The sequence below is a fragment of the Castanea sativa genome, chromosome 4 (genome assembly GCF_040712315.1).
Source record: "Castanea sativa cultivar Marrone di Chiusa Pesio chromosome 4, ASM4071231v1".
Taxonomy (NCBI): Eukaryota; Viridiplantae; Streptophyta; class Magnoliopsida; order Fagales; family Fagaceae; genus Castanea; species Castanea sativa.
Window position 1 is genome coordinate 8435968 of NC_134016.1, and position 112599 is coordinate 8548566.

The window sequence follows — 112599 nt, forward strand, 5'->3', positions numbered from 1 at the left end:
CTCCTCTCTTTCCCATACTTCTGGTCATATACCGCCAAAACCCATATTGCCATAGTTCAATCTCAGTCTTAAAGGAATGACTCCAAAGGGCAGAATTTTTCTCCACAGTTGGCATTAATTTCACCAGGTCCCGAAATCCTCCGTCTCTCTTCTATAAAACTTAAAAAAAAATGTTATGCTCTTCTCTTTCTCAATGTGTTTTGAAAAAAATAATAATAATAATAATATCAGATTATGAGCTTGTTTCAGAATCTCAGGGACTCCACTGGGGAGGCTTTTCTGGTGTACATCAATGAGGTTTTTGCTCAATCTATATATATTACTACCTGTATTCCCTGTTTGTTTACATAGAAAGTGGGCACCTCATTTTTGCTGAAAATTTTCTATGTGATCTTTTAATGTTGTGAGTGATTCCAGGAATATAGGACTGACCCTGAAGATAAGCCTCAAGCCAAATGGTCGACTTGACAAGGTAAAAAAAGAACCTATGTTTAGGTTTTCTTATTTTATAATTTTTAATGGTATAGTTTTTTTTTTTTTTTTAAAGTATTCATTAAGAAGCTTTTTTGAAACAAAGAAACACATTGTTTGTAAATATGCAAATCCACATCCTTTTTTTTTTTTTTTTGGAATGTCCTAATGCCTACAATGCTGGATTTCCTTAAAAAAGACAAGATGTAGTTCATGCTGATACTGTTCCATGTTTCAACACAATATTTATGCATAGAAGATACTACGTGAGTTTTCCCTTTTATTGAATTAATAGTTACCTTATTTCATCTGTATACAGCAATAGGAATAGTTTTTATTAGTTTTCCTTTACACTAAAACACTCTTACGTGTCTTGTAGCTCTTTTTAAACATCATTTGCATGTTGTGCCCATCATGAAGTGATCAAACTTTACAACATTGGTTTTATTACACAAATACGCATTTCAACACAAAATTATTTTGTAAATGAGCATGTGGACATAAGAGGCAATGAAGTTTTTGTATTAGATGGTGTGCGATGTGACATATCTAGCATATATCATACTAATAAATTTAATGCTCTAATTTATCAAGGACTTCTTTTATTTATTAATTACTTATTACTTTGGAAAATTTCATAAATCCAAATTCATATTTTCATCTCTCTAATGTGTTCTTCTAAAAAGTAAAACTCCCTAATGTGTCAATTGTTATATAGGACAAAACTTTTTCAGTAGCTCTTTTTTGTCCTTTTTGGCTATATAGGGTTACTAGATACATGTGTAAGTTTCCACTTTTACAAATATATGAAAAAGGTCTTCTTTGTAAAATCTAGAACTTTGCTAGACACTATACAACATTATTTATGAAAGAATTTCCAATAGACAAGTATACTGAAAAGAATGATCACAGTTCTTGGTTTTTTCTTCATTTTTTATCACGTCTCTTTTTTGTGCTTCAATCTCAATAGTTGAATCTATGTAGTCTTTCCTGAATTTTTATGAGTTCAAAGTATATCTTTTACTGCAATGAAAGAACCAGTGTTCCTCTTTGCACATAATGTCTGGGGAAGTGCCAAAAAGGCAAGTAAAAGAAATTGATGGAACAAATTGGCACTTCACTTGGAAAATGGGGTATAACTATCTGGTTCGTTGGAAATTATTTAGTTCTAAAATGAATGGGGAAGGTGGGGCTCATAATGGGAAACATCCGTATGTACAATAAATTTGGGAACACCTTTCGATACAACTAGATTGACAATTTCTTGGGTTTTTGAAGAAACATTTGATACACATATTTTTGCTAAATAAAATTTGATAGAATATAATTACTGCTTAAGTGTGTGTATGATTGGCATAGCTCTGAGTTAAGGCAGTAATATGGTTGACTATGAAATAAGCTTATAATGGGGTTAATGTGAATGATCTTCATTCTATATATCTTGGGTTCGTGCTTACTATTTTGTCACTCTATATGTATCTTGGGTTTTAGGGTCAAGAGCACACCGCTCATGCTGAGAAGTGTCCAATGCAACAAGAACGGTCCAAGGGGAAGAAGAAAGCTAAGAAAGGAGAAATACTTAGTGAGATGACACAGGCTATCCAGAGCTTTACTGAACTATCAAGGGCAAAGTTTATAGCTGGGCAGGCAAAGGCAAATGGTAGCACTAAGCACATGGGTGAATCTGCTGGCACTGATGATAAGTTCTCTCTTGAGAAGGCTATTGCCACACTCAATGGGCACAAAGATCTAAACGATATGACCTTCTTCAAGGTACAAAAGAAACTCTATAATGGCGAGACTAGGATTTTCTTCATGACCGTGCCAAATAATAGGAAGAAAGCCTGGATGGAGTTCATTGCGAAGGAATCTGATTGAGTTGCAGCTGTGCTTGATGATGTGTTTGTTTGTAATAACTTGGTGACATTGTTTGTAGTTGCTATATGTTTACACAGCAATGTTGTGTTTTGGGTGTGATTCTCTTTATGTGTTTTGTTTTCAGCCTCTTTATGTTTGTTTCCAGATAATTATGTGTAACTACGTATTTGTTATATGGTTCACAGCAGATTATGTCGGACAACTCAAATTGGTGCAACACTGAATGTATGTAAATGTATGGTATTATAATGGTAGTTGTGACCCGTATTTGAGAACTTACTAGCTGATGTGTAATTATTGTCGCTGCCGTGCTTTTGTATATTGTAGGGCATAATAACCTGGATGAGAGTGATTATAAATTGCTCTCAATATTCAACTGAAATTGTCCAATGGCGAGTCTGTCGAGTATTAAGGGCAGTTCACGTATTTGAGAACATTATAATTAAGCTAGATGAAAATGCACATGAGGAATTCCTCATGAACTTGATGTAAACGAAAAGTACTAGCCATGGTTCAAGATATAGAATCATTTTATTATTTATGTCATAATAATGTCTCTATGTTTACTATTGTATTTGGTTATGATAGGACTTAACTACATTTAAGTTATGTTATTGGGCATGTATAGGAGATATCGATGGTACCCATGACAGTGCCTGGGTTCCTACTGTGAAAGCGATGTCATTGTCATGTAGGAGTAGGATAAACGAAATTATTTAGTATGTCATGTGTGCATGTAATTTTAATATGCAATTTACACATGTTCATGTTGAACGGGAGGGTAGTGTTAAGTTGTTAATGACTCAAGAGTGATCCTAAACAGGGATCTCCTTGGTTTGAATTTTTTTAACCAAGTTTAAGTTTTTATATAAAATGATATTATTTTATATGAATATAAATGTAACTTTGTTCTCTCCCCCCCCCCCCCCCTGCCGACTCCGACTCCGACTCCTCCTCCTAAAAGACCTTATAGTTGCTAATATTCAAGAATCATAAACATTTTGCCCCTGTCACGGTAAAAAAAAAAAATCCTTCTCTATTCGTACAAAACTTTCCAGACACCAAAAAATATATGGAGAAAAGATTTCCTAACATAATAAAATACAACACTGGAGTCAAAAGCCTTGTGTAATCTCTTTTCCACGCTATTCACAGAATCATGCTTTTTTTTTTTTTTGGGGTGAAATCTAGTCACCTGTTTAGAGAAGAGAAAAAAGTCAGCAGCATTTTTAGTGTTTATCTTTTTATGTTTTTATTTTTTCACTCCATTTTTTATTTAGTCACAATATTTCAATTGATGAGTCTTATATGTTTTACACAAATTAATATTATTAAAAAAAAGCCTTCATGGTACTAAATCCCTAAAGCCTCCAATGTATTTTTTTTTTTTTCATTCTATATCTCTTGTAATTTCAGTTTCAGACTCTAGATTTTTGTTTTAAACCAAAATTTTAAATCAATCACATTCATTACTATATCAATTTTTGTATGTTTTATGCAGTAAAACTTGTAGTATTTTTAGAAATTTTTCTAATTTTAAATACTGTGAAGCCAAATTTTAAAAGCAATCAATGTACTGCAATGTGTATACAATTATACAATACAACTATCCACATATATATTGTTATATTCTTAATTTTTCAATTGATTTATTTCTCTCAATTTGTTAAGGAATCAAATTAGATGTCTAAGTTTAATATATTTATATCAATCTCTTACTTTCATTATTAAAAACTATGAATTGGTTAGTTTTGTTTCTTTAGTTTAATGATATGAAATATATACTTTTAGTTAATTGAAACTACAGAAAATCCTAAGCGCAATAATAAGTCTAGATCAAATTTTAATTGAAAATAGGTAGATTTTGTATGACAATTACGTTGGTTTATCAATTTTGTTATTAGTATAATTAATATTTTTTTTAGGTTTTTTTAATATTGTCTTTTAATCTTGTTCCTCCTGAAGTGAAATTCTGACTCCACCACTGCAGTTTGTTCCATGCAGGATCATATTACCTTGTTGATTTAGGGTTACCTAATGGTACATTTCCTCCCACACAAAATATTTAGCATGTTTAAGAATATCGAGGGAGGAACAGGCAACTTGCCAATAATACTGTTAAATTGTTCAATTATAGACGCTCTTCAATACAAATGGTTATTGCATGATGCTTTGAGGTGCTAAAGGCACATTTTCTTATTTTAAACGCAATCCTCTGTTTGAAGCTAATAAAATTGCCTCTCATCATAAGCTTTGCATAATTTTATATGCATATATAACCACTTAGATGTTTTGCTCATGTGTGGGAAAAAGCTTAATGAGGGACAAGCAACGATCACAACTCATTGTCGAAAATTCTTTTGATACAAATGCAAGTAAGAGTTGAAGGCATGTACAAAACTTCAATCAAGCGGCATGTAGAGTGATGCGCTAGTTAAAGGATGACATCACTGAGGTGATGTGATACACGCTGCGTTGTCACTCTATTAATCTTGGAAACATGAAATTTGTTTTTAAAAAGTGATGCGTCTATAATATTTTCATAATAAATCATAAATAGTAAGTTGTTGATTTTCTAATTTGAACCTGCAATTGAAATAACTTTTTTATCTACTAATAATAGCCACTAATAATCTGTCACTTTGGATTTGTTTTGAAAGCGTTATGAAATGTTGCGGATAAAACATTTCTTTTGTATTTATGTTGATTTTTTTTTTTTTTTTTTTTTTTGTATGATGCATCACAATGGGGTTTGTATTCACCCATTTTGTACATGGAACTTTTGCAAACTGTAAAGTTGTTATTTACAACTATTTTGTATTGGCTTTAATTCCATGCCGAATTTGATTATAATTCTATTCAATCATTTTTCCCGATATTTATGTGGGATTTTAATTTAAAGGTTGTGTGTGAGAGAGAGTGTGGAAAATTAAGCTTATATTGAAGATCAAGTAGATTTCGCGAGAAACTCGTGAAAAGCTAACTCGTGAAGTAGCCACGTGTTGAGTACATGACTGGAACGCGAAGAGTCATGACAGGTCGTGAGTGTTTTGCAGGTAAGGCCTTCCCACAGAATACTCGTGAAACATTCTGTTTTGCTATTTTGTCAATTCTGCTCTACCAAGTCTTTACCCGCACTACATATACCCTCATTACCCACATATTGTAAGGTGTGCTTTTCAGAGAAAAAACCTTAGAAATTACCCTTTAGAGTTAAAGATTGTTATACCCACAATCATCTACACATTTCCTTGTGGTTTTCCTCTACTCCTACCTCTCCATATCCAAATCTTTGAGATGTTGATAGCTCAAACACTTACCACACCCAATCTAAGTGTAATGTGAGATTTTGGTGCTGCTGGGAAGCATTGGAAGAAGCCAATCGTTGGTGGATGCAATTGGGCTGAATTGCGTGATTCGGGAAAGCTAGAGAAGATAAGGCTTCGTCAAGTCAGTTGGTAGCAGGAGCTTGGAAGGCTTAAGTACATGGGATAGACTAGGCTTGGAGGGTCTTTTGTTATTCGTGTACTCCAACTTATTCTCTAGTGGATCGATTTACCACTTGGAGAGTGATGGAGAGGTTTTTCGCCTAGTTCTTTGGTTTCCTCTTCGATAACACATCTCGGTGTTATCTTGTGTTTGCATCCTTCTTCTTTACTCTTTTAGCTTTCATTTTATTGTTGATATTTGATGAATATGGCTTAGAGTAGTTTTATCGATTGTTCGCACGCATTTACTCTTATTCTGCACTTAGTTTAAGTTAGAGTAAAAGCAACTAATCCATAACTTTTAATTGAGGGCTTAAACAAGCTCTTGTGTATTCACAAAAATTCGAGTTTTCAATTGGTATCACAATGGGTACACTTTGTCGAATTTATAAATCCTAAGTGTGATCTTGGACCCACAATGGAAAGGTCCTAGTCCCTCAATGCACCTCCCTACTTTGATAGGAGCAATTACGCCTTTTGGAAAGTGAGTATGAGTGCATTTTTATGCTCTATTGATGATAGTGTTTAGGATGCTGTTAAGATTGGATGGACTAGGCTGGAGGTCACCAAATCCACTTGGGATAAGGCAACCCTTGCAGCGGCCAATGCTAATAGCAAGACTTTAAATGCTATTTCTTGTAGTGTCTCACCCGATAAATTTCACAAGATCTCCCATATTACATTTGCCAAGGAGGCGTGGCAAATTTTGGAGACCACATAATGAAGGCACCAAAAAGGTGAAGGAAACCAAGTTACAAATGCTCACAACTCGCTTCGAAGAATTAAAGATGAGCGAAGATGAGTCGTTTGACTCCTTCTATGGGGAGTTAAATGAAATGGTGATTGATAAATTCAACTTGGGTGAAAAGACGGAGGACTCCGAGATTGTGAGGAAGATCCTACGATCATTGCTGGAGAGTTTTCGTGCTAAGGTTACCGCCATCGAAGAGAGCAAAGATCTTGATGAAATTAAAATTCAAGAACTCATCGGTTCTCTTCAAACTTATAAGCTATCTCTACCATCACAAAGGAAGAGCAAATCTCTTGCTTTCAAGACAATCAATGAGAGATTGGAAGCTCAAGACTTCTCGGATGAGGATGAGGTTGAAAAGGAAGTGGCGTACCTTGCTAAGAACTTTCGTAAGTTCTTAAAGTTTAAGAGGGATGGGAAGTCTTTTGAGAAGGGAAAATTCTCTTATTTCAAGAAGGATAAGAAAGACTTCAAGAAGAAAGATTCCAAAGATTCTTCTTTATCTCAAGCGGTCACGTGCTATGAGTGCAAAGGACATGGTCATGTGAAGAAAGAATGACCCACGTACTTAAAAGCAAAGGGTAAAGTTTTTGCTACTACCCTTAGTGACTTGGACGACTCTCATTCAAATTCGGAAGAAAGTTGTGATAGAGAAGGAAACTACTTTGCATTTATGGCTATTGCACCGTGGACTCAATTTAAGCCTTCTAGTGGAAGAGCTCAGTAAGCACACCGAAGTAGAGTCTATAGGGATTGGAGAAGAATACGATGATGAAGATGAAGGAGCAAAGGGATTGCAAGAATCCTATAACTTTCTTCTTGAGAAGACCGGAGAGTATGCTAGAGTGGCTAAGGCAGCCATTAGAAAAATAAAGAAAGCTGAACAAGACTACAAGAGCATAATCATGAGGTACAAAGAAACGAAGTGTGAAGTTGAGGTGCTGAATGAAGAACTAATTGAAGCCTACTCCAAGATCAAGTTTCTTAAGCTTAAAGTGATGCAAGCTAATGCCAAAGTGGATCATGTTGCCTCCAAGAAACTTGATGAAGTGCTTGCACATCAAAAGCCTTTTTTTGACAAAAGCGGCTTAGGATACACCGGAGAAAGTAGTTCAAGCACCAATGTGTAAAGGAGATAAAGTTTGTTAAAGATAAGGAACCATGGTAGCGACTCCAAGTGTTGAGAATGTGAAGTTGAGAAGAAGCCAAATGGAACTACTCAAAAGGTTTTGATAAAACCTCAAAATCCATTTGTGGCCAAACCCAAGGCTAAAGAGAAGTCTCTTCCGAAGTCTCAAAGAGGTCCTCAAGTTCAACACTTTTGCCACTATTGTGTAATCTGAGGACACACTAGACCTAATTGCTATAAGTTTCACGCATTGAAGAAGGTGGATTCTTAAACGCTAAGAGGACAAGGAAAGGGGAATTGGAATGCCAAGAAATCAAAAGAACGAGAAGTTGATCCCTGTATTGGTGATGTGATGAAGATAATAGATACCATCACTTCTTGTTTGGCAAACTTCACCCAAAGGTTTGAGAATCACAACTCAAGTGCCTAATCCTTTAAGGATATCACCCCAAACGAACATGATGTGTGGGTGAAGAAGGGTACACATGCATAAGCATCAGACCATGTCCATGCATCAATTCTTTCGATATGTTGTGACTTTGTTTGGTTGTTTGCTTATGTTTTCTTTTTAGCATGTTTCTTTTTCAAGTTTTTTTTGTACTTGTTGCCTTTGTTGATCTTACTTTTCATGTTCTGTTTTTTAGTGTGTTGAAAAATTCAAAAATCCATAAAAATTCAAAAATCTCCACAAAGTTTGAGCGCTTGTGTTGTGTATATCACATGAGAGCTTGGCCTAGTACTTTCATACTAATGGTGTAGTGCATTTACGAACTTAACTTGTTATGTATGCACATTTTCTAAGTGTGAGCGACGTCTAGAAATCTATGTTTGATTGTTGTAAATAGATCTTCAAGCTTGTCATGAATGATTGCTCAATAGACTTGCTTGATCTTGATACATGAGTAGACTTGTGCCTATATATCTCCTCACTTTTTTTTTTCAAGAGCTCTACAAATGTCAATCTTGAAAGGAGAATTTTGAGTTGAAAAAGCCATCGCACATACTAGTATTTAACTAAGAAAAAAGGAAAGCGATTTGTACTAAAATGTATGGTGCCAAAGCCAAAGGCTAAATTGTCAAAGTTCAATCAAAATGTTTATGGCATTGTTTCTCAAAAATTTGAGTTGTTTTGATCAAAAGTATGTAGAATGGAAGCAAATCAAAAAGCTTTCAATCAAGTGTAATCACATTGGTGAGGTGTCATTTATGTTCATTTCTACAAGTGAGATAGGTCACTTGACTTCGTACTAGTCATGTATGACTTGATTGAATTGATCATTGAAACTTCATACTAGACTATTGACTAGTTCATACTTGATCCACACACACAAGTCTAATGTTCAATGAATGCTTATTCCATTTGTGTGATTGTACGTGTTCAAATGTGATGTGTAAACTCAATTGCTTGTCAATCAAACCCAAAACGATTTTTGAGTATTTTATATTTTTTTGAAAGTGTTTTTATGCTTTTGTGTGTTTAGAGTTTTTGTATATATTGCCTATTTCTTGTTTTACCTAAAAACTCTTTCAAATGCATTTTCGCTAGAAGTTTTGCTGGTTAGCTCTTCCTGCGAAAATGATGATGGAAAAAATTGAAAATACTAAAATTCAGGCAGAAATTTTCGCGAATGTTTCATGAGTAAATTTTACCCACGAAAAAGTTTTAATGCTTCAGTGGCATTTTCGAGAGTAACTTCGTTAGTAGCTTACTCGTGAAAATCGCGTGTTTTCAGTTTTTTAAAGGACTGAACATGACAATTTTTCAAACACAACCCTTTGCCTCCCTCAAGCCTCTCTCAACCCTAAACTTCTTTTCTCTCAAAAACCCAACAAAATCTCAAGTTCAGTCTACTCTAATTCTTCACTAAGGTATGTTTCATCATTCTTTTCTCTTTAATTCCTTAGATTAAGTCTTAGATTCTAGGATTTCTTGAGTTGGGTTCATTTTTGAAAGGGTTGGGAAAACTTTATTTTTATGCAAAATTTTTAGATTTTCTTGATTGGGTTCTATCCCATTTTCTTTCATTGTATTTGTGTTGGCCCCAAGTGGCATTTTAACATGTATTTAGGCAAGATTTACACATGTTCATGCATTGTTTTACATGTTACTTGTGTTTATGCATACTAAGTGTTCGATAAAATGCCTAAATGACATTTTAATGTTGTTTTGAACTCCGATAAGTACCAAACTTTGGGGATTACCATGATTATGCATGTTTATCATGTTTTGATCATTAGTTGTGTGTTTTACACACTTTGACCCAAGAGTGCTTAGTAATGCCTTGATCATGCATTACCTATGCACACCACATGCACACTTGATGCACACACTTGTTCACTTGACATGTTTTGCATATCACTCATGCTAAAAAAGTTTTATTGCATGTTTAGCACTTATAACATGATCTTGTGATGTTTGTTTTTATGCTTATGTTCTTTTTAGAACTTTGTGTTTGATTTATGGACTAACTTGATACTAATCAAGTTTGTGTTCTTGTTTTGTGTTTTGTACTTGTTTCTTTGTGTTTGTGACTGTTTTTGCAGATGTCTCCTATTAAGCAATCAGCCTCAAAGAAGTCAACAAAGTGTCCACGCACTGACTCAAAAAACTTCCAAAGTATTGAGGCAGACATGGCTTACAACAACTACTACAAAAGGGTCCTGATCATCATGGAAAGGGTTGTAGTAATGCAGACCCTTGAAAACACTTTCATTCTAGAAGTGTTCAAAGAAAGGACATGGAGAAAGTTGCTGAACCCAGTGGGGAATGTCTATGCCGAGATCATAAGGGAATTCTTTGCAAATGCCTTTGTGGAAGGGGAATGCATAAATTGTTGGCTAGGGGAGAGAGAATTTTCTGTCACAAGATAATCTATCCAAGAGATATTGGAAGTCCATCCAATGACACAACAATCATATATCCACTATGATGATAGATTGGACTCTCTTGTACCTATTATGGAGCTCCTCGGTGGTGATCTCAAAAAGAAGGCACTGAACACCATTCCTTTCACCTTGGAAATGAGGACATTGGCTTACATAATGCTCTACAATCTCTACCTAGTGAAGAACTTGACCACCTTGTCCATACCAAGAGCCATCTTTCTATTTGATCTCTTCACACACAAGGAGATTGACATTTGCAGTCACATCTTCGACCTCTTCACCAAATGCGTAACAAAAGGAATTCGAGTATGGTCTTGCCATTTTCAAGTCTTGTCATGGCTCTTATAGAAAGAGCAAGGGCGAAGATTCCGAGTGGTCTTTCTGTGATACTAAGGAATTATCCAATCAATGCCCAAACCATGACCAAAAGCAAAGCCCATATCACCGGACCATCTGTTAGTATTTCTCAAATCCCAAGGGACAAGGTTAGGAAAAAGGTGGGGACATGGAGGAAGAGATAGACAGGTTCACATCAGCCCCGGAGGGCTCTGCACAACCCCTTCCCAAGCATGTGCATGGGCACTTGATCGCCTTAACCATCTCATTGCACGGGTTGAGCAGATATATGGTATGCTAGAATCTCACGTGTAGAACACCTCAACCCAATTTACCTACATTGAAGGCTAGATCACTGCACTCTCGTTTCAAATTGATGACATGATGATGGAGTAGCAGCAAGAGGGCTCCGAATCCGAGTTTGAGTAGTTCTAACCTCTTTGGCCATTCTAGTCAAAAAATGGGAGAAGTTTGAGGGGGATCTGCACCACTTGAGGGGGACATAGCATAGCATATCATAGACATGGTTTATTTTATGGTGGTTTAGTAGTTTACTTTCATTTACCTTTTAAAGTTTTTATAACTCTTGGATATTTACATTGCTTTTTTTTAAAGCTTTAAAGTACTTTAGTTTAAATTTCAGTTTATCTTTAGTACTTTGTTTGTACTTTTTCTTTGTAACTTATTAGTACTTTTAGATTATGTATGCATTATCTTTAGTACTCCACACTTGTGCCCTTGTTGGATCTTGTATCCTTGATGCAAATACCTTAGTGTTTTGCATTGGTTGTGTGTTGGACATGCAATTGATTTTTGCGTTGCTCTTAATTGCATTGCGTGTCTGGATGATCATTTACTAGATAGGTGTTCATTGTAGTCATTATTTAATGATTGTTCACATTTGATCAAGTTATGCTCATTGATTATATCTTGTTTAATACCTTGATCGCATTTTACTTGTTCCTATATGTATCTTGTGTTCAACTTGTCGTAAGCTTAATGAAAGTTTTGTTTGTGTGCGAGTGTTTCAAGATACAAGTGTATATGATGCAAGTGCTTCACAGCTTCTAGAATTAGTTGTTAGTGAGTTTTGCCATTGTTTACAAACTCACGTTTAAGTCTAGAGTTTGTTTTAGGAGTTTTGTTATGGAATAGCCAAAGGGAGAGATTGTAAAGTTGTTATTTACAACTATTTTGTGTTGGCTTTAATTCCGTACCAAATTTGATTGTAATTCTATTCAATCATTTTTCCCTGTATTTATGTGAGATTTTTATTGTAAGGGTTGTGTGTGTGAGAGAGTGTGAAGACTCAAGCTTATATTGAAGATTAAGTAGATTTTGTGAGAAGCTCACGAGAAGCTAACCCGCAAAGTAGCCACGTGTTGAGCACATGACTGAAATGCGAAGAGTCATGACAGGCTGGAGTTTTCGCGAGTGTCTCACGGGCAAGGCCTTCCCTCATAATACTCATGAAACATTTTGTTTTGCTATTTTGTTATTTCTGCTACACCAAGTCTTTACCCATACTATATATACCCTCATTACTCACATATTGTAAGGTGTTTTTTCAAAGAAAAAAATCCTAGAAATTACCCTTGAGAGTTAGAGATTGTTATACTCACAATCATCTACACATTTCCTTGTGGTTTTCCTCTACTCCTACCTCTCCATATCCAAATCCTTGAGAGGTTGATAACCCAAACGCTTACCGCACCCAATCTGAGTGTAAAGTGAGGTTTTGGTGCTGCTAGAAAGCATTGGAAGAAGCCAATTGTTGGCGGATGCAATCGGGCTAAATTGAGTGATCCGGGAAAGCTAGAGAAGACAAGGCTTCATCAAGTCAGTTGGTAGCAGGAGCTTGGAGGGCTCAAGTACATGGGGTAGACTAGGCTTGAAAAGTCTTTTGTTATTCGTGTACTTCAACTTATTCTCTAGTGGATCAATTTACCACTTGGAGAGCGACCGAGAGGTTTTTCACCAAGTTCTTCAATTTCCTCTTCGATAACACGTCTCAATGTTATCTTGTGTTTGCATCCTTCTTCCTTGCTCTTTTAGCTTTCATTTTATTGTTGATATTTGATAAATATAGCTTACAGTAGTTTTCTCAATTGTTTGCACGCATTTACTCTTATTCCACACTTAGTTTAAATTAGAGTAAAAACAACCGAGCCGTAACTTTTAATTGGGGGTCTAAACAAGCTCTTGTGTATTCACACAAATTCGAGCATTCACAAAAAAACTGTTAAGACGTATGTGAATCATGTTAGGAACATATGTCATTTAGAATTAGCTAATTCTTTGACAAAACGCACTTAACTTGTAATTGGGTAGATCTAGGATGTGTTTAATACTTCAAGGAATAAGAGTTCAAATCCAAGTGTTAAAGTAATGCAAATCTGTCCAAGAATCAAGTGAAGAAGTGCTGGATTTTAAAACTTAACAGATAGCATCTATTGAGGTTTAAAAGGGATCTTCAGCCTAATGCTCGACAGCTGCTTGATAGATAACCTATCTATCGAGATTTACGAAAATTAGTTTTTCAGATCTGATTTCACACCAATCCGTGTATATTTGTTTAGGTTTTTTTTTCTCATAACCCTAAGCATATATAAGAATTATTTTAAGGGCCGTCACAGTTGATGTAACTTAATTCAAAAAAATTTCACAAGCATATTGTGACTAAAGACATATGCCCTAGTTCATCTTCCTCTTATAGAAGCTGCTGCATTTGTACGCCGTAGGGTTTTGTAAACAACGAGCTTTTTGATCTTTATCGTGTGGATGAATTGAAGAACTTTGCAGCCAACATCCTTCTCAAGTTGGTGGTTAGTCACGTACTTGAATCTGTGCATCGATTAGTTAGTCACGTACTGGGAGCCGTGCATTGAAAATGAGAGATTGTCACTACAAAACAAATCCAATTGTGTATTGGGGTAAGGGTTCAACTGTAGATTGGTATAAAGTACTGAGATTCCTTTACTTGTAACTGCTTGTTGTGATAATAGTGGATTTCTGAGAGTGGTGACCTTAAAATCACTTGGTGGGGTTTTTGCCTTGGAGGTTTTCCCTATTTGTAAATAGATCATTGTGTCAACTTTATTTTTCGCTGCATATTAACTTAGTTGGTGATTTGTTTGTGCTACCACGCGTATTGCATGTTAATCAGATTAATTAATTAACTTGGCTAATTAATTGGTTAATTCATCACAAGGGGTCAATACATTCTTGGCTTGTCAAGTGGTATCAGAGTAGACACACTCTGATTAAAGTTAATCTTTGTTGTGTGATCCATTGACCCTTGTTGTCATGGATAGAGGAAAATCTTTGATTATACCTCCTTTATTTGATGGCACTAACTATGCATACTGAAAAATATGCATGGGAGCTTTCTTGCAGTCATTAGATGAGAAAGTGTGGCAAGCTATGGAGATTGGCTGTACCAAGCCAAAGGAAGCGCCAGCTGATTGGGATGATGCTAAGATCAAGGCAGCAAACTTCAACAGCAGGGCATTGAATGCTTTATTCAGTGTGGTCACGAATGAGGAGTTCAAGAAGATATCCTCTATTGAAACTGTGAAGGAAGCATGGACCATCTTCTAGAAAACCTATGAATGAACCAAGGTTGTCAAGGATTCAAAGTTTCAGAGGCTTACTACAAGCTTTGAGGAGATCAAGATAGAGGAGGATGAGTCATTTGATGAATTCTATGCCAAACTCAAGAACATAATGAACTCAAACTTTAATCTTGGGGAAACCATTCCCGAATCCAAGATTGTTAGAAAGGTGCTTGGATCTCTACCCAAGAGATTTCATGCCAAGATCACTGCAATTGAGGAATCAAAGGATATTGACAAAATTCCTTTGATAGAGCTAGTTGGCAATTTACAAACCTATGAGTTGGGTTTGACAAGGATTGGGAAATCGAGTAAGGGAAAGAGTATGGCACTGAAGGCCAAGAGCAGTTACACAGATGAATCTTCAGACAATGAAGATTCTAAAATGAAATCCTACATTACAAGGCAATTCAAAAAATTTATAAAGAATGCCAATACTAAAGGATTTGACAAAGACCGTAAGCAGTCCATTTCGTCTCATTCAAGGCTCAAAACAAAGGAAAGAAGGATACTAGGGATGGCGGTCAGTACACTATACCCTCAGGACCGGAGTGCTTCAGATGTCAAGGCTTTGGCCACATGAAGCAAGAGTGCCCTACGTATCTCAAGACCATTGGGAAAAGCAAGGCACTTGTTGCTACTTTGAGCAACATCAAGCTTAAGGATGATTTTGATAATGAGGATGATTTTGATAATGAGGATGATAGAATCTTAAATGTCTTCACTGCCACTATAAATCCTACTAAGGGGATTGTTGAAGATGTGGATAAAGAAGAGGACTTGGTGGAGTCTAAATTTGAGAAGATGGATGAACAAGATGACATCCATACAGTCTGTGCTTAATTGTACAAGGTATCCAAAAAGCATGAGAAGTTGTATAGGTTGACCACTAAGAAGCTCAGTGAAGTGGAGCTTGAATGAGAAGAAATCTCCATGAAGTTTGATGAAGTCAATCAAACCATTAGAGCAATGAGATTTAAGAATAATTTATTGGCTGAGAAGACCAAGAAGCTTGAAGCGGTGCTGTTTCAAGTTGGAGCTTAGTTGGAGAGGATTTCAAGTGCAAAACTTAACAAGATGCTCAGCTTTCAGAAATTTGCTCCTGGTAGAATCGGTTTTAGGTATGATTTTACTCCTAGTATTGCTTATACTAGTACTACTGTGTTTGTTTCTCCTACTGATAATGTTGAATTTGATGTCAAAATTGCTTTAGTTAGTGAGAACGTAGACAAGGGTAAATTTATTTTAGAAGCACCCCCTAAGCTTGATAAGAAAGAGACTAAAAACCCTAGGGCTAAGAAGGGCAATACTCAAAAGTCTAAACAGAAGAAGCAACATCTCTATCATCACTATGAAGCAACTAGACATATTCGACCTAATTGCTATAAGTGGTTAGTCATTCAATAGAGCAACAGTATGATCTCATTGGGAAATTAGAATTAGTTTTTATCCTCTTTTGCTTCTCTTGGAGATCTACTCAAAGCCCTCATGTTCCTTTCGAACTTGAACGGTTTCAATTCTTCCCTCTCACCGTCGGATCAAGGATTTGCTAAACGGAAAGGTTCTTCCAAGGTGTGGAAGGAAAAAGGCTTCAAGTGATTTAGTCACTTTTTCTCTCTCTTCCCTTCTTGTTTTTTACTATGCATTACTTGTGTGTTCTGCTTTCTTGTTTTGAGTCAGTCTAATTTTATGCTTTACTTTGTTTAACATGTTTTTGTTTGATTGTTTTCAGTTTTGCTTTATTTTGTTTTTCATAAAAAAAAAAATTTGATTGAAAAATTATAAAAATACAAAAATAGTATGTGTTTTGCGTACATTGGTACTTGTGTACCTTGAATGGCCATTGAAACAAAACTTTCTAAACTTTGTATCTCTTGTAGCTTAGATGAGTATTTCTATGCACAACTAAGTAAGTGAGCTTTATGGCTCGTGTTTTTTATGAGTAAGATTAAGTAATCTCTTGTACTTAACACTTGTATCATTCTTTTTTACTGGAAGGACAAGAAAATCCTACAAGAAAGGCATAAATAACCATCTCATCACTGTTGTCTGCCAATCATGAAATGACGTTTGTATACTTTGGCATAGCAAAAGTGCAATATCAATGCCATCTATATGCTTCGACATAGTAAAAGTGCAATGTCAAAAGCTTAACATCATTGAGTATTTCTTTTCTCTCTCTTATATACCCATGCATGATATGCTTTACAAAAGAAAATATGCAAAGAAAAATAAAAGCAAAAAGAATCAAAATGCTTTATATATATGATTGCAAGCGTGTCTTCTAAGAGATGTGGGAGTTATAGGATGTACCTCGAAGTTGATAGTCCCCGTTGATAGTCCCCGTTAAGCAGTTATGATTGCGTGTGAGTTAAAATGATTTTCTCATATCTCAAATCATCATAACATGTAGACATTTATGCAATCTTGCGATATTTTTCACACACAACATGTAATATTCTTTGCTACTTTTAATACATGTGCATGTACAATGTGATTTGGCCATTACAAGGAATACATGTGTTAATGTATGCTCACTAAACTGTCTTGACTTATTTTTGAAACATAAAATTGGTTAGACTTGTTTTGTGTGTGTGTGTTTTGGATCTAAGTGCCTGTCATTTTTCTTGTTCAGAGGTGATTTTGAGAGTTTAAAATGTTGTTTGGATCTTTGGTTAAGTAGCATGCTTGATTGCATTCATATCTGTGTTTTTCTCTTCTTTGAAAAACTATTTTTGAATTTCTCAATAGCTTCTGGACACCTCTCAACAGCTAGGCTATCTATCAAGCCTTTTGATCTTCCTTTCTTGATAGCTATTATCGTAATTTCGATCCATCGAAGTTTTTGAGAATTTGTCTCGATAGCTTCTCGACAGCTTCTCGATTCATCGAGAAAGTTTCTATTTTCTCAATAGCTGCTGGATAGCTTCTTGATTTATCGAGGTCACCTTGTTGTGGACACCTCTCGATAGCTCCATTTATCGAAAATTAAATCTCAACACCTCTCGATACCTTTCAATCCATTGAGAATTATGGCTTCCTATATATAGCCTTTGTGCGATTTTACTTTTATTTTTCTCGATCTCTCTCGATACTTTCTGACTCTTCACCTCCCCAAACGCCCTTCTCTCACTCTAAACCTCTTCCCATCTCCATCTTCGGCCTCTAGAGTGATTTCATCTGGTATGATCTTATTTCTTACATTTATCATACATTTCATCTTTTGTAACCTAGCTTTTGGGGTTTTTGAAAAATTTGGGATTTTTCAAAATTGATGAGGTTTTTGCAAAATTTTTGGGTTGGGTATTGTTTAAATGGTCTTAAATGTTCATGCATTGCATCACATTTGCATTTTAATAATGTTTCATGCATTATAGAAGTATGTTTACTATGTTAAAATTATGTGTGTTGGTAGGATTGGATTGGGCTGAGCCCATGATGATTTTATTGTTGCATGTCACATGCTCATGTTTTCATGCATACATACATTCTACTCTCTATCTTTTGATATTGATCTTGTGTTGGTACTTTTTTGCTTGTCTCTTTCTCTCTCTTTCTTTTGGTTAGCTTGCTCAATGGCACCTAAGCACAAATTTACTCCATCCTGTAACCCTCTTTGTTCCAGGGCAGTTTCTTCTTCTCCCTCTGTTGATTCTACCCCCTCTCACATTCGGTTTCATGATGAGAGGCCCGTGCGGACTTCTCGAAGAACTTTTCACGATGCGGCATTTATTCGGAACGCCAAGTCATTCTATCGGACTTTTTCGATACTGACCTTCCGACTGTCATCTACAATAAGGGTTGGAAGTCACTGTGTGACATCCTGGTCACTTGTCCCTCTGTGATCATATAGGAGTTCTACTCTAAGATGCACGGATTCGATTATTCTGTACCTCATTTTATCACTTGCATTCAAGTTACGCGCATCGTAGTCACTCCGGATCTTATATCCGAAGTGCTACATGTACCGAGGGTAGCACATCCTAACTACCCTGGTTGTGATCGTCTTAAAACTGTGTCTAAAGACGAACTCATGTCTTTATTCTGTGAGACACCATCTTCTTGGGGTGGACTTCAACACACCCTTTGCTCGACCTTTGCTAAAGGTTTGAGGTTCCTGAATATGATGATGACATTTGCCTTACATCCCTTGTCTCACTATAATTCTATTACTGAGCCTCGTGCTCGCTTTCTATTGTCCCTCCTTGAGAGGCTTACCATTGACTTTCCCTCTCATTTCATACTCTCCCTTATAGATGTCTACAAGGATACGACAACCCGTGATAAACTTATTTTTCCTTCTGCTATCACGCGGATTCTCCGCCATGCATCTGTCTCCTATCCTGAGTCTCCTTACTTCTCCGTGATGTGTGCCATAAACGCAGTGACCATTAGATGGAGCGAGGCCCAGCTTCTACCGAAGTGGCCACGGACCGAGATGACGACTCCTCTGGCTTCTTCTGCTCCATCCACATCCGCTCCTTCTTCTTCTGCGGGTGGTGTGACCCTTGAGGTGGTCATGGTGCAGTTTCAATGCATGGATGCTTACCTTGATACCCTCACTATTGAGATGTATCAGGTGAACACCCATGTCAGTCATATTGCTAGAAGACAGGCTTGCCTTGGTGGCTTCGTAAAGTCTCCCTTTCCTTCTCTAGAGGCTTCTGAGGATGAGGATGATGGTGGTGACTCTGGTAGTGCTACTGATGGAGATAAGGCTTCTAACTCTTCTAGTGACGATGAGATGACTGCTTCTCAATGACTTATCCTTTGTTATTCGTGACAAAAAAGGGGAGTAGTTTTGGGTATGAGAGTAGTCATGTATTTAGGGGGAGAGTTAGTTACAAGAGATATTTTTGTTAGGAGGAATGTTATGTTTTTTTGAGGGATGTAGTGAGGACTCATTGTATCTTTTCTTTTCTATCTTTTCTAGATACATTGTTCTTACTTTGTCATAGGAAACCTTGTACTCATTTTGATATATATAGATTGAGATTGTTATTACATTCTTTGACCTATATCTTCATGTGTTGTTTCTTTTCTCTTTTTATGCACATGCTTCTTATTTACTGTATGCAATCTTTTATTTCTGTTTCATACTAAGATGACGTGGTGAGTTTTGTTTAAAGTGTTTCAAAAATACAGGTTGTCAAAATCCTTCTTGCCATGAACTTTCTTCTTGCAAAGTTTTTCAAGAGTTTGTGTTAGAATAGGTTTTATTGTATTCAACAAGTGAGTATAAGTTGAATGATTTATGACTTCCCTCATATGTTCATTTGTTTGTTGTGATTTTGTCATGGATTGCCAAAGGGGAAGATTTTTAGGACATTTATGAATCATGTTAGGAACATATGTCATTTAGAATTGGCTAATCCTTTGACAAAACGCACTTTACTTGTAATTGGGTAGATATAGGATGTGTTTAATACTTCAAGGAATAAGTGTTCAAGTCCAAGTGTTAAAGCCATGCAAATTTATCCAAGAATCAAGTGAAGAAGTTCTGGATTTTAAAGCTCGACAAATAGCATCTATTGAGGTTTAAAAGGGATCTTAAACCCGATGCTCGACAGTTGCTTAATAGATAACCTATCTATCGAGATTTATGAAAATCAGTTTTTCAGATTTGATTTCACACCAATCCATGTATTTTTTTAGGCTTTCTTTTCTCCTAACCCTAAACATATATAAGGATTATTTTAAGGGCTGTCACGGTTGATGCAACTTAATGCAAAAGTTTTTCACAAGCATATTGTGACCGAAGACATATGCCCTAGTTCATCTTCCACTTGTAGAAGCTGTTGCGTTTGTACGTCGTACGGTTTTGTAACCAAGAAGATTCTTAATCTTCATCGTGTGGATGAACTGAAGAATTTTGTAGCCAACATCTTTCTCAAGTTGGTGGTTAGTCATGTACTTGGATTCGTGCATTGATTGGTTAGTCACATACTAAGAGTCTTGCATTGAAAAGGAGAGATTGTCCAATTGTGTATTGGAGTAAAGGTTCAACTGTAGGTTGGTATAAGGTACTGGAATTCCTTTACTTATAATCGCTTGTTGTGATAATAGTAGATTCTTGGGAGTGGTGACCTTAAAATCACCCGATGAGGTTTTTGCCTTAAAAGTTTTTCCCATTCATAAACAAATCACTGTGTCAACTTTATTTTTCCTTGCATATTAACTTAGTTGGTGATTTGTTTGTGCTACAACGAGTATTGCATGTTAATCGGATTAATTAATTAATTTGACTAATTAATTGGTTAATTCATCACAAGGGGTCAATACATTCTTGCCTACCAGCACACCAGCCACAATTTTCCTATGATTTTCCATTTTAATTCTCAATGGTAGAGAATTTTATCAACAATCTCATGCCTCTTACAATGATGCTTGAGGTTTAGTAGCTGATTTCTCAGCCTTTTAAGAGACTATGCTTTGGGTGTCAAGTCTTTGTGATGTCTTGCCTGAAACATAAGACACTTGCACAAGGATATGGGAAACTTCAGGCATTCATTGACTTAGATTTTTATAAATAAAGTTGATTAGATGCATTATTTAATTTTAGGCGTAAATGCACTTTTAGTTCCAATATTTTGGGTTGATTTCTATTTTGGTTCCTACATTTTTATTTTACCGCTTTTAGTCCCTAAAATGAAAAATGTGTTCCATTTTCGTCCTTGCCATTACTCACTTAATGAAAATTGCTGATGTGGCAAACGGGATGCATTGTTGGCACAATAAATGCTGACATGGATATTAAAATATTATTAAAAAATCATTTTGTATTTAAAACATGCCACTTCAGCATTTTAATTTAAAATTTTAAAAATAAAGAATTTCTAATTTATTAATTTTAATTTAAATAGAAAAGATAATATAAATTAAATTGTGTCACCCTTTTCTCCTTCCAAAACCAAAACTCCTCCTCCACTTCCACCCTTTACTCGCATCTCCACCAAGCAACCTTCCTCCTCTACCCAACGACCAATTATGGCAAACCCATGAAGCCCAAGAAGCCATTTCCGAGTTTCTCCAAGGATTCGGGGTCTCCTAGACCGATTCAGACTCCATTTCTCCAAACTCGCCAAGGTATTTGAAGATGCTTGTTGATGGGGTTAGGGATTTGGATAAGCTCTCTGTGTGTAGATCTGAGTTTTCCCTCTCTCGGCTCTCGATCTCTCTCTTAGCTCTCTTTCAATTTTCTATCTTTCTCTCTTTTTCCTATATTGGTTTGATTTGGGCTAAAGAGAGAGAATGAGAGGTTAGATTGGTGGTGGTGGAAGTGGTGGTTGCAGATCAGTAGTGGAGGTGGTGGTTGCAGATCGGTAGTAAGGTAGTGAAGGGGCTTAGATCAGCGGTGGAGACTAGCGATGGAGGTGGAGGTGGAGATCAATGGTGTTGGTGGGGTTTTATGGCTCTGGGTGGTGGTGGTCGGCTGGGCTCACAGGTGGTGGGTAGATTTGAATTTTTTGGCTATCAGTGGGGTTTGAAGGTGGTGGATCGGTGGAGGATTTTTTTGGTCTATTGTTGTGTTTGGTTGAGTTTTGATGTTTGGTGTTTGGTTGGTTGGGTCCGATAGAGATGTTTTAGTGTTTTGATAGAGATGTTGTGTTTTGGTAGAGATGTTGTGTTTTGGTATTTTTGTGATTGCTGGGTTTGGTCTCATTTGAAGATTGCTATGTGCTTTTCATGTTTGGTTGCTAAGAAAATGCGAGAGAAACAAAAATATTGATTTTTATAATTTTCTGGGCAACGAGTTATTTGAGGAAGAACATGAACAATTTTGGGGAAGTGAGGAACATGAACAGTTATGGGAAGAACACAAAGAACATAACAAAAACATGATCTTCCAAAAAATAATCAAAAGAAAAAATAATGAAAAGAATGTGAGGTAGAGAAACTGAGAAATATTTGAGGAAGAAGAAGAAAATAAAGAAGAAAAAGAAATTAAGTACAAACAAAACAGAAATTTATATTTTTGTCGGTAGATTTATTTTTTCTGGGTTTGTGTTAATGTGATTGAATATTTTGGTTTTGTGTTTTTTCTTGTTCATGTTTAAGATGAGACCAGATTTGAATTCATATGTATTTTAGGCTCTAATTTTGTTTTTGTTTTTTTAATTTTGTTAAAATAGATAAATTAATTTTCAAAATCAAAAGTTGATGTGGATGCTTATGTGTCTTTTTAAATCATTATTTTATGCTGACGTGATATATTTTAATAAAATTTTGTTGGCCACATCAGCATTTAATGTGCCAACAGTGCACTCCGTTTGACACATCATCAATTTCTGTTAAATGAGTAATGTAAGGACCAAAATAGAACGCATTAATTGATTTAGGGATTAAAAGTGATGAAATAAAAATGTAGAAATAAAAATAGAAAAAATGCAAAATATAGGGACTAAAAGTGCATTTATGCCTTAATTTTATCATCTTTATTCTTTGTTCAGTATAGTATTTTATTCTCTTTATACGGACAAATTTGCATACGTTGTGAATCCTGAAATGAGACTACCATATGCTTCAATTTCTTTTTCGTCTACAATATTGCAAGTAGAATCTGTCGGGATTATATCTTCTGATCTGCACATCAAATTTGCAAGATCTTCGAATATATTTTGCTGTCACTTGTTTTTAGTTCACACGTTTTGTTGAACTATGTTTGAATATTCTCTGGCTTCCTATGCAAATGCCATTGGCCGACATTTGCTTTGTTATACAAGAAATTTGCTATTTCTCTAATACTGACAATGGATTCTTGTGTGGTAATTGATATATATGACCACCGTGCTGGCTTGATGCCATGATGCTATGTTGCTTCTATCCGGTGAATATATATAATTGGTTAGTTAAAGGCAGAGGAGAGCAATAATGAGAAACAAAAGTCAATTAATTAAGAGTGGTGTGGTGATTAAGTCACGATTTGTGTGTACTCTTAAGTGCATTAAGTGTGTAATAGTCTTTTCCAATTAATTAATATGCATCACGTGTGATGTATATGATTGGTTAGGGAAAGATGTTGATTTGCTTCGAACCACGCAACAATGTTACAAAAAATGGCTACTCTCAAAAACTACGTGAAATTTTCTATAACTTGGTGACCAGAGCCGACCGCCTAGCTAGCTCTTCGTGCAACCTAGAAAGACATGGCGGCTTGATCAAGTAGTTGCTTGGGAGGATAGTGGAGTATGCAAATTTTGTTGTTTATTGAGATTACCAAGTGAAAAATAAAAATAACAGAAATAAAGGAGAAAAAAAGAAAGGAAAATTTGCAATACCAATGTTATGTCCAAACAATAAAATTTGTACCAATGGAACATTAGATAGTGGAATGTAAATCCCATCATTTTTAAATTTCTAAGTAATCAAAAATTTCCTCACTCAAACATATACTGTAAAGGATTTCTCCCCCTCCGCGCTTAAAAGTGAGATATTCTAAGTCTTAGTGCGTTCTCATAGAAATTTAGGTTCAATTATAGGCCAAGGCATCTAGATGATAGTCATTTGCAAGTAGAAGTGGCTAAACCTACAGACATATGCACTGGGCTTTGAAATGTGCTAGAGTATTAATAGTGTTAACGTATGTATAGTATTGTTGGCTTGGCCCAACTAGATTACTTACTTGTATAGCACACATTGTACTACACTCTTACTTGTACTACACTCATATTTACTTGTACAGCACTCATATGTCTCCTATATAAAGGCACCCATGTATATTGTTTCAATGAGAAATACAATACTATTGAATTCAGTATTTCTAACATGGTATCAGAGCCACTGCTCTGACCTTTTCTTAGCAGTTTTGTCTTTATTGGTGTATCTTCATTCTTAATATTGCTTCCGCTGTCACAGCAACTACCACAGCCTTTCGCCGTTGAACCTTCAAGTCTTCCAGACATCGTCCTTTGGTTCCGGACCTGTAGCAGTCGCCGTTGAGGAGTTCGAACACTGCAAAGACCACTGCCTTTTCTGGCACCATCGTGAATCTTGCTCTGATAAATTTTCTGAAGGTACCACGAAGATCGTCTTGCATCAATCTACCTGTTCGTGGAAGCCTTACTGCCATCGGAGACCGTATGCGCCTCCACGCGCCGCTCAAAGAACCTGCGCTGAAGCTCACGCGCCTCATGCGCCGTCATCTCTTCCAGGCTGACATCATCTGTGACGTCATCAGTGCCACATCAGCGACACGTCATATTGCTGACGTCATCTCGGACCGTTAACCGTTGACTTTTCTTAGAGTTGACTTTTTGTAGCCCAGGTTCTCCTTACTCAGTTTTTCGCATAGATTTCATTTTTACAGTTTGTTTTTGCATATTGTGTCTCTAAATGGATAAAAAGGATGTTTTTCTTTCTCGCCCCATCAATACTGTATTGGAGGGGACTAGGAATTACTTATCTTGGTCTTAAGCTATGCGCAGTTTTCTTAAGGATCGCATGCTCTAGCATTATTGTACTAGTGCAATCACTATTCCTCTGAAGGGGGCAAGTGAAGAAGATATTGTCTTCCTCAGTCGCATGATTGAATGGGATAGTCACAATCACATGATCCTCACATGGATTCGAAACACTTCCATTCCCTCCATCTCCAATCTGCTGGGCAGCTTTGATGATGCGAAATCAGCATGGGATATGTTGGCCAAAAGATACTCTACTACTCACGGATCCATGAAATATTAGTTAGTGGTTGAATTGCATCAACTCAAGCAAGAACAGGGGCAGTCCATCAATGACTACTATGATCAGCTTCGCTTCATTTGGGACCAAATTGACCTTTCTGATCCAACTTGGGCATGCTCAAAAGATGCTCAACAATATGCCGCTGTTAGAGATGAATTTTGTCTCTATGAGTTCCTGATGTCACTCTACAAGGACTATGAGCCCATTCGAGGTCAGCTTCTTAATCGTAGTCTTCTTCCTTCTCTTGATACTGCTGTGAACGGGTTAGTAAGAGAAGAAGCTCGCCTTGCAACTCTTCAAGCCCAGGATAAGTTTAATGTTCTGGCCCTTACTCCTTCTGCTCACCCATAGAGCAACCTCAGCACTCAGGTGATCCTTCTGGCTCTAGCAATCATCGCAGACAGACCAACAAAAAGTTCTGCAACTATTGCAAGCGTTCTGACCACACTATTAAGACTTGTTACCGTCGCAACAAATCTATTGCTACAGTTGCTAATACTGAGTCTACTCTGCCAATGCCTCCCATTTCAGCTGAGTCCTAGTCTTCTGGATCCATTATCAACCTTTCACCCACTGAACTACAGGAGATCATAGCTCAGGCTGTTCGTATGGCTGGTAATGCATCTCTTTCCACTGCTCTCTCAGTTTTACCCGGTAAGTCTCAAACTGGGCTTTTTTATTCTACCTATTGCAATCACATGACACCTCACTCGTCCTTATTCTCCAAATTTGACACTGCACCATATCCCCTAAATATTCACATAGCTGATGGTTCCACCATGCATGGGAATAGTCTAGGTTTTTTTTTGACCTCTAACCTCTCTGTTCCTAGGGTCTACCATGTCCCTGACCTATCCTATAATTTGTGTTCTGTGGGACAATTAGCTGAACTAGGTTATCGCCTTATTTTTTACTATTCTAGGTGTATTGTGCAGGATCCGAGGACGGGGCAAGAGCTTGGGACCGGCCCTAGAGTTGGGCGTATGTTTCCCGTGGACAATCTTCATCTTCCACATATTGCTCCGGTGTCTGTTGCTAATGCTACCGCTGCGGTGTCTTCCTTACCCTTTCTCTCACTTCGGCACTCTCATCTTGGTCATACACCATCTTCTTAGGTACAACAGTTAGCTTCTAAGGGTCTATTAGGTTCTGTGTCCAAAGACAAATTTAATTGTACTTCATGCCAGTTAGGAAAACAGCCAGCTTTACCTTTTAATAATAGTGATTCTATTTCTAATAGTATTTTTAAGTTAATTCATTCTGATGTTTGGGGACCTTCTCCTGTTGCTAGTATTAGTGGATCTCGATATTTTGTTGTTTTTATCGATGATTATTCTCGTTACAGTTGGATATTTTCTATGAAATCTCGTTCTGAAATTTTGCCAATATACAGTAACTTTGCCAAAATGGTTGAAAACCAATTCTCCAAACGAATCAAAATTTTTCGTTTTGATAATGCTCTTGAATATACTCAATATGCTTTTCAAGCTCTGTTACACTTCTATGGCACTATACATCATCTAACCTGTCTAGGTACCTCTCAGCAAAATGGTCTAGCTGAACGAAAACTTCGTCATATTCTTGACAATGTTCGTACTCTTCTTCTTTATGCCAAAGTTCCTCTCCCATTTTGGGGTGAAGCTACTCTTCATGCTATTCACACTATTAACCGCATTCCAAGCACTGTCATCCATAATCAAACTCCATATGAGCGCCTCTTTGGGTCACCCCCTGACTATCATCACCTTCGCTCCTTTGGATCTGCTTGTTTTGTTCTTCTTCAGCCTCATGAGCACAACAAACTTGAACCTCGATCTAGACTTTGATGTTTCCTTGGTTATGGCGAAACACAAAAGGGGTATCGGTGTTATGATCCTGTATCTCATCGTCTTCGTGTTTCTCGTAATGTTGTCTTTTAGGAACACCGCTTGTTTGTTGAACTCTCTCATTTTCGTTCTTCCCTAACTACCTCATCTGTACTCGAAGTCTTTCCAGAGGAGTCTCATGTTCCTTCTCCAAATCCTCTTGATCCTCCTTTGGACTTCTCTATTCAACTTCCAGATCTTTTTTATGCTTATTCTGGACAGATCGAAGATGAACAAGTTGATGACGAGCTACCCTAACTTAAGCCTGGGTCCCCCGCTCCTGCTCCGCCTGAAGATCTTCCACAAGGCCTTCCACCTCCACAGGACATTCCACCTCATCACTTAACCCAGGTAAGATCCATTCCTACACATTTACTTGATTATCATTGTTACACTGCCCTTGCTACACTCCACGAGCCTCAAACCTATCGTGAGGCCTCAACTGACCCTTTATGGCAGATTGCAATGAAAGAGGAACTTGATGCATTAACCAAAAACCATACTTGGGACCTGATTACTCTCCCTCCTGGACAGTCTGTGGTTGGTTGTAAGTGGATCTACAAGATTAAGACTCACTCAGATGGGTCTATTGAGCGCTATAAGGCTCGTCTTGTTGCAAAAGGTTTTACACAGGAGTATGAGATTGATTATGAAGAGACCTTTGCTCCAGTTGCTTGCATCTCATCTGTTCGTGCCCTCCTGGCTGTTGCTGCTGCTAGAAAATGAGATCTTTTCAAATGGATGTTAAAAATGCATTCCTTAATGGGGATTTGAGTGAAGAAGTTTACATGCAACCTCCTCCAGGTCTCTCCATTGAATCAAACAAGGTTTGCCGCCTTCAACGTGCATTGTATGGTCTTAAACAAGCTCCACAAGCTTGGTTTACAAAATTTAGCTCTACTATATTTCGCTTGGGTTACACTGCCAGTCTTTATGATGCTGCCTTATTTCTTCGTCGTACTGATAAAGGCACCATTTTACTTCTCCTCTATGTGGATGATATGATCATAATTGGTAATGACCTTAGTGGCATATAAGAACTCAAGGATTTTCTTAGTCAGCAGTTTGAGATGAAAGATCTTGGACACCTTAGCTATTTCTTGGGTCTTGAAATCACTCGTTCCTCAGATGGTCTTTATATTACTCAAGCCAAGTATGCCTCTGACATTTTGTCTCGTGCTGGACTCACTGACAGCAAGACTGTTGACACCCCAGTTGAGCTTAATAAGCATCTGACTCCCTCGGGGGGGAACCCATTGACTAATCCTTCTCTTTACAGACGATTGGTTGGCTGCCTAGTCTATCTCACAGTTACTCGTCCAGACATTTTCTATGCTGTTCATCAGGTTAGCCAGTATTTGTCTACTCCACGGTCGGCTCACTATGCTGCGGTTCTGCGCATTCTTCAATACTTGAAGGGCACTCTCTTCCATGACCTTTTCTACTCAACTCAGTCTCCTCTTGTACTCCGTGCATTCTCTGATGCTGATTGGGCAGGAGATCCCACTAATCGTAGGTCCACCACTGGCTATTGTTTTCTCTTTGGCTCTTCCTTGATTTCTTGGCGAAGTAAGAAACAAACCTTTGTGGCCCGCTTCAGTACTGAAGCAGAATATCGTGCTCTTGCTGATACCACATCTGAGCTCCTTTGGTTACGATGGCTTCTTAAGGACTTAGGTGTGTCTACATCCTCTGCTACTCCTCTTTATTGTGATAATCAGAGTGTCATTCACATTGCTCACAATGATGTCTTCCATGAATGGACTAAACATATTGAGATTGATTGTCATTTTATCCGTTATCATCTTGTTCATGGTGCTCACAAGCTCTTCTTTGTCTCCTCCAAAGATCAACTTGTAGACATCTTCACCAAGTCCCATCCTAAGGGATGCCTTCGTGATTTAGTTGACAACCTCAAGCTGGTCTCACATCCACCTTAAGGTTGAGGGGGGTTATTAACGTATGTATAGTATTGTGGGCTTGGCCCAACTAGATTACTTACTTGTATAGCATACATTGTACTACACTTTTATTTGTACTACACTCATATTTACTTGTACAGCACTCATATACCTCCTATATAAAGGCACCCATGTATATTGTTTCAGTGAGAAATACAATACTATTGAATTCAGTTTTTCTAACAAATAGAAAGCAAAACCTTAATGATAAAATTAAAATAAAGTCTAACATAAGAGATACTTTTCTTAATATATCAAGACATGACAAGACAAGCATAGAAAATTTTGGGGTTATATATAGTTACTTAGACTCATTTATAATCACAACTGAACACACCAAAATAGAAAGTGTTTATTACCTTGATGACGCATAGAATAATGTTTCTCCTCTTGCTATAAAGTGTGCAGTATAATAGTAATATTATTATAAAATGATTTCATTCCATTCCTTCTAATATCACTTCCAAACGGTGTTATTTACTTTCTATTTCATTCCATTATTTTATTTTATAATATCCAAACAAGATTTTTAAATTTCATTTCATTCCTTTCCCTACTAAATCCATTCCATTCATTTAATGATCATTCCATTTCATTCTATTTCATTCTATTTCATTCCTTTATAAACTCCCAAACAGAGCCTAAATGAAGAAAAGTTGGGAATATAAGGAAGCGCCTGAAAGGAACATTGTTTTTCAATCCTATGAAACGTGAAACTTGGCTTTGTTGGATTGAGAGAAACCAAATCCTGGTTTTTATATAATAACAAGATGTCACCAATATGGCACAACCCTAAGATCCGTGGAATAGGGATGAAAAACAACGTTGTTTTTATCATAGTAAACTCAATGTTGTATGCCTTAGCCCATGACAATTGAACACCATAGTCCTTCATGATCCATTTGTGAAAGTTTCTTCCATCATTTTTAGGACTTTCACAAATGGCAAGACAACCTTCCAACACCCCAAGACTGATCCCCAACTTTGTCCGCTCAGGTGACTCAACCTCAAGAGGCGGTGGAACCGATTGAAAACATTCATCCTCAACGTCAAATGAATATATATATTGTGGTACAGAATGGGATGTCACAACCCAATGAATAATCCCATTGAGAAAAACACTGCCTGTTGTCTCGCCATACGCATCATCTCCAACATTAACTCTCTTCCTTTCTGACCGGTTATCAAAAAAACTCTCTTCCAAACATTATTGCCCTTCACCCCAAGTGTGTACACAAGAGTTGGCTCTCGATTACTTTCCCCAACTCCATAATGTTCGGACAAGAGAACCACCTTATACATTTGGGTCTTGGGAAAAAATCCGAGGCGAGGACACCAAAGAGTGGGTGTAAGGTTGAAATCAGGCCTAATTATGACGAACTCACCCGTTATTGGAGTGCACACAAATAATTGATTTAATTTCACAGAGACATGATACTTATACTGATGCACCTCGCCTACTAAGATCAACCCATTGCATGAATCCACAAGATGATGTTTCACATAATACCCAAACCCTAAATGTGTTTTAGTGGCAAACCACACTCTAGCACTGGAGTGAATCACGGAGCTACTATTGTAAAGATGGACCGCGTAGAGATGGTGGTCTTTACTTTGGGTTGGAGGATGGTCCAGTTGGAGTTTACTCTTGTGTGGTACAATTGAGTGAAACTGGGGTCCTTGAGAAGATGAAGCCATGTCTTGCAAACAAACCTGCAGTTGAATAGGGTTTTGAAGGGTAGTCGTGTCAAAATGTCTGTCACAACATTGTGGGGAAGATGTGAGATATAGTCTTCTTCATCTTCTTTCAGTGCTTTGGTCTCCTTTCTAGCCGTACTGGTTGTGGGGTTGGAATGAGATTTGCTTCTTCTTCCCATGGAAAAAGTGAGGACTTGAGAGAGGTGAAAGCGGAAATGATGAGGATTGAGATAGGCCTTGGATGCAATTTAAAAACTCTGATAGCCTCTAACTAATTCTAATATAGGTTTTGACTGAGGCCACTGGATCCAAATATTCCTAGGTGATAATATAGTTGCTAACTGATCCAAATAACTCTAGTTATGTAGGTGGTTTGTTATTTGTCAAGTTGATCTTGCCATGTATAACAAGACTCAGCAAACTGGTTTTGAATTTTTTTTCATTTTAAAATATTAAGACGTGATCATGACTTTTTTTGGTTTTATTGTTTTGACTTTGTTGTACTAAAATATTACAAAGCAATTAAAAAAGAAATAATGGTACATATGTGAGTATTACCAATACTATTTTTTTATAAAATGAAAAATCAAATAAAACGTAAAAAAGATTAAGCTATTTATGAATAACTAGTAAGTTATTTGTGCGACGCATGAATAATATTGTAATGTTTTATATAAAATAGTTTTGGAAAATGAATCTATATTATAGCATAATTGTTATAGAATTTTATTAGTAATGAGTTCATCATAAAAACAACAATTATAAATTGCATACACATATTCATTATAATTATTTAATTGAAGTAATGTGAAATTAAAAAAAAAAAAAAACAACTTTGGGGAATATTATAGATTAAACGTTTATATAAAATGTGTCTTTCTCTTTTTTCTTAATTCTAAAACAAAACACACATCTCAAACAGTCATAGTCAATCACATCATTTACAAAACCTACAAATCCACAACTTCCGATTTTAATATCAAAATCGTAATTACCGTTGTCACTCAATATAAAATGCAAGCCCCTCTTTCTTGGTTGTAACCAACTCATACAAGTTAAAATTGGATGAAACAACAATATTAGAGCTTGGTAGGTGGCATCGAAAAATTAAAGGTAAATGATATCGTTTTTTATTTATGTGTATTTGGCATGGGATGATATAAAGGGCTATGAGTGGGTATATATAAAGGGATAGAAGTGCAAGAGATGAAAATGGTGAATTAAAATGCAAAGAATTTTGTGTATATGTGTGAGGGATCGATGAAAGTACTGAAACATTGAACCAAATGATACAAAGAATATTTATTTTTTAATTAGAAAAGTTTTGAAACATTGAACCAAATGAAACAAAAGTAAATATTTAATGTGTTCTTATCTCTGATGTGGCACTAAGAATATTTCAATTCACTTTGCATAGAATGCACCACTAGGCAGAATCTCATGCTTTCTCACATGTGATCTCTTCTTTTTTATATATATATATATATATATATATTGATTAATATTGATGATTGATTGATTGATTGATTGATGATTGATTGATTTGAGCTTACTTCGCTTGGAAAAAAAATCATTTACAACTTTTTGTGTAGCAAACAAGGCAAATTCAAACTTAAGTTAAGCTCGACTATTAAACAAGTCAAACTTAAATATGATAATGTGTTTGTGAATAAGATCGTAAATGTGAGACTCATTTGAAGTTTATATAATATTATGTGTTTATATTTATTCTTATATAAAACTATATATATATAGATTTGAGATTATATTATGTAAGTTTGTGTATAAGTTCATACGATATCAACTTTTATTGGTAGTTTATTGATAATATAAACAATCCATTTATAGTAAAATTTATTTAAATTTTAACAACACAAGGTTAATAAATCTAATTTTTATAAATTTATAGGCAAAAATCATTCAATCTAATTAAATTTTTTTTAGAATGAAATTCAATCTAATTAACTTAAATAATATAACTTCGACTATAATTTACTTATTAACTATTAGAATAGATTTGTAAAGGGATCAAAAATTTCAAAATGGTGTATTACCAAACAGTGGGAATTACTCTATATATTGCCTTGAAATTCCTATTTATAATTTGTAATCAAGAGAAGAAAAAAATTTCCATGCCACCTAGCTGGTTAGCACTTCTCCATCAAAACAAAATCTACATTTAGATTTTAAAATATCATGCCTCTGTTATTAATACATTGATTAATTTAGCAAAACAATATTCAAGGAGTCCGAATTAAGATACAAGTTATTACTTGGATGCGAACGTTGATGGGATTGATGAACTCAACTTCTCTAGACGACCTCATCCAAACCAACGAGGCAGCACTGACAGGCAGACTAACCAGGTGCCTCTAACAATACAAGTCACATTACTGACGAAGAAAAAGAAGCCATTCAATGCGGTCAAAATAAATGCCTCAGATGGTTACAGGGACAGTTGTACGGATTGTTGGAAGCCCATCAAAGCTCACATCATTGACCGTGAGGCGTTACCTAAAGAAGCATAAAACCACCATAACAGTCACAACGGCTAGGAGCTATGGGAATGTATATATATAACCCTCCCAGCAACAGCATGAGGTACGAAAAACACCTAGAAATACCTGTTGATACTGCATTAATTTATTTTTTGCTAAGAGCTTCCATATATACCCATTCTCGAAAGCAATAAAAAGAACTATTCAGCCAATGTTTTAATGAGTGCAGATTTTGTAATGTGAAAGTCGCCCAAAAATAGTTAAGTAACAAGATTCTGCATAGACGGCTGTAAGTTACTGACGAAGCCAAAAGATTGATCAGATCTCTAAAAGGGTGTAAGTCACAACAAAACCCAAAAAGGGCTAAGTAACAAGATTCCGCCTAGACGGATGTAAGTTACTGACGAAGCCAAAAGATTGACAAGAACCTTGCAACAAACAAAAGCATCTTTTGAAAAAGGTTCAGGCTGAATCTAAGCTCTCAACCAGTTCACCAAAACCCTCGAGAAGGTATGAGTAACAGGAAATCAACTAAATAACAGAACCCGCGTAGATGGGAGCAAATTGTTGACAAAGAAAAGGAAAGGTCACAACTAAAAATTCTTTGATAAGCATTGAAGCAGAAAGGAAAACTACAGGAACATAGATCATAAATAAGTAAGTATGCAATTGCCAATTTAATTTAAGCCCAAAAACAGCGGGCATTTATCATTGTTTTTATACCCAAACCAAAGGCCCATAAACACTGGGCCAAAGATATTGTTCTCAAAATAGGCTTACAAAAGGCCCAAAACATAACGGGCACCCATAAAAAAAAAATAAATAAAAAAAGGAATTTTTTGGTAAGTGATAAGTTCAGGAATCAGCGACGACGTCATCTCCGGCGGAGGCATTCTCAAGAGCATCACCTTTTGGAGTCGTGGACTAAGCAGCTTCGTCAACCGCCATCTCCTTATCCACCTCCTCCAAATCTAAGTTCTCTAGATCCACTCCGGTGGGATGCTTGACAAGTTACCTCCTCAAAAGCTCAAAACCCTTGAAGTACCAGTTGAAGAGGACTGTGTTGAACTCGTCAGTCTGCTGGAAAGCCTTGACAGCATTAGCAACAATGGTTTTGAGCCTCTCCTTGGCACCCAGAAGTTGTACATCTTTCTCCAGGGTTAGTTGACGCTCAGCTCTGAGGTTGTCACTCAAGGTCTTGACTTTTTCCTTTAGGGTGGTGGCCTCGCCCATAGAATCGATGAGTTTCTTCTTCAACGTAGAATTTCCGCCTCCAAAGCCTCCATCCTGGATGTTAGAGACGCCACCTTGGCCTCCTGAGTGAGGTACTTAGAAGTAATATGAAGACTCTCCCCCAACACCTAAAAAAAATAGAAACAGTCAGTACAATGAAAAAGAAAAAGAGACTAAAAGTTGCACGAACATTTTGCCTGAGCGAGTTTGTGGATGTGGTGAGTTGCAAGCTCGTTGAGGGGCATGCTAGAAAAGACCATCAAGTCCTCAGTAGTTGTGACCCCATGTGCCCTTTCCACCGCCAGTCTCTCGTCGCCCCAGATGGTGGACCAACGAGAGTCAACCTTCCTTTTCTCTTTGTCAGATAAGCGCAGCCTTTTTGAGGCGGGAGTAGGGATCTCTTTAATCAAAGTGGCAGGAGATGCCGTCCTCATCGTCTCAGTGCCAGAGACAATGGGAGCGACGGAGATAGTTGGAGTGACGGAGGAACTCTTCCCTGTGACGCGCACCGTCCTTTTCCCGAGGTTGGACAATGGCTCGTCCTTCTTTGACCTCATCTTCACATACATATCCTTGTTGAACTTGGTAGTTATTTCTATGAAGAAGAAAACACTTGTTAAAAAAAACAAGTATATACAAGAGAACCAATACTGATGAACCAAACACTTACTCTTTTTCCCTCAATTTTAATATTGCGCAAGACAAAGTTAGAAGGCTCTGGACCAAGACAATAGAAGGAGAGAGTCCTTGGGTCCACCAGATTGTCCTAGTCCTCAATCATCTTCGCGTATTCAATCGCCTTCTCCACCCTCTCTTTATACTTGCTCTTAAACTTGGGTCGTTTTTTAACTGCGCAGGACAAGGAACGAAGGAGTTAGAGACGGTAAAAGTAAACGCAACAAAACTCAAACGACGAGAGGAAATAATGTCGCATCTAAGGTTGGGGTTCCCCACCGACGAAGTAACCTTGGGAGATCAACCCCGAACCCCTCCAGAGGAAGTCTCAAAGTCGTCCCTGAACACAAAGAAAAACCTGGACTTCCAATACCTGAAAGACGAAGGTAGACCCTTGACGATCTTGGTCCTCCTCTCCCAAGGCACCAATTCATAGTACCTGTACTCCTTGGATTCTTTCAAGCGGTACAAGTAGACGAGCTCGTCTACTTTAAGCATGCCTCCATCTGTAGCGGCCAGCCATATCCCCATACAACTGACCACTATCCTCCATGAATTGGGCATAAGTTGCCCAAGAGCAATACAAAACGGTCTAATAGCTCTATGAGGAATGGGTGGATAGGAAACCTCAACCCACAGATGAAAGCAAATTCGTAAAAACATACCTTCCCAGGGAAGAAGTGACATGCTTGATCCCCCTCATTGGGCAGACGAACCCTAACTCGCTCTGAGAATTGGAACTTATCCTTAAACCTACCCAACGTATCAGTATTCAGCCCAAACACCTTCTTAAAGGCGTGAAAAGCCCTAACTTCTCAAAGAGTAGAGACAGCTGTATCTCCCTCCACTAGGTCACCGCTAGACGATAACCCAGTCTCGAGTTCACTAGACCTAACTTCAGATATTATCCCCCGCTCTCTCACCAAATTCTCGAACCAATCAATTGATTAACGAAGCAAAGACAACAAATCAACCAAGGCAACGCTCAGGCTGTTACCCTCAAAAACGAAATTCTCAAGATGTGGGAAAACCCCTAAAGACCCCCCTAAACACGCAAAAAGAAAAGAAATTGAGGGGCAAGCTATCCTAACCTTAGAGCCACTAACCATGGAAAACCCAAAAAACTAAGGAAAAATGATAAATCCTAAAACCTCGAAACCCAGAAACAAACACAAAAGAAGAGGGAGAGAAAATCAGAAATTCACCATAGTATGTCTATGCCAATAAAAGAAAAGAAACAGAAGGTGAGAAGAAAGACATACCTCAACAAAAAATGTAGAAAGCTCTGCCATGCACCAATCCGGAGAAGAATCGTAGAAAGAGATCGGAGAAGAGAACGCTTAGAGCAATGATTGGGAGCTTGAAAAGGTGAAAGGAAAAAATGAGGAGAGGAGAAGTTTAAAAACCAAAACTCAAAAAATTGAAATTCAGCGGGAAACTCAAGGGTCATGCAACTGGAGCATTATCTCCACCAGTCAGAATGTGCCATGTGGCCACAACGCGTGTGGCGCCGCCATTATGTAGTTAATGCAAAGTGAAATCCCAAGATTCATATACAGCCTATAGACCTTTCAAATCCTGTGATCGTCATTGACACATCATGACGACCACAGAATCCGGGGGCAGCTGATGGGATTGACGAACTCAACTTCTTTGGATGACCTCATCCAAACCAACAAGGCAACACTAACAGACGAACTAACCAAGTGCCTTTGATGATACAAGCCACATTACTGAAGAAGAAAAAGAAGCCATTCAATGCGGTCAAAATAAATGCCTCGGACGGTTACGGGGATAGCTTGTACAAATTGTTGGAAACCCATCAAAGCTCACATCATTGACCGTGAGGTGTTACCTAAAGAAGCATTAAACCACCATAACAGTCACAACGGCTAGGAGCTACGGGAATGTATATATACAACCCTCCTAGCATCAGCATGAGGTACAAAAAACACCCAGAAATACCTGTTGATACTGTATTAATTTATTTTTTGCTATGAGTTTCCATATATTGACTTTGGCATCGGAGGCGCTGTGGCAGGCACCACACCGGTGACCACTTGAGGGGAGCTATCTCACCATTTTCACAGCCAACAAAACGAGGGTTTGACTCCATCTGGATGCACTTACATCGACTGTCGAATTTACACTTCATCAAACGTAATTCATTTATGTATAATGAAGAATATGTTGGAAATTTTTATAATTAATTTGTTAAACTAATCGAGTCGGTATATTGAATCTTTCGTGAAAGTCTCTACATAATGAAGTTACCAAAAGAACAATAACATTCAAAATTGTGGTTCTTTATTGTTCATTGTCAGATTCCTAATCATATTTGCACAGGTCTCTAAAAATTGAACTATAATTATAACGAAAATTGTAGAAAACACTAAAATCGGTGGCAAACTGGCAATGACTAAACAAGGAGTAATAATGTCATTAAAAATCTTTGAATCTACATTGATATAGAACACAAAAAGAAAATTACAATGCTTGTTTTTTTTTTCTAAGAACAATTTAAAGAAAAAAAGTACACACCTTGGTTCTAAATTGCATTCTTCAAAATGTAAAATTACTTAAATAAATAATAATATAGAACCGATAATCTAAGATTAGGGGCTATATTAATTATGGAAATGGAAAGTGATTACCCACCCATTTCATCCGATCAAAAATCAGTCTTTTATGAAATTTTTTTGTTTTCGTTTGTAAAAATAAAAATTATATATATATATATATATAAAGAAAATGGGAAATTACACTTTGCCGATCTATGGTTTGATTTAAAAACACTTTTCCTACCCTATGATTAAAAAATTTGCACTTTACTCACTTGAGGTAAGCTCTGTTTGTCTCCCGTTACTTATGTTAAAAAGGCATTATTGCACTTAAAAAGTGCATGTCCCACGCCATATGTATTTTTAAATATGTTGTAGAAAATAATCTTATGTGTTATATATAGATTCTCAATATATATCTGATCCAAAAAAAAAAAGATTCTCAATATATATATATATATATATAAATTATATATAATGCTTATTCTGTGTCATAATATTTTGGGGAAAAAAAAAACTTCAAATGTTATCAAATTAATATTTAATTATTGCAGATTGTTAGAATTAATATAATCAAGAAAACAAACCAACTACTTGATTGAATTGATAAATATATAATTATTTTCATTAATTTAAATAAATAATTATTTCTTATTAGCTTATAACTTCATATATATATGCATGTGATATATTTACAAATAAGCATAATTAAATGCGTATTGAAATTTTACTAAGTTTATTTAAACAAATGTATAAAAAGTTATTTAGATTGTTATCAATGAAATTCTCAATTTTAGTCCAACCACTATTTGTATAATAATAATAATAATAATAATAATAATAATTGTGGGTGCCCAAAGATTGAGGATGAAGTTGAAGAATTGCTGTAATCGTGTGGGGATGCCATGGGCCCTTGAAGGAAGGTTGCCCGAGGAGAGTAAGGGGTAAGTCAAAAGACTCTGGGGCGCTCCAAGTGGGAAGAAGGATCTGAAGAAAGAGAATCAGTAATCATAGGGGAAGCTTCCAGTTTGGAGTGACCTGTTGCCTCTGCATTAAATGGTGGGCAACAACTTTATTAGCTGCATTGATGAGGAAGTGACCTGAACAATGTAAGTTACAACTAAGCAGACCCCTTCTACCACTTTCTTCAGATGTAAAAAGAGACAAGTGTCATGAGGGGAGATTTGTTAGGTAAAGATGGAAGGTTGAGATGTGAGGGAGGGAGAAGTATATAAGAAAAAGAGGGTTTACAGAAAAAGGAGGCCAGGCACAAGTATCAAGATATAGAAAAGAAACAAAAAGAACACTAAGAGAAGAAAGTGAACAGTAACATTTCTTGTATAACTGTGGCCTCCTTGGGCCAGCTTGTATAGAGAAATGAGTTCATCCATTTAATTACATCCTTTTTTTCTTCCTTATTTTCATCCTTAGGCAGAGCCTTCCTCTTGTTATTTATTTCCCTCTCTTACAAATTCTTTATTTTTGGGCCACGATTGAACTGATCTCAACCACTATTCTAAGTGGGCCTGGGCTGCCTGTTCATCTAGTCTCTACAATAATAATAATAATAATAATAATAATAATAATAATATATAAGAAAAAAATTATAGCAAATGTTACTAATTTCTTATTATGCAAAAGTTTGGTTTAAGTTGATTTAGATTTGGTCTAAATGGGAATGAAACCTAAACTAAATTCTAAGTCCAGCATAAATATAAATTCTATTATTATTATTATTATTATTATTTAATTTTTTCCAATTCTCATTGTCAATAATCACATCAATATCTTGTCAATGACAAACAAACCTTTCTTTTATATTTTTTCTATTTTTAAAACTTTTTTTTTTTTCACTTTTGCACTATATTGGTCACATAGCCAAAAATTAACCAATCAATCCAATTTCACATAGAAGTAATACTTATCCCGATACACCATGCTAGGCCTGTTTGGTATATATGTTTAAACAACAGTTTTTAGTTTTTTTGGAAATACTTGTGGGTGAAAGTGTGGAAATACGTGTAATGTTGTTTAAAAACTGAAAACATGTGTTTAAATACATGTACCACAATACTACGTGTGTTTTAACATGCATGAATCCACGACACTATGATTCACATAACATTCTATATCTAAATGGGTTTTGATGGCAAATTTAAGGCTTGTTTAGTTATGTTGTTTAAACAATAGTTTTTATTATTTAAACAACATAATAAGTATTTTCACAACACTTTTTCAATCACACGTATTTTCACAACATTTAAACAACATTACTAGAACAACGTTACCAAAAGGACCCTTTATTTCACCACTAGAGTGATTTACCGAAAAAGGGTTTTGAAGGGCAGTCGTGACAGAATGTCTTGTCACAATATTGTGGGGAAGATATGAGATATAAGTCTTCCTCATCTTCTTTTCAGTGGTTTGGTCTTCTTTCAGGCCATGCTTCTTTTTTGGGTTTGAATGGGATTTGCTATATCTTCTCATGGAAAAAGAGAGAACTAGTGGGAGGTGAAAGCATAATTGATAGGGAGTAAAGAGCTAGCGCACCAGGCCAATGCCTTGGAAATGCATTTTAAGACTCCCCCAGCCTTTAACTAATATAGGTTCTGAATGGGGCCATAAGATCCAAATCTTCCTGACTTTGCAGTTTGCACGCTGGTTTTGATTTTTTGATTTTGATTTTTTACCTTTTAAAATATTACAAGTCAATTATGACCTTTTCTAATACACAAAAAGACACAACATGTTTCTTAAAATTTATAAATGGACAAATTACCATTTATTCACTTGTCATTTGGTCGAAATTTAAATTATCTACTTATGATTTAAAATTTGACACTTTACTTATGTGAGGTGTGATCGAAATTTAATTTGTGCACTTATGGTTTGAAATCTCATGATAAAAGTATTTGGCTAGATCTTTTTGATTTTATGTGTTTTTTTTTTTTTTTGTGTTTTTAGACGAAAAATACATAAAATTGGAGTAAAATTATATATTTAGTCATATTTTTAACAAGGTATATTACGAAACTTTTACTAAGTTAATTTCAAATGAATAAAATGTTAAATTTAAAATTACAAGTAATCATCTTAAATTTCGATTATTTGAACTTTTTAAATTTTGTATACAAAGGTAAGAGGTTTTGTTTGGTAAGTAAAAAGCCCCTTTTGGGATATTTTCATTCTTCAAGGAGTTCTTGAAAACACAAAAACAAATGGTTGGAGGTTGTTTGGTACATATGTTTAAATACATGTTTTTAATTTTAAAAAAATATTATATATATTTTTTCACACTTTTTTATCCATACATATTTTTAAAAAATATAAACAAAATTATTAAAATAACTTTACTAAACGACACTCTATCTTTGAATTGGAAAAAAAGCGGATCTAGAAAGATGTTTAAAATCAAGTTATATATTTATTTTTAAGTGTAACTTGACATTACCAACGTTGAGTTTCACTTAAATTTTCAAAAAAAGTTAACTTGCCCATTTGGATGCACGTTTTTGCAAAGCTGCGTTTTCACATTTCCTTTTCTTTTCTTTTTTTCTTTTTTCTTCTGCTGCTGCTGCACGCGTCAGGGGATAATGGTACTGTTTATGATACTGTTCATGAATAGTAATTGTGATTTTTTAACTTTTTCGTCCTTTTTGTCACATTTGTGGGTTTCGTGTACTGTTTATAAGACCCACAACTTTACTTTTCAGCTATTTTTTTTATTAAAAATAGATCATACAATACCATTCACACATTTAAAAATTATTTTACTACAATATTTTTAGTTTTTAATTTTTAATTTTTATCAATAAATCCTACCAAACGGACAATATACACCGAACTTAATATCGAATTTCACTTATAACTTTAAAATTGGGTTTAAAAAACATGTACATTTTATTAATTAGTTTCAAAACAAGACATTTTACTGCCATATTTTCCGCTTACAGAGGTACGAAATGCCTTTTCATTCTTCAAAGAGTTCTCGAAAACACAAAGACAAAGGGCTGATCTTTGAATTGGAAAAAAAGTGGATCTAGAATTCTGCTCAGACGTTCACCATCTTCTACCTCTGCTCAGACGTTCACCATCATCTCTTTTTCACATTTAGTCTCCATAATTCTCAACTGAACGTCTGAGCAGAGGCAGAAGAGATGTGCGGATCGGATAGAGGAGGGTATTAAGCAGCTTAAAGCCACGGATTTTAGGGAGGAAAGGAAAATCTCATTCTGGAGCTGAATGGTTTGAGTTGCGATTTTGTAAGAGAGGTAGCACTTTTTTTTTTTTAATGGAAAAACTGTTTGGGTTTGAGGGAAATGAAAGAAGGGCAATTTTAGTTTCTCTTCTCCAATCTCCAACACATATGATCAAATGCTTTCTTAAAAAATTCAAATTGAGAGAGATGTTGAAAATTACTTTATAATTTAATAGATGATAATAGACTTGTTGATATTTTCAGGACTAGTTATTTGTTTTTAGAATGCTAGTTCTGTCAATTGTATATATGTATTGCTGTAAGCCTGTAAGCTGTTTTTTATATCAAGAACTAAAAATGATAAAAAGTCCTGTATTTTGTGTAGGTGCAGCAGCTATTTAAATTTGGTTACTGCAATTGCCAAAGTCCTTTACCATGGGAAGAAAAAGCAAATCCCATTCTGAGCCAACAACCAGCATGACCAAGAAGAAGGCCAAAGCAGTAAAAGAAGATGAAAAAGTCAGCGGCACTGACATTATCTCAGAGCTTCCCCCTTATATTGTGACAGACATTCTGTCACGACTGCCCTTTAATACTGTATTAATTTGCAGGTGCGTTTGCAAGACATGGCTACATCTTCTCATGGACCCCAGTTTTGCTCAATTGTATCAGACAAGAGCACCCCCCTGCATCATCCTCCAACCCACATATAAACACCGAAACCAACACTTCTATGCTGTTCATTTTGACAATAGAAATCATGTGCGTAAGTCTAGCACTAGAATAAAATTTGCCACCAAAACTCATTTATGTATGGGATGTAATGTGAAACTTAGTTTGCTTGATTCATGTAATGGGTTGATCTTGCTAGGCGAGATATATCAGTATCGTTATCACGACTTTGTGAAATTGGGTCAATTATATGTGTGTAATCCTATAACGGCTGAGTTCATCATAGTTAAGCCTGGAATCAAACTACCATCCTCTTCTGTGTGTCCTTGCCTTGGCTTTTGTCCCAAAACTCATGAATACAAGGTAGTTCTCTTGTCCAAACAACAATATGGAGTTGAAGTTAGTAACAGCATGCAGACTCTTGTGTACACACTTGGAGTGAAGGGTAATGGTCTTTGGAAGAGTGTTAATGTTGGAAATGATGTGCTCGGTCTGCCAAGAAATACTACTTTTCTCAATGGAATTATTCATTGGGTTGTGAGGTCCATTTCTGCACCTCAATTTATATATTCCTTTGATGTAGAGGATGAATGTTTTAAACCGGTTCCACCACCTCCTGAGTTTGTGTCACTGTCACCTGAGCAAACTGCGTGGTCAAAGCAGAGGATCTGTCTTGGGATGCTTGATGGTTGTCTTACCATTGGTAATGTTGCGAAAGATGTTTCTTATTGCTTTCACATATGGGTAATGAAGGACTATGGTGTCCAAGCATCTTGGACTAAGACATACACCATGGACTTCATGATCCACAAAGATTTATTGCCCATTTCACAAATCCTAGGGTTATGCCACAATGGTGACATCTTATTCTCAAATTACGATAGGAATTTGGTTTCTTTCAATCCAGCAAACTCAAGTTGCAAGATTCATAAGATTGAAAGACTATGTTATGTTAAAGTGCTTTCTTATATTCCCAACTTTTCTTTACTTAGGGATATAGCAAGAGGAGAACCGCTATTCAATGCCACAATGAGGTAATAAGTACTCTCTATTTGGTGTGTTTAATTGGGATTATAAAGTTGCAACCCTAATTTTGCTATGCTTGTCTTGTATTGTTAAGAAAATATTTGTGACAACTTGAAAGATTTTAATTTTCTTATACAAAAATTGCATAATTGCAAAAATGCAAGTTTTTTTTTTTTTTTGGCTAACTAAAATGCAATTATGTGTTTTAATCTTTTAATCCCAAAAAAATGCGAGTATGTTTGGTCTGCTCCTGTGTGTAGTGAATATAAAGTGCACTAATAGGCACAATTTCGACTAATCCATTTTCAAACTTTAGAGATTCAGACTTATTTCTTTTATTGCTCTAGATATATCTTTTAACTGAAAAGAAGAACTTGAGAATGATAGATTTGTTTGATGGGAACACAACCCCATGTGTAGATTATGCCTAGACAAGTAGGAGTATGATAAATTCACTTTTGTTGCAGTTCTCAGTAAATTTTATCATATAAATTTTGTACCATTCCCTAACTTACACTGTTGAGAAGCATATAAAATGCAAAAACTGAAAATGTAATTGTTTGGTCAAACCCTAAACTAGACAGCAATGCATTTAAGATTTTGATGTGCTGCCATATTCAGCTTCCACCTTAAAGTGCTTATATGATTTGTGTTCTCAATCAATGATTTGTACTCAAACATGCCTTCCTTAGTTTGGCAGAATTTGATTGTATCAGTAAGCTATGGTATTTTTTCTTCCTTGGATGTTTTTGCTTTCATAGCATTACTAAGATCATAATTTTCTATTGGAAAAAAGGGAGAGAAAAAAAAACCGCAAGTTTTTTTACTATGCATATTAATGATGAGTTTAAATTTAGTTTTGTATGAACACAATTCTCAAAGTAGAAAAAGGCTCCCATGTACTATAACTACTTAACTAGCCACTTTTTTGATAGGTACTAGGTAGATAATGGGGGAAGGGGAAGTGAACTACTCAACTAGACACTCATTAGAATTTAGAACATTATTCAACTGATGAAATTCATCTATGCAATTGTTGTGGTGCCTGCTGATTTTGAAACTCGTGTTGAAAATATGCACACTGTCAACCATGGTGGCCTATAAAGTGTTATTATCCTGATACTCTACCAAATAGATACATGAAGAAAGAATCTTCTTCCCACCCCCCCCCCCCCCCCACCAAAAGAAAATTCTTAGATTCTGATGCAAACATAATGAAATTCTTTCCCTAAACTTAGCAAAGAACTGCGAGGGTTTACATTTGAAGGATGAAGATAGAACTACATCGTATAGCACAAAGATTAGTAGTTCTTTTTGTTCCTCTTTATACATTTTTATAAGAACAGCTCAAACCGCATTCTGCTGGCTTTAAAATTTGTTTCACCAACCGTTCTAGGCTCCAAGGGGCATTAGTAGGTTATATGCACAAGCTTTGGTCTGTAAGAATATACAGCCACTACATTCTATTTTCTTGTCAAACCTTTAATCTTTTCAACTTAAGATAGGGTGGTGACAGGTTGGGCTGGTTGGAGCATATCAACACCACATTGACAAGTCTGTTTGGCAAATTTGTTAGAGAATAACGCGCAACCTTCTAATACATTGACTGAGTTTGTGTAAACCCATGTCAACTGGTTTAAGTCTTCTCTATTTGGCTAGTTGTATATTTTGTTGATAAACTAGGGAAAAAGAAACAAATTAGACAATGATCTAATAAGTTAATATTTAATCTTTATGGGTAACTTTTAGTTATCACTTATCATTTTCTTTTTCTTTTCTTACCCTCATGATCTAAAACTTAAATTATTTTGATTTTAAGGATTTGTAATTCTTCTTCTTATTCTTTTTCCTTGGCACCCTGAAACCAATTTTAAACCCCATCAACCCTTAAAATTCCCATATATAAAACTCTTAAAATTCTGTTCAGACTTTCTTTTTGCTTAAACTTGGGTTTTCTTACTTTATTGTAAGCTCAAACTTTACCCTTTATGTTAATCTTTTAAAACCCTGAATCCAATATATTTTTATAAACATTTCCTGCCATTAAGGGGTTAGGACTTAGGAGGGCTTGAGCTTTCTCAGAGCTACAGCTTTTTGGAAAAAGCTTCAGCTGCTTTCAGAAGCAACCCAAGGCTGATTAACAAAATCTGCCTAAAAAGTCAAGCTGCATCACAAAATCAGCAAACTGCCGAAATGCCTGTGGGTTACAAAACAGCCTGCAGATAACTTCTTTTTAAAAAAAAATATTAAAAAAAAAAAAAAAAAAAAAAAACCTTGTACACCTATGGAGAAGCCTCAGGAAATGAGGCCAATTTCCTCACCCAAGCTCCTCCAAAACCCCAAAAATAGCGGCTTTTCAAAGAAGTCCTATAGTTGTTTCCTTTGAAATTTGTCTGCAAGTTTTTGGCCTCAAAGTTGATCTTTTTCACCCTAAATTTAAATTTTAAAACGTACAATCTCTCTATCCACCATTCAGAGAATAAAACCATAAATTTGGGTCAAGTCTAAACATACAACCTCTCTTAATTGATTAACCTCTGATTTTAAGGCTTTCCACCAACATCATCTTTTCTGGCATATAATGCACCAGATTCAATACAACACACTTTTTTCAACCAAAAAATCCTGGCTTTTGTAGCTAACCTTTGACTACAAACCACTAAAGTATAGGAGTTTTTATAAAATGCTTATTTTATTAAGCAAAATCCTCCCAACCAATGCTTGGAGAAGGATCTCTTTTGGACAAGATTAAGAGAAATCTGCTTTTAGCAGCCGGCAGCCATTCTATATAATCTTCACCATTTATTTTCAGGTGTGCCCTTTAAACAGTTCCCCAACCTTCGAAAGCATCATAAAAGAAAGCTGTATGTTGGAATATCTGCTACTCTTGCTGATTTAGCATTCAAATAGTCCCTAAATCCTTACATAAAAGGAAGCTGTCTACAATTGGTCCCCATGGCAGCCAAGTGTAGTGGAGACTAATACGTGTTATTTTCTTGCGTCATTTCTTAGCTTCAACAGTTTGCCCTTGTGCAAATTTCACTCATTTATGGGTGCCTGCATATAATCTGTTTTTTAAGAAGCACTTCGTGGACCCTTTTGACCACTAAATAAGGAGCTTTGCTGATCAATAGTTACAATTCAATGAATTTTATTACCTGTAAAAAAATCAATTGTTACATTTTAATAAGTCCCATCCTATATTGTGCCGAAAATTTTATCCTCCTGAGATAGTAGGAGCCTCATATTTGTGGTCAGACAATCCAGAGTTTTGCATATTTTGTAATGAGTCCAATGTGTACTATAGGGGTATAGGTGTACAGGTGATTAGGTGTTATTCATGTAATCTTACAGTAATTTTTGTAAAGAATCAAAAAGTGTGTAGTTAGTTAGTTAGTTACAAGATTAGCTAGTTAGTTATAAGATTGCAAATGGTGGAGCCAAGTTAGTTACAAGTTGTTAGTTGGTTATTTTGGCCAATAATCCTTGCAAGTAAATTAAGCAAATATTCATTACCGGTGTTGTTAAAAGCACGCTTAAGCGTAAAGCACAAAGCGCAGAGCTTTTTGGGCTTTTTCTCTCTAATGTGAAGCGCCCTCACAAAAGTGTGCTTTAGGCATACTTTTTTGAGTTTTTTTATTAAGCGCAAAGCGCGCTTTTTTGAGCTTTTTGTAAATTAAAAAAAAAAAATCCTGATTTGATTTTTAGCCATTAAATCTAAATATGTTTGATATAAGTCATGGATTTAATATATAAAAACTAATAGTGTGGTGTGCTACCATACACCTAAGCCTATCTCTTTAGAGATTTTTGAACTTTTAACCACAACTACACAAACACTAAATCAGACACTCACAAAGATAACATTACTTAACATTCTAGTACTTTTTAGCCTTTACCTTTTGGGTTCTATACTTCTATTTTGATTCAACCATGTTTTGTAATCATGGCCACCAAATATCATGGTTGCAAATATTTTGTAAAGCACAATAGAATTATATAAATGTTATATAAATTATATAAAATGTTTTATTGTAATTTATATGATGAATTGATGACTTGATTGTTGTATTGATCATTATTAATTTTTTTTAATTTATTAAATTTTTTTTTTTAAATGTGCGCTTCACATCGATCAGGCGCGCACTTGCGCTTTGTGCCTAGGTTCCAGGAGGCCTTTGTGCTTAAGTGCGCTTAGTGCTTTTAACAACACTGTTCATTACATGATATTTTCTACTCTTTTCGTCACTTCTTTGGAAAATTCAAAAGGTAAAAGAACAAGACATCAGCTGCAAAACATCAGATAGTAAGGCCCAATTTCTTGACTGCTGGTGAAATTTAAACCTTACTTATGTCTAGTGCCCGATATCAACATTGTAGATAAGTATTCCATTCTCGAAACAAAAAGGTTGAGGTGATATGGTTGACCTTGTTTGGGGCCCGTCCACCATTAGAATGTCAAGCTTCATTTGATTGAAATAGAGCCTCAATGTAGTTGCACAATATATGATACAAAAATATGCGCCCTTCAGTATTTCTTCAATGAATTCCCATATAATGGAGTCATACCAGTGTGCCTTGGAGACAATCTTCTTGTGATTTTCCATGCTAGCTCTTGATGATAAAGAATTGTATAAGCTATATTTGTGGCTCTTACAATGATGCTTGAGCTTCAGCATCTGATTTCTCTGCCTTTCAAGAGTGACTCTACTTTGGGCCTTTGGCGGTCAAGTCTATAGGTATTAAAAAATATCATATTGCTTCTTTTTGTCATGTCTTCATCTGATACATGGGAAACTTCAGGAATGAAAGGACCCAAATTTATAAACAAATTTGATTGGATGCATTAATTAATTTTATCATTTTATTCTTTAGTTCAGTATAGTGTTTTATATTTTTTTATCCAGACATAGTTGCATGGACTGTAAATCCTGAAATGAGCTTACCATATGCTTCAAGCATGAAATTATTTGTACTATATATATGTATTACCATTTTTGTATTATTTGATGCCAACCTGGAACTATATTGGTTGAAGGGATACATGTTAGAGGGCTAGGAGAGCTTGAAGCCATTTTTGGTAGATAGGATTTGGGTTAGTATAAATGTATACAGGCATAATGAAGATTGTGAATATGTTAACAACGTAATAATTTTGGTTCAATGGAATTCACTGAAGGTAACAAACTTTTTGTTATATTAATATTGAAAAAAGATCAAAAACCAGGTTACACTAGATCTCTATACCTGGAGCAACAAGAGCATAAAATAAAACAAAAGACAGAAAATACAAAGCTAACAATATCTCAAAGAATCCAAGGAATCTTGGATCCCCTCAATAGAAAATGCCATAGATGATGAAGTCCATTCATAAAGAGTCCTCAGCAGATAATACTACTTCAACTTCCCCACACTTGACTCCATTCCCTCAAAGCAACAAGCATGAAGCTCTCCCCAAATACACCACATGAGACACAAGGGAGCTGCTTGCCAAATCCCTCCAACCCTATACCTTCCTATCCACCCTCTCCAGCATGCAAGCAAATCATACACTGCCCAAGAGACACAAAGATACCAATCGACATAGACTACTTCTTCCAAACCACATGATAATGTAAGAATAAATGATTCACATCCTCCCCAATCTTCTTACACATATAACACCACTTCATAACAATGATGGCCCTTTGTCTGACATTATCAATTGTTAAGACCCTCCGTAGAGCCACACACCATGAAAAGAGAGCCACTCTCAGTGGAACTCGAACTTTCCAAATACTTCTCCATGGGAACACTGCACTCCCCCCCTCCTCTCTCAAGACCTTATAGAAGCTCCTCATTTGAAACCTTGTAGTGGGTGAAGGTGTTCACACCAATTCACCAACCTCTCCAAGTCTAACCTTAGCGGCATAAAGATCCTCTAAAAATTGCATCACAACTCGATTTAACACAGGATTCCAAGAACACTGACCTTTAAGAATCTCCTTATAACCTACAACTGTGGCTTTATATTGTTTCTTGAAAGTAAAAATAAATGGGATGTCTCTCCTTAAACTAGTCTCCACTCTCCCCCCTGCCATCCATCATGCCTGAAACGCACTTTAGTACCCATACCACAGAAAAACCACATTAAATTATCCCAACCACGCCTAATATGCTTCCACAACCCCACTCCATTTGGCCCCCACACCTCACCTGTACACCAGTACCATCCATTGACGCCATATTTGGATTCTATAACCCTTCTCCATAATGACATATTTTCAATTGCATAGCACCATAGCCACTTACCCAAGGGAGCCTGATTAAATATCATCATCTTCGTTATCCTCAAATCCCCATGGCACATAGGTGCACGACAAGTATCCCCATTGGGGAACAACCTATTTATGAAGATGAAATCTTCCTTGTTAGAGTCTTCTTGTAAGTTGCATCAACTCTGTTGCCTATTTTTAACATTTGTAGCATACAATTTTATCTTTTTAATCCTCCAGAGGATTTTCATCACCTTGCCATTTGATTTAAGTGCTTTCTGCAGTAATTACAGTGATATAAAAAGTTGCTTTTATTTTGACAGCATATGTAATCACAGTTGTAGTTGAAAATGTGTGATTGATGAATTTTAATTATTTACAACTTAAATCTTGTACTATGCATAACAACACTACTCCAATGGTGATGGAAAACATGACATTTGAGTTGTAAAGGTAAGTTATTCATTTTCTTGTCTTTGTGTTTATGGTTTAATCTTCTTGACAAAGGTTTCAAGGCATGAGTTCTGGATCCTAAGTTATGGAATGGAAACACTGTTTTCAGTTTGTCTGGGTGTAGTTTTATTTGGTTTATATAAAAATGTAGACTGTGCTTCTCTAGATAAAAGGCCTCCTTTTCTTTTTTTAATTTTATTTCATAGGGAATTTTAATGAAAAAGAACATGAATAATTGGTTGGGCTGCCATGTTTTTACTTTTATTTTTCCTATTTGTTTTTCTTTATTCTTAAAGTATCTGCCTACATTGTAGGTAGAATCTACGAGGATTATCAACTTCTGATTGCCACATCAATTTGCAAGATCTTCATAAATATTTTGCTTCACTTTTGGAGCAACACATTTTGTTACAGTATATGGATACTCTCCAGCCTCCTGTGCCAATGACATTACCAGAAACATGTATGACCACTGTGTTGGCATGAAATCAATGCTAAATTATGCTAATTTAGATTATATATGACATCTATATGGTTTCTTTTGCTGTAATCATTTTCAGTAACTCTCGATTTTCTTATGCAAATGAAAATAGCATGCAAATCCATATTATTTATGAGATGTATTTTGAGGTAGTCATATAGGTGAGCTTCATTAATGTGTTGCCGGATTCACCGGCTAAGAAAGGAAAATTCTGCACTGAATTACCATTTCACTTTCAGTGTCAAGTTGTAGATACTTCCTCTAGAAGGACGCTTGGGTAAATGATGAGAAACAAAAGTTTTAGATACTTTCTACCCCATGAATATAATTGGTTGGTTAAAGGCACAGGTGAGCACAAATGAGAAACAAAAGTCACAGTTGGTTATTGTGCACTGAAGACTGGGTGACGTATATGCTTGGTTAGAGAAAAATGCCCATATGGGTATTAAGAAAACTTTCAAGAATGTGGTCTTAGAGAAAATACTCACGAAAAATTTACTGCATGTGGAGCATACTATTGGTGTGATGGTGTGCACAACAGGGTGAGACCAAATTTGGAAGTGACAAATTTATGTACAATGGCCAAGTCTCCCACTTTGAAACCTATCTGTGAAATTTCAACAAGGCTTAGTTTATTTGTATCAAGAATGCATGTTGATTATAGTCTGGTAACTTAGCATTATAGTGTGATAAAATGAGAGTTGAAAGTATAAAGGTTGATCACGACATAATATGTGGTCACTCAGATCTCTTGCTGGTTATATGGCTTTTCTCATGTGAGGCAGAAGACCAAATTTATGTACAATGGCCACGTAAGCTGGGTTTTTCACTTAAACTTTCATTCATTCTTTTCTCTTATTCTTTTTTTTTTCTTTCTTTTTTTGGATAGATATGCTAGAGTTTTAATGTATGGCATTCACTCATTGATAATTGTTCTTTATCATTAGTTGTATTGATGACAATAAGATTTTATCAATTAAGCTAATATTGGAACTTACTTCTTAATTGCACCATTCTACTCTCTTTCTAGTTCTTCCTTACATGAATTTCCTTGTGGAATTCTGTAATCTCTTTTCCCACCAATTTTAATTCCAAATTTTATTTATTTCACTCATTCTACTCCACCTTATGAGAGGTGTTTTTAAATAAAGTACTAAACAAAAATATTGGACTCCCCCCTCTTCTAGGATTATATTAATTTTTTAAGTTTTTTTTTTAATTATAATCATTTTCTATGAATTAGTTGGGAAAAAGAATTAATTAGACTCTTCCCAAGCAACTATTTTTTTGAAAAAAATTCTAAATTAATGGGGAAAAAATCAATTCTTAAATAAACATTAAGAATAAACTAACTAACTAGAAAGATTGGTAAAACTGTATAGATATTACTCAAAATAAAAGGTAAAATATTATTTTGGTTCCGAAACTTTACTAAAATTTTGTTTTTCATTCTTAAACTTTAAAAAGTTCATTTTTAATTTTTAGATTTTGTATAGAGTTTTTTTAATAGTTTAGAAACAAAAATTGGAATGAAAAATAAACTTTGGTAAAGTTTAAGAAAAAAAACATTTTAAATAGTTTAGGGACAAAAAAAAAACTCAATAATTTTAGTATGAAAACAAACTTTTTAAGGTTTAAGGATATAAAAAAATTGGTAAATTTTAGGGATTAAAATATTATTTTTTACACACACACACACACATATATATATATATATATATACTTACGCGATATTTAATTAAGACGAGAAAATCATTCCATTAAAAGACCAGTTTTACTTGGCAAGTTAGATGCCTAATACATTTCCATCTTGTAATTTAGTCTTTGAACTTAAACCAAGGGTTATAGATTAGTTAATTATCCATGTAATTTTATATTTTAATAGAATGTAACTAGGTTTAAAGCTGTGTGCCTTTTTTAGATTGTAAAGACAAAAGACCTTGTAATTTCTATTTCAATGTAAATTCATATTCAAAGTTATTTGATATAAATGTGTATTATTCATAAGGTTTTCTTGTTTTTCCTGTTGAGATGAAAAACAACGTTGTTTTTTATCATTATCATAGTAAACTCAATGTCGTATGCCTTAGCCCGTGTTGTATGCCTTAGCCCGTGACACTTGAACACCATAGTCTTTCATTACCCATATGTGAAAGTGTCTTCCATCATTTTTAGGACTTTTTCACAAATGGCAAGACAACCTTCCAACACCCCAAGACTGATCCCCAACTTTGTCATCGCTCAGGTGACTCAATCTCAACAGCCGTTGGAACCGATTGAAAACACTCATCCTCGACGTCCAATGAATATATATATTGTGGTACAGAATGGGATGTCACAACCCAATGAATAATCCCGTTGAGAAAAACACCGCATGTTGTCTCACCATTCACATCATCTGCAACATTAACTCTCTTCCAAACATTATTGCCCTTCACCCCAAGTGTGTACACAAGAGTTGGCTCTCGATCACTTTCCCCGTATCCATCATATTTGGACAAGAGAACCACCTTCTACACTTGGGTCTTGGGACAAAATCCGAGGTGAGGACACCAAAGAGAGGGTGTAAGAGGTTGAAATCAGGCCTAATTATGACGAACTCACCTGTTATTGGATTACACAAAAAATTGATCCAATTTCACAGAGACATGATACTTATAATGATGCACCTCGCCTATTAAGATCAACCCATTGCACGAATCCACAAGATGATGTTTCACATAATACCCAAAACCTAAATGTGTTTTAGTGGCAAACCTCACTCTAGCACTAGAGTGAATCACGGAGCTACTATTGTAAAGATGAACCGCGTAGAGGTGGTGGTCTTTGACTTTGGGTTGGAGGATGGTCCAGTTGAAGTTTACTCTTGTGTGGTGCAATTGAGTGAAACTGGGGCCCTTGAGAAGATGAAGCCATGTCTTGCATACAAACCTGCAGTTGAACAGGGTTTTGAAGGAGGGTAGTCGTGTCAAAATGTCTGTCACAATATTGTGGGGAAGATGTGAGAGATATAATCCTCTTCATCTTCTTTCAGTGCTTTGGTCTTCTTTCTAGCCATGTTGGTTGTGGGGTTGGAATGAGATTTGCTTCTTCTTCCCATGGAAAAAGTGAGGACTTGCATGAGAGAGGTGAAAGCGGAAATGATGAGGATTGAGATAGGCCTTGGATGCATTTTTAAAACTCTGATAGCCTCTAACTAATATAGGTTTTGACTGAGGCCACTGGATCCAAATATTCCTGGGAGATAATATAGTTGCTGACTGATCCAAATAACCTTAGTTGGGCAGGTGGTTTGTTATTTGTCAAGCTGATCTTGCCGTGTATAGCAAGACTTTGCAAACTAGCTTTGAATTTTTTTTTTTTCCTTTTAAAATATTAAGACGTAATCATGACTTTTTTGGTTTTATTGGTTTTGACTTTGTTGTACTAAAATATTACAAAGCAATTAAAGAAAATAATAATGGTATGTGAGTATTACCAATAATATTTTTCTATAAAACCGAAAAATCAAATAAAAATTTTAGTTCAACTGTAAAAAGAATGAGTTGTTTATGAATAGTTTGAGATTAATTTGCTTGGGGAAAAAATTATTTATAATTGTTTGTTTAACAAACAAGGCAAATTCAAACTCAAGTTAAGCTCAACTATTAAACAAGTGAAACTTAAACATGGTAATATGTTTGTGAATAAGATCATAAACGTGAGATTCGTTTGAAGTATATATAATATTATGTGTTTATACGTATACTTATCTAAAAATATATTTATATAGACTTGAGTAAGATACCGGGCTAGCAAGTCTCAAGACTTGGGTTCGAGTCTCAACAACTAGCTATGTGTTGATGCTCCTTATATCCCATCTCCATCCCAAATGGTCCAAAAGAATAATAAGTGAGTTTCTCACAAACCTAGAGTATGGGGTCTCGCTCGGGAGTGAGTATGGTGCTACTATGGTCACGCACAGGTAGGGAAGCCACACTAGTCCCCCCCCCCCTCTACCCATTTTTTTTCTTTACCAAAAGAGATTATTGTGTAAGTTTGTGAATAATTAAGTTCATACTATATCGATTTTTATTGGTAGTTTATTGATAATATAAACAGTACATTCATAACAAAAAATTATTTAATTTTTAACAAGGTTGATAATGTAAGATTTTAAAGAGACTTTATGTGGCCCACATTTGAGTGATAAATGAAAGCTCATGTTTTAAGGATTTCATTTGTGAAAAATATATGGTGAATAACAATTTCTAAGTAACTCTCAATTAGTATAACCTCTTTGGTTAATAAACACATTGAAGTTATAAATTTTAAACTCCTTGATGGATAAAGGGTTATGGAACAAATAATCTTAATTTAAAAGGGTCTCTAGTCTAGCCTATATATAGCATGTCTCCATCAAAAGGAAATATGTGAGATAAAAGCCATAAACTAGAAGACACCTTTTATATACACTATCATATAGTGAGTTTTCGTTTTCTCTAAACACTTAAACAACTGTGGTAGGAGGTATGCTAATGTTTCTTTTATTTCACAACTCTAAATTTATCTTATAGGTAAATCTAATTTTTATAAATTCATAGACAAATATCATTCAATCTAATTAACTTAAATAATATAATTTCAACTATAATTTAGTTATTAACTATTAGAATAGATTTGTAAAGGGATCAAATATTTCAAAATGGTGTATTACCAAACTGTGGGAATTACTTTATATATTGCCTTCAAATTCCTATTTATAATTTTTAATCAGGAGAAGAAAAGAAATTCCATGCCACCCAGGTTAGCACTTCTCCATCAAAACAGAATCTACATTTAGATTTTAAAAAATCACGCCTCCGTTATTAATACATTGATTAATTTAGCAAAAGAATATTCAAGGATTCCAGCAAGATACAAGTTATTACTTGGATGCCAACATATATAATTAATTTCTATATAATAAAGCATATGTTGGTAATTTCATAATTAATTTGCTAAACTAATCTAGTTCTGTATAATGAATCTTTCATGAAAGTTTTTATTAATGAAGTTACCAAAAGCTAGAATAATAACATTCAAAATTGGGAGAAAAGGGCTTTTGTCCTTTTTTTAAAAAAAATATTCAGCAAAATACCCCATATGAGAAACTATTTAGGAAAATACCCCTGTTTTGAGACTCGATTTTCTAAGAATCGAGTTCCAATTTGAAACTCGATTTTTGGATAGTCAAGTTATAGTGAACTGAAAATAAATAAAAAATAAAAAAAAATTTGTGGAACTCTAATTCATGGAACTCGAGTTCGAAGAAAAAAAAATTTCCTAAGTTCAATTCCACTATAACTCGATTGTTCAAAAATCGAGTTTTACATTTGAAACTCGATTTTCTAAAAATCGAATTTTAAAACAAGGGCATTTTCCTAAATAGTTTGATAAATGAAGCAAAATGTTGGAAAGCTTTTTTGAAATGGGTACCATTTTGGCCTTCAAAATTGTCATTCTTTATTCTTCATTGTCAGATTCCTAATCAAATTTGCATAGGTCTCTAAAAATTGAACTATAATTATAATGAAAATTGTAGAAAAAACTAAAATCGGTGGCAATGACTAAACAAGGAGTAATAATGTCATTAAAATCTTTGAATCTACATTGATATAGAACACAAAAAGAAAATTACAATGCTCTTTTTTCCTAAGAACAATTTAGAGAAAAAAGCACACACCTTGGTTCTAAATTACATTCTTCAAAATGTAAAACTACGTAAATAAATAATAATAAAGACCCAATAGTCTAAGAAAATGATTTCCATAAATAATAATATGGAAAGTGATTACCCACCCATTTCATTCGATCAAAAATCAGTTTTTTTATGAACATTTTATGTTTTCCTTTGTAAAAATAAAAATTATATATATATAACAAAAGGGGAAATTAAACTTTGCCAACCTGTGGTTTGCCCTAAAAATACTTTTTCTACTTGTGATTTAAAAATTGACACTTTACTCACCTAAGGTAAGCTCTGTTTGTCTCTCATTACCTACCTTTGTTAAAAAGGCATTATTGCACTTAAAAAGTGCATGTCCCCCACCCTATTATTAAAAAAAAATATTTTCTAGAAGATAATCTTATGTATTATATATAGATTCTCAATATATATCTAATAAAAAAAGATTCTCAATATATAAAAAAAAATTATATATAATGCTTATTCTGTGTCATAATATTTTGAAAAAACAAAACTTCAATTGTTACAAAATTAATATTTAATTATTGTAGATTGTTAGAATTAATATAATCAACAAAACAAACCAACTACTTGAGTGAATTGATAAATATATAATTATTTTCATTAATTTAAATAAATAATTATTTCTTTTAGCTTATAACTTCATATATATACATGTGATACATTTACACAAAAACATAATTAAATGCATATTAAAATTTTACTAAGATTATTTAAACAAATGTATAAAAAATTATTTAAATTGTTATCAATGAAATTCTCAATTTTAGTACAACCATTATAATAATAATAATAATAATAATAATAATAATAAGAAGAAGAAGAAGAAGAAGAAGAAGAAGAAGAAGAAAAAAATTGATAGAAAATGTTACTAATTTCTTATCATGCTAAAGATTAGTTTACGTTGATTTAGATTTGGTCTAGATGGGAATGAAACCTAAACTAAATTCTAAGTCCAACATAAATATAAATTCTATTATTATTATTATTATTATTTTAATTTTCTCCAATTCTCATTGTCAATAATCACAGCAATATCTTGTCAATGACAAACAAACCTTTCTTTTATATTTTCTATTTTTTAAAACTTTTTTACTTTTGCACTATATTGGTCACATAGCGCAAAAATTAACCAATCAATCCAATTTCACATAGAAGTAATACTTATCTTGATACACCACGCCTAACATGCATGAATCCACCACACTATGTTTCACATAACATCCAATGCTTAAATGGGTTTTGGTGGCAAACTTCATTTCACCACTATAGTGATTCACCGAAAGAAGGTTTTGAAGGGTCATCGTGACAGAATGTCTTGTTAGGAATGGCAACGGGCCGAGTTCAAGTCGAGTTTTTTCATACCATGACCCGTGGCCCAAACCCGACCCGTTTAATAAATGAGTTTTTTATGCGGGGCCCAGACCCGCCCCGCCGGGCCCCGCGAGCCCTATTTAGCCCTACCATATTTGGGCTCAATCCGCGGCCTAAATCGTGGCCCAACCAAAAAAAAAATTTTGAATTGAAGCCCAAATTCATTTTTGCCAAGATTCAAGCTCTATGACATGCAGATTCAAGCCTAGATAACGTGGCCCAAACCAAATGCCAAATCAGTCCAAATCGTAGGCTATTAATCATAAATCAATAAATCACCTATTAATTATAAATCTATAAACCATAACTAATATCATAAATCAATATAAACCACCTGTTAATTATAAATCAATAAATCATAGCCAATATCATAAATCAATATAAATCACCAATTAATTATAAATTTATAAATCAATAAATCATAGCTAAGATTATAAATCAATAAATCATCTAGCTAAGATAACCATTTAATCATAAATCAATAAAATCATAGCTAAAATAACCTACTAAACATAAAAATAAAGTAAATCCAACAAGTCCAAGAAATAAGTATCACAAGTCCAAGAAATTAAAAAGCTACAAAATAAATCTCACAAGTGACAAGTTTAGAATAATTACAAACCAATAAATTAATCCAAGAAGTCTAAGAAATTAAAAAGACTACTAAATTAATACAAAAAGTCTAATCCTCCACAGTTATGACACAACTCTCATCCTCCTCATTAGGCTTTCCATCATCAAGAATTGATTGAAGTGTACAATCTCCAGGCATAGTTGAAGAACCTACAACAACAATGAATTAAAAAAATGGAATAAACTTCATCAAATTATAACTAGCAAATATAAAAATACAATTTTGATTTTATAAATACAAATTAGTCAATTGCTAACCGTTGATTTCACTCCATAACTAATTCTGAGAACACATCATTACCTCTATAGTCTTGGGATGAAGTCTACTATGGTGTGAACTTAACAATCTTCCACTAGTGCTAAAGGCAGATTCTGAAGCAACAGTTGTGACAAGAATGACTAAAATATCTCTTGCAATCCTTTGTAAAGTAGGATACTTGAGACCATTACTTTTCCACCATGCCAAAATATCAAAGTCTTCACTCCTCTTCAACACTCCATCAATGAAATGATCAAATTCCATTCTAGCACTCTCATGTTTCTTTGAACTACTTGAACTATTATTCACAAACAAATCAAAAGATGATATTGCCTCACTTAACCTAAATTTCATTTGTACCACATGATTTGAAGTACTTGTAGGCATATGAAACTTCCTTCATTATCTACAAGGGACTCATCTACATCTTCATACTCATCAAGCAAATCATAACAAAGATTTTTAATTTTTTCAATCTCCAAATTAGAAATATCACCATAAATGTTAGGATAATAAAACTCCAATAACTTCATCGTATATCTTGGATCCAAGATAGCAACAACAGTCATAACAACATTAACATTAGCCCAATAAAAATTAAATTTAGCAAGCATGCTTTCTGCCATCATACTTATCATCTCATTTGAAGACAAACTCCATTCATTTAATGCAATTTTCAACTCACACACCAAAATAAAATACATATTAGTTGTGAGGTACTTACGACCAGAGAAAAACTAAGTCACACTATGAAATAACTCCAACCTCCCACAAATATCTTTGGCTACCTCCCAATCACAGTTAATTGGCAAACAAGTATAAAATGTTTCACGTTTAGCCAAACGAGAGAAAACATTTTTATAAATCAATGCAGTAGAAAGCATGAAGTAAGTTGAATTCCAACGTTTCTTACAATCTAAGACCAACTCTTTGGTGCATTGAACATGCAATTGGCGTGCATTTCATCAAATTTCTACCTCCTTTTTGGTGATCCAGTCCAATAAATCACACTATCACAAATTCTTTCAATACCATCACCAATAAGAGACAACCCATCTTGAACAATCAAATTCAAAATATGTGCAACACACCTCATATGCAACATAGGGCCACCCAACATAAGAGAACTAGTATCAAGCTATTCACGAATAGTCTTACCATGGCATCATTAGTACTACAATTATCAACAGTTATTGTGGACAACTTCCTATCAATGTTCCACTCTTAAAAACAATCAACAAGGACTTCAACAAGAACGTCTTTCTTGTGTGGAGAGGGAACATAAACAAACCTAGAAAAATAATAGGAATAATTATAACATAACTCAATAAATATTCAATTTAACATACAGTCTAAACATTCAATTTAACATAACTCAATAAACATTCTAAACATAAAGCTTTTAACATTCAATTTAACCCAATATCATAAACTCAATTCATATGGTTTAATAACTTTTAACATTCATAGATTAAAAAATTACCTTAAAACCTGCCTTTGCAATGCCCATGTTTGATTAATAAAGTGAGCGGTAATGACCATGAACCCTCTCTTTTTGTTACTAGAAATCCACATATCAGTTGTAACTGCCATCTTACTTCCATTTTTGTCCGTCATATTCAAAACTTTCTCCCTTTCATTATCATAAATTTTAAGAATTTCACTCTTCAATGTGTTTCTTGAGATAAGCTTAAACAAAGGTTGAAGAGAGTTCACAAATTCTCTAAACCAAATGTGGTCAACTATTAAAAGTGTGTATTCTTGTAGGATGACCATACAAGCAATATTATTCCTCATTTTGTTTTGATTAAATTGGTAAGCATTTAAACCCATCATTCCATCCACCTTATTTTGTTGTCTAATTAATACTTGTTGTCGCATATCGCTTATATCTTTATACTTTAACCGTGGATATCTTGCTAAATGATTACGCAAATGGAATGTACCTTGGCTAGAGTCACCCAAGTAAAGCTTGCTACAATGATGGCATTGAGCTTTAAATTTCCTATCAACTTTCTTCCTTGTAAAATGCTCCCAAACATCTGAGGTAGTCTTTCTTTTTTTACTTGTATCATCATCCTCATTTGTACCCTCTTGCTCTCCCTTTTCCCCTATCCCTTGATTCCCTTCTTGTTCCTCTTCCTCTACCTCTAAGTCCTCTCCCACTAAGTCCACCATTGGGGGTTTCAGACTCCTAATTGGTTCAAAAGTTTGGGAGTTAGAAATTCTATCAATCAAAACAAATATTCACAAATTCATTATTATACATACTCATTGATTAATGGGCACAAATTCATAATTACACAGATTCACAAATTTTATCAACCCAATGATAATTAAACATGATTAACTACAAATTCAAACACTTGTTGTTTAATGGGCATAAAGGTGATGGTGATCTTGAGGGTGAGCTTCTAGAAGGCGACAATGGCGAGGGTGATCATGAAAATGGCGAAGAAGACCACATAGCTGGCAAGAGACAACGTCTGATTCTCAAGGGAGAGCCGCTTGGTGATAGAGAACTAGATTTGTTTGTGTCTCCCATCTCCGTTTTAAGCACTGCATTCACAACAAACACAAAAAACAAAAAACAATTTCTTCCATTTAACAATTACACTTTCTTTGAAAAACATTTTCCCATAAAATTTATTTTTCCATTAAACTACACTCAATTATTCACTCATCAAAAATGAAATGTCCCACTCACTTTTTTATAGCTAACATAACAAGGCTTTAACAATTTAACATATATTGACAAACCAAACTATACACCCAAAATTTAGCATCACACAGTTTCCCTTTCTTATAAATAAAGGAGCTAAAAAAGCATTGCGCACTAAATTGAATTCAATCACCCTATGGAATTATGTAGAATTTCTCACAGCTCTCATGGTTGTAAATCATTTCATGCATGAAATGGCTTTGCTAGGCAACAGAACTCATTAATAAATTTCACACTACAAAGAAAATAGGATCAAACACGTCATTCCCTTTTACCAAGAAATTGAGAGGTTAGACCACACTATATTACAGTCACACCACAAAGTCTCATAATTTCAAGTCTTTAACCTACAATAACTAGAAGTAGCACAAAATGGTTGAAGTCCATAGTTTTGAGTTTTCTTAAGTAGAGACAACAAAAGAAAAAAAAAACATTTTATGAAATACTTAAGAAAAAAATTAAGAGAAGTAGAGAACAGACCGGCGATGACAGCTGGCACTACAAAAAACGGGGTCTATAGCCGCGTTTCAAAAACGCGGCTATAGACACCGAAAACGCGGCTATAGACCTGAAGCCGCGTTTTCTATGGCTGCGTTTACAACCCCGGCCTAAGCGGCGCAGCAACAGACCCTGGGGGTCTATAGCCGCGTTTTTAAAAACGCGGCTACAGACTTGACCTGAGGCCGCGTTTTTGAACCATGGCTATAGGCTTCAGGTCTATAGCCGCGTTTTTTAAAAACGCGGCTACAGACCAGACTTGAGCTGCGTTTAAACCGCGGCTATAGCCCCTCCCTAAAAACAAAAAAAAAATTTACTGGGGTTTTTTTTCCCCAAAAAATTCAAAAATTCAGCTTTTTTTTTTAAACAAAAATAATTTTCTGGGTTTTTTTTCCCCGAAAAATTCAAAATTCAAACAAAAAGAATTTTTAAATTAAACACAAACCCAAAAAATTCAAAATCAAACACAAACCCAAAAAGTTTAAAATCAAACACACCCAAAAAATTCAAAATCAAACACCATATACTGACAGTACAAATGCAACGTGCTCCAAATTTAAACAAAACCAACCCAAATTTAACACTAAATCCATTCAAAGAACACAAAAGCTCAAGAACACAAACCTATTTAAACATAAGCACAATATCAGCAACACAATAGCAAAAATAACTTCTAGAAAAAGTATAATACCCATTAAAAAATTAGAGAATTTTTACCTCAAATAGTAGAGATGAGTGAGCCTTTAGCTTTTCTTATGAAGTTTTCCAGTGACCCTTGCTTGAAAAATGAAGTATAAGGTGGTGTGGAGTGTACCGGTGAGAGGAGTGTGCGTTGTGTTGAAAGAAAAAAAGAAGGAACGAGAGAAAAAAAGAAGGAAAGAGAGAAAAAAAAGAAAAGAAGCAGCAGCAAAGAAACAAAGAAAAAAAAAGAGCTGTGTTGGAGTGAAGAAGGAAAAAAAAAAAAAAAAAAAAAGAGAAAGAAAGGAGTTCGGCGTGACTTGCAGAGAAGAAAGAAAGAAAGAACCCAGGAAAGCAGAGATGGACGAAAGAAAGAAAAGATAAGAAAGAAAAGATAAGAGTGGGGGTAGGTGGGAAAGTGGGTTCTGGGGTTTTTAATTGGTGTTACCTATAGCCGCGTTTTTGAAAACGCGGCTATAGCCCCTCCCTTATACTAAAAAAATTTATTCGGATGCATAGGTCATCCTTTTAAAAAATATATATATATTATTTGACTGCACCTATAGCCGCGTTTTCAGAAACGCGGCTATAGCCCCTCCCTTATAAAAAAAAAAATTTATTCGGATGCACAGGTAATCTTTTTAAAATATATATATTATTTTACTGGACCTATAGCCGCGTTTTCAGAAACGCGGCTATAGCCCCTCCCTTCTCACAAAAAAAATTTATTCGGATGCACAGGTCATGTTTTTAAAATATATATATATTATTTGACTGGATCTATAGCCGCGTTTTCAGAAACGCGGCTATAGGCCCTCCCTTATATATTAAAAAAAATTTGTTCTACTGTACATAGCACCCTATTAAAAAAAATATATTTGTCTGGACCTATAGCCGCGTTTTGATAAACGCGGCTATAGTCCGGACGTAAAACGCAGCTCAAGGCACTAGAAACGCGGCTTCAGACCGAACCTATGGCCGCGTTTAACAAAACGCAGCTATAGATTGGGTCTGAAGCCACGTTTCTAGGAAACGGGGCTATAGGTTTGGTCTATAGCCGCGTTTCTTTTAAACGCGGCTATAGGTCAGGTATAGCCGCTTTTTTTTATAAACGCGGCTAAAAAACGCGGCTATAGCGCGCGTTTTTTGTAGTGTGGGGACGATGGTAAGAGCTTGGACCGGCAGTGCTGAGAGCTTGGACCGGCAGTGAGAGGCAGAAAGCTTGGGCTGGCGGTGCTTGAGAGTGAGTGAGACGAAGCCATGTGACTGTGTGAGGTGTAAGACTGAGTGAGTGAGGCTAGCTGTGCTGTGACTGTGAGTGTGCTTTTGTGAGGGTAAGGTGTTGTGACTGAGTGTGCTTCTGTAAGGGTGAGGCGTGAGCTGAAATGAGGGAGGTGAAAACCTAATTGATAAGGATTACGAGCTGGTGCACTAGGCCAATGCATTGGAAATGCATTTTGAAACTCCCACAGCCTCTAACTTATATAGGTTCTGACTAAGGCCATAAGATCCAAATCTTCCTGACTTTGCACGCTGGTTTTGATTTTTTTTTTCTTCTAAAATATTACAAGTCAATTATGACTTTTTCTTATACAAAAGAAGACACAATGTTTCTTAAAATTTATAAATTCGCAAATTACATATTTAGTCATATTTTTAAGAGAGGTATATTATAAAACTCTAATTAAGCTAACTTTAGGTGAATATAGTATTAAATTTCAAAACTCTAATTAAATTAACCTTAAGTGAGTCAAATGTCAAATTTCAGACTACAAGTAAGCAATCTAAATTTTAATAAAATCCTGAATGGGTAAGTCGGTAAGTTATAACATATAGAGGTACGAAGTTTTATTTGTTAAGAGCATTCACATAAAAAATGCTAAAAAATATAACATTTAACATCTTAAAATACTATTTTATCAATTTTAACATCTCACTTGTAATATAACCAAGATTTTATATTTTTTAACGCTACGTTAAAATATTATTTCTTAATTATTTTATAATTATTTATTATTCTCAATCTCATCTATTCCTTCTTCTTTCTTTCTTCCTCTCTCTTTTGTACGTGTATGAGTGTATTTTCTCCAAAACGGAAACACCCAGCCCACAGCAAACCCAATCCACTACCACTAGCCACCACCACGGGCACCTACTGCCACAGCCACCACTACCCACAACCTCAACCCCCAATCACAAAAAAAAAAATAAAAAAACCCAAAACCAAATCACAATCTCAAAACCAATCACAAACCCAAAATCAAATCACAAACTCAAAGAGTTCTTGAAAAACAAAAGACAAAGGGATGATCTTTGAATTGGAAAAAAAAGTGGATCTTGAATTCTACTCAGACGTTCACCATCATCTCTTTTTCCTCACATCCAGTCCCCATAATTTTCAACTGAACGTCAGAGCAGAGGTAGAAGAGATGTGGGATCGGATGGAGGAGGGTATTAAGCAGCTTTAAGCCACGGATTTTATGGAGGAAAGGAAAACTCATTCAGGACCTGAATGGTTTGAGTTGTGATTTTGTAAAAGAGGTAGGACTTTTTTTGTTTTGTTTTTAATGGATAAACTGTTAGGATTTGAGAGAAATGAAAGAACGGCAATTTTTTTTCTGTCGTAAAAAAATTAGTAACTTTTCAAATTAGTTTTTCTTCTCCAATCTCCAACACAATGCTTTCTTAAAAAAATTCTAATTAAGAGAGATGTTGAAAATTACTTTGCAATTTAATAGAAAGAATTCTAGATTATAATAGACTTGATGGTATTTTCAGGACTAGTTATTTGTTTTTAGATTGCTAGTTCTGTTCAATTATAAATATGTATTGCTGTAATCCTGTAGGACTTTTTTATTTTATTTTTTTTTTATATCAAGAACTAAAAATGATAAAAGTCCTATATTTTGTGTAGGTGCAGCAGCTATATTCTAAATTTACTTACTGCAATTGCCAAAGTCCTTCACAATGGGAAGAAAAAGCAAATCCCATTCCGACCCATCAATCAGCATGACCAAGAAGAAGGCCAAAGCAGTAAAAGAAGATGAAAAAGTCGGCAGCACTGACATTATCTCAGAGCTTCCCCCGTATATTGTGACAGACATTCTGTCACGACTGCCCTTTAATTCCGTATTAAGTTGCAGGTGCGTTTGCAAGACATGGCTACATCTTCTCATGGACCCCAGTTTTGCTCAATTGTATCACACAAGAGCACACCCCTGCATCATCCTCCAACCCACATATAAATACCGTAACCAACACCTCTACGCTGTTCATTTTGACAATAAAAAACATGTGCGTAAGTCTAGCACTAAAGTAAAGTTTGCCACCAAAACTCATTTATGTATGGGATGTGATGTGAAACTTAGTTTGCTTGATTCGTGTAATGGGTTGATCTTGCTAGGCGATCAGCATCATTATCATGACTTTGTGAGATTGGATCAATTATATGTGTGTAATCCTATTACGGGTGAGTTCGTCATAATTAAGCATAAGCCTGGTATCAACCTAACATCATATAATGCCTGTCTTTGTCTTGGCTTTTGTCCCAAAACTCAAGTATACAAGGTGGTTCTCTTGTCCAAACAGTATGGAGTTGGAGTTAGTAACAGCGTGCTGACTCTTGTGTACACACTTGGAGTGAAGGGTAATGGTCTTTGGAAGAGTGTTAATGTTGGAAATGATTTGGACTATCAGCCAAGAATTACTACTTTTCTCAATGGAATTATACATTGGGTTGTGATATCCACTTATGTACCTCAGTTTATATATTCCTTTGATGTGGAGGATGAGTGTTTTCGATTTGTTCCACCACCTCCTGAGTTTGTGTCACCTGAGCAAACTACGTGGTCGAAGTGGAATATTTGTCTTGGGGTGTTGGAGGGTTGTCTTGCCATTAGTGAACATGCTAAAGATGTGTACTTTCACATATGGGTAATGAAGGACTATGGTGTCCAAGCGTCTTGGACTAAGGCATACACCATGGACATCACAATGGAAAAAATAGCGCGTTTATTGCCCATTACACAAATTCTAGGGTTGTGTCACAATGGTGACATCTTATTCACATTTCAAAATAGGAATTTGGTTTCTTTCAATCCAGCAAACTCAAGTTTCAAGTTACATAGGATTGAAAGCCTATACTACTTTAATAATGTGCTTCCTTATATTCCCAACTTTTCTTCACTTAGGGATATAGCAAGAGGAGAACCACTGTTCAATGCCACATTGAGGTAATAAACACTTTCTATTTGGTGTGTTCAATTGGGATTATAAAGCAGTCTAACTAATTGCAACCCCTAATATTGCTATGCTTGTCTTGTATTGTTAAGAAAATATTTGTGACAACTTGAAAGATTCAAATTTTCCTATACAAAAATTGCATAATTGCGAAAATGCAAGTTTGTTATTTATTTTTTGGCTAACTAAAATGAAAGTATGTTTTTCTATCTTTTAATCCAAAAAAAAAAAAAAAATGCGAGTATGTTTGGTTTGCTTCTGTGTGTGGTGAATATGAAGTGCACTAATATGCTCAATTTCGACTAATTTATTTTCAAACTGTAGAGATTTGGACTTATTTCTTTTATTGCTCTAGATATGTCTTTTAACTGAAAATAAGAACTTGAGAATGATATGATTTGTTTGATGGGAACACAACCCCATGTGTAGATTATGCCCAAACAAGTAGGAATATTATAAATTCATTTTTATTGCAGTTCTCAGTAAATTTTATCATATATATTTTGTACCATTCTCTAACTTACACTGTTGATATGCATTTAAAATACAGAAACTGAAAATGTAATTGTTTGGTCAAGCCCTAAACTAGACAGCAATGCATTTAAGATTTTGATGTGCTGCCATATTCAGCTTCCACCTTAAAGTGCTTACATGATTTGTGTTATCATTCAATTATTTGTACTCAAATATGCTTTCCTTGGTTTGGAAGAATTTAATTGTATCAGTAAGCTATGGTCTTTTTTCTTCCTTGGATGTGTTTGCTTTCATAGCATTACTAAGATCATAATTTTCTATTGGAAAAAAAGTGAGATAAAAAAAACGTAACTTTTTTTATAATCAAAAAGAACCTGGCATATTAATGATGAGTCTACATTTAGTTTTGTAAGAACTCAATTCTCAAAGTAAAAAAAGGCTCCCATGTACTATAACTACTTAACTAGCCATTTTTTTGATAGGTACTAGGTAGATAATGGGGGAAGGGGAAGTGAACTACTTAACTAGACACTCAGTAGAACATTGTTCAATTGATGAAATTCATCTATACAACTGTGAGGGTATACATTCGAAGGATGAAGATAGAAGTACACAGTATAGCACAAAGATCAGTAGTTCTTTGTGCTCCTCTTTATACATGTTTATAAGAACAACTCAAACAGCATTCTGCTGGCTTTAAAATTTTTTTCACCAACCGTTCTAGGCTCCAAGGGGCATTAGTAGGTTATGATGCACAAGCTTTGGTCTGTAAGAATATACAGCCACTACAGTCTATTTTCTTGTCAAACCTGTAATCTTTTCAACTTAGAAGATAGGGTGGTGACAGGTTGGGCTGGTTGGAGCATATCAACACCACATTGACGAGTCTGTTTAGCAAATTTATTAAAGAAAGACACAACCTTCTAAAACATTGACTGAGTTTGTGTAAACCCTTGTCAACTGGTTTAAGTCTTCTCTATTTGGCCAGTTTTACATTCTGTTGACAAACTAGGGAAAAAGAAACAAATTAGACAATGATCTAATTAGTTAATATTTAATCTTTATGGGTAAATTTAGTTATCGCTTATCATTTTCATTTTGGTTTTCTTACCCCCATGATCTAAAAATTAAATTATTTGAGTTTATTATTATTTTAGAATATCAATGATCTAACCAGGCAATTTAGTACAACACCTTGTATCCTAACCCAACCTACCATGGTTTCTACTTTGACTGCAACATCGTTAGATTGGGGAGTGGGGGGGGATGGAGGGGGGTTTAAATTTCATAATAAGGATGTTTTGGTCAGTTGACATATTTGAATAGTTTACACTCAAATTTAGCTGATGTTTGGTTACTCTGGCTTCTATTAATGAGCTCCAATATGGGATTTTTAAATATGGATGGGCCTCCTAGCATGATGGAGAAAAGAAACTGGAATTGTTATATTACTTTGGTTAATTTTCATATTTGGATGGTCTAGTATCAAAGTTAGTTAATGTTTGGTTATGAATCCCGCACTTGTTCTTGTTTGGGTTTAGTGTGAATCTTCTTTAATTTTAGAAGTTATGGTTCTTCCATGTTGTTCTTGGATTTTGTTCTACATAAGCAAGTCTTGTTAAGACAAATGTTGAATATCTTTTGTTATTGAAAAGTTATTCATGTTATCCTTTCTCGGTGAGACTCCTAGAAGACCTTAGTTAGATTTAAGGATTTGTAATTCTTCCTTTTCTTTTTCCTTGGCACCCTGTAACCAATTTTAAACCCCATCAACCCTTAAAATGCCTATATACCAAACTTTTAAATTCTGGTCAGACTTTCTTTTTTCTTAAACCTGGGGTTTCTTTCTTTATTGTAAGCTCAAACTTTACCCTTTTTTTTAATCTTTGAAAAACCTGAAACCAATATATTTTTGTAATCATTTCCCGCCATTAAGGGGTTAGGAGGGCTTGAGTTTTCTCAGACCTACAGCTTTTTGGAGAAAGATTTGGCTGCTTTGAGAAGCAACCCAAGGCTGATTCACAAAATCTGCCTAAAAAGTCCAAGCTGTGTTACAAAATCAGCAAACAGCTGAAATGCCCATGGGTTACAAAACAGCCTGCAGATAACTTCTGTTTTTTTAATATAAAAAAATTTTAAAAATTAAAAAAAAAAAAAAAAAAAAAACCTTAAGAACCAATGGAGAAGCCTCAGGAAACGAGGCCTAATTCCTCATCCAAGCTCCTCCAAAACCCCAAAAATAGCTGCTTTTCAAAGAAGTCCTACAGTTGTTTCCTTTGAAATTTGTCTGCAAGTTTTTGGCCTCAAAGTTGATCTTTTTTCTCCCTAAATTTAAATTTTAAAACATACAAACTCTCTATCCACCATACAGAGAATAAAATCATAAATTTGGGTCAAGTCTAAACCACTTAATTGATTAACCTCTGATTTTACGGCTTTCCACCAACATCATCTTTTCTGGCATATATTGCACTAGATTTAATACAACACACTTTTTTCAACCAAAAAATCCAGGATTTTGTAGCTAACCTTTGACTACAAACCACTAAAGTATAGGAGTTTTTATAAAATGCTTATTTTATTAAACAAAATCCTCCCAACCAATGCTTGGAGAAGGATCTCTTTTGGAAAAGAAATCTGCTTTTAGCAGCAGGCAGCCATTCTATATAATCTTCACCATTTATTTTCAGGTGCGCCCTTTAAACAGCTCCCCAACCTTCAAAAGCATCATAAATGGAAGCTGTATGTTGGAATATCCGCTATTCTTGCTGATTTAGCATTCAAATAGTCCCTAAATCCTTACATAAAAGGAAGTTGTCATTTCTTAGCTTCAATGGTTTTCCCCTTGTGAAAACATCACTCATTTATGGGTGTCTGCATATAATCTGTTTTTAAGAAGCACTTCGTGGACCCTTTTGACCACTAAAGAAGGAGCTTTAATAATCAATAGTTCCAATTCAATGAATTTTATTAGCTGTAAAAAAATCAATAGTTACATTTTAAGAAGTCCCATCCTATATTGTGCCAAAAATTTTATCCTCCTGAGATACTAGGAGCCTCATGTTTCTGGTCAGACAATCCAAAGTTTTGCATATTTTGTAATGAGTCCAATGTGTACAGTGTACTATAGGGGTATAGGTGTATAGGTGATTAGGTGTTATTCATGTAATCTTATAGTAATTTTTGTAAAGAATCAAGAGGTGTGTAGCTAGTTAGTTAGTTACAAGATTAGCTAGTTAGTTGTAAGATTGCAAATGGTGGAGCCAAGTTAGTTACAAGTTGTTAGTTGGTTATTTTTTCCAATAATCCTTGCAAGTAACTTAAGCCAATATTCTCACTTTTGTCTCTTAGATTCCCTCCTCTCTTTTCACTTCCTCTTTGAAGGTGCCTACCTCAAAATAAGTCAATCCAACGGGTTCATTACATGATATTTTCTACTCTGCCCTTGAAATATTTGGGCCTTCCATTAGGTGCAAAATTTAAGGATTTATCTGTTTGGAATCCTATTCTAGAGAGAATGGAGAGGAGATTAGCAGCTTGGAAGAGAATGTATTTATCTAAAAGGGGTAAGGTGACACTCATTAAAAGCTCACTCTCATCTATACCTACATACTTTCTTTCCCTTCTTCCTTTACCGGGTAAGGTAGCATAGCGTATGGAGAAATTATAGAGAGATTTTTTGTGGAATGGGATTGGTGGTGAACCTAAAATACATTTAGTTAATTGGGCCAAGGTATGTAGGCCATTGCAGGTTGGGGGGTTGGGTATAAGATGGTTCGGAAACTTTAATTCTGCCTTGCTAGGAAAATGGTTGTGGAGGTATGGCATGGAGACTGATGCTTCATGGAGGAGGGTTATCGAGGCAAAATATATGAACATTTGGGGTGGTTGGTGTACGAAAAGGTGACAAGTCCTTATAGGGTCTGCCTGTGGAGATACATTAGAAGTGGCTGGTTGAACTTCTCTAAACTTCTAGTTTATGATGTGGGGGATGGTACTAGAGTGAAATTTTGGAAGCATGTGTGGTGTGGGGATTATACTTTACAAGAGGCCTTTTCGGAGCTTTATTGTCTTAAAAGGTCTAAGGATTCCTTGGTGGCTGAAGCTATAAATTGGTCTGCTGAGAGGTTTCACTGGAATGTGCAATTTCGTCGTTCACCACAAGATTGGGAAGAAGAAGCCTTTGATCGGTTTATGGGGTTGGTCTATTCTTCGTCAGTGCAGGGGTTTGGCCCAGATAAGGTTTGTTGGAAGCCTGCAAGGAATAGAGGTTTTGAGGTTAGAGGTTATTATAGCTCCTTCTACCCTCTTACTCTTGTTTCCTTTCCATGGAGAATGATATGGCAATTGAAGGCTCCTCCAAGGGTGGCTTTCTTTTCTTGGTCTGCTTCCTTAGGTAAGATCTTAACAATAGACAACCTTCGTAAAAGACGAGTGATAGCACTTGATTGGTGCTATATGTGTAAGAGGTGTGGGGAGTCGGTGGATCATTTTCTACTTCATTGCTCCATAGCTTGGGAGTTGTGGTCTTTGGTTTTTTGCTTGTTTGGTATTCAATGGGTTATGACTCATACTGTTCTAGAGTTGTTTGAGGCTTGGCAAGGAAAATTTGCGCGACATCGTCACATTGATGTTTGGAAATTAGTGCCTCATTGCTTGATTTGGTGCATTTGGCGTGAAAGGAATGCTAGAAGTTTTGAGGGTTGTGAACGTTCTTTGCTAGAGCTTAAGTCTTTTTTCTTACACACTCTTTTTGAATGGAGTGTGGTCTTTTCCCATTTTTCTTGTTTTTCATTCTCTATTTTTCTTGACTGTTGTTCTTCTGTTTCCTGATTTGTGCCCCCATAGTACATCCCCAATGTACTCGGCTTGGCAATTTTTCTATTATTAATAATATTCTTACATTATTTATCCAAAAAAAAAGATATTTTCTACTCTTTTTGTCAATTCTTTGGAAAATTCAAAAGGAAAAAATGCAAGACATCATCAGCAAAACATCAGATAGCAAGGCCCAATTTCTTGACTGTTGGTGAAATTTAAACCTTACTTATGTCTAGTGCCCGATATCAAAATTGTAGATAAGTATTCCACTCTCAAAACAAAAAGTTGAGGTGATATGGTTGACCTTGTTTAGGGTCCTTCCACCATTAGAATGTCAAGCTTCATTTGATTGAAACAGAGCCTCAATGTAGTTGCACAATCTATGATACAAAATTATGCGCTCTTCAGTATTTCTTCAATGAATTCCCATATAATGGAGTCACACCAGTGTGCTTCGGAGACACAATCTTCTTGTGATTTTCCATGCTAACTCTTGATGATAAAGAATTCTATCAGCTATTTTTGTGACTCTTACAATGATGCTTGAGCTTCAGCATCTGATTTCTCTGCCTTTCAAGAGTGACTCTACTTTGGGCCTTTGGCGGTCAAGTCTATATGTATTAAAAAAAATACCATATTGCTTCTTTTTGTCATGTCTTCCGTCTGATACATGGGAAACTTCAGGAATGAAATGACCCAAATTTATAAAAAAAATTTGATTGGATGCATTAATTAATATTATCATTTTACTCTTTAGTTCAGTATAGTATTTTATGTTTTTTTATCCAGACATATTTGCATGGACTGTAAATCCTGAAATGAGTTTACCATGTGCTTCAAGCATGAAATTATTTGTACTATATATATATATGTGTGTGTGTGTGTGTGTGTGTGTGTGTGTGTGTGTATGTATGTATATATTCCCATTTTGTATTATTTGATGCCAACCTTGAACTATTTTGGTGGAAGGGATACATGTTAGAGGGCTAGCTGAGCTTGAAGCCATTTTTGGTAGACAGGATTTGGGTTAGTATAAATGTATACAGGCATAATGAAGATTGTGAATATGTTAACAACGTAATAATTTTGGTTTAGTCCCGTTGTGCATCCTTTGGTGTATTTGGAAGGAGCGGAACCGGAGGACTTTTGAGGATTTGGATAGCTCTAGGGATCAGTTGCTTGCTTCTTTTTGTGGAACTCTTTTTGATTGGTCTCGGGCGTGGGGACTCACGTCTAGTGATTCCCTCCCTGCTTTTCTTTGTTCCCTTCTCCTTTTGTAATTTCTTTGTTGTTTGGTTTTCTCTCTTGTTTCTCTTTGTTTTCTTTTTCTTGTATTTCTGGGTTGCTTTGTGTTTTTCAGGCAGAGAGTAACCTTCGTATATATATCATTCTTACTTATCAAAAAAAAATAATTTTGGTTTAATAGAATTCACTGAAGGTAACAAACTTTTTATTATATTAATATTGAAAAAAGATCAAAAACCAGGTTACACTAGATGTCTATCCCTGGAGCAACAAGAGCATAAAAAAAAATTTAAAAAAAAAAGACAGAATATACAAAGCTAATAGTATCTCAAAGAAGGAATCTAGGATCCCCTCAATAGAAAATGCCATAGATGATGAAGTCCATTCATAAGGAGTCCTCAGCAGATAATACTACTTCAACTTCCCCACACTTGACTCCATTCCCTCAAAGCAACGAGCATTGAGCTCTCCCCAAAGACACCACATGAGACACAAGGGAGCTGCTTGCCAAATCCCACCAACCCTATACCTTACTATCCACCCTCTCCAACATGCAAGCAAATCATACACTGACTTAGGCCATGCCCAGGAGACACCAAAGATACCAAACAACATAGACTACTTCTTACAAATATAACACCACTTCATAACAACGATGCCCCTATCTTAAATTATCAATTGTTAAGACCCACCCTAGAGCCGCACCATGAAAAGAGAGCCACTCTCAGTGGAACCCGAACTTTCCAAATGCTTCTCCACGGAAACACTGCACTCCCCCCCTCCCCCTCTTCCAAAACCTTATAGAAGCTCCTCACTTGAAAGCTTGTAGAGGGCGAAGGTGTTCACACCAATTCACCTACCTCCCCAAGTCTAACCTTAGTGTCATAAAGATCCTCTAACAACTGGATCACAGATTCCACTTCCCAGTCTTGTATTGCTCGATTTAACACAGGATTCCAAGAACACTGACCTCGAAGAATCTCCATATAACCTACCATTGTGCCTTTATTGTTTCTCCCAATTAAAAATAAATGGGGATGTCCCTCCTTAAAGTAGTCTCCACTCTACCCCCCCCCCCCCAAAGACAGCATCCATAATGCCTGAAACGCACTTTAGTACCATAGAAATCCACATTAAATTATCCCAACCACGCCTAATATGCTTCCACAACCCCACCCCATTTGGCCCCCACACCTCACCTGTACACCAGTACCCTCCATTGACGCCATATTTAGATTTTATAAACTGTCTCCTTAATGATGTAACTTCAATTTCATAGCACCATAGCCACTTACCTAAGAGAGCCTGATTAGATATCATCATCTTCTTTATCCCCAAACCCCCATGGCACATAAGTGCACTACAAGTATTCCAATTGGGGAACAACCTATTTATGAAGATGAAATCTTCCTTGTTAGAGTCTTCCTGTAAGTTGCATCAACTCTGTTGCCAATTTTTAATATTTGTAGCAAATTTTTTTATCTTTTTAATCCTCTGGACGATTTTCATCACCTTGGTATTTGATTTAAGTGCTTTCTGCAGTAATAACAGTGAGATAAAAAGTTGCTTTATTTTGACAGCATATGTAATCACGGTTGTAGTTGAAAATGTGTGATTGATGAATTTCAATTATTTACGTCTTAAATCTTGTTCTATGCATAACAACACTACACCAATGGCAATGGAAAACATGACATTTGGGTTGTAAAGGTAAGTTATTCATTTTCTTGTCTTTGTGTTTATGGTTTAATCTTCATGACAAAGGTTTCAAGGCATGAGTTCTGGATCCTAAGTTATGGAATGTAAACACTGTTTTCAATTTGTCTGGGTTTAGTTTACTTGGTTTATATAAAAATGTAGACTGAGCTTCTCAAGATAAAAGGGCCTCCTTTTTTTTTTTTTTTTTTTTTTTTAATTTGATTTCCTTTGAAAGTTTCCTGAAAAAATACATGAATAATTGGTTGGGCTGCCGTGTTTTTACTTTTATTTTTCCTATTTGTTTTTCTTTATTCTTAAAGCTTCTGCCTACATTGTAGGTAGAATCTACGAGGATTATCAACTTCTGATTGCCACATCAATTTGCAAGATCTTCATAAATATTTTGCATCACTTTTGGAGTAACACATTTTGTTACAGTATATGGATGGATACTCTCCAACTTCCTGTGCCAATGCCATTGCAAGACATATGTATGACCACTGTGTTGGCATGAACTCAATGCTAAATTATGCTAATTTGGATTAAATATTACATCTATATAGTTTCTTTTGCTGTAATCATTTTCAGTAACTCTTGAAAATAGCATGCAAATCCATATTATTTATGAGATGTATTTTGAGGAAGTCATATAGGCGAGATTTGAGTTCTCGGGGTATTCCGTTTATTTACCTTTATCACATGTGGTCCAGTTCAATCATTGGCATTGTTCATATCATGTCTAATTCAACCGGGAAATTCAAAGCACCTTTCCTTTGGATGTAGTTAATGTAGTGTAAACTGTGTTACCGGATTCACCGGCTAAGAGAGAAAAAATCTGCACTGAATCACCATTTCAGCATCAAGTTTTAGATACTTTCTATAGGACGCTTGGGTGAATGGCTATGTTGCTTCTACCCCCATGCATATAATATGAGAAATAAAATTCACAGTTGGTTAATATATATGCATCATGTGTAGACTGGGTGACGTATATGCTTGGTTAGAGAAAAATGCTTATATGGGTATTAAAGAAACTTTCACGAATGTGGCCTTAGAGAAAATACTCACTAAAATTTAAATGCACGTTGAGTATACTATTGGTGTGATGGTGTGCACAAAAGGGTGAGATCAAATTAGGAAGTGAAATTTAAGTACAATGGCCAAGTCACACTTTGAAACCTATCTGTGAAATTTCAATAAGGCTTAGTTTATTTGGATCAAGAATGCATGTTGACTTAGTCTGGTAGTTTAGCATTATAGTGTGATCAAATGAGAGATGAAAGTATAAAAGATGAGCACGTCACTCAAATCCCTTGCTGGTTACATGGCTTTTCTCATGTGAGGAAGAAGACCAAATTTATGTACAATGGCCACTTAAGCTGGGTTTTTCACTAAAACTTTCATTCATTCTTGTCTCTCTCTTTTTCTTTTTTTGGATAGATATGCTATAATTTTAATGTATGACATCCACTCTATGATAATTGTTCTTTATAATTAGATATATTGATGACGGAAGACTTTATTAATTAAGCTAACTGAAATCTACTTCTTAATTGCACCATTCTTCTCTCTTTCTAGTTCTTCCTGACATGAATTTCCTTGTGAATTTCTGTAATCTCTTTTTCTACCAATTTCAATTCCAAATTTTATTTATTTCACTCATTTTGCTCGACCTTACAAGAAGTGTTTGTAACTAAAGTACTAAACAAAAATATAGGACTCCCTCCTCTTCCAGGATTATACTAATTTTTTAAGTTTTTTATTATAATCATTTTCTATGAATTAGATGGGAAAAATAATTAATTAGACTCTTCCCAAGCAACTATTTCTTTAAAAAAATTCTAAATTAATGGAAAAAAAACAATTCTTAAATAAATATTAAAAATAACTAACTAACTAACTAAAAAGGTTGGTAAAACAACAAAAGTAACAGATCATACTCAATACTTAAAATAAAAGGTAAAATATTATTTTGATTCCAAAACTTTACTAAAAGTTTGTTTTTCATCTCTAAACTTTAAAAAGTTCTTCTTTCATCTTTTAATTTTGTAAAGAGATTTTTTTAATAGTTTAAAGACAAAAATAAGGATAAAAAAAATAAACTTTTGGTAAAGTTTAAGGAAAAAAAAACATTTTAAATAGTTTAGGGACAAAAAACCAAATTTTCAATTATTTTAGTACGAAAAACGAACTTTTTAAAGTTTAAGGATAAAAGACAAAATTTTGGTAAATGTTACAGATCAAAATATTAGTATACAATATATATATATGCAAGTGTACGCTTACAACTCATACAGCCGACGACTCATAGTAATAGTATTTAATTAAAACGGCGTCATTTCATTTAAAGACACTTTAAGACACGTGTTTAACAACGACGCTGTTTTTGTGTAAAGAAGATTGATATGAGATATAGTCTTCCTTATCTTCTTTCAATAGTTAGATAAAGCAACTCATATCATTCTCAAGTTCTCCTTTTCGGTTAAAAAAAATATCTTGAGCAAAAAGTGAGAAATAAGTTCACACCTTTATAGTTTGAGAATTGATCAGTCAAAATTGTACCACACACAGGAGTAGACCAAACAAACTTGCATTTTTGGAAATTATGCAGTTTATTTTTGTACAAGAAAATTAGAGCCAAATTATCTTTCAACTTGTCACAAATATTTTCTTAATAGGGCAAGACAAGCATAGAGAAATTCAAGTGCGTAGTTAGTTAAACTGCTTTATAATCACAATTGAACATACCAAATAGAATGTGCTTATTACCTCGATATTGCATTGAAAAATGGTTCTCCTTTTGCTATATCCGTAAGAGAAGAAAAGTTGGGAATATAGTGAAAACCTTGGAAGGAAAATAATTTTTCAATCCTATAAAACTTTAATCTTGGGTCCGCTGGACTGAAAGAAACTGATAACAAGATGTCACCATTGTGGCATAACCCTAGGATTTGTGAAATGGGCTCAAAACACCTCGGTTTCCCTACCGCGAATTCAATATTGTATGCCTTAGTCCAAGATGCTTGGAAACCATAATCCTTCCTTACCCATATATGAAAGCACCATCTATCGTTGCTAGGATCTTCACCAATGGCAAGACAACCCCCAAACACCCCAAGATTGATCCCCCCACTTCAGCCACATAGACTGCTTCATCTCCAGGGGTGGTGGAACCATTCGAAAACACTCATCCTCCACATCAAAGGAACATATAAACTGAGTTATATGAGGGGATATTACAACCCAAAGAATAATCCCATTGAGAAAAACATTTGTTGTTGTGTCACCGTGCACATCATCACCAACATTAACCCTCTTCCAAATGAAAAGCAAAGTAATGCAAAGAAGAAAGAGTAAAACGAAAACAGAGAAGGATTGAAGAAAGAATTTGATGAAGAGAATATCTGTTATTCTTTTTTACTTGATTCAGATACAAGCCCCAATATATAACTATAACCACCTCTGAGAGTGTGGAACAAACCTAACCAACTCTAATTCAATGCTACCAGACCTTGACACATGTACATAAACAGTAACAGACTCCACCTTACTCAACTACACTATGCTACCTGTAGTTTTACCTATTTCATCTAAACTACAAGTCGTTTATCAACAGCTGTGTCAACAAGTTTATCAGCATCAGCATAGGCCTTCACATCCCCCCTCAAATTGAGGCGAGGAACTCCCATCAGTTTGTGAGCAAGATCAAGAAATCATGGAGAAGAGAGAGTTGTGTTAAAAACATCAACTAGCTGATCAAGAGAGGAGATGAAATTAACCTTCAATTCCTTACCAAGAACCTTCTCTCTAATATAATGATAATCAACCTCAATATGCTTGTTACTAGCATGAAAAATAGGATTGGAAGCCAAAGCCAAGGCAGACACATTATCACACCAAAGCATTGGAGGCAAGGACAAGAAAACACCCAAATCTTTAAGGATCATCCTAATCCAACTCAACTCAGCAGCAGTGGTAGCTAAAGCCCCATACTCTGCCTCAGTAGAAGATCTAGCCACAATAAGCTATTTCTTAGCAAACCAAGTAATAGTAGAGTTACCCAAGAACACCACCATACTAGTAATAGACTTTCTATCAAGAGAATCCCCAGCCTAGTTAGCATCACAATAAGCTGAAAGGACCAAAGAACCAGCCTGAAAATGAATACCATGATGCAATGTACCCTTGAGATATCTAAGAACTCTCTTAGCTGCCACTAAGTGATGGTGAGTAGGATGGCTCATAAATTGACATACCTGCTAGACAGAGAAGGCTAAATCAGGCCTGGTAAAAGTTAAATATTGCAAACCACCAACCATGCTCCTAAAAATAGTAGGATCAAGAAGTAGAGAGCTAGTCTAAGAGCTGACATGAACTGTAGGAGAGCATGGAGTAAGGCAAGGCTTACAGTCCAATATATTGAACTTGATGAGCAAATCCAAAGCATACTTGGATTGTTGCATAACTAATTTTTGAGAAGTATACTTAATCTCAAGACCAAGAAAGTAAGCAAGAGGTCCAAGATCTTTTAAGTCAAAAACAACAAGAAGTCTTGAAACAAGATGATCAATGAAAGGAAGACTATTACCAGTAATAATGATGTCATCCACATAAAGGAGGAGATAAACCACAAATGATCCTTGATGCAGAATAAACAAGTTACAATCTGCAGAAGAAGCTTGGAAGCCAATATGGAAGAGCTGAGATGTAAAACTGTCAAACCAGGCCCTAGGTGCCCATTTGAGACCATTAATGGCCTTATGCAGTTTACAAACATGATCAGGATGGTCAGAATCTACATAACCTGGGGGTTGAGACATAAAAACCTCTTCTTAAAGCACTCCATGAAGAAAAGCATTGGACACATCCAACTACTTTAAACCCCAATGATACTGAACAGCCAATGCCAAGATAATCCTAACAGTGGCAGGCTTGACAACAGGACTAAGGGTCTCCTCATAGTCCAATCCATATTGCTGCAAAAATCCCTTAGCAACAAGCCTTGCTTTATACATAGCAATGGATCCATCACTGCCCCTCTTAATCTTGTACACCCATTTACAATGAACCACATTCTTACCAAAAGGAAGAGGGACTAAAGACCAAGTGCTTTAAAAGAGAATTATATTCAGAATCCATAGCCTCAACCCAGTGTGGAAACCTGGAAGCAATATGAAATGTAGGAGGCTCTTCTTGAAGATAATTTCTCACAACTGCATAGGCTTTGGGCTTGAAAATGCCATGTTTGGATCTGATAAGCATGACATGAGTGTTTGGAAGGGAAGAAGAAGTAGATGGAACAACTGGAGTTAGGGACTCAACTGTGAACTCAGATGGGGATTCAATTGGACCCGAGAAAGAAACAAGACTAGAGGAAGGTAAAGTACATCAACTGAAGTGGCAGGGACATCAAAAGACTCACTAGACACAAGAAAAGAGGAAATGACAGAAGGGAAAGCTTCAGAGACAGCAGATAAAGAAGAAGTGGAAGAACTAGACAAAAGAGTAGAGATCTAAAGGTCCAAAGGAGGATTGGCAGAAGAATATGTACTGGAAGAATCAGATAAGATTGTAGAAAGAGTAGGGAATTCAGATTCATTGAAGATAACATGGGCAGCGATATAAACCTTACGAGCATTAGGATCAAAACAAATATACCCTTTGGATAAAGGAGGATATCCTAAGAAAATGCATTGAGTGGACTTAGGCTGAAGCTTGTGATCAGTAGAGGGCTTGAGAAGTGGAAAGCAAGCACAACCGAAAGCAAGCACAACCAAAAGCCTTCAAAGAAGTCAAAGAAGGAAGAGGGAAGCCTATTGATCAAATAAATGGCAATACTAAAAGCATAAAACCAATAAGTAGAAGGAAGATTTGACTGATAAAGCATTGAAAGACCACTTTCAAAAATGTGCTTATGTTACCTTTCAGCAACACCATTTTGTTGAGGTGTATAAGGACATGACAACTGATGTTGAATGCCATGATCCAAATAAAAAGACTTAAACTAATTACTAATATAGTCACCCCCACCATCAGTCCTAAGTGTTTTGATTTTAGATTCAAATTGATTCTCAACAAGAGCTTTAAAATGCAAAAAAACAGTAAACACTTCAGATTTATGTTTAAGAAGAAACAACCAGGTGAATCTACTGAAGTCATCAACAAAAATGACATAGTATTTATAACCAAAAACAGAAATAACAGGAGTAGGGCCCCAAACATCACTGTGAACAAGTTGTAAAGGAGAAGTACTAGACATAACAGGCTGTGGAAAGGAAAGTTTGTGCAGCTTAGCACTTATACAAGATTTACATTGAGAACAAATGTTATCATGTATAGAAATTTTAACATTGTTATTGAAAGAAGATAAGGCAGAGTGAAGAAGCTTAGAGCAAGGATGACCAAGTCTTTGATGCCACAACATTGCTTCATTGGAAATAGGAGCATTAACAGAAGACTTGAAAGCAAGAGATGAAGTAATAGCAAAATCAGCAGTGAGTTGTGAAGAAAATGGAATGGGATACACACCATCCTTACTCATGCCTTGATAAAGAACCTTCCCCATAGCCAAGGCCACAATAAAAAACTGATTGGCATCAAAATAACAAAAGGCGTTGTTTTGTAAACAAAGTTTGGGGACAGATAATAGATTTGAAGCTAAATCAGGGACCCTAAGGATATTATCTAAACGAAAACAATGAGAAGGTCTTTGAAGCTTACTATTACCAACATGAGTCATAGACAACTCTTGCCCATTGCCAACAGTAACAGTTTCATGACCAACAACTTGAGATTTCAAGGAAAGCTGAGAGAGATCAAGTGTAACATGATCAGAACAACCTGTATCAGTAAGCCAACTTGATGCATTTGTTGAAATAGAATTAGCAATTGCTGCCATAGAACTAGCTGCCATAGATGCTAGCTTGGCATTAGCATGCCTGCCTTGATAGGCAAAATTCATGCGATGATAGCAGTCCAAAACAATATGACCATTCTTGCCACAAATTTGACAAGTAGGTCTTGAAGTCTGAGATTGACTTTGAGACTGAAATGAAGGAAAACCAAAACCACTCTTATGCTGAGATTGTGGTTGAAAACCAAGAAATTAAGAGAAAACATTTGCATTTCCAGGAGATGACCATTATTAAATCCAAAATTGGGACCAAAATTATTGAATCCTCTACCATGACCCCTCTGATTGTCATTTCTGCCTCTACCACTATTATTATTCTAATTAAATACACCCTGAAGGATCATAGCCATAGTTGTATCCCTAGCTATATCCCTAGTTTCATATTTCTTCTTAAGAGCCCTCTCTTCAGCATTCAACAAAGTATTCAATTCTTCTATAGTAACCACATCATTACGAGTCCTTATTGCAGAACAGAATGCACTATATTCATTTGGTAATGCTTCTAAAACGAAGTGTATAAGCTCTTCTTCATCAATGAAAACAGCAACAGAACTCAATCTATCCCTAGCTTCTTTAATTCTTTGAAAGAAATAATCCAAGCTTTCAGGACTTTTCTTAATACTTAGTAATTCATTCCTCAAACTCAAAACATGAGAACGAGATACAGAAGAAAACCTCTTTTCAAGCAAATTCTAGACTCCCTTTGCAGATTTTTGACCCACAGTGATAGATAGAACTGATGGTGAGAGAGTGGAATTGATGAAGGTGAAGAGAGCCTGCTCTCTGCTTACTCTAGATTTGGCTCTCTCGTGAAATTTCCCGAACTATCTTTCAAGAAAGGATTTGGAGCTACACATGAGTCTTCAAGAAAACCAATCATACCATAAGCTTCAAGAATCACAACAATTTGATGTTTCCACACAATATAATTGGTGAAATCTAGCTTCACCGTCATCATACTTGACATATTTGACAAGAGTAGTAACAATGGATTCATCAAAGGACTTGTGGTAGTAGTGGTGGAAGGAGTTGTTGAAGAACTAGAGCTTGGAGCAGAAGCCATTAATGGTGGCTCTGATACCATGAAAAGCAAAGTAATGCAAAGAAGAAAGAGTAAAAGGAAAACAGAGAAACATTGAAGAAAGAATTTGATGAAGAGAAAATCTGTTCTTCTTTATTACTTGATTCAGATACAAGCCCCAATATATATAACTATAACCACCTCCGTAGAGTGTGGAACAAACCTAACCAACTCTAATTCAATGCTCATAGACCTTGGCACGTGTACATAAACAGTAACTAACTCCACCTTACTCAACTACGCTATGCTACCTGTAGTTTTACCTATTTCATCTAAACTACAGGTCGTTTACCAGTAGCCTTGTCAGCAGCTATGTCAGCAACCTTATCAGCATCAGCATATGCCTTCACACCAAACACCATTGTCGTTCACCCCTAGTGTGTACACAAGAGTCGGCATATGTTTACTTCAACTCCATACTCTTTGGACAAGAGAACCACCTTGTAAACTTGAGTCTTAGGACAAAATCCGAGGTGAGGACACACAAGAGAGGATGTAAGGTTGTTGTCAGGCCTAACCATTACGAACTCACCAGTTATTAGATTACACACAAACAATCAATCCAATTTCACAAAGTCCCCATACACCTCACCTAGCAATATCAACCCATTGCATGAGTCCACCGTGCTATGTTTCACATAACATCCGATGTCTAAATGGGTGGCAAAGTTTACTCTAGCACTGGAGTTACGCACATGATTTTTATTGTCCAAATGGACTAGGTATAGGAGGTAGCCTTTGATTTTAGATTGGAGGATGATAAAGTTGGGGTTCGCTCTTGTGCTGTACAATTGAGTGAAAGTGGGGTCCTTGAGAAGATGGAACCATTTCTTGCAAACAAACCTACAGCTAAATACGGTTTTGAAGGGCAGTTGTGACAAAATTTCAGTCACAATATTGTAGGGAAGATGTGAGATATAGTCAGTACCATCGCTTGGTTCTGCCAATGTTTCATCTTCTTCTACTGTTTTGGCTTTGTTCTCCCTGGTGGTTGTTGGGTTGGAATTGATAAGGATTAAGATACAATCCAAATAACCTATAACTAAATAATATAGCTATTACAAGACTTTGCAAATTGATTTTGAAGTTTTATCTTTTAAAATTTTACAGTGCAATTATGACTTAATAAGTAAATAATATAGGTATAACAAGACATTGCAAATTGATTTTTAATTTTTTTTTTCTCTTTTAAAATAGTACAATGCAATTTTGACTTTCCTTAGGTTACTGGGTTTGACTTTATCCCTTTTAGATTAATACAAGGAAATTTTAGAAAAAAAAATAATGTTTTGAAAGCGTTACCAATAATATTTTTCTGTAAAAATAAAAAGTAAATAAAATTTTACCTTGGACAAAACTGAACTAAATTGTTTATGAATAATTTGAGCTATATTTTGGGGGGAAAATTTATATTCTTGTGATTACCAAAACAACTCAAATTTAAGCTTGACTATTAAACAAGTCACGCTCAAATATAATAATGTGTTCGTGAATAAGTTTATAAACATGAGACTAATTTAAGTTTATATATAATATTATATGTTTATATGTATGATTTTCTAAAAATATATTTATATAGACTTGAGATTGAATTTTGTAAATTTGTAAATGAGTTTATACAATATCAAATTATTATTTGTTGTTTATTGATAATATAAACAATCAATTGGTAGTAAAAATTATATAATTTTTAACAACAAAAGGTTGATGAATCTAATTTTTATAAATTCATTAATGAAAATCATTCTATCTCATTAACTCAAATAATATAATTTCAACTATAATTTAGTTATTGATTATTAACATAGATTTGTAAAGGGGTTAAAAAATTTAGTCATGGTTTGATCATATAGAGGAAAAAAAAAGTTATTCAAGTAACTTGTAAGTTCAAGCTCGATTCATATTCAAAATCAAATCAAATCAACAATCCTGAACTTTCAATACTTAGTGAACTAAATTGGTAATAATGTTTTTTCTAAAATATTTTTTTTATGGAAGTTTTATATATATATATATATATATATATATATATATACACATTATGTCAACTATTTGTTAGCTGTTTTATAGGAGGCTAAACCTTAACTAACCATATACTAAACCATGGCTACTAGACTCATAATACAAGTAAAATACTTTACTTGCACAACAAGTAAAATGGTCTTATGTGTAAACACCACAAGCTTTAACAATATTTTCTTGCATAAAAAAATCAATTCAAATTTATTGAAATTCAACATATTATCATATCCAATATTCAGGTGTTGAGAAGTCGTCCAAGTGCTTCCATGTTGGACGACCTTCTTATGTTGGTACAGCCTTCTTGGACTTGGACGACACTATGAACAAATTGGAGATAGTCCAATTTTTGGTTCACCATCACTTTATATATTGTCTTGAAAGTCCTATTTATAATATTTTATTAAACAAAACATTTATATGAAAAAAAAAATCTATGCCAACCAGATTAGCACTTATTCATCTTAACTGAATCTATGTTTAGGTTTTCAATCACCTCTCTTGTTATACATTAATTTTGCAAAACAATGTCTAGGGAGTCCAACAAGATACAAGTTGCTTGGATGCAAAAGTAATCAATTTCTGCATAGGGAAGTATATGTTGGAAATTTCATAATGAATCTGCTAAAGTAATTTAGTTTTGTATAATGAATATTCCATGAAATATTCTGCATAAAGAAGTTACCAAAAGAACAATAATATTCAAAATTATGGGTCTTTATTCTTCTTTGCCAATTCCTAACAAAATTTGCACAAGTCCCTAAAATTGAACAATAATATCGTGATTATAATAAAATGTGTAAAAATAACAAAAATCAATGGCAACAACTAAACAAGAGTAATAATAATGTTATTAGAAATGTTTGAATTTACATTGAGATAGAACATGGAAAAAAATTACAATGCATTGTTTTTTTTATGTATAATGTAGAGAAAACTAGGGTTCATTCGAACGTCCAACCATAATAACTTAATAATTATTTTAATAATTAATTAATAGAAAAATAAATAATATAAACATGTAATATTAGCAATCTTGAAAGATTAGATAGACATTCTTGTATTTTTTTTTTGAGTAAACAATAATACTTACTAGAACATACACAAAAATAGTAATATTAGTATTTTAAACCAGGTTTATAAGACATTAAATAATCATAGTACAATTATAAAAAGGTCTAACCTTTTAACATATTAATATTTCAACTAATTCTTATACTAATATAATTAAAAAACAATTCTCCAAATTCAAACCATAGTTAATCCAACCGAAAGATTGATTCACTAGTTCAATCGATGATTCATTAGTTAAACCATAGGTTTATTAATTAAATAAATAGAGATGGGTTCAAGTTACAACTTACACCTAGTATAACTCTAAAAAGTTACACATTTTTTAAACTATTGGATTTAAGTAGATCCAACAGTCAAAAAAAAATTCTCATTAATGCTAATATTCTGATTAAGATCTCATTAATTATCTCTCATTTATTATATTTTATATTTATCTCTAAACCCAAAAAAAGAGTTATATTTGACTCTTTCTCTACGTTTCTCTCTCTGTCTCTTTCTCCTCCACCCTAATTCCACCTCCATTGATAGATAGCCAGCAGAAGAAGGGAAAAAAATAATAAAAAAATGACTGCAGAACACTGACATTAGAAGTTTGTGAGAAGGGAAACAAAAATGAAGAGAGAGAGAAAGAGATAGAGAAGGAAAACAAGTAAATGCAAACAGAAAGCAAGAACTTGCATTAATCAATAGAAAAGTTTCAACAAATTCTAGCAAATGCGTAACTTTTCATTATATTTCCCTTGGAACCTTTGAAGATTCCTTATATTTTCATGCCCAGGATGTTGGAATATAGTTATTCCTTATATTGATTCTAATCGATTCTTCCAGTCATAGACTCATAGCTTGCCGCAATCGATTTTGCCAATCGATTCTCATTAGAAGAGCAACTTCACGAATTTGTTTCTGTACCGGTGTCAGTCTCCCAAACATTAATGAAAAAAAAATCCTCAAGGCCTCCCGTCACTATTTTGTATGGATCCACGTGCACAAATGCCACTGAGCCTGTGTGTCCATCCAACTTAGCTATAGGTCTGGGATTCATCTCCTGGTTTCTTCTAATATCCCAAAGTAGTGCTTTGCGGCATTTTACATGTATATTTGTCAAGCATTGTTAAAATACGCAATTTAGCATAAATAGTTTGAGTAACTTAAAAAATCCAGGGATCAAAAAGAGGAAGAAAAACTATAAAAAAATAATAATAATAATAATAATAATCCAAAGAGAATATTGTCCCAGCGTTTCCGTAGACAGTCCACTTGTATAACCGAGTGAGTTGCAGATTGCTAAATGAAATCTAGTTTCATCTTACCTTCCACTAACACCAATACAGATCAAGGATTTTGAAGGCAACATCTCAAACGAGTGCAACTTTGGCTAATAATTTGCAGCATTAAGAACTTTTCACTTTGTCTGTAAATCGATTGCAATGACAGAGAAACCAGTAGCCACATAGAGCAGAGATTCATGGCACTTCTTTTTCTTTTTCTTTTTTTGGTTAAAAGGAGAATGCATAAAACAACTAACTGTCCAAAGCAGTTACAACATTGGCAGAACGCCTTAGAGTGTACAGACCATTAGCATCAAACATAACAAAAGAGGTAATATCAGGGGAAGGGGGATTAGTAAACACAACAAAATATGCTTGCTGCAGACATCCCTTCCTCGCAAGCCCATCTGCGACTTTATTCACTTCTTGATAGACATGCTGCATCTTGACTTGCTGGAATCTGTGGAGTAGGGACCTGCAATCATTCAGCAGTGAAGAATACTCTTTGTTAGAAACAAAATTAGAGAGGACAAGATCAACTACTATCTTTGCATCCATCTCTATTTCTAGGAAAAGAATCCCCAATTGTGCAGCCATGGTCAGCCCATCTCTTAAAGCCCAAAACTCAGCTATGACACTTGTTGTGAAGCCTATGCTTAGGGTAAAACCTTGAACCCAGTTCCCTCTGTGATCCTGAATGACCCCTCCTCTTCTTGCTTTTCCTGGATTCCCCATCGAAGCTCCATCTATGTTAAGCTTGTGCCAGCCCACGCTGGGTTTATTCCATCTGATCTGCATGCAGCCCTGTTGCTGAGGTCAGACAAATTTGCCTACACAAAAGTAGTACTCGGTTGCTTGGTTAATACAACATTTATGGAGAGAGTAATTCAGTGTGGTGTTCTCAAAGACCACTTTGTTCCTGTGCTTCCATAAGCCCCAGTCAGCAAAAGGAAATAAGTTCCTCCAAGGATATCCGTGGGATTGGATTTGGTGGTTGCACAAGCTGTTACTCTTCAACCATTCCAACCTGTTTGCGCTAAAAGAGAAAACCAGAGAGGCAGGCACTCCAATCTTCCTCCAAAAGTCTACGGCAAAAGGGCACTCCCTTAATAAGTGGCTAATAGATTCAATACCATTTCTGCACAAAGGACAAGTGGATTCACAGTTCACACCTCTTGCAGCAATGACCTCTCTCATGAGTACACTGTTATGGTGACATAACCGTAAGAAGTGTGATATTTTAGGCATTGTGTCTAGTTCCCAGACCCATTTAGGCATTTACCCAAAAAGGAGCTTTCTTGATCCTCCTTAGATCTCGCCAACTTGTATGCCGAAGCTGCAGAGAATTCTCCATTCTTGGTTGCCCTCCAAATTAGGGTGTCCTCCTTAACTCCATGTAGTTGAATAGGAATAGCTGAATTTTTTTCCTTCACACTTGTCCGTAGCTAAAAGGACAGCTCATTCCATTTCCATTCTCCATCTCTAAACATATCTTTTACTGTTATATTGTCTTCCATCTGCTATAATGGACATTCAATGAGCTCCCTTAAACTGCCCCCTTTTAACCAGTTGTCTGTCCAAAACTTTAATGAGAATTATTTCCTACACTCCCTGCAATGCCTTAGAGAAGACATGAAATCCCTGTTTGACTGCTTTCCAGATGGGAGAGCAAGGGAGTTTGTTGGGATCAATGGAGCTCCTCCTTAACTGAGAGTAGTATTTTTTTAACAAAACTTTTGCCCACAAAGCCTCCTTTTCATGATAGAGCCGCTAATTAAACTTAGCCAACAGGGCAATATTTTTAGCTCTTGCTACTTGAATTCCCAAACCTCCCTCCTCCTTGGATTTGATTATTTTATTCCAACCTACAAAGTGCATCTTGTTTTCCCTTGAGATGATCCCCAAAGGAAATCTCTACTGATTTATCCAATTTATCACAAAGATGAATTGGTAGAGCCGCCCCTTGCATCACATAGTTTGGTATGGCGGACATCACAGATTTTACTAGGACCATCCTACCTGTGAAGGAAAGAAGCTTAGCTTTCCACCCCGATAGCTTGTTGATGACCCTTTCCACCACAAAAGTGAATTGGTTCTTAGCAGCCCCTTTATGTCTTATAGGGAATCCTAGATATTTGCCTAATTCATTAGTAGCTTGGATTTGCAGATTGCTACAAATCTTAGCCTTCAAATCTGCCTTTACATTCCTAGAGAAGTAGATACGGGATTTTTCAAGGCTCACTTTTTGTCCCGACTCAGCACAAAATCGGTCTAGCACATCTTTGATGACCTTACTACCTTCTTCACTTGCCTTGGCAAAAAGAATTATGTCATCGGCAAAAAAGAGATGCAAAATCTCAAGATTTCCTCTTAAAGCCTTCGTGGGAATCTAGTCACCTTACATACATTCTCTTTTGATTAGGCTTCCCAGATACTCCACACATAGGATGAAGATGTATGGGGTAATGGAAAACCTTGACGGATGCCTTTAAAGGGGTTAAAATTTTCCAAGGTCTCGCCATTAAAAAGTATAGAAATACTTGTAGTGGATATGCAGCTCATAATGAGCTTCATCATTTGATTAGGAAAATGGAAGGCTTGAAGAACTTTGTGAATGAAGTTCTACTCAAGCCTATCATATGCTTTCTCAAGGTCCACCTTAATTGCCATAAATCCCGTCCTTCCTTTCTTGTCATCCATGGTGTAAATGAGTTCCTGTGCTATAACAATGTTGTCCAAACCCCTCCTACCCGGAACAAAAGCAGCCTGTAATGGTGAAACCTGTGATGCACTGACGCGGCAAAATGGGTGCTGCACCCGCGTCTGACGTCGCTCAACAAGGGGTGCGGTGGGCGATGTCACTACCCACACGTCGATGTCACGTCCAGTTTTTTTTCGTTTCCCGCTACGCGTTGACTCAGACTGATTCATGTCGATTTGGGCCGAATCAGTCTGTATCGGCCGAAACTACTGAAACACACCGATTCAGGACATACTAACACCGAACCGGCCGATTTAGGCTGAAATTCAAAAAAAAAAAAAAAAAGGTGCAAAACGCATCGTTTGAACTTAATAACAAAACCCTAAATTATCTCAATTCTCAACCGATTCATTCTTCAATCTTCAGCTCTCTCTTACTCTCTGTGCTCCCCAGTCCCCTCTCGGCTCTCTGCTCTCCATCTCCCCTCTCTCACAGACGCACTCAATCACTCCCTAAGACACAATCTCACTCTCCTATTCTTTACATGACTCTCGATCTCAAGCTCACCTCAAGTCTCAAGTCTCAAGCTTACCTCACCTCACCGACCCACTCTCAACTCAGGTATCAAACTAATTAAAGCTTTCAATCTCAAGCTCATTATACTCTCACATGCTCTGACTATTACTCATTGTGAATCTGTGATCTGATTTTTTGAATTTTTTTTTAAAATTTTTTTATATAAGCTGTAATGTTGTGACTTGGGTTTGATCTTTTATTTAGTTAATTGTTATTATATATTTGTCAAATTATTTGTAGGTTAAATTGAATCTATTGAATTTGCAATGGATGAAGTTACTAGGATAGAAATTACACCTTCATCTAATGAATAAGTGCCAAATGATGAAGCTCCTCTTTGGTAGAATGTGACTAAAATAGAAAAACCACCTGGTTCTACTGTTAAATTAGGTGGAAATACATACTTTAAGTGCAACTATTGTGGTGGCGTTTTTTTTGGGATCCTATTCTAGGGTTAAGGCTCATTTATTAAAAATTAGTAATAAAGGTATTAGAGCATGCCCTAAGGTGACACAGAGCCATAGGTTGGAAATGCAGCAAATGCATGATCAGATTGAGAATGATAAGTTAGAGAGAGAACAGAGAAGTCAAATTCCCTTACCTCCACCTCCCCCAGGCAGTGGGCCTATTCCCTTAGTTCGGAGACAAGAAAGGAGTGATAGTACAAATCCGACTGATGGTAAGAAGAGGAAGGTGGTTGCAAATTCTCCTTTAGAGAGAGCATTCCAGAATAATGCTAGACATGAATTGGATAGTAGAATTGGTAGGATTTTATACACTAGTGGGCTTCCGTTTAACTTTGCAAGGAACCCATATTATCGTAGTTCCTATTCATATGCTGTTACCCATAGCATTCTGAGTTATGTTTCTCCTGGATACAATGCCTTGAGAACACTTTTGCAAAAAGAAAGAGCTCATGTTGAAAGACTTTTGAAACCAATTAAGGACTCTTGGCTTGAAAATGGTGTAAGTATAGTTTCTGATGGATGATCAAATCCACAAAGAAGGCCTCTTATTAATATTATGGTTGTATCAGATAGGGGTCCAATGTTTATAAAGGCAATTGATGGGTCAAATGAGTTCAAAGACAAACATTATATTGCTGGGGTGTTGAAGGATGCTATAAAAGAGATTGGACATGAAAAAGTTGTCCAAGTCATCATTGATAATGATAGTGTGATGAAGTCTGCTGGAGCTCTTATTGAAGGTGAGTATCCTAAAATATTTTGGACACCCTATGTTGTCCACACTCTCAATCTAGCTTTGAAGAATATTTGTGCAGTAAATAACACTAAAAAGAATAAAGTTACATATGAGGAATGTAGTTGGATTACACGTATTGTTGATAATGCATCTTTCATACGTGTTTTTATCATGAACCATTCAATGAGGTTGGCAATGTTTAATAAATTTTGTCTATTAAAACTGCTCCAAGCTGCTGATACTAGATTTGCTTCGGTTGTTGTAATGCTAAAAAGGTTGAAGTTGATAAAAAGATACCTTCAAGCCATGACTATTAGTGACCAATGGGCTTCTTATAGGGAGGATGATGTTGGAAAAGCTCAAAAGGTGAAAGATATGATTCGAAGTGATCGTTGATGGGATACTATTGATTATATCCTTGAATTCATAACACCTATTTATGATATGCTACTAGCAGCCGACACAGATAAGCCTTGTCTTCATCTTGTGTCTGAAATGTGGGATTCAATGATAGAGAAGGTGAAGGCAGCAATATATTGGCATGAAGGCTTGGAAGATGATGAGTATAGCTCATTTTGGGGTGTGGTGTATGATATACTCATTGATTGATGGACTAAAAATTGTACACCACTACATTGCTTGGCTTATTCCTTAAATCCTAAGTAAGTACTTTTATTTTATATTTTCCTTAGTTCCCCCTCCTAGTAAAACACACGTTTCATCTATATTTGTTTTTTAATCTTTAACTAGGTATTACTCCATTGAATGATTTTTGAGATTCCAAAATGCATCACTCCACATCGGGATCATGAAATTTCTATGGAAAAAAGCAAGTGTTTGGATCAATACTTTGAAGATGAGAATGACTTAAGGGTGGTGAAAGTTGAGTTTGCTACATTTTTAGGAGGGAGGCTTCCTTCACCAGATGCCTTGACAGATAGGTGGGCCTTACAACCTTTGCTTTGGTGGCAATACCATGGCTCCTCATTTCCAACTCTTCAAACCCTTGCTTTTAAAATTCTTGGACAACCTTGTTCATCCTCATGTGCTGAGAGAAATTGGAGCACATACAAATTCATTCATTCCTTAAAAAGTGTTAGGAAATATGTGGTTCACTTGTTAAGAACATATGTCATTCTTTTATATAATTGGCTAATCCTTTGACAAAACGCACTTTGCTTGTATTTAGGTAGATTTAGGATGTGTTTAATACCTCAAGGAACAAGATTTCAAGATCAAGTGTTACGGGGCGCCAAAGCGTCGGGGCGATGTCGATCTCGAAAAATCCGCGGAAGCCCCTCGGGTTGCAAGTCTGTCCAAGAAACAAGCTGAAGAAGTGTCTGTCATTAGTGCTCGACAACTAGCTCAACAGCTAGCATCTATCGAGCTTAAGAAGCTGTTCCAGTCCCGTAGCTCGACAACTGCTCGACAGATTCTCGACACCTCTATCTGTCGAGGTTTAAGAAAAACAGAATTTTAGATCTATTTTAATTCTAATCCGTGGATATGTTTTTGGGCCTTCTTTTCTCACAACCCTAGACATATAAAAGGATTATGTTAAGGGTCATATTTGGTTGCACAGTAGAGAGAACAAGTTGCAAAAGCTATTTGTGACCGGAGACAAAGTTTGCCCTAGCTCATCTCTTTTATGAAGAAGCTACTGTGTTTTGTACACCGTAGGGTTTTGTAACCAAGCATCTTCTTGTTCTTCATTGTGAGGATGAACTGAAGAACTTTGCAACCAACATCTTTCTCAAGTTGGTGATTGAAGTCGTGTATTGGGATCCGCGCAATTGGTTAGTCACGTATTGGGAGCCTTACATCAAAATGAGAGATTGTCACTATAGAACAAGTCCAATTGGATATTGAGGTAAGGGTTCAACTGTAGGTTGGTATAAGGTACTGGGATTCCTTTACTTGTAACCGCTTGTTGTGATAATAGTGGATTCTCGAGAGTGATGACCTTAAAATCACCCGGTGGGGTTTTTGCCTTGGAGGTTTTCCCTATTCGTAAACAAATCACCATGTCAAATTTATTTTCAACTGCACTTTAGTTTATTGGTAATTTGTCTGTGCTATCACACATTTGCATGTTAAATTGATTAATTAATTTAACTTGGCTAATTAATCAATTAATCCATCACAAGGGATCAATACGTTTTTGGCCTATCAAAAAGAAACAAAATGGCTCCTGCACGCACTGAGGATTTGGTATATGTGCATTTTAATCTTCAACTCTTGTCAAGGCACAATGAGGAATACGTAAATACAACAACAAAGATGTGGGATATTGCAGGAGACTCTTGGAATGAGAGCGACATACATGGAGGAGTTGAAATTCTTAAGAATGCTACCCTTACACTTGATGAGCCAGAGTTGGAGACCATTGTTATTAGGAATGTTAGCATTAGTGTTACTGTGGGGAGTAAAAGGGCCCAAATGGGCATATGGGCATATGGGCCTTTGGGCTGGAACATGGAGGGCCGACCTGCTCTAGGATTAAACTCTATGAGTCGGCCCATACGCCGAGGGTCAGAGGATACAGCCGAGGTCGAGCTTCTCCTCGGAAAAGCTCTATAGAATTCAAAGTTTCATTATGAAGGTCAAAGCACAACCCTGGAAAGATCAGTGGTTAAAAGGGGACATCCTGAATCTTCTAGATGCACCAGTATTAAAGAAAATATCAAGAATAAAGGCTGCCACCTCCGCATTAAAGGCTCTGCACCTACCTCCCTGGCCGCATTAATGGGAAGGTGACCCCTGAACAGTGAGGTGGAAACTTCTAGTCACTGTTCGAATAGTATCAGGGAAGGAAGTATAAAAGGGGGGTAAAGGCCAAAGAAAAGGGGGATCGAAAAACAAAGAAAGAAATTAAGAAATTGTAATCTTGAAAGAAGAAAGAGAAATAATAAAGAAGTATTCCTCGGCTCAGATCCGAGGAGATTCATTTGCAACTATCATTTGTTTTTCACTTGTATTTACTTATAAAAGCATGTTATCAAGCTCCCAGTACTTCTAACCTAGGTTCTAAGCCCACGCTCTACAAATTTTATTGTTTAAGGCTCATTGGGCCTGAGCCCATAATCTTCTTTGGGTCCAGGTGCAATTGTGCACTTACAATTGGCGCCGTCTGTGGGAAATCTAGTCTAGAAGGAGTGGGGATACTATGGCAGGCCTAGGTGCTCACCATGCAGAGTCACAAGGATCACAACCGGAGGATCATTTCGAGCGTCTTGAGCGTCGAAGAGATCGTGAGGGAAGCGTCCACACAGAATATCCAGGGGCTAGCCATACTCATGGTGGGGGTAGCACCACCCACAAGGAGGGTTCTAAGTCCATGCAGAGGGAAATCAATCGTTTGAAGAGGAAGTTACGCCGTGCTAAACGTAGGTTTTCACCGTCCTCGTCTAATCCTTCCTCAGAGGAGGATAGGGGAGATGGCTACAGCTTGAGGTCGCGCTCCCCCACCAGTGCAACGTCCTCCGGTGAGGAGGACGACAGCCAACTCGCAGGCGTAAGAAGCTTCATTCTAGGGGCTTAGGCAACGATGCTATGAGTAGGGCGTTGTACCAACTCTCCAAATCTCCATTCACACGAAGGATTGAGAAAGGAAGGCTTCCCAAGAGGTTTACCCAGCCCACTTTTACCATTTACAATGGCCGGACTGATCCGGTGGAGCACGTGAGTCACTTCAACCAGAGGATGGCGGTGCACTCTCACAATGAGACCTTGATGTGTAAAGTTTTCCCCTCTAGCCTGGGACTTGTTGCTATGAGGTGGTTCAATGGCCTTAAATCGGGGTCCATAGGTTCGTTTGGGGAGCTTACTAGAGCATTCGCTTCGCGGTTCATTACATGTAGCAGAGTCCCTCGACCATTAGACTCGCTGTTATCCATGACCATGAGGGAAGGGGAGACGTTGAAAGCATACTCCGACCGTTATTGGGAGATGTTTAATGAAATAGATGGTGACTTTGATGAGGTGGCGCTTAATACCTTTAAGGTAGGCCTTCCTACTGATCACGACCTGAGAAAGTCTTTGACTAAAAAGCCTGTCCGCAGTGTACGTCGCCTCATGGACCGTATTAACGAGTATAAGAGAGTGGAGGAAGACCAACAGCAAGGAAAGGGTAAGGAGAAGGTTATCCCGCAGGAGAGAAGGGATTTCAGGTCGGACAGGTACCACAATAATAGGCCGAGGAGAGATTACGTTGGGCAGTTCGCCTCGGCAGCACCTCAGGCCGTGAACACTGTGTTCCGAGAACCAGTACATCAGCTGCTGGAGAAAGTTCGTAAGGAACCCTTTTTCAAATGGCCTGGTAAGATGTCAGGGGACCCTGCGAAGAGGAATCAGAACCTCTTTTGTCAGTACCATCAGGATGTGGGCCACACTACCGAGAACTGTCGAACCCTTTGGAACCATTTGGAGCAGCTTGTCAGTGAAGGAAAACTGAAGCAGCACTTGTGTCAACCTGCGGGCGGGCGGCCGGTCCGGCTCAAACAATCAGAGGAACAATTCGTCTCGGCCGGCATTGGGAACAATCAATGTTATCTTCGCTGCACCTGGTAGGACCGGCTCAAGTCCCACTAGGGTGATGGCTGTTTCCCATTCTCAGGCCGAGGATGCGGGCAGCAGGCCGAAGAGGTTGAAGGGCACTTTGCCCGTCTTAGGATTCTCTGACGAGGATAAGGTAGGGACTATCCAGCCCCATGACGATGCCCTTGTAGTTACTCTTAGGATAGGGAATTATGATGTGAGGAGGGTGATGATAGATCAGGGCAGCGGTGCAGATATCATGTACCCTGATCTATTTAAGGGGTTAAGGTTGAAGTTGGAAGATCTTACTCCTTATGATTCACCGCTTATAAGCTTTGAAGGAAGAGCCATTGTGCCGAAGGGACAGATCCGTTTGCCCGTTCAATCCGGCTCAGAAACAGTTGAGGTGGATTTCATTGTGGTTGACGCGTACTCTCCATATACAGCCATCCTCGCCAGGCCTTGGCTGCACGCTCTGGAAGCTGTCTCCTCTACTTTGCATGTTAAAGTTAAATTCCCCTCCGGGGAATATGTTAAGGAAGTTCTCGGCAGCTAATCGGTGGCTAGGCAATGCATATCGGCTGCAGTATTGCATCAGACAAAAGCCGAGTCTTCGGCTTTAATCACCAAGGACTTATAGCAGTTAACAGCTCCTGGTTCATCTGGGATGGTGACAGGAGAGGAGACACATTGTGAGGAGTTGGAGAAGTTTCCAATAGCCGATAACCCAGAGAGGTTCTTCCAAGTCGGCATACTTTTGCCACACCAAGAGAAGATCGAATTGTTAGAATTTCTGAAGGACAATATTGATGTTTTTGCGTGGGATCCTTACGAAGCCCCGGGCGTCGATCCGAACTTCATTTGTCATCATTTAAATGTCAACCCAGCCATTGTTTCGAGAAGGCAGCCACCTCGGCGTTCTTCTAGAGAACATTCCGAGGCTGTGAAGGAAGAGGTGCTTAAACTCAAAAGGGCTGGGGCTATCAAAGAAGTTTTCTACCCCGAATGGTTGGCCCATACAGTCGTTGTTAAAAAGAAGAATGGAACGTGGAGGGTATGTGTGGACTTTACTGATCTGAACAAGGCCTGCCCCAAGGATTCGTTCCCAATGCCTCATATTGATCAACTGGTGGATGCCACTGTCGGACATCCTCGGATGAGTTTTTTGGACGCCTTCTAGGGTTACCACCAGATTCCCTTGGCATTGGAGGATCAAGAGAAGACTGCCTTCATTACTCCGACGGGGAATTATCATTATAAGGTCATGCCATTTGGTTTGAAAAATGCTGGGGCTACTTACCAGAGAATGATGACCAGGATGTTCGAACAGCAATTGGGGAAGACTATTGAGGTGTATGTAGACGATATGGTGGTAAAGAGCAAAATGATACCTTCACACGTGAGAGACCTGGCTGACACCTTTCAGGTGTTAAGAAAGTACAAACTGCGCCTTAACGCCTCAAAGTGCTCTTTTGGCGTGGGATCCGGAAAGTTATTGGGATACATGATTACCCACAGAGGCATAGAGGTGAACCCAGCACAGGTCAAGGCTATTCAGAATTTGCAGCCGCCTCGGAACCCAAAAGAGATCCAGAAATTGACCGGAATGATTGCTGCATTGAATAGATTTATCTCTCGGTCCGCTGATCGGTGCCGTCCTTTCTTCCAATTGTTGAATAAATGGAAAGGGTTCCAATGGACTGAGGACTGCGCGTTAGCTTTCCAACAACTCAAGCAATATCTTTCTCGGCCGCCCATTTTGTCTCGCCCCAAGGCGGAAGAGGTTTTGTTTGCTTATCTGGCAGTGGCTGTCCATGCGGTCAGCCTGGTCCTTGTAAGGAATGAAAGCGGGGTGCAAAGACCGGTCTACTACGTTAGTAAATCTTTGAATGAGGCCGAGGTGTGCTATCTGCCCTTGGAAAAAGTGCTTCTGGCCGTAGTCCACGCCACGCGCAAACTTCCTCATTATTTCCAGTCTCACACTGTGGTGGTTCTGATCCAATTGCCTCTCAAAGCGGTGCTACGCAGCGCCGATTACTCTGGTAGGGTGGCAAAGTGGGGAACCATTTTAGGAGCTTTTGACGTTAAATACAAGCCTCGCACCTCGGTGAAAGGTCAGGTCCTCCCTGACTTGGTGGCAGAGTTTACTGAACCATTGCTAGAAGAAACTCTAAAAGAAGCACACATGGATGGAAAATCAGTTGGAGTGATCACGACCGCAGTGCCCTCGGTATGGAAAGTGTATATGGATGGGGCTGCTAATCAGAGAGGGTCTGGTGTTGGACTTGTTCTAATGTCTCCTGAAGGAATTGTCTTCGAAAAATCTTTAAGATTGGCCTTCTCGCCTACTAACAATGAGGCCGAGTATGAAGCAGTCTTGGTAGGCATGCAGATGGTACGTAGGATGGGTGGAAGGGAAATCCATGTGTTCTCGGACTCTCAGTTGGTAGTCGGCCAAGTCATGGGGACCATGGAGGCTAGAGACCCCAGAATGCAGGAATATTTGGCCCAGGTCAAACGTCAGCAAGCTGAATTTGACTCCTTTGCCTTAGCTCACATCTCTAGGAGTGGAAACACTCATGCAGATTCTTTGGCTACGTTGGCGACTTCCTCGGTTCAGGACTTGCCTAGGGTTATCCTCGTGGAGGATTTGTTGGAGCCAACTCTTACCCCCGTCAATGCGGTTCACATCCATCTAATAAGGCCTGGACCTAGTTGGATCGACCCGGTCATATCTTTTCTTAAGAACGACATCCTTCCTGAAGACAAGTTTGAAGCAGAGAAGGTGCGTCGGAAGGCGCCACGTTTTTGGCTATCCGAGGATCAGAAATTGTACAAACGATCCTTCTCAGGACCGTACTTATTGTGCGTGCACCCTGAATCAACGGAAGCACTTCTCGAAGAACTGCATGAAGGGATTTGTGGAAGCCACACTGGGGGAAGGTCCTTAGCCCATAAGGCCCTGACTCAGGGTTATTGGTGGCCCAACATGCAGAGGGAGGCTCAGGACTATGCCAGAAAATGTGATCAATGCTAGAGGTTCGCCCCTAATATTCATCAGCCTGGAGGGGTTCTCAACCCTCTCTCTAGTTTTTGGCCTTTTGCGCAGTGGGGATTGGACATAGTGGGGCCATTTCCGAGAGCAGCAGGAAATAAAAGATGGCTTCTTGTGGGAACAGACTATTTCACCAAATGGGTTGAGGCCGAGCCCTTAGCAAATATTAGAGATGTTGATTCCAAAAAATTTATCTGGAAAAATATTGTCACCAGGTTCGGTATACCACACACACTTATCTCAGACAATGGCGTTCAATTTGACAGCAAGGCCTTTAGGCAATATTGTGGTGACATGGGTATCATAAATAGATACTCCACCCCAGCTTATCCTCAGGGAAATGGGCAAGCCGAGGCCGTTAACAAAGTCATAGTCAATGGGCTCAAGAAGAGGTTGGACAATGCGAAAGGCAGGTGGGTAGAAGAGCTCCCTCATGTTCTGTGGACGTACCGGACCACACCGCGTAGGTCCACGGGAGAAACGCCATTCTCTATGACTTATGGAGCCGAGGCGGTGATACCTCTGGAATCTGGTTTTCCCACCCTAAAGACGAGCTATTTTAGCCCAGAGAATAACAATGGACTCCTGGAGAAAGGTCTTGATTTACTCGAGGAACGACGCGAGGCAGCCATGGTCCAAATGGCTTATTATCAACAGAAACTAAAATGGGGATATGATGCCCACGTGAAGCTAAGGCCACTTGCACCTGGTGATCTTGTACTAAGGAAAGTTGTAGGCACTTCTAAGAACCTAGCTTGGGGTAAGCTAGGACCCAACTGGGAAGGCCCCTATCGTATTGTTTCAGTAGCAGGCATAGGGTCATATCAGCTAGCTGACCTAGATGAAAGAATTGTACCACGTCCGTGGAATGTAAATAATCTTAGAAGGTATTATTATTAATAAAATGGGTTTTTGTCAGTTAATATTTCAAAGTTATGAATACCTTTGACACCTACAGCTACTGTTCTTAAGAATCAAACAGAAACTTGGTTAAGTGCAGTCCTCGGACCACAGACCTTGTGGAAATTGATGTATTGTCATTTGTTAAACAGAACCTTAGTTATGTCGGGTCCTCGGACCTCCTACTTTGGGGAAATTAACATTTGAAGCTACTGTTCTTAAGAATCAAACAGAAACTTGGTTAAGTGCAGTCCTCGGACCACAAACCTTGTGGAAATTGATATCTTGTCATTTGTTAAACAGAACCTTAGTTATGCCGGGTCCTCGGACCTCCTGCTTTGGGGAAATTAACATTTAAAGTTACTGATCTTGAGAATCAAACAGAAACTTGGTTAAGTGCAGTCCTTGGACCACAAACCTTGTGGAAATTGATGTCTTGTCATTTGTTAAACAGAACCTTAGTTATGCCGGGTCCTCGGACCTCCTACTTTGGGGAAATTAACATTTGAAGTTACTGATCTTGAAAATCAAACAGAAACTTGGTTAAGTGCCGTCCTCGGACCACAAACCTTGTGGAAATTGATATCTTGTCATTTGTTAAACAGAACCTTAGTTATGCCGGGTCCTCGGACCTCCTACTTTGGAAAAATTAACATTTGAAGTTATTGATCTTGAGAATCAAACAGAAACTTGGTTAAGTGCAGTCCTCGGACCACAAACCTTATGGAAATTGATGTCTTGTCATTTGTTAAACAGAACCTTAGTTATGCCGGGTCCTCGGACCTCCTACTTTGGGGAAATTAACATTTGGAGCTACTGATCTTGAGAATCAAACAGAAACTTGGTTAAGTGTCGTTCTCGGACCACAAACCTTGTGGAAATTAATATCTTGTCATTTGTTAAACAGAACCTTAGTTATGTCGTGTCCTCGGACCTCCTGCTTTGGGGAAATTAACATTTAAAGTTACTGATCTTGAGAATCAAATAGAAACTTGGTTAAGTGCAGTCTTCGGACCACAAACCTTGTGGAAATTGATGTCTTGTCATTTGTTAAACAGAACCTTAGTTATGCCGGGTTCTCGGACCTCCTACTTTGGGGAAATTAACATTTGAAGCTACTGATCTTGAGAATCAAACAAAAACTTGGTTAAGTGTCGTCCTCGGACCACAAACCTTGTGGAAATTGATATCTTGTCATTTGTTAAACAGAACCTTAGTTATGCCGGGTCCTCGGACCTCTTGTTTTGGGAAAATTAACATTTGAAGTTATTGATCTTGAGAATCAAACAGAAACTTGGTTAAGTGTCGTCCTCGGACCACAAACCTTGTGGAAATTGATATCTTGTCATTTGTTAAACAGAACCTTAGTTATGCCGGGTCCTCGGACCTCCTACTTTGGGAAAATTAACATTTAAAGTTACTGATCTTAAGAATCAAATAGGAAATTGGTTAAGTCTTGTCCTCGGACCACAAACTTGATTAAAGTTAATTTCTTATTGCGTCTGGAAATTAGCACCTTACTGGTCATTAGCTCGGATCTTAAGTTCTATATCTTTAAGCGTTAAGCAAATTTATATAAGGAATGGTCCTCGGATCTTACATCCTACTGAAAACACTACCACACGTTATAAGGGTTTAATCGTTATATGAGGTCTTTTTTTTAACCAAGGCATTGTTTAAAATATCTCAACCATTTCATCTGCTGGTAAGTTTTTAATGCTAAGACATGCGCATGACTGCGTGGAGGTTATGATTGTGCAATCCTTGGAGTTAGATTTGTTTACTCTAACCCTTTTTTTTTTTTTAGCTATGTACTAATGGGAAACTTTTTCGACAAGTACTAAAAGAATAAAGTAAAAACAGATACAACACGAGTAAAAATCAAACAAAATTGTTCTTCATTAATCATTTAGATATACATTACATATTAAGTCTGAATATACAGAAAGAGAAGTCCTAAGCTAGGTCCTAAGCTTTTGGAGGAGGATCTTGCTGAGAAGTGCTGGTTGCCTCGGTCTCTTTCAGCTCCAACTCAAAAGGAGACAGAACTTGCTTTCCTTTGTCTGCTGCCTTCGTTGGAGGGACATTGGATTCTACAGTTTGGCTCAGGCCCTTTTCGGCATCCCCGCCTCCTTCCTTTTCTTTATTGGAACCTGAAGGTTCTGTAGGATCTGGAATTAGCTTTGGGACCATAGGAGGAAGAGCAGGAAGAGTTGTTTCAGGGGTAGGAGCAGCAGTAGAAGCCTCTTCAATCTCCTGTATCTCTAGGGGAAGCCAAACATTCTCAGACTTCCTCAGCTCCGAGGCTAGAGGAACTCCTGCTATGTTTAGAGCTTCCCCCCAGACTTTCTGACAGTATTCCCGGCACAAGGCCGCGAAAGCCTCTGTCAGCTGCTCCTCGGTGGCAGCTACCCCTTCCTCGTAACTCGCCTGCTTGGCAGCTTCTAAAGAGCGTTGAAATGCGCCGACTTCTTCCTTCATCAGCGCAAGTTCCTTTTCTAAATCCGAGCGTTCCCTTTGGACTCGAGAGAGCTCATCATCTCTTTCATGAAGGAGCTTGCGCTGCCCTTCTATCTGGGTCTTCATGGTCTTCAGGTTTGCCTCGGCCCCATTCCTCTCTCTTTTTATCTCAGCCACCTCAGAGATAAGCTTCTCATTTTCAGCAATGGCCGTGCCTAAGGACTTCTCAGTCTCCATCCGAATTTCAAGCTCTATTCTAGCTTTCTTCCTAGTATCTTCTATAAACTTCTCAGCCACGAAGACTTCCTGAACGGCCTGCAATAAAGTGTGAGGAAATTAGGTATAGCAGGACACTCATGAATAATCCAATGCTGTTAAAAATGTAATCTTCCTAAAAAGTTAAACTTACTAGGGCTAGATCCCTTTTTAGAGACAGGAATAATTGAGGTTAGTTCATCCTCTCCAAGGTCTCCATATCTTTCAGCAGCAGAAGAGGGCGTTCCAACACTTCTGCCAAGTGATGGGCATAACCTTACTGGGCCACCCTGATACTGGACTGGCAAGAGATAGGTGCGCCGTCCAGCCTTAAGTCAGGAGACCAGGTAGCCGGTGCTCGGTGCACTTCGGCCACGTCCCTGATCTCCCCGCTTTCAACTGAGCGGGCCCTGCCTTTGCCTTTATCCAGCTTCTGCTGCTGAACGGGTGGCGGTTGGTGTCGCGGTTTATTTGGTTCCTTGCTGCCTGTCCCCTCGGCCTCCCCCTTTCTTTTCTTTTTGGGATCCTCGGCTGGAAGTTTTGGCTCAGCTGGAGGAGGGGGAGGTGGCAAAGATGGAAGGGCTTGGGACCCCCCCGTCTTTCTCGCAGCAACCTTCGTAGCTCTCTTGGTAAGGAGATCCTGCATCCTGACTATATCCTCCTCAGATTCGTCCTCTGGTCAGGCAACGACTAACCCTGCAATTCCAGAGGCCTCAGTGGCTTCTTCTTCCTCGTCAGAGAGTAAAACGAATTGGTTCCCTCGAGGTCTTTCGGTGTCTTCAAGTTGGAACTGTTCTATCTCCTTGTCTAGCGTGTTTGAAGAAGACACTTGCTCCTCTAGGACAACAGTTGCCTGGGAGTGTGTAGCTAGAGGGACTGCAGTAATCGGTTGTAAATACAGTATGGTGTTAGGGCTGTCAGGGAGGTCGTGATCGTCCAGGAAGTGAGGTCTGGCTACGTTGATCTTCCTACGCCGCCGGTCACCTGCAATAATGGCGTTCTCTATTGCCTGGAAGTCCGAGGATACAGGATCGCACCCTAGAATCAAGTGAGCGGCCCTAAGTTGTAGGTCCTCGCTGACAAACACCTCGGAGCACAGTACCCGGTTTAGATCTGCAACGTTGCAGTGGCTCAAGCGTGGGCGCACGTGTTGCTTATCTGCAAAGAAAGACATCAAAGCAAACGAACATGGTCAGATTTACACAACATATAATAAACTTAAATAGACATGAATACAGGTGAATATGCATTTTTTGTGAGTGTTAGAGGAAGTTGTGCGGTGGGGAGGTTAATCCTAAGGTGTCGCACCTGGATCTCCCCACTCAACTGGGCAGTGGAGGCCGTCGTGCCAGTTCCCAGAGATGATCAGGTAGTCGTCCTTCATGCCTTTGTTGGATTTGGGCAGACAGGAGATTAGCCTAACGACACTAGAGCGAGATTTAATGTAGTAACCTACATTGGTAAGTTTATGGGACTCGTACAGAAAGACGACATCGTGCCAGGTGAGATTTAGACCCATTTGCTCGTTTAGAGCATCGACGCTACCCAAAACTCTAAAAACGTTTGGGAGGCACTGATCGGGACACAACCGGTGGTTGCGAAGGTACTTCCTAGTTACAGGCTTCATTGGGAGGGTCATCCCACCCTCTACAAAGGCTACCATTGGGATGATAACCTCTCCCTCCTTTCTAGAGCCGGCCACGGCTTCCGCCGGGCAATATTTTAAACCTGCATCGCCGGGAATGTGATACTTGGCTCTGAAGCCTTCCATTCCAGCGGCGGTATCAACTAGACACTTAAATTTTCCCATCAGGGAGGGACGAAAGACTAAACTCTAAAAGGAAAAATGTCTACAAGGATAGCCGAGGACAAGATCCGAGGAGAAAAGGTTAAGAAAAGAAGAATAAAAAACTTACGAATCTCAAGTTGTGCAAATTTCCACGGTTTTCTGCGGGTAAAGTATGTTTACTGATGTTTTGATGGGATTAGTCCCTAGTGAATTAAATGAAGGCGCAGGTTCCCGAAGCGTCACGGTGTGCGGAAAGCGGCCTCGAAATTATATTTGTCCCGTCCAAATTTCGTGAAATAATGAGGACCGTTGGATGCCCATCTCACCGTTGAACGTGGGGGACAAGGTGTAACTTATAGTAATAAATGCGCGCGTTTTTTAAAATAAAATCGTCAAGTGTCACCCTCCGGAACGCAGAACGATTTTCACACGTTTGGTTATTTACAGAAAGTGTGGAGGAAGTGTTCGTTGGATCAAAACCCTATTTTTCTCCTCGGATGATGAAAAATAGAGTTTTGAGGGGCTATTGTGGGGAGTAAAAGGGCCCAAATGGGCATATGGGCATATGGGCCTTTGGGCTAGAACATGGAGGGCCGACCTGCTCTAGGATTAAACTCTATGAGTCGGCCCATACGCCGAGGGTCAGAGGATACAGCCGAGGATGAGCTTCTCCTCGGAAAAGCTCTATAGAATTCAAAGTTTCATTATGAAGGTCAAAGCACAACCCTGGAAAGATCAGTGGTTAAAAGGGGACATCCTGAATCTTCTAGATGCACCAGTATTAAAGAAAATATCAAGAATAAAGGCTGCCACCTCCGCATTAAAGGCTCTGCACCTACCTCCCTGGCCGCATTAATGGGGAGGTGACCCCTGAACAGTGAGGTGGAAACTTCTAGTCACTGTTCGAATAGTATCAGGGAAGGAAGTATAAAAGGGGGGTAAAGGCCAAAGAAAAGGGGGATCGAAAAACAAAGAAAGAAATTAAGAAATTGTAATCTTGAAAGAAGAAAGAAAAATAATAAAGAAGTATTCCTCGGCTCAGATCCGAGGAGATTCATTTGCAACTATCATTTGTTTTTCACCTGTATTTACTTATAAAAGCCTGTTATCAAGCTCCCAGTACTTCTAACCTAGGTTCTAAGCCCACGCTCTACAAATTTTATTGTTTAAGGCTCATTGGGCCTGAGCCCATAATCTTCTTTAGGTCCAGGTGCAATTGTGCACTTACAGTTACTACTAGTGAAAGTGAAGTTCAAAGTGAAGCTATTAATCTTGATGATGATGATGGTGGTCTTTGATTGTCTTGTTGATTATCTTTTTTCTTTTTCTTTTTTAGTTTCAAACTTGTGAGTTGTATTCTAATTTCTAAACATCATGGAATGTTTTAGTTTCAAACTTGCGGGTTGTATTTAATTTATGAACATCATATTTTAGTTATTATCTACTATTTGCTCTTAAATTTTAGTTATTCATCCTCTCATTAATCTTCTTCTCATTTTCTAGGACTGGTGGATTATAATCAGTATTATCCCCCTCCTAATTACTCTTCAAATTCTAAAACTATTGCATCATACGGTTCATGTCTTCCCTCAGCTGAATCTAGCTTGCTACCATAGTGTTAAATAGCTCTTGGGTAGTCATGGGTTCCTCTGTCTTTGGTTGTTCTCCCTCTTCGGCCATGTTGCTAGGAACTTCGGGCTTCTTATGGCTTGAACTGTCTTGGAGATCAAAGACGGGGTTAAGGTGTTACAGTAGTTAGACATGGCAAAACGGGTTAGAATTTTCTGACCTGACTTGACCCAACCCATAAAGTACCTAACCTGAACCCGATTTTTTTTACTCGAAGTAAAAACTAGTTGACCCGTGACCCGACCCGACTTGAACCCGAACCATATTTTTAAAACTTTATTTTTTTAGTAAAAAAAAATAGTAAAATTAAGATAATATTGGTTTAATTGTTTGTTGTGAGCTCTAAAGAAATAATTGATACATTTACATAACTGCATGCAAATTAATTGAGAGATAAATTGTTGAGCATTCTTTAATGAGTAAAGATTTTTAAATATCAAATAGTAAAGTATATGCCAAGATAATCTGGTTACAGTAGAGTTAAAAACCTGAATTAAAATTGTAGACATATGTGAGAAACATTCACAAGTGTGAAAATAGTGAAGTCAAAGTATCATATTAGCATAAATTATGAATGCTTAGACCTATTTTTTAACAATTTATGTCTAAAATAACGACTTTTCAAAATAAATTATGATATTTCCTAGAGTATGTGTTGCTTAATAATGATATGATATTCATAAAAGAGACCATGTATAAATAAGTAAGCAATCAAACTTTAATGTATATCTCAAATTGAAATAGAGTGCTAACCAAAATTGATAATAGATTATAAAATTAATTTTCAAGATTGTAAAATTCTTATATGTTTTTATTCTTTATCAAATGAGTTATCTAATAAGTCATTTGTAATTTTGTTTTATATTTTGAAATGTTGATATTGTGTAGAAATAAAACTTGTGTATTTGTTTTAGTTATCTTTGTATTATTTTGTTTTAGATAGTAATGTTAGGATGTAGATAATTTTAAAATTATTGAATAAATATTAATAAATTTAACTGAGTTCATTCTTGATATAAGTGGTGAATTCAAAATAATGCATTTTACATCAAGTAATTTGTTACATAACTTTCTAAATGGCAAATACATGTTGTTTTCTTTATAAAAAATAAAAAATAAAAATTCATGTGAAAAATACAGGTCAACCTGATTGACCTGAACTTGTTTTTAACCCGCTTAAAATGACCATTTTTGACCCGTGACCTGTTTGACCAAAACCCGACCTGACCCACCCGTTTTGCCATGTCTAGCAGTAGTGGAGTCTCTTCTAGGCTTGAAGGCTTCAGTATTGTGATGGGAGTGACGGGCTTGGAACTGGAGCTACTGGCTTGAATGTCGGGCTTAGGTTCTCTTTATAGTCTTCCTTCAAACCTTGACCAGATTCTCCCCTAGTGAAAGGCTTGGTCAGGTTAATCAAAGCTAAGATCCCATCCATATCCATCAATCAATCAAAACAAACACACACAACATGCAATGCAGCTTTAACCGAAACCGACCTAAAGGTAGGTTCTAAGTCATTATGTTGTAAGGTGGGTTTGTTGTTTCATTGTTTCCCATAGTAAGAATGTTACACCTCCCAACTTGTAATGTAATGAACATTAAGTTGGTCCGAACGGCATGATTTATCCATTACAGTCAGCAGGAAATGATCCAGTGACTTTGGGCTATGAGTTGGTGAGTTCACCACTGGATACCCGAATCTAATGAAGACTGGTGATCCATGGTTACTAACATCACAAAATTGTTGAAAAGGGGTGCATACATATTGTTTGGATGGCACACACAACGCTAGTTAGAGAAAGATTTTAACAAACAATACAAACAACAAATTCCATACATCAAATATCATACAACATCCCATTAAACATAAATAAACAAACAACAACTATATCATGCAAGACCATGCAAAACAAAGGTACATATTTGGTCACTTAAGTCTAATACGAAGCTTAGCCCTCGATATCCCCAGTGGAGTCGCCACTGTGAGAGACCACCAAAATTGGGTGCCTCTAAAAAAAAAGAGATTTTTTGAGTGCTTTTTAGGGTACCTCTCTTTTTGGGGTAAGTGGTATGGGGTCGCCACTTATTTTTTCTATAAAAAAATAAGAAAAAATAAATACATGACTGAATCATTCTCTTCATTAATTGAATAAAAAGTTACATATTTGAAAATTTGAAAATTTACATGGCTTTGGGTCCTAGTTACAAACTACCAAAAATTACATGGCTTTTTGTCCTAGTTACATTCTACCCAAAATAAATAAAGACAAATCTAGATCTACTTAGCCAAAGACCTAAATCTAGAGGCTAGGTTACAGAATGAGAAGGTGTTAGGCACCCATTCCGCCCAGACAGAGTCTGGTCTTCTAGACTCTTGTAACCAATGTACCATTTTATACATGTCATGAATGATATGTTGAACATGTGAAACTAAAACTAAATCACACAAATTTATTTATGAATGAAGTCTCTTCTTTTGTTTTGAAAAATCCAGATTTGTTTTGGAGGTTGGTAAAAAAAATGATTTTTGATAACAGAAAAAAAAAAATCAGATCTGTTTTTATATGTTTTGAAAATATGAAAAAGATTTCTTTTATGAAGATAGTTTCACTCATAAACTAAATTCATGCAACATGAATTACAGAAAATAAACACAAACACGACAATAGATAGTCTCTTTCTTTATTTCAAAAAATCTGCATGCATTAAAGAAAATCATATCTGTATCTAAGGAAGATACACATTAGTTGTGATTAAATAAAATTCAGATCTACATTTAAGGAAGATACACTTTTCTCAACAACAAAAAAAAAACATTTAAGGAAGATACACATCAGTTGTGATTAAATAAAATTCAGATCTACATCTATAGAAGATGAGATCCGTTTTGTTTTGATGAAAAATTCAGATTTGCATCTAATGCAGATGCAGATCTATTTTGTTTTTAAGAAAAATTTAGATTTATATCTAATGAAGATGCAGATATGTTTTATTTTGAAGAAAAATTTAGATCTACATCTAATGAAGATGCAAATCTGTTTTATTTTGAAGAAAAATTTAAATCTACATCTAATGAAGATGCAAATTTGTTTTGTTTTGAAGAAACATTTAGATCTACATCTAATGAAGATGTAGATCTGTCTTATTTGTATGAAAAATTCAAATCTACATCTAATGAAGATGCAGGCCTATTTTGTTTTGAAGAAAAACTTGTTATTCACATGCAGATTATTGACATTCAAGAAAGAGACTATAACAATTGCATAAAGACAATCATGCTCTAAACAACATAATGATTAACTGTTCATAGATTTAAAAAAAAAAAAAGAATCATTATAAACAAAAATCATAAGAAAAAGATAGGGTGAAGGAAACAACCTTTTGCATGAGCACTTTTTGTTCTTGAAAGGATGTTTTAGAATTCAAAAAAATTTATGCAATTCTCTTTGAAACCTAAAAACCCTAATTTAAGCAGTGACACTCAGAGAGAAGATCAGAAAATATAAGTAATTTGAGAGTCTAAAGTGTATGCCTATTAGAGTATAAAAAAAAAGGTGTTGAATTATGAGGTTCAAGCTCTATTTATAGAGGTCAAAGGGCATTAAAAAATAGGTACAGATGATTATGGTGTGAATCCAGACGCATCCTTTCACAAAAAGATCAAAAAGAGTGTGCTTTATCGTCCCGAAGGCCATTGGGCCAAAACCCACAATATGAGAATTCGGCACTCCAAAAGTGCCGAATTGGCTCTTGGACCCCGAACTCCCTTTCGTGTTCGGGTGCCGTTTGGACTCCTTTTCTAGGGTTTTTTGGCCAATACTTGTACCTAGATGTATTTTCATCCTCCGTTTATGATTTTCCTTCTCTTTTCTGGATGATTCAGGCTATTTAAGAACGATTATCTTGTAGATAAATACTCTAAAATATATCTTGATAAAGTTCAGATTATCCACAATTTTATTGTTATCCAATCATCCATTTTATTCCTATGCATGCAATCCTATTTTAAACACTAATTATCAACCAATCACATAATTATTTAATTAATTTTAAGGGTTTAACCAATCAAAATTAATTTAAACTAATCATGTGTGGTCGACCTTATCTAGATGCAATGCATGTTAACCGTGCAAAATTGATCGTGCTATATCTTTCGATCCGATTGTCCGATTTGAAAACCGGAAACACCATTGCAACTGTTAGAATCTCAAGATCATTTTTGTGGTATGTAATGAATGACATGATGCAATGCAAGAAATAAGTTGATGTCTGTAATGCAAGAACCAATTGATGCATGTAATGCAAGAATGATGTTTGAGGTACATAATTGGTCATTCAAGTCATTCTCCTTGATTAAATCATGGATGCAAAATCGAGTGTCTACACCCGCACCCGCACCCACACCCGCACCCAAATCCGGAAACGCACCCGTGCTACATAGGGTGAAACCAGATTATTGAGGAAAGGTTGCAGTCGAGCAGTGATGATTTTTGTGATTACTTTATTGACCAAGTTGCAGAGGCTGATTGGTCTATAATTCCGCAATGATTCTGGACTTTGACATTTTGGAATAAGAGCTATAAGAGTTTCATTCAAGTAATTTGGAACTCTCCCTGATTGAAAGGATAAATCAACCTCACTACAAACAGCTTCTTGAACTTTATGCCAGAATCGCTGGAAAAAACCAGCATGAAGTCCGTCAGCTCTAGGCACTTTAAACGGTTTTAGTGCCCTCATTCCTGCCTTAATCTCATCCATAGTCCCCCCCTTCACTTAGCTTTTCCTTTTCCAACTCTGATAAAACACTAAAAGAAAAGTGTTCCACATCTGAGAATCAAGTAGAATAGGTTCGCTCTGTGGTGAAAAGTTTCTTAAAACTGGAGAGAATATGCTCTTTAACTCCTTCCTCATCAGTGATCCATTCACCTGCATTATTCTTGATAGCTCTAATTCAATTTCTATGCCTCCTCACCACGGTAGAAGTGTGAAAGAAAGAGGTATTACGGTCTCCAAAGGTCGTCCAATTTAGACAAGACTTTAAGGCCCAGAATTCTTCCTCCTGAAGCATAATAAGATTGTATTCATCTGTAAGCTGCTTCTCTAAATGGATCAAAAAATCATTGGGTTTAAGTCTAGCAAGCACTTTTTTCTTCCTAGTGAACAAATTCCCAAACACCTCAACATTCCACCGTTTAACTTTCCTAGTGAAATTAGTGATTGCTAAAGATAGTGGTTGGACATGGTCCTAGTTATCTTTAACAAATCTAGGGAACCCAGGGTGCAAGAGCCACATAGATTGGAATCTAAAAGGCTTGTTCCTAGTTATAGGAGAAGGTTTACTGAGCTCAATTAGGACAGGGCAATGATCCGAATAAACTCTAGTTAAGTGGGTGACCGAAGCTTCAAGGTATAATAGTCTCCAAGAAGGATTAGCAAAGCACCTATCTATCATTTCTAGGATTAGATCTAAAATTTGTCTGGGATTGGACCATGTATATTTTGGGCCAGAGAAGCCCAAATCCATAAAGTTACAACAGTCAAGACAACCCTTAAATTCTAAAGCCCTGTTAATGTTTATACTTCTACTCCCATATTTGTCCTCTCCACTGAGGACTTCATTAAAATCTCCAAGGAGCAACCATGGCATTTGATGCGATTGGGCAACTTTAGTCAGATTAGACCATAAAATTCTTCTTTCATTTAAATGGGGGCTAGCATATATAGGGGAGATAATCTAGGAAAGGTTAGAATAGCGTACCTTGACCGTGGCGTGGATTTCCTGTTCTGTGGATGAAAGAATGAATAATTCCTTCATATTCCTTATAAGGAATATAGTTATTCCTTATATTCTAGGCACGAAAATATAAGAAATCTTCAAAGGGTCCAAGAGAAAAATCATGAAAAGTTACGCATTTGTCAGGATATGTTAAAACTTTTCTATTGATAAATGCAAGTTCTTA

The 112599-nt window shown here is 36.5% G+C and overlaps 2 protein-coding genes, 1 long non-coding RNA gene and 4 pseudogenes across 4 annotated transcripts; 3 read left to right on the forward strand and 4 right to left on the reverse strand.

Moving 5' to 3' along the window:
- The window catches only part of LOC142630530 (TMV resistance protein N-like), a 10327-nt pseudogene extending 7699 nt beyond the window's left edge, over window positions 1-2628 (forward strand).
- A 27041-nt stretch (window positions 2629-29669) lies between these two features.
- LOC142632397 (F-box/kelch-repeat protein At3g23880-like) lies at window positions 29670-30939 on the reverse strand (annotated as a pseudogene).
- Window positions 30940-41655: 10716 nt separating this feature from the next.
- On the forward strand, window positions 41656-50949 carry LOC142630761 (F-box protein At3g07870-like). 2 transcript variants are annotated; one of them, XM_075804802.1, is made up of 3 exons: window positions 41656-41998; window positions 42311-43631; window positions 50645-50949. In XM_075804802.1, exons 2-3 carry the CDS (start codon window positions 42361-42363, stop codon window positions 50646-50648), a joined length of 1275 nt encoding a protein of 424 aa, XP_075660917.1. In that variant the 5' UTR covers window positions 41656-41998; window positions 42311-42360; the 3' UTR covers window positions 50649-50949. The 2 variants fall into 2 exon arrangements, with proteins under 2 accessions (XP_075660917.1, XP_075660918.1); XM_075804803.1 differs by lacking the exon at window positions 41656-41998 and having other exon boundaries at window positions 42319-42444; window positions 42537-43631.
- A 1948-nt stretch (window positions 50950-52897) lies between these two features.
- LOC142632398 (F-box protein At3g61340-like) lies at window positions 52898-53911 on the reverse strand (annotated as a pseudogene).
- A 4539-nt stretch (window positions 53912-58450) lies between these two features.
- On the reverse strand, window positions 58451-60984 carry LOC142631077 (uncharacterized). Its single transcript, XR_012843504.1, has 2 exons — window positions 60752-60984; window positions 58451-58696 (listed from the first exon to the last, which is right to left on the reverse strand). It is a non-coding gene; the product is annotated as an uncharacterized LOC142631077 (long non-coding RNA).
- Window positions 60985-64768: 3784 nt separating this feature from the next.
- Window positions 64769-75831, forward strand: LOC142633097 (F-box protein At3g07870-like). The gene is made up of 3 exons (XM_075807373.1): window positions 64769-65244; window positions 65618-66935; window positions 75519-75831. Exons 2-3 carry the CDS (start codon window positions 65671-65673, stop codon window positions 75520-75522), a joined length of 1269 nt encoding a protein of 422 aa, XP_075663488.1. The 5' UTR covers window positions 64769-65244; window positions 65618-65670; the 3' UTR covers window positions 75523-75831.
- A 2114-nt stretch (window positions 75832-77945) lies between these two features.
- LOC142632399 (putative F-box protein At3g23960) lies at window positions 77946-88270 on the reverse strand (annotated as a pseudogene).
- Between the last annotated feature and the right edge of the window lie 24329 nt (window positions 88271-112599).

What these genes read in the sequence shown, in the direction of transcription:
- LOC142630761 (XM_075804802.1), top strand. Translation starts at nt 42,361, where the DNA reads ATGGGAAGAAAAAGCAAATCCCATTCTGAGCCAACAACCAGCATGACC.
- LOC142633097 (XM_075807373.1), top strand. Translation starts at nt 65,671, where the DNA reads ATGGGAAGAAAAAGCAAATCCCATTCCGACCCATCAATCAGCATGACC.